The 132,258-nt window shown below is 41.6% G+C and overlaps 7 protein-coding genes across 7 annotated transcripts in view; all 7 read left to right on the top strand.

Moving 5' to 3' along the window:
* Positions 1-2,410: 2,410 nt before the first annotated feature.
* LOC140548038 (uncharacterized) lies at positions 2,411-30,520 on the top strand. Its single transcript, XM_072671388.1, has 28 exons — positions 2,411-2,483; positions 3,465-3,610; positions 3,676-3,831; positions 3,924-4,071; positions 4,157-4,329; positions 4,418-4,546; positions 6,789-6,796; positions 11,690-11,759; positions 12,394-12,549; positions 12,642-12,786; positions 12,913-13,085; positions 13,174-13,302; positions 14,325-14,510; positions 15,182-15,426; positions 17,229-17,316; positions 20,173-20,251; positions 20,423-20,556; positions 20,646-20,801; positions 20,894-21,032; positions 21,192-21,364; positions 21,453-21,565; positions 28,632-28,782; positions 28,990-29,175; positions 29,284-29,528; positions 29,619-29,761; positions 29,872-30,090; positions 30,183-30,313; positions 30,503-30,520. The coding sequence occupies exons 1-28, from the start codon at positions 2,411-2,413 to the stop codon at positions 30,518-30,520; spliced, it is 3,912 nt and encodes a 1,303-aa protein (XP_072527489.1).
* A 5,385-nt stretch (positions 30,521-35,905) lies between these two features.
* On the top strand, positions 35,906-42,881 carry LOC140547804 (B-cadherin-like). The gene is made up of 12 exons (XM_072671000.1): positions 35,906-35,974; positions 36,067-36,145; positions 39,465-39,580; positions 39,669-39,824; positions 39,917-40,061; positions 40,187-40,359; positions 40,448-40,576; positions 40,780-40,965; positions 41,076-41,320; positions 41,411-41,553; positions 41,637-41,861; positions 41,951-42,881. Exons 1-12 carry the CDS (start codon positions 35,942-35,944, stop codon positions 42,142-42,144), a joined length of 1,824 nt encoding a protein of 607 aa, XP_072527101.1. The 5' UTR covers positions 35,906-35,941; the 3' UTR covers positions 42,145-42,881.
* Positions 42,882-45,964: 3,083 nt separating this feature from the next.
* On the top strand, positions 45,965-49,177 carry LOC140548037 (B-cadherin-like). Its single transcript, XM_072671387.1, has 10 exons — positions 45,965-46,037; positions 47,019-47,164; positions 47,245-47,400; positions 47,493-47,640; positions 47,726-47,898; positions 47,987-48,115; positions 48,178-48,347; positions 48,438-48,580; positions 48,667-48,891; positions 48,981-49,177. The coding sequence occupies exons 1-10, from the start codon at positions 45,965-45,967 to the stop codon at positions 49,175-49,177; spliced, it is 1,560 nt and encodes a 519-aa protein (XP_072527488.1).
* A 4,434-nt stretch (positions 49,178-53,611) lies between these two features.
* On the top strand, positions 53,612-96,267 carry LOC140548036 (uncharacterized). Its single transcript, XM_072671386.1, is given in 26 exon segments — positions 53,612-53,644; positions 54,160-54,241; positions 55,198-55,334; positions 55,969-56,124; positions 56,217-56,361; positions 56,488-56,660; positions 56,749-56,877; positions 57,900-58,085; positions 58,757-59,001; positions 61,741-61,880; positions 61,965-62,004; positions 63,574-63,631; positions 63,755-63,833; positions 64,005-64,138; positions 64,218-64,373; positions 64,466-64,610; positions 64,737-64,909; positions 64,998-65,126; positions 73,059-73,124; positions 73,214-73,369; positions 73,462-73,606; positions 73,772-73,875; positions 73,877-73,945; positions 74,034-74,162; positions 75,563-75,748; positions 96,160-96,267. Coding segments are annotated over 26 exon segments (3,303 nt in total).
* Positions 96,268-96,364: 97 nt separating this feature from the next.
* On the top strand, positions 96,365-105,681 carry LOC140547800 (B-cadherin-like). Its single transcript, XM_072670991.1, has 16 exons — positions 96,365-96,507; positions 96,730-96,844; positions 99,899-100,152; positions 100,596-100,736; positions 100,827-100,982; positions 101,075-101,219; positions 101,305-101,477; positions 101,566-101,694; positions 101,855-102,040; positions 102,151-102,395; positions 102,641-102,783; positions 102,899-103,123; positions 103,209-103,427; positions 103,552-103,682; positions 103,773-103,916; positions 105,079-105,681. Exons 1-16 carry the CDS (start codon positions 96,448-96,450, stop codon positions 105,280-105,282), a joined length of 2,670 nt encoding a protein of 889 aa, XP_072527092.1. The 5' UTR covers positions 96,365-96,447; the 3' UTR covers positions 105,283-105,681.
* Positions 105,682-108,056: 2,375 nt separating this feature from the next.
* Positions 108,057-121,025, top strand: LOC140547813 (B-cadherin-like). Its single transcript, XM_072671013.1, has 16 exons — positions 108,057-108,153; positions 109,625-109,739; positions 112,608-112,858; positions 113,851-113,979; positions 114,060-114,215; positions 114,308-114,455; positions 114,538-114,710; positions 114,799-114,927; positions 115,072-115,257; positions 115,368-115,612; positions 115,707-115,849; positions 115,933-116,157; positions 116,252-116,470; positions 118,908-119,041; positions 119,143-119,286; positions 120,572-121,025. The coding sequence occupies exons 1-16, from the start codon at positions 108,103-108,105 to the stop codon at positions 120,773-120,775; spliced, it is 2,652 nt and encodes an 883-aa protein (XP_072527114.1). The 5' UTR covers positions 108,057-108,102; the 3' UTR covers positions 120,776-121,025.
* Positions 121,026-125,634: 4,609 nt separating this feature from the next.
* Positions 125,635-132,258, top strand: part of LOC140547801 (B-cadherin-like) — a 9,012-nt gene continuing 2,388 nt past the window's right edge. The window contains exons 1-11 of the mRNA XM_072670992.1: positions 125,635-125,685; positions 126,969-127,083; positions 129,235-129,485; positions 130,353-130,493; positions 130,574-130,729; positions 130,822-130,969; positions 131,055-131,227; positions 131,316-131,444; positions 131,589-131,774; positions 131,885-132,129; positions 132,220-132,258. The exon at positions 132,220-132,258 is cut by the window's right edge and continues 104 nt beyond it. Coding sequence (XP_072527093.1) covers positions 125,635-125,685; positions 126,969-127,083; positions 129,235-129,485; positions 130,353-130,493; positions 130,574-130,729; positions 130,822-130,969; positions 131,055-131,227; positions 131,316-131,444; positions 131,589-131,774; positions 131,885-132,129; positions 132,220-132,258 — 1,634 coding nt within the window. The remainder of the gene's footprint in view (positions 125,686-126,968; positions 127,084-129,234; positions 129,486-130,352; positions 130,494-130,573; positions 130,730-130,821; positions 130,970-131,054; positions 131,228-131,315; positions 131,445-131,588; positions 131,775-131,884; positions 132,130-132,219) is intronic.

Below are 132,258 nucleotides of genomic sequence, written 5' to 3'. Positions count from 1 at the left end.
ATCAGAACTACTTACCAGCACTGTGGCCTGTTTGGTGACATGGTGTGTACTGCACTCAACATGGGCCAGAGGAAGCGAAGCAAAGAGTTGTCTCAGGACATTAGAAAGAAAATTATAGACAAGCATATTAAAGGTAAAGGTTATAAGACCATATCCTAGCAACATGATGTTCCTGTGACTACAGTTGCACATATTATTCAGAAATTTAAGATCTATGGGACTGTAGCCAACCTCCCTGGACGTGGCCGCAGGAGGAAAATTGATGTCAAATCAAAAAGACGGATAATACGAATGGTAACAAAAAAGCCCAGAAAAACATCTAAAGAGATTAAAGGTGAACTTCAAACTCAAGGAACATCAGTGTCAGATCGCACCATCCATCAATGTTTAAGCCAAAGTGGACTTCATGGGAGACGACCAAGGAGAACACCATTGTTGAAAACTAATCATAAAAAGGCCAGACTGGAATTTGCCAAATACACGTTGACAAGCCTCAAAGCTTCATAGTTGTTAAACTTTTTTTAATGATCTGCTCCACAAATGAGACATTGAAAATGGGGAGAGTGTTTAAGCTGGTTTGACTGTTTCTAAAAAGTAAATGATGCATTTTTAACCAAAAGCAAAGTAGTGCAGCCTACTGCATGGATTACGCTTTGCATTTTCATGCATTTGACCAGCAGAGGTCACCAGTGTGGCTTCAGGTACTGGGAAAAAGAAAAAGGTCTGAAAAGGAGCTGAGGTCTGAAGACGATCAGATAGAGGTCTGGAGAAGATCAGATAGACTAGAGGTCCGAAGATGATTAGTTAGAGGTTTGGAGATGGTCAGATAGAGTAGAGGTCTGAAGATGATCAGATAGAGGTCTAAAGAAGATCAGGTAAAGTAGAGGTCTGAAGAAGATCAGGTAGAGGCCTGGAGAAGATCAGACAGACTGGAGGTCTAAAGAAAATCAGACAGAGTAGATGTCTGAAGAAGATCAGATAGAGCAAAGGTCGGAAGAAGATCAGATAGAGCAGAGGTCTGAAGATGATCAGATAGACTAGAGATCTGAAGAAGATCAGACAGAGCAGAGGTCTGAAGATGATCAGATAGACTAGAGATCTCACAAGGGGGACCAACCCATCCTCCTCTGATCAGAACTATTTATAAATTATTGGCAAAAGTCACTAAACACCACTAAGAAGACTGTTCTACTGATCAGGTGTCCAAAACAATAATAATCATGGTGTAGTAGAACTTAATATAGTCATGGCAGTGATGATAGTGATACTTAATAATATTAATAATAATAGTGGCAGATAGTGCATTTGACCAGCAGAGGTCACCAGTGTGGCTTCAGGTACTCGAAAAAGAAAAAGGTCTGAAAAGGAGCTGAGGTCTGAAGACGATCAGATAGAGGTCTGGAACAGATTAGATAGACTAGAGGTCCGAAGATGATTAGTTAAAGGTCTGGAGATGGTCAGATAGAGTAGAGGTCTGAAGATGATCAGATAGAGGTCTAAAGAAGATCAGGTAAAGTAGAGGTCTGAAGAAGATCAGGTAGAGGCCTGGAGAAAATCAGACAGACTGGAGGTCTAAAGACAATCAGACAGAGTAGATGTCTGAAAAAGATCAGATAGAGCAGAGGTCGGAAGAAGATCAGATAGAGCAGAGGTCTGAAGATGATCAGACAGAGCAGAGGTCTGAAGATGATCAGATAGACTAGAGATCTGAAGAAGATCAGACAGAGCAGAGGTCTGAAGAAGATCAGATAGATCAATGAGTCAACTGATTATGTGAAGGGAAATCAACATGCTGACGGAGTCCAAAGCATTCAGAGACATTAGTTTTCAGAACAAGTCAGGGTGGTGTAAAGGTACAAGCAGAAGCCATTTAAACTCCAGCCCAACATCCACTGAGTCCACTGATCTTACAGTCTTCTCCCAAATCACCATGATCCGAACTAACTACCTAGCGCCCAAACTTTTGCATGCCACTGTATTTTACAACTGCCGTTGTCACAAAGCAGCTTTACAGAATCAGTAATCAGAAAGATGACAAAATATTGACAAGACATGAAACATAAGACCCCCAGTGAGCAAACCAAAGACCACAGTAGAAGGAAAAGGAACTCCCTCAGAGCTGGAGGAAGAAATCTTGGAAGGCACCAAGACTCACAAGGGGGACCAACCCATCCTCCTCTGATCAGAACTATTTATAAATTATTGGCAAAAGTCACTAAACACCACTAAGAAGACTGTTCTACTGATCAGGTGTCCAAAACAATAATAATCATGGTGTAGTAGAACTTAATATAGTCATGGCAGTGATGATAGTGATACTTAATAATATTAATAATAGTAGTGGCAGATAGTTTTAGAGTCCATGTAGATTTTAGCATAGTCATTAGGCAGGTAGCAGTGGCAGGAGGGCATGCAGCTGGTCTTGCACGAGTGGTTGGGGGGCTTGGTGGTCGGACTGGTTGGTGGCAGCTGGTCTGACGCTGGTAAAGGGGACCCCAGCGCTCAGTCTTTCAACAGGTCGGGCTGAATGAGCGGTGAAGGTAAAGAGACCGTTCTGAATGGATTTGTGGAAACAGAGAACGTTGGGCAGTATCAGAGTGTGGATGACGACTTGAATGGGTAGGTCTGACTATAAGGTAACAGAGATAACCTGAGTAATCACATGTAAGTGCACTGTAAAGATGAACTGTAAAAAGACTGTGAGAAATATGAGAGACTATGCTGGTGTGTGAGAACAGCACTTTGTGGTTGCGGAGAGGAAATAGCAGGCCAGACCATACAGCTCGACTGAGTTTAAAGCATTAAGCAGTTCCTTTTCACGTCAGACTTTTCACCGTCTCACAGCAAGATGATTCTTCCTCTCCTACTAGCTTTTCTCCAGGTGAGGAAACGTCTCAACTAGAATTTCATGCTAATGTTTATAGAGATATTTATTTTACAGATCTTTTTTTATATATCTTTTCAGATCTGGATCATTGTTGCTGATCTGTCACCATTCCAGGACCACAAGGGTCCCAGCGCTAAAGATTCGACACAGCCACTTGCTGGTATGCAGTTTTTATTGTAGTATGTTTATTCTTATACCTCCTGACACTGTGAAAAGTATACATTCATGAGGAACATTTCAAAGTTCTTCAGTTTAAAGATGTGGTGGAACCTCTCAAGGTGCTTTGAGGAACCTTCAATAAAAAGTTATTAGCAGAAAAGGGTTCCTCAAAGCACCTTATGAGGTTCCTCCACAGTTTCAAAATGAAGAACCTCCAAACGTTCCTCATGGATCTAATTATTTTAACAGTGGATGTCTATATTTAGTATGTTTGTTTATTTAGAGATCATTTCCCTAAATCATAAAATTGCAAAAATGATAAAAAAGATATATTATATTTATGTTGGAAGCAACAACTGTCAACATCTGTATGTGTTTATCTTTGTTGTGTGTTGTGTTGGATAAAAATGCAATCAAGCTTGTCCAACCTGCAACCCAGCTGGTCCGATTCTTGAGGTTCCAGATTCATCAGCAGGACTGAGAAGGAGAAAGAGAGAGTGGGTGATTCCACCAATCTCTTTATCAGAGAATCTTAGAGGCGTTTTCCCCAAGGAGATATCAAAGGTATGTAGAGATGATTCCTAATTAAACTCTTCTATTTTGTACTGAATTCTCTCCTCTGTAATCAGATCAAGTCCAGTCTTTCTAGGGAAACTAAGATGGTGTACAGCATCACTGGTGAAGGAGCAGACCAGCCTCCAGTGGGACTTTTTACCGTAAACAGAAACAATGGTTCACTCTATGTAACAAAGCCTCTAGACAGAGAAGCCAAAGATAAATATGTGGTAAGAGACTCAGGTTCTCCTCGCTGAAGCTCTACACTAGAAATCCCCCCAAACCTTCATTTAACAGCTCTGTATTCTTCTGCTGCTTCCAGCTTCAAGTTCATGCTGTTTCACCTGATGATTATGGTGTTAAAGAAGTTCCTATGGAGGTTATCGTCACTGTGATTGACCAGAATGATAATAAGCCCATCTTCACCCAAAACCCTTTCCTTGGCAGTGTTCCAGAAGCTTCAGCTAAAGGTAGCTTTATTCATTTAGACAAATATCTGCTGTTTATATCATGATGGTTTTAATGATGGTCTTCATCACATCTCTCTTCCTGAAGATTTTGAGTTCATGACGGTCACAGCCACTGATGCAGATGATCCTAACACTGCTAATGCTGATATCAGATACTCCATCATCAGTCAGAATCCACAACAGCCAAATCCAAGCCTGTTTGACATTAACCCGGTCACTGGAGGGATTCGAGTGAAGTCTGGAGGTCTGGACAGAGAGGTGAGGGCAGAAATCAGGGTTCTGAGTGTTGGGTTGGGCTGGAATGAGGTAATGAAGCAGTTTCAGTCATGAACATCATCTCTTTCAGAATTATCCTGAGTACACCTTGCTGATTCAAGCTGCAGATTTGGAGGGAAACGGCCTCGTAACCACTGGAACAGCTGTGATTACTGTAACGGACAGCAACGACAATGCACCCCAGTTTGAAAAGACCTCGGTAAGATCTCCTGCTTACAGATACGTTAATTGTCAGCAGGGCTTCATTGAACAGTTACTTAGGTACTTACGTCCACTGCCACGGTCATTGTGAATGTTCAGGATGTGAACGAGGCTCCAGTGTTTGACCCAGTGGAGAAGATCATTTCTAAACCTGAAGATCTCGCGGTTGAAACTGAGCTAACCGTTTATACCGCCACTGATCCAGACACAGCGAAGACTCAGACAGTGACGTAAGAATTTACGCGTCAAGATTTCCTCATTGCCGTCCATACTTTACCTTCATGGGAACACTGATAGTACTGTATGATGCTGGGTTGCAGATATCGTGTAGGCGCTGATCCTGCTGGCTGGCTGAGTGTTGACCGAGAGACTGGACTGATCAGAGTGAGGAGCCCCATGGACAGAGAGTCTCCTTTCATGAAAGATGGCAGATACAAAGCTCTGATCTTAGCTGTGGATGATGGTAGGTCTGTTTCCTGGTTCTCTGTCTGAAGGAAGTGTTTTAATGGTGCATCGTCCTCCTAAAGGCCTTCAAAATCTCTGATCCAGATCCAGTTCCAGCTACCGGTACAGGAACCCTTGTGATCGCTCTGGAAGATGTGAACGATAACACTCCTGTTATTGAAGAGAGAGAGATCAGAGTGTGCAATAAGGAGTCTACTCCAGTCCTGCTGTCTGTGACGGATAAGGATGGACCTGGATTTGCTGATCCGTACACTGTGGAACTCCAGGGAGACAGCAGGATAAACTGGACCGCCAGGATGGACGAAACCAGTAGGTTTTTACTGTTTTTAGGGAATACTGTTTTCTCTGATTGGCCTTTAGTGTTTGTGAACTTCTGTAAACTTTTCTCCTTTCTGCAGAAACTGGAATAATCCTCACACTCAAAACAGCACTGAAACCGGGAGAGTACAACATTATTCTGAGGGTGTATGATGCCAGCAAACTCTTCCAGGACAATGTCATCCAAGCTACAGTATGTGACTGCACTGGAGAATACGAAAACTGCCCCTTTATCATTACTCAGCATATGAATAATTACTTTTGCTTAAAGGTTTAAACAAATGCCCTTTTTACTTAATTTAATACACAGAACAATATATACACAGCACTGTGCAAAAGTGTTAGCCCCCCTAAATGAAAATGAAGAGCTGCTCATCTGGTCAGTAAGTGTTTATTTGCTCAGTAAATCACTGATATTAGAATAAATACTAATATTTCTACAGAAAGTGGTGGTGGTTCTCCATCACTGTGTTCATCATTAAAACATCTCCAAAGTTCTCCTCTCTCATGGAGTCTAGTATTATTTAGAGTTCTCCTCAGATCAACACATGGTTTGGTGGTAAATCAGGGCCTAATGATGGTAAATCAGGTGAGCTGCTGCTGCTGCTGCTGGAGTTGAACACATCCTCCACGCTGTGCAGGCTGGACTGGGGGGCGTCCAGGAGAACCCTGGAGGAACCGAGCTCTGTTCTTCAGACTAGCTCACCGACAAGATCTCACTACTTTCTTTCTTCAGAACGAGAAGCTCTTGTTTCTCCTTTTTACTGGATTTATCTTCACCTGCTTTATCTGTTCTGATGGGATCCAAATCTCTCAGACCTTCTATAGTAAAAGCTCTGCTGAGAGACAGGATTTAGAGGAATGGGATTAGGGGCCTAAAACTTTTACACAGTTGCACTGTGTATATATTGTTGGTTTATTTACAGATTTCTTCCCTTTCCTGCAATTTCATTTTGTAGTACCTCTAGATTACCTATAGTGCCGTTTCATCTAGACTGAAGAACTGTTCCAGACGGTATCAATCAAGATCATTTACTCTTACTTATAAAGGTTAGAAAACTAACTTTATTATTTTACCACATTTTATCATTAAATAAACCATTAAATAAAAGAAAACACTGCCTCTTATTGTTCTCTCTGGAAGCACATTTTATTTTTCACATCCATTTCTACAAACTGTAAAGCTTTTCCACCTGGTCTTTAATAAATGCCTGAGGTAACACTGGTACATACTGGCCCTGTCCAAATACTTACACTTGCAACCTGTATCCCAAGGTGTAAGTGTTAAGTTACCCATTACCCATTGTAATGTTCCAAAGAGAATCAGACGCTCACAAATGCTGAAATAGGAAAGAGACTTTACTAATAGAGACGTAATCCAAGTTTGTAGTCAAAACACAGTCCAAGGTCAATTCCAAAGTGAAGATTAAAGCAAACCGCAAAAACACAGATAGAAGATAGAAGTGTGGAGTCATATGACCTTCCCAAGGATTCTAGGAGATAGAGTCCAGAAGCTGTAAATTACTCCGGGAAGGCGTGACACCCATGTTCCACTGTAATTATTAGCAGAAGCACAGCAAAAACAGCAGCAACCATGAAACCCAACCCAACTCTCCAACACCTTGAACACACCCCTTTCACCCACCATACTTTCAGGAAAGTCTTCGAGCTTAGGGTGAATTGGGACAGGGCCGCTGAGTCTTTCCAGAACTCCACTCTCCATATAAAGTGCCCATATGGTGTCTGAATGGGTAGCCCAGCCAGAAGCCAGAAAGTTTTGTCAGTGGGTTCCATGTTGGCCCCACATATGGATGCCCACCAGGATCCACCAGTAATGGAACCATGAGGGGTTAAACATGGGCCCCATCTGGGTTGTACACTGCCCATGGGGTCTGGATGGGGTGTAATTTGGAAAGCCCAACTGGGTCTCAGTAACAAAACATTTACCTAGCCCATGTTACACACAGGGGACTCCCACATGTGCGTGCTGGCTGAGCTGAAGCCCCTCTGTAAAGTGTTCTGAGTGTGGTTCAATCTCAGCACCACTGTCATTGTCAGTGTGTCTGGTTTTCCCAGAAGCAAACATGCAGTCATAAAATTATGTACTGATTAAAATATGTGTAGCATTTCACAGCCAAAGTCTAGATTTTATATAGATGTCATAAAGCACAGCTTATATAGCATTGCTTATATCACACTGCAAACACAACAGCAAAAGAAAAACAGCAGAAGGAGCAAGAAATAAAATAAACACTCCAGAATATACTGTATAAATAATGTGATTAAAGATTAAATGGGAAGTACCATCTTGCAGATATTGGTTTCAACTCCTGCAGCAGCCTTCTGGTTAAGAGGCTGGTACAGTAGTTAACCCTGCTGGAGATACAAGCATGGATGAGTTCCTCTAGGTTTTTTTTTTAGGACACTAAGCTTTTGTTTGTGACTATGTTGTCATACATTGTTTTTCATACTCAGTGTCTTTTGGCCTAATGGCAGCATATGCAGATTAACCCCTCAAACAGCCAATGGCTCACTGGCAGGCCAAAGGTGTTATTACAAACTTCTATTACCAGAGAATAGCCTCACCACTTTGTACAGACTTCCTTGTAGTTACTGAGTAATACAGCATAGTGTGTAATAAGCCTTTCTGCTTTAAGGGGTCAAACTAAAGGGGCCCAAGAACTGATCCTTGAGGGATTACGCTTGTCATCAAGAAAAAAATAAGAGCAAACTACATTTATTCACCAATGAAAAGCAAAATATCGCCATCTGCTGGATAGATCGTCCACATTTACACGCTTTAGACCAGCAGATGTTGCCAGAGTGCACAGATTCAGGTAGTGCTCAGAAAGCCTCATAGGTGGGGAAGAAAAGCCACATTTTATTGGTTCAAGTTGACACAAACAATTTCAAATACATCATACGTCCAAATATATCAAATCCATTTGACCACTTCTTTTAAGCCGTGCGAGTTACAGCTGTGTCACTGACCTTATATGGTAACGAAATTATAATAACTGTGTTCTAAATTTCTTCACCCGCTGGTCAGCCATGGCCAAGGCTTTGTATTTTCTGTTCTGTTGTTTGGTAGGTCGGTCAGATTTGTTTAGCTTTAGGTTATCTGTGTTTTGTTGGTTATTGTCTTGTCTTCAGAAAAGAAGTACAGTCAGTACACCCCTCACATTCCTGCAGATATTTAGGTATATCTTTTCATGGGACAACACAGACAAAATGTCACTTTAACACAATGAAACGTGAGTCTGTGTGCAGCTTATATAACAATGTAAATTTATTCTTCCCTCAAAATAACTATACAGCCATTAATGTCTAAACCACCGGCAACAAAAGTGAGTACACCCCTTAGTGAAAGTTCCTGAGGAGAGTTCCTCTCTAGTGACTTCATCAGATGAGAAGTCAGTGCCACCGGCCTGTAGCTGTTTTGTGTGGCCACTATTATTTTCCAGAACTGCCTTAACTCTCCTGGGCATGGAGTTTACCAGAGCTTTACAGGTTGGCACTGGAATGCTTTTCCACTCCTCCATGACGGCATCACAGAGCTGGCGGATATTCGAAACTTTGCGCTCTTCCACCTTCCGCTTGAGGATGCCTTAAAGATGTTCTATTGGATTTAGGTCTGGAGATATGCTTGACCAGTCCATCACCTTTACCCTCAGCCTCTTCAATAAAGCAGTGGTCGTCTTGGAGGTGTGTTTGGGGTCATTATCATGCTGGAACACTGCCCTGCGACCCAGTTTCCGGAGGGAGGGGATCATGCTCTGCTTTAGTATTTCACAGTACATACTGGAGTCCATGTGTCCCTCAATGAAATGTAACTCCCCAACAGGTTTGTTTAGAAATTAAGTCAATGTGTTTGCAGCATAGAGTCTCTTTTTATTGTTGCAGTCTGACCTAGACCAGGTCATGGCATTGCTTTAAGTGAATCATTTTCTTTAATTACATCTTGTTTTCAGACCTTTGACCTCAGACCTCAAAATTTGCTAAACATTAGCAGTGAATTCCTGCAAATAAACATTAAGGTGTTCGTCTCGATGAAGCGATTCCACAACATCTCTGTCTGTACATCCATTCTCACAGGATCAGTACTGAAGCACTTAAAGCCTTCACATAGTCTTTCAGAGTTCCACACTCCCTCCTGAAGCAGCATCAGCACAAGAACCACTCATCAGGAGCTCCATGGAATCAAGAGGCCATTCAGCCTCACATAATTATTATCTGCAATATTTTCCACTCTAATGTGCAATTAAGGGTCAATGTGCAATTTACTGTAAATAATCTGTTATATTCACAGGTAATAATCTGATAGATTTGTATGATTTATATTGTGTATTTACTGGTAATGTATCGTATCTTAAGCCTAAGACTGATTCTGGAGCAGGAAAAACATCTTCTCTAAAGTGCTAAATCACACTGGACCAGATACGGGTTCAATCAGAGCTGTAAATAAAGCCCACTGCAGTCTCTACAAAGTCCAAAGACCATCTGTACTCACATACTATGCTGATCATTGCAGCTCCACAACACGTAATGTCCCATTTGTAAACAGTGTTGTGTAAGATATCTGAGAAAATAAATAAAGCCAGTATCATGCTAACATTTCACAACCCTGTTTTTGCAGAGAGCAGACCAGTCCTATAAAGCCTGAGCGCTGACATTCAGAACTGCTGCAGAACTACTGGATTCTACAATGATAGTTTGCCTCCTCCTAGCTTTACTCCAGGTGAGAATGTTCACTACATCCTGTCTGCAAATGTTTTTTTGTTTGTTTGTTTTTTTAATGAAAAATCTTCTTATCTGTAAATCACTAATATTAGAATAAACTACAGAAGGTGGTGGAGGTTCTCCATCACTGTGTTCATCATTAGAACATGTTCAAAGTTCTCCTCTCTCATGGAGTCTAGTATTATTTAGAGTTCTCCTCAGATCAACACCTGGTTTGGTGGTAAATCAGGGCTTAATGATGGCAAATCAGGTGAGCTGCTGCTGCTGCTGCTGCTGCTGGAGTTGAACACATCCTCCACGCTGTGCTGGCTGGACTGGGGGGCGTCCAGGAGAAACCTGGAGGAACCGAGCTCTGTTCTTCAGACTAGCTCACCGACAAGATCTCACTACTTTCTTTCTTCAGAATGAGAAGCTCTTGTTTGTCCTTTTTATTGGATTTATCTTCACCTGCTTTATCTGTTCTGATGAGATCTGGAGCTTCTACAGTAAAAACTGTCTTCACACTTGTGTCAGGTCTTGTCCACCGAGAGTGGTCTGCCACCGTTCCAGGACCATGAGAGTCTTGATGCTGAAGAAGCAACACTGCCCCTTGCTGGTATGCAGAGTGTTTGCTATTATTATTATCAGTACCTCTCTTACTGCTGCACTTACAGACTGCTGTTCAGCTCACAGCAATGGACACTCATAAATAAGGGTTCTACTAAGGGTTCTTGGAGTGATCCTATAGAGGTACCTTGAGGATCCCCTAGAGGATACATCTCTATTATAGAAATGGGTCTTTGCATTTACATTTAAGGCATTTAGCAGACACTTTTCTCCAGAGCGACTTACAAAAGTGCTTTACTATTTACCCAAGAAAAACCTCAGCTAGTTTAAATAGACTAAAATTTAAAGCTCCTCTAATCTTAGACTCTAAACAGAAGTCAGTAAGGAGACCACTCTACTATTCGCCCAAGTCCTCTCAGAAGAGGAGGGTCTTCAGTCTGGGTTTGAGGACAGCGAGCGTTGGACTCTGCTGTTCGGACACCCAGAGGAAGTTCGTTCCACCACTTTGGTGCAGGACAGAAAAAAGTCTGGACGCTCGTCTTCCGTGGATCTTAAAGGATGGCGGATCGAGAGGAGCCGGACTTAAAGCTCTAAGGGCTCTCGGTGCAGATCGGCTTTTATCCATCGCCATCAAGCTGGCTGGCTGGCTGGTCCTTTCTTGGCTTTGTAGACCAGAGTCAGGGGTCTGAATCTGATGACCTGGGCAGCAGCTACAGGAAGCCGGTGAAGAGAGAACCCAGCAGTGGAGAGACATGGCTGAATTTAGGAACATTGAAGACGACCCGTGCCGCTGCATTCTGGATAAGTTGCAGGGGTCTGATGGTGCGCATCACTCAAAGAACCCTTAGACACACCTTTTAATTTTTTTAAGATGGTAGAGTCCAGACAGACAGTCTAGAAGCTCCAGCTCTAGTAGCCTCCTGGAGGAACGCTGGGATTAACAGCACTGTGCTTTAATGATGTCAATGTTGTGTTGGATATTATTAAAATCTACAACTTCCATAGAGCCTCACCAAGATGTTGCAGTTCCAGACTTTCCAGACTCTTCAGGGGGACTGAAGAGGAGAAAGAGAGAGTGGGTGATTCCACCAGTGTCTATCTCAGAGAATAACAGAGGCCCTTACCCCAGGGAGATTTCGCAGGTAAGTAGAGCTGTGGGAAAGGTTTGGCCAAAAAAATCACGCTAAACAATTTTCTGCCAACCCCTGATGTAGTCGGTCAGCTTAGACAAGTAGACATAAGATAAGATTTTGCTTCTTTACTTTTAAACTGGATGTATATATATGGACATAAGTATTTGGACACCTGCTCATTCATTTAAAAAAAGAATTAAAGAGTTTCTCCTGCATTTGTTTGTTTGTTGGAGTAACTGTCTCTACTGTCCAGGGAAGAAGATGTTCTTCTAAATTTTGAAGTAGCACTGCTGTGAGGATTTGCTTGCATTCAGCCACAAGAGTGTTACTGAGTTCAGTAACAGTTGAGTTCAGATGTTGAATGATCACCAACCCATCTCATCATCTCCAACTCCCCAACTTATCCATCATTCCAGAGAACACAGTTCTTCCAATGCTCCACAGCCCAATGCTGGGGGGGCTTTATACCACTCTAGACTCATAGCTCCAGTTTTAAATGAAACAAACAAAATCTACACACTAAACATGTCTTGACTGATCGTCTATATCAGGGTACATTCAAATTTCTTTCACTAGTCCATTCATTCAACCTGAGAACAATTATGCCTCTTATTTAGTGTTGAATACTCTCCTCTGTGTTCAGATCAAGTCCAGTCTTTCTAGAGAAATTAAGATGGTGTTCGGCATCACTGGTGAAGGAGCAGACCAGCCTCCAGTGGGACTTTTCACCGTAAATAGAAACCTTGGTTGGCTCTTTGTAACAAAGCCTCTAGACAGAGAGGCCAAAGATAAATATGTGGTAAGAGACTCAGGTTCTCATCGCTGAAGCTCTACAATAGAAATCCCTCCAAACCTTTATTTAACAGCTCTGTATTCTTCTGCTGCTTCCAGCTTCAAGTTCATGCTATTTCAGCTGATGGTGAGGTTAAAGAAGCTCCTATGGAGATTATCGTCAACGTGATCGACCAGAATGATAATAAGCCCGTCTTCACCCACAACCCTTTCCTTGGCAGTGTTCCAGAAGCTGCAGGTCCTGGTAAATATACAGAGTGTGACACAAATCTGTTTTACTACCTACCTTCCTATTGATGATGATGATGATGATGATGATGCTTCACTGTGGGCTCCTTATCTCATGCTGTACATTACTCTAATTTTAAAGGATTTGAGTTCATGACGGTCACAGCCACTGATGCAGATGATCCTAACACTGCTAATGCTGATATCAGATACTCCATCATCAGTCAGAATCCACAACAGCCAAATCCAAGCCTGTTTGACATTAACCCGGTCACTGGAGGGATTCGAGTGAAGTCTGGAGGTCTGGACAGAGAGGTGAGAGCAGAAATCAGGCTTCTGAGTGTTGGGTTGGGCTGGAATGAGGTAATGAAGCAGTTTTAGTCATGAACATCATCTCTTTCAGAATTTTCCTGAGTACACCTTGCTGATTAAAGCTGCAGATTTGGAGGGAAACGGCCTCGTAACCACTGGAACAGCTGTGATTACTGTAACAGACAGCAACGGCAACGCACCCCAGTTTGAAAAAACCTCAGTAAGACAGTTCAAATAAATAAACAACAGTTAACCAGTAAGTCTTTTATTTTAATTAATTGCTTTGGATTTGATTAGATATTGAACCTAGTCCAATCATGCAAACCACAGATACAGACCATTAAAAAGCTCAGATATAAATGGACCAATTTTCCTCCCTTTCTGTGCTGAAAGAGTTTCATGTATTGTGTAAACATTAGGTATCAATACATCAGTTTCACTCCCTGGTCCACACAGTGCATGTATGCGACCTAAACGGCAAAAACATCTTGTTCAGGCTGACCTCGTCCACTCACACTGGAAAACACTGCTAGCCAAAATACATAAGTGCTATAAGACATAACCTTAAGACATAGGGCACTTGGATAAACCCTTAGCATTTTGGGGTAACTCAGAACTATGAAATTCCTCAAAGCACCATTAACAGGTGATATAGCCCAGCCGGCTGCAGCAGCAGCAGTGCGGACGTTCTCAGAAGGTAAATAAAGGAGTTGAGCTTCTGCAGTATGGAGCTATTTTACAGAGGAACCTGAAAACAGACCATAATATCTGACCCTTTATAAAACTCCCACTGAAATTCTCTGTTTTACCAGCGGGAGAACCGGAGAACCGCTCGCTCGCCTTTCTCTGTTTATAAACCAGCACTGAAGAACTCGTTCAGAACTGAGTGGAGACTAATGCTAATGCTAACACACACACACTCACTATAGAAACCCCAATCACACACACAACCCACTATAAACCAGTTGACCAACAACCACAGATACCAGTCCAGAGTGTGTGGAAGTGAGGAAGTGACCTGACTGCAGTGTTGTAAAGGAGCTGGGAGCTGATTGGTCAGGGAGGAGAGTCAGGCTGGATTATAAGATATTAACCATTTAAAACAGTGATTTTAAGAAAAGTCTTGACTGCACGAAATCAATCAGTCCAGAATGTCTGATCATAGAAACTGAGACTGAAAATATGGGATAAAAATGGTATTTTACTGATCAAATTAATCAGCAATATTATTTTATTTTTCAGTACAATGTATCAGTCCCAGAGAATAAAGTAGGAGCTGTGGTGGTGAAGCTGCCAGTGACTGATGGAGATGAACCTCAGTCTCCTGCCTGGTCGGCCAAGTTCAGGATCATTGGTGGAAACAATGGTGGATTTTTCAACATTAGCACAGGACCCAACAAACAGGAGGGCATCATCACTACTGTTAAGGTACAGTGATATTACAGTAGATCTAACTGGACTGCAGGTGTTGTAAAGCATTTACTGTCTCTACTGTCCAGGGATAAAGGCTTTCTACTAGATTTTGGAGAAACATTGCTGTGAGGAATTGTTTTCATTCAGTGACAAAAGTGTTAGTGAGGTCATGATCTTGGATGATCTCCACCAACCTCACTTCATCCCAAACTCCCCTACTCACCCCAAACTTCCCTACTCACCCCAAAAGTACTCCACCATCCATCATTCCAGAGAGCACACTTCTTCCACTGCTCCACAGCTCAATGCTGGGGGGCTTTATACCCCTCTAGCCCACGCCTGGCATTAGTAGGCAGCATGGTGCCAATAGGTTCATATCTGCTCCACTGAGTCCTATTCTATTGGCAGTACTTTTGTATGAACTAGCCATGAGTCAGCAATTTGTGTCAGCAATTGGTGCAATTTAAAGAAGCTGAATGCATTCATAAAAAGGGGTGTCCACAAACATTTGGACATATGGTGTATAATTAAGGGTATTTTTGTTACCATTGAACCCTTTAAGTAGTCTTAGACCACTGAGTCTGATCTTCTGACTAATTGATCAAATCAATCAGCTGCTTATGTTTATTTAAAGGTCATGAATTTCATTTATTTAATTCATTAATTTCTTTGTATTTTCCATTCAGCCACTCAACTTTGAACAAAATAACAACTACACTCTGCTGGTGGTCGTGGAGAACGATGTTGTGTTTGGCAAATCCCACCTCACGTCCACCGCTACGGTCATTGTGAATGTAGAGGATGTGAACGAGGCTCCAGTGTTTGACCCAGTGGAGAAGATCATTTCCAAACCTAAAGATCTGGCGGTTGGCACTGAATTGGCTATTTACACCGCCACTGATCCAGACAGAGCAAAGACTCAGAGAGTGAAGTAAGAGCCTCCAAATATACATATTTTAATGTATTATGCTCCCAGCCTTTCTTTCTTCATATCATGTTCTCATTTTCTGCAGTAAGCCATAGAATGCACCACCATAAAGTTTTCTGAAAGAGTTTTAAAAATGATCTTATTTGCTAACAGTTGATAGATGGTAACTGATAATCTGTGCATGCAAACATTCCAAGTACAGTCTAATGAAAACATTTGGGCACCCTTGGCTAAATGACACTTTTTTGTTTGGGCTTCGATATTTTTGACAAGCTCTCAAATCTCTATTAGCAAACCAGGTCTAAGAGACATCACCAACTGTAATTAGAAACAGATCTGCCAAATAAAAAAATCAAGCTTTATAAATTCTCTGACTTTAAATGCTTGTGCTAACATTCAGCAACAAGAAATAACAGTATTCAGTACTCATAAGGCAGGGGAAAGCTATAATAATATAGCCAAGTTGTTACAGGATGGTCAGGGAGTAGACCAGAGAAGTGCAGAGAGAAAAACCTGTCAGCTACAGGTCTCCTGCAGTCAGCTACAAGGCCACCTCTGTCATGGCCAGAAGAGATGCCCGGGCCTTCTGCCAGGCTCTCCGGCAATGCTGCACAAAGTCCTCAGCAGCTGGGACCCCACCTCATGCTCCTGTTCGGCATACAGGGGTGGTGGGAACCCAAACAGGCATTCAAAGGGTGACATGCCAAGAGATGAATGCCAGAGGGTGTTCATATTGCATATGTGCATATTCTGCCCATAGTAGATGATTTGCCCAAGAGGTTGGTGGAAGTCAGACACCGCAGAACCCAACCATGGTCCTGATTGACCTTCTCAGTCTGGCCGTTGGACTCCAGTGAAAAGCCAGAGGAGAGACTCACAGAGGCTTTCAAAAGCAACTGGTAAACTGGGGTTCCCTGTCAGACACCACATCGCTTGGTCATATGTTGAAGCAAGAGCTTCGCCATCTCCTTGGCAGATGGAAGCTTGGGCAGTGCCACAAACTTGCATGCCTTGAAGAAACATTCAACAAGGACCAGGATCACCGTATTGCCTTTGGAATTTGGTAGCCCCATGATAAAGTCTAGGGAGATTTGGGACCATGGACATGCAGGGATAGGCAATGGATGGAGAAGCCCTTGGGGCCATGACCTAGGTGCCTTGTTGCATGCACAGACCTCACATGCCGCAATGAGGGCACACAGGTCCTTCTCCATACTAGGCCACCAGAAATAACCTGTGCAAAAACTCCAGGGTCTAGGTCACCCAAGATGGCCTGAAAATGGAGAGGCATGTCCCCAGGACATGACTCAACCCCTGATAGCTGTGGGAATATACATCCTACCAGTGGGGCCACCCCCGAATCCAGTTCTTTTTGGAGAGCCCAGCCTCCAACTCCCATTGATGGGGAGCCAGGATTTGAGGAGTGGGAATAATGGGCTTCGGAGTGGGGTCAGGCCCAGGAGATGCCCCTGCCTGGACAGAGATTCCAGTGTTTTTGGAATCTGACCTTTGTCAGCTACACCTTAAGTCCCTAAAATGCCTCTTGGCCTTCAGCTGTGCAACAGAAAGGACCGGGTGGTCTTCTTGGTAAATGTGGTGAGGGGAGCTGCCATGAAACTGAAGTTCCTCACAAAGCGCCAAAAGAAGTTGGCAAAACCCAGGACTCTTTTGACCAGTTGGAGGGAAATAGGATGAGACCAGTCCATCACAGCCTTTATCCTGGCTGGATCAATACAGATCATGCCCTTGGACACTATAAAACCCAAAAATGACACTGCTGATGCATGAAACTCTGACTTTTTCAGTTTGACATACAGGCGGTTCTCTAATAACCCGTCTGACATGCCCGATGTGTTCCTCCAGAGACTGGCTGTAGATGAGGACGTCAGCGAGGTAGACATACACATAATGACCCAGGGCCTCCCTAAGCACTTTGTTTATTAATTGCTGGAAGACTGTCGGGGTGTTTACGAGCCCAAAAGGCATTACCTGGTACTCACAATGCCCAGTGGGGGTAATAAACAATGTCTTCCATTCATACCCCTGCTTAATGCGTATCAGGTTGTAAGGACTGTGCAAGTCCAGTTTAGTAAATATGGTGGCTTGCTGAAGTGCCTCAAATGCTGTAGACGTAAGTGGATCAAGGATGTGGATGTGGATGTGGCGATCCTTGATGGTGATAGAGTTTAGGCCCTGGTAGTCCACACAAGGGCAAAGGCCACCATCCTTCTTGCCCACAAAGAAGAAGCTCGCTCCCACAGGCAAAGTTGACGGGCGAATAAAGCCCGTCCTTGAGATGGTGTAGTGCCTGAAGGATGCTTATAACACAGTCATATTCCCTGTGGGGGTCAAAATTTGAGCCTTCACCTTACTTAAAACCTCTTGGAGGTCCCAGTATTCCCGAGGGACCCCCCCAAACGTTCTGTGTTTCTGGGCCCAGCAAGGTTGACCCTCCAGAAGGGGGCCTTGCGTTGTTCAGACATTGGCCCCTGCACCATGCAAATGGGACCCCATGCAAACACTGACAGTGTTGACCAATCAAGCTGTTCTAACTAGGGATACCCCAGCACTAATTGCAGGTAGGGGGCTTGAGATATATATAGCGAGGCTTTTTATACGGGACAGTAAAATCTGATCTCAAGTGATCACATTGGGGATGCATTTTAATGAAAAGTGTGAACAGAACCTGGTCAAAGTCAAGTAGTTAATGGCAGGTGTAAACAGACCCTGATAGTCCTGTATGATGCTACAGGTATCTTGTAGCAGATCCTGCTGACTGGCTGAAGGTTGACCCTAAGACTGGACTGATCACAGTGATAAGCCCCATTGACAGGGAGTCTACTTTTGTGAAAGATGGCAAATACAAAGCTCTGATCTTAGCTGTGGATGATGGTAAGTCAACCCTTTCTTATTTTCTGCTTGAAGGAAAAGTTTTAATAGTGCTTCGTCCACTAAAAGGTCTTTACATGTGTGCAGATCCAGTTCCAGCTATCGGTACAGGAACCCTAGTGATTGAGCTGGGGGATCATTAAAGAGAGGATAATCAAAGGTCTTCCCTTTGGCAAGATTGATACCCTCAAAGAGCTGCTTGTCATTATCAGCCTGATGTTTGTGATCAAAGAGCTTCTTTAACAAGATCTCACAAATTTATGTTTCTAGTGAGCAATGAACTGTAAACCTGCTGTAAAGTCAAAATAAATACATGTAAAACCAGCCCTCGTTAAAATCTCTCAACGATGCAAAACAGCTTAAACAATTCATGTATGAACTCATATCAGCCTGGTTTTTGCTGTTTTACTACTTTTAATTATCGGTTAACCCCATTTCAAAGGACCCTCAGTGACTGCCATTCCTGCTGTTTAATCTATTCGAGTTCCTCTATTAACACAGAGAAGGGCATAGCTGTTAGAGACTCATCCACCTTCATCAAGCTAGCATGATGACCTCAGCTGTCTCTGACTATAACAGGGAGAGCTGTGGGCAGAACAGAGGTCAGACCCCACCATTGGGTGGGTGGAAGCAGAGATAGTTATTTTGGTCCTGGAGACCTAGAGACACTTTCAGCTAGATTTTACGTGGTGGTGTCCATCCATCCTCCTTGCATCATCCTTTCTGCTTCCTCCCGGTCAGGGTGATCATTGGGTGCAAGGGCAGTAGTACCCCCAGGACAGGGTCAGTCAATCGCACTTCACTCACAGAGGCCTAGAGACCATTTAGGGACAATGTAACATGACCAATTTACCTACCATGCCAGGCTCTATTGTGGCACCGCTGTGCTATCAGATAAAAAAAGGTTGTGTTGATATAGAAGACATAATTTACTAATCCTAATCTTAGTCTTAATCCACACATACAGTTATTTCCACTGCAGAACAAAAGGTTTTCTTCTGAGATCAAAGATCCTTACAAGGCTTTTGATGAAACTGATATTGATCAAACTACTATAATAATTTATCAAATAAATCTAATAAAACTGAACCTTTTAGGGGCTCTGAGTGGTCCAGTAAAATTAGGTACCATCGCTTTGACCAGAGGCTCGCTGGTTTGAACCCTGGTCATGCTTCTAGCCATTAACATCCACAGCCTAAGAAAGCACAATTGGCCTTGCTCCTTGTTAGAGGAGGCGTGTCAGTCTTCACCCTCCCAATATCGACCCTAAGAAGGTAAGGACTTAACACACGTTTTTTAAACTATTTTAAACTGCTGCCAATAGGGCATTGCCAGGTAGACGACAACCTCAGCTAACAGATGCCTGTGCCAGCCAACATAAGAGAGCATGGCATGAGAGAGCATGGCTGAACCACAAGGCATGGCCTCGGCAATTGCCTCGGGCTTTGAACTCAGTGCATTAGGCTGCTAAGCCACACTGAGCCCAAAGAAACTGTAACTTACCGTCTAAAGGTTTTGCAGTTGTATTTGCTAGGCCTCCGTGCTCACAGTAGGTTTTCAAACTCTGCTGATTACCTGTGGTTAAAAGAAAAAGTGTCACCAGAAAAAAAGGTTTCAGAGAGCGTCACACAGACCACACCGTACAGCCTAAAGCTTCCAGAAGCTTCTTGATACTTTTTAATATCACTCTGAACCTACTCATCAGCGTTGGCTGCGTAGAGGTGTGCAACATGATCTTTATATCCCTTTTGATTTTGATCCAGGTGAGTCAATTAAATATTTATTTTTATTTTAGAATTAATTAATTTATGGGTTTAGAACATGGACTCTGGATTTTTGTAAAAATCTTCCTCATGGCAGATGCTGGCCAACGGAACTAACTCACAACCATGGCTGAACCATGAAGAACCTTACCCTGAAGACGTTGCAAAAGCCACTGGTACAGAGCTTTTATTGTGTTGTAGTGTATAGTGTTTCAGTTTACACAGCATATCCTAACATTTATTGCATCACAATTTCAAAACATAATATTGAAGATGTTCAAAAGTCCAAAAAACAAAATATTAATTGGATCATTTACTATATTTTGGTTGTTTTGCATTGATTAAAGACGATACGCAAGGTCCAGTTCTGGAGCTTCCAAATTCTTCAGCAGGATTGAGGAGAAGAAAGAGAGAGTGGGTGATTCCACCAATCTCGTTCTCAGAAAATGACAGAGGCCCTTACCCCAAGGAGATGGTGCAGGTACGTGCAGATGAAGATCGAGATCTCCATTTTAAACTAAAAATCTCATGTCTTTTTGTTTTATAATAATTTCTCTCCTTTGTGTTCAGATCAAGTCCAGTCATGCTAGGGAAACTAAGATGGTGTACAGCATCAGTGATGAAGGAGCAGACCAGCCTCCAGTGAGACTTTTTGCCATAAATAGAAACACTGGTTGGCTCTTCGTAACAAAGCCTCTAGACAGAGAGGCCAAAGATAAATATGTGGTAAGAGACTCAGGTTCTCCTCGCTGAAGCTCTACACTAGAAATCCCTCCAAACCTTCATTTAACAGCTCTGTATTCTTCTGCTGCTTCCAGCTTCAAGTTCATGCTATTTCAGCTGATGGTGAGGTTAAAGAAGCTCCTATGGAGGTTATCGTCAACGTTATCGACCAGAATGATAATAAGCCCGTCTTCACCCAAAACCCTTTCCTTGGCAGTGTTCCAGAAGCTGCAGGTCCGAGTAAGTATAAAGAGTATGACACAAATCTGATGTTTGTGTGTAGATATATTTACTACCTACATTCCTATTGATGATGATGATGATGATGATGATGATGATGATGCTTCACTGTGGGCTCCTTATCTCATGCTGTACATTACTCTAATTTTAAAGGATTTGAGTTCATGACGGTCACAGCCACTGATGCAGATGATCCTAACACTGCTAATGCTGATATCAGATACTCCATCATCAGACAGAATCCACAACAGCCAAATCCAAGCCTGTTTGACATTAACCCGGTCACTGGAGGGATTAGAGTGAAGTCTGTAGGTCTGGACAGAGAGGTGAGAGCAGAAATCAGGGTTCTGAGTGTTGGGTTGGGCTGGAATGAGGTAATGAAGCAGTTTCAGTCATGAACATCATCTCTTTCAGAATTATCCTGAGTACACCTTGCTGATTCAAGCTGCAGATTTGGAGGGAAACGGCCTCGTAACCACTGGAACAGCTGTGATTACTGTAACGGACAGCAACGACAACGCACCCCAGTTTGAAAAGACCTCGGTAAGTGAATTGTGATTTACAATAGAAATACACTTAAACAATTTAATGATATTCTTACAACAATCTCATAATAAGAAAAGAAGAATTCTAAAAATGTATATAATTAAGAAACAGCCTTGTGATTTCAGTGTTTCCAAATGAACTTCCCTCAGACTTCTCAGGTCATGTCATGGATTTTTATGACAAAATTAAGCGATAACTTAAATCTAATTCATGCAACAATGTAATTGTGTAAGGCTGTGCTCTGATTTGCACATTTTATGTGAGAAGTTTTTTTTATATTTATTTCAGTAAGATTTCAAAATACCAAAATAAAAACAAAAGTTTTACATCACAGAGATTTCTCAGTGTTGTTGACATGAGCAGCAGAACCGGGGAACTTGGGGGAAATATAATCTCAGGACTATATTACTTCTCAGTTTAAAGGGAAATAGAAGCTAAAGAAAAAGATTTCCTTGGCTTGTTCCCCTATCATGGCCAGGAAATCTACAGCGAATATAAAACAAATCCCAAAACAACAACAAAAAAACACTGTGTTTGTGTAGACTTAAAATATAGAAGCAATATAAAGGTTATTTTGATTAATGATTAATGATTAATGTAGTATAATTTTATTATTGTATCTATATTGTGCTTCTTAGTCAGATCATTCAGTAAAAGATTATAAAAAAAGGACTTTGGGAAAATAGAATTTAAAATAATGAAAATACAAATTTCAGTAAAATTAGAGAAATAAAATCAATCAATCAATCAACCATTATTTTCACATATAATACATTAAGAGCAACCCTTCATGTGCTTAAATTAACATAAGTGATAATCAATATTCAATTTAATATTTAAATATTAATATGGAAAAAAAACAAATATCAAACAAATAAGGAAATAATAAATAACGAAATGACATAAATACAATCCGATGTATCAATGTATGCTTTGATTTTTTTTAGATGAGGTGGTAGGCTGTTCCAAATTGATTTACAACCTAAAACTTTTATACAAAAAAAATAATTGATACACAGTTTTTGTGAAATCAACACATGGTTTAAATATGCATACACCCATATAGATTATTAACTCAGTGGTGCATAAAGGTTTTATTTAATAATCAAAGTATACAAGGATTATAATGAGAGAAGGTTTGAGCTGTTTGATCACACTGACCAGAGGAATCTTCAGATTAGAGTACTGTGCTGTGAAGGAAATGACCATAAATTATCATCAGCTAATCAGTAATTAGGTTTTCCCACAGGACAATGATCCCAAACACACATGAAGGTGGTTGTGGGATGGATCCAGCAGGCTTATATTAGGCTTTTGAAATGGCCTTTCCCAAAGTCCTGGAGCCCTCGGAAAGCTAATGTGAAATTATCCTAATGCTGATTTTTTATCAATTAGTACAGTGTATCAGTCCCGGAGAATAAAGTAGGAGCTGTGGTGGTGAAGCTGCCAGTGACTGATGGAGATGAACCTCTGTCTCCTGCCTGGTCGGCCAAGTTCAGGATCGTTGGTGGAAACAATGGAGGATTTTTTAACATTAGCACAGGACCCAACAAACAGGAGGGCATCATCACTACTGTTAAGGTACTTCAGTCTCTGATCAGGTCACTGATGCTCAGTTCAGATGTTTATGATGGATGTTTTTAGGGAAGGGTGTGAGTTGTGTTCATGGTCTTTGTACTTTGTCTTTTCAGCCATTAGACTTCGAGCTGAACAACAAGTACACTCTGCTGGTGGCCGCTGAGAACGATGTTCCATTTGCCAGTCCCCTCCCCACGTCCACTGCCACGGTCATTGTGAATGTTCAGGATGTGAACGAGGCTCCAGTGTTTGACCCAGTGGAGAAGGTCATTTATAAACCTGAAGATCTGGCGGTTGAAACTGAGCTAACCGTTTACACCGCCACTGATCCAGACACAGTGAAGACTCAGACAGTGACGTAAGAATTTAGACATCAGGATTTCCTCATTGCCGTCCATACTTTACCTTCATGGGGACACTGATAGTACTGTATGATGCTGGGTTACAGATATCGTGTAGGCGCTGATCCTGCTGGCTGGTTGAGTGTTGACCGAGAGACTGGACTGATCAGAGTGAGGAGCCCCATGGACAGAGAGTCTCCTTTCATGAAAGATGGCAAATACAAAGCTCTGATCTTAGCTGTGGATGATGGTAGGTCCGTTTCCTGGTTCTCTGTCTGAAGGAAGTGTTTTAATGGTGCATCGTCCTCCTAAAGGCCTTCAAAATCTCTGCAGATCCAGTTCCAGCTACCGGTACAGGAACCCTTGTGATCGTGCTGGAAGATGTGAACGATAACGCTCCTGTTATTGAAGAGAGATCAATCAGAGTGTGCAATAAGGAGTCTACTCCAGTCCTGCTGTCTGTGACGGATAAGGATGGACCTGGCTTTGCTGATCCGTACACTGTGGAACTCCAGGGAGACAGCAGGAGAGACTGGACCACCAGGATGGATGAAACCAGTAGGTTTTCACTGTTTTTAGGGAATACTGTTTTCTCTGATTGGCCTTTAGTGTTTGTGAACTTCTGTAAACTTTTCTCCTTTCTGCAGAAACTGGAATAATCCTCACACTCAAGACAGCACTGAAACCGGGAGAGTACAACATTATTCTGAGGGTGTATGATACCAGCAGACACTTCCAGGACAACACCATTAAAGCCTCTGTCCTTAACTGCCACAGAGTCTTCAGTTGTCATCTTCCAGCTCAGAATATGTACAGTTGTTTTTGCCTGAGGATTTGAACAAGTTCCTTGTCTTCTATAGACAACATTGATATTTCCATTCAGAATGAGTCACATCGTTATAAAACCTTATTTTTAAAGTTTCTTACTGCCAAAAAGTACTCTATTGCTTTACTGCATTATGTAAACCTTCCTTCCATTATGTAAATCTGCTGGTTGGTCTCGGACACTGAAATGTAATAAAATAAAAATCCTAATAAAAATAACTGTTAGCTATAATGCAATAATAGGTTCAGACCTTAACAGCCTCATATTAAGGAATAATTTCATTATTAGTGAAGTGGGTAATAACAGAGCCCTTCCCTTGGCAGACCAGGGTTTGATTCCCCGGCTGGGCAAATACACCACCCCACACCAATTAGAATCCTCAACCAAGACTCAAGACTAGTCTGACTTTGTAGTGTAGTGTATATACATTGGCTCTGCAGGTATTTATAGATCTAAAGGAATGGTATGGAGTCAAGAGACAATATGGTGAGGCCCATGGGTTAGCCTTAAATGGGAGAGCATGAACCATTCCCAGGCCTAATTTGGTAAAGCCATACATGAACTGAACAAACATAGTATGTGACAATTGATTTACACCCCTCATGGAGCTAAACAGTGACATCCTATATATGGAAATAGTGCAACAATGCATGACCTGTAGAAGGGTATAAAATGTGAGATGCTCCTCTGTCTAGGGAGAGAGAGCAGAGGGGCACTGAGAATTGGCAGGCTCTCTCCACACTTTACTTTTGAATAAAATGTTTCAACATTGCAATTGAAAGACAGTGGTCAAGAGTCTCCTTTTAAGAAGAAGTCCTTCCAAGAACACCACGACAGTAGCCTGTGATGCAGATCTGCTGATATTTATATTAAAGTAAATCCATTTATTTTTGTTAGTTTTCCTGGTGTGAAGTGAAATAATCATAATTTCTTTATATATAATAATATAATATTATATTTTACATAACATAATATTTCTCATTTTAAGGTTGTTGTGAGAATATTAAATTCATATTATATTTATATTAATTATTTCTTACACAAGCATATTAATACATTATTTTCCAATGAAATTAGTTAATATCACTAGAGGACTAAATCTAATGAACAAATAAAATGTAGAAAAAATATAATTATCTTTAAATACTAGAAATAATAATAGTATTTTTTAATACAATCTGTGCAGTAATATTATTTGTATTTTCATTATTAATAATAATAATATCATGCATTGATGTATTTCTCCATAAGTGCAAACCTTTGCGGTACAAAAATACCCTTCAACCTCATGCAGTTTCTTAGAACCACTCGATATGAGCTTCTATGAAATAGAAGACAGTGTCTGATACACTGATAACTGTGGTGAAGCTGTTCTGAGAGCTGAGAGGCTGAATTCACGCTCTGCTGATAAGACGAGCAGGAAGTGACTAAAGACCACAAACAGCATCACACGTTACAGCTGACTTTTACCAGGGCCTTAACATTCTCCATCCCTGGCCTGCTGCCCTTCCTCTGCTGCATGTTTCGAGGTTGTCCTGCTCTGGATCCTGGAGATGTTGGAGGTTCAGAGCAGGATAATGCTGCGTAGTTGAGTATCTGATCATTATGCTGATTTCATTCTAGGTCTTTTTCTTGTTGTGTAGCCAGTGATGCTCACTCTGAGGGAGTTCTCCCTTTGGTTTGCTCAAAAGAAGCTTCAACACCAGATCTTTGGGTCAATACCTGCTGTGAAAGCACTATATATAAAGCTGCTATGACTGGTAGCACCACAAAGTACCACTGCTACCTGTTTAATGACCATGTTCAAACCTAAATGGACTTTTAACTATCTGCCACTATTAATAATATCACCACTATTAACTATCTGCTGTATCTGGTTTGGTAACTTTTATTAATAATTAATAAATAGTTCTGATCAGAGGAGGACGGGACGGGTCCCCTTTGTGAGTCTTGGTTCCTCCCAAGGTTTCTTCTTCCAGCTCTGAGGGAGGTTCTCCTTAACACTGTTGCCGTTGGGGCTCACTGGGGCTCTCTGTTTTTGTCTGTCTTTTACTAATTACTAATTATGTAAAGCTGCTTTGTGACGAGAACAGTTGTAAAAAGCTACACAAATAAATCTGACTTGACTTGACTGTGCTGTGCCAGAACACACAAGTCCACTTGCCAGAACGTTGTCATGTAGGCCTTTTATTAAACACACTGTAAACATTTAAAGTCAGGCCAACTTGTAATTATGTAGTGTCTAATTACAGGGCATTTTTGAGGTAATTGGACCTACATATTGAGTCAAGCCTCAAAAACTTTAGTCCAGAAGATTTAAGATGTATTACACCACCCACAAGATGTTTACAATGGGATTTACAGATGGCATCCAAAACATGGGCTGGGATATATGGCTGGGGTATTGGGATGGGGAGTAGGGCTGGGATATTGGGCTGGAGAGTAGGGCTGGGATATTGGGATGGGGAGTAGGGCTGGGATATTGGGATGGGGAGTAGGGCTGGGATAATGGGCTGGGATATTGGGATGGGGAGTAGGACTGGGATATTGGGCTGGAGAGTAGGGCTGGGATAATGAGCTGGGATATTGGGATGGGGAGTAAGACTGGAATATTGGGCTGGAGAGTAGGACTGGGACTTTAGGGTGGGGAGTAGGGCTGAGACTTTAGGGTAGGGAGTAGGGCTGGGACTTTAGGGTGGGGAGTAGGGCTGGGACGTTAGGGTGGGAAGAAGGGCTGGGACTTTAGGGTGGGGAGTAGGATTGGGACTTTAGGGTGGGAAGAAGGGCTGGGACTTTAGGGTGGGGAGTAGGGCTGGGACATTGGGGTGGGAAATAGGACTGGGATATTGGGCTGGAGAGTAGGGCTGGGATATTGGGGTGGGGAGTAGGGCTGGGACTTTAGGGTGGGGAGAAGGGCTGGGACTTTAGGGTGGGGAGTAGGGCTGGGACTTTAGGGTGGGGAGTAGGGCTGGGACTTTAGGGTGGGAAGAAGGGCTGGGACTTTAGGGTGGGGAGTAGGGCTGGGACTACTGTCGTATGGCCTAAATTTCAACTGAACAGACATTGTGAGGAATCGTTTATACAGTGTATTATTAAGAGCGATAGTATCATTTCATCTCGATAAACAATAGGCTACTTTTCACGGATACACAAGCCTGATAAACCAGCCTGTGCAGCACTGGGCAAATCAGTATTTTGGGTTGCAGTTTTATCAGGTCATCTTTTGCGTTGTTGTGTAAATTCTTCAGCTATGAAGAGAGTTCTTCAACAGGGAGAACAGCACCACTAGCACTCATTCTCCGTGCTCAGCACGCTGCATGAACTGTGTACCACTGCGTAACCCTGCATAAAAATTATTGTAAGATCCTGTAGTATTACTCTACCGCCTCAGTCCACATGCTTCATAAGTACATATGTACACTATATGGACAAAAGTATTGGGACACCTACACATTACTACACCTACAGGAGCTTTTATGCCCCTCCATTCTAAACTCATAGGCTTTATTAATAAAACATGGAGCTGGTCCTCCTTTGCTCTAAGCTCTACCAGCAGCAGCAGCAGGTCTGGAGCTCTGCTGCAGTTACTGAGTCAGTTGGAGGCTTTTCTGCACTCTGCTCTGAGCTCAGCACTCGGCCCTGACCCCGCTCTGTAACTTTACGTGGTCTGACAGACACTCGGTGGCTGAGCTGCTCTCTGTGAGCTGTTCCTCCTAAACTCTTCCACTGTTCAATAATAACACCACTCACAGCTGATGGAGGAAGATCTAGGAGGGAAGGTCTAAATTTTTCCAGCTGACTTGTTGTTGGTGCAGCGGTGTCTCCTATTACATACAGAACCACGCTGGAGTTCAGGGAGCTCTTCAGAACCTCCCGTTTTTTCACTGATGTATGGAAGAAAGACCGACTGCAGGACTAGAGGTTTGATTTTATACACATGTGGTAATTGGACTGAATTAACACCTGAATTCAGTGATTAAGAGGTGTGTAATAGCTGGGCTAGATGAGCTGCTAATTGCATTCATCCATTTAATTGAAGCTAACTAATGATTTATCTCTGAAGGACTGGAGTTCATGACGGTCACAGCCACTGATGCAGATGATCCTAACTCTGCCAATGCTGATATCAGATACTCCATCATCAGTCAGAATCCACAACAGCCAAATCCAAGCCTGTTTGACATTAACCCGGTCACTGGAGGGATTCGAGTGAAGTCTGGAGGTCTGGACAGAGAGGTGAGGGCAGAAATCAGGGTTCTGAGTGCTGGGTTGGGCTGGAATGAGGTAATGAAGCAGTTTCAGTCATGAACATCATCTCTTTCAGAATTATCCTGAGTACACCTTGCTGATTCAAGCTGCAGATTTGGAGGGAAACGGCCTCGTAACCACTGGAACAGCTGTGATTACTGTAACGGACAGCAACGACAACGCACCCCAGTTTGAAAAGACCTCGGTAGGATCTCCTGCTTACAGATACGTTAATTGTCAGCAGGGCTTCATTGAACAGTTACTTAGTTATGGATTCATTGACTGTCTGTAATAATCCTGAGATCTGCTTCAGGAAATCAGTCCATTCCAGAAGCTGAAATCCAGTCCGGTCGTTTCTGTAAATGAAAGCTGCTACCTGTTGTGTTAGTAATGTAAGTATTGTGTCTTCCAGTACAGTGTATCAGTCCCGGAGAATAAAGCAGGAGCTGTGGTGGTGAAGCTGCCAGTGACTGATGGAGATGAACCTCAGTCTCCTGCCTGGTCGGCCAAGTTCAGGATCGTTAGTGGAAACAATGGTGGATTTTTTAACATTAGCACAGGACCCAACAAACAGGAGGGAATCATCACTACTGTTAAGGTACTTCAGTCTCTGATCAGTTCACTGATGTTAAGTTCAGATGTATCATGGATGTTTGTAGGGAAGGGTGTGAGTTGTGTTCATGGTCTTTGTACTTTGTCTTTTCAGCCATTAGACTTCGAGCTGAACAACAAGTACACTCTGCTGGTGGCCGCTGAGAACGATTTACCGTTTATCAATCCCCTCACCACGTCCACTGCCATGGTCATTGTGAATGTTCAGGATGTGAACGAGGCTCCAGTGTTTGACCCAGTGGAGAAGATCATTTCTAAACCTGAAGATCTGGCGGTTGAAACTGAGCTAACCGTTTACACCGCCACTGATCCAGACACAGCAAAGACTCAGACAGTGATGTAAGAATTTAGGCATCTGGATTTTTTCCTTGCCGTCCATACTTTACCTTCATGGGGACACTGATAGTACTGTATGATTCTGGGTTGCAGATATGGTGTAGGCGCTGATCCTGCTGACTGGCTGAGAGTTGATAAAGAGACTGGACTGATCAGAGTGAGGAGCCCCATGGACAGAGAGTCTCCTTTCGTGAAAGATGGCAAATACAAAGTTCTGATCTTAGCTGTGGATGATGGTAACTCATTTACCCTGTGCTCTATTATGTGTCATTCTGCATTATACATATAAAATGAGCCGATCCTAAATGTCCTGATGTACAAATGACAAACTTTGACCTTTTAACAGATCCAGTTCCAGCTACCGGTACAGGAACCCTGGTGATCAATATGGAAAACGTGACCGATAATGCTCCTGTAATTGAAAAGAGAGAGATCAGAGTGTGCAATAAGGAGTCTACTCCAGTTCTGCTATCTGTGACGGATGGTCCTGGATTTGCTGCACCGTACTCTGTGCAACTCCAGGAAGACAGCAGGAGAGACTGGACCGCCAGGATGGACGAGACCAGTAGGTTTTTTTTACTGTTTTTAGGGAATACTGTTTTCTCTGATTGGACTTTAGTGTTTGTGAACTTCTGTAAACTTTTCTCCTTCCTGCAGAAACTGGAATTATACTCACACTCATTACTGCACTGAAACCGGGAGAGTACAACGTTGTTCTGCGGGTGTATGATACCAGCAAACACTTCCAGGACAACACCGTCCAAGCATCTGTACGTGACTGCACAGGAGTACCAATAATGGTTCATTATTTTTGTCTGAAGATTTAAACTAGTGCACGAGGGTTAGTTTATATCTTAGTTGAGTTTAATGGAATATACTGCAGAATTTACTGTCATATATTTACAGTTTCAGAAATCTTCTCTGTCTTGCAACTTAGTTCTGTAGAACCTGTGTATTACTTATCTTATTACCTGCAGGACTGTCCCAGACTGTGACTGATGATCATTTACTCTGACTGAAAGTTACTCTTTTGCTCCTGATAGTTATAATGTTTATTAAACAAAGCAGTTGTCTTTTTCCAATGTTCTTATTCTCTCTGAAACCACATTTTAATTTTCCATCCTTTTCATTGTCAAGGCCAAGTATTTGATAAGTATTATACACTTATTGTAAATATATTTTAGAAAAATGTTGCAAATCAAAAGTTTTTTATTTTAGTTATAGTTTGAAGTGTGTCTTTTCCAGACAGCATGTTTTAGCTCCTTCCAAAGATGCTCAATAGGATTTAGGTCTGGGCTCATGGAAGGCCAATTAATATTCCAATGTTTTCCTCTTAGCCATTCTTGGGTGTTTTTAGCCGTGTGTTTTGGGTCATCATCCTGTTGCAAGACCCATGACTTGTGACTGAGACGAAGCTTTCTGACACTGGGCAGCACATTTTTCTCTAGAATCCCTTGATAGTCTTGAGATTTCATTGTACCCTGCACAGATTCAAGACACCCTGTGCCAGATGCAGCAAAGCAGCCCCAGAACATAACAGAGCCTCCTCCATGTTTTACAGTAGGGACAGTGTTCTGTTCTTCATTTTTCCATCTGTAAACATAGAACGATGTGCCTTGGCAAAAAGTTCCATGATTGTTTATCTGTCCATAGGACATTCCCCCAGAAGCTTTGGGGCTTGTCAATGTGTAATTTGGAAAGTTCAAGTCAAGTTCAAGTATGATTTGTTTTTTAACAATGGTGTCCTCCTTGGTTGTCTCCCATGCAGTCCACTTTGGCTCAAACAACGACGGATGGTGCGATCTGACACTGATGGTTCTTGAGCTTGAAGTTCACCTTTAATCTCTTTAGAAGTTTTTCTGGGCTCTTTTGTTACCATTCGCATTATCCATCTCTTTAACTTGTCATCAATTTTCCTCCTGTGACCACATCCAGGGAGGTTGGCTACAGTCCCATGGATCTTAAAGTTCTGAATAATATGTGCTACTGTAGTCACAGGAACATCAAGCTGTTCGGAGATGGTCTTATAACCTTTACCTTTAACATGCTTGTCTATAATTTTCTTTCTAATCTCCTGAGACAACTCTTTCCTTCGCTTCCTCTGGTCCATGTTGAGTGTAGTACACACCATGTCACCAAACAGCACAGTGACTACCTATAGCCCTATATATAGACCCACTGACTGATTACAAGATTGTATACACCTGGGATGCTAATTATTGGACGCACCTTGATTTAACATTTCCCACACAGATGTGTCACTGACGTTCTAGGGTCACAACAATGATTTCTGATTTCTTCTGGAAAGCTGATCATCAACTGGTCAGTAATGGCCAGGTTAAATGGTGTTTCTCATGGTCTCTTACTCCCAGGTTAGAAGGCTTTGCAGAAGCGAGTTGTTGCTGGTCCCCATGGCATTAAGTCTCATATACACTCTCCAAATGTTTGTGGACACCCCATGTAATGAAGTAAGGTATTCAGCTACTTTAAGTTACACACACACACACACACACAGCTTGTCTAGTCACTGTAGAGAAATATTGCCAATAAAATAGGACTCTCTGGAGCTGATAAACATAAAGCTACTGGCACCATGCTGCCAAATGCAGGTGTGGACTAGAGGGTTATAAATTCCTGAATGTGATCAAATCCTCACAGCAATGCTACTCCAAAATCTAGTAGAAAGTCTTCCTCCCTGGACAGTAGAGACAGTTACTCCAACTCCAATTTCAAAAGAACCAATGAATGAGCAAGTGTCCCAATACTTTTGTCCATGTAGTGTACGTGACAAACTGAAGCCTCACACTCTCGTAGTTGCACAGAGGAACTAGCAGATCAGACAGTACAGCCTGTGCCTGTGTCACATTCAGGAAGAGGTCTGCTATGGTCTGCCTGGGTGTGGGGGGTGGTCTGGTGTGATCTTGGTCTCCACAGAAATTGGACTGATCACTGTAGGTTGATTAATTAGATTAGGCTATAGCATGTTTAGTTGATCAGTTCTTCTTTAATCTTTTAATCCTTCTGATTAGTTTTAGGATTTTGGAGAATCTGCTGGTATTGTAAGTAGAAACAGCACAACGTGGTCTGTGGAACATTCGTATGGTACTGATGTAAATTAAAGTACACAATATTGACAAAAGTATTGAGATAGCTGCTCATTCATTGTTTTGCCCAAAATCAAAGGGATTAAAAAAAGTTGATCCTGCTTAACTGTCTCTACTGTCCAGTGAAGAAGACTTTCTGCTAGATTTTGGAGGAACATTGCTGTGAGGATTTGATTGATTCAGCGACAAGAGTGCTAGTAAGGTCACAATGTTGGATGATAATCACCACCCCACCTCACTCAGGAATGGGTGCAACTTAAATGCATTCACTAGAAAGGGTGTCCACAAACATTTGGACATATAGCGTATGTGTTAGTGACACAGTGAGATACAGACTGAGGAAATGGTGTAGCTTCCTATCTGCATCTGACCACACATATGGACAAACTAATCCTAGATTACATTTTTTATTTTTAATCATTTAAAGTTACCAATTCTTTGCAGTCAGTGACTGTCTGAAGTGTGGAGCTCATAGACATCCCAGACGCTAGCTTTCTTCATGGAGCCAGAGCCAGAGCTTCACTGCAGATGTCTGTTTTCAGTTCCTGATTTGTTTATGGTGTTTGTGGTGTGGAGTTTTGCCCTTAGAATGCTTTTACAGTCTCATTTCTTTATTGGATGATAAAGCGACAGGCCTGCCCCTGTTCTGTCATGTCTGCCCTTGTTTTGTGTTGCCATGTGCTCCCAAACACATGGCTCTGTTTGTGTCTTGTCTGCCCTAGCCACGCCTGTCCATTAGTGTTTCCACCAGTGTTTCCTTTGTAGCCACGCCCCCTTGTTAGTCCCAAGTGTTCCTTGTGAGTCCCTTGTATATAATTCAGCCTTCCTTTGTCTGGTCTTGTGTGTGTATGTACATGTCGGTTTCACGGTTTGTTGATTTTTTTCTGTTTATGGGATTATTTAGGGGCAGTGGTGGCTCAGCGGTTAGAGCGCCGGGATATCGATAACAGGGTTGTGGGTTCGATTCCCGGGCTCGGCAAGCTGCCACTGTTGGGCCCTTGAGCAAGGCCCTTTACCCTCTCTGCTCCCTGGGCGCTGGAGTTGGCTGCCCACCGCTCTGGGTGTGTGTGTGTACTCACTGCCCCTAACACGTGTGTGTGTGTGAGTGTGTGTTCACTACCAGATGGGTTAAATGCGGAGGACACATTTCGCTGTACAGTCCACACTGTACAGTGACGAATACGTGCACCTTTATCCTTTTATCCTTTATCCTTTATCCTTTATTATGGTGTGTATTTGGTAAGCTTTGTGCTTGTTTGGTTTCTGTTTGTTTTATTTTTCCTGTATTAAATGATCCAGTGAATACGTCCGCCTCTGTCTCATGACAAACCATAACAGACAGTTTAAACATTACATTTGAGACTTTTTACAGTAATAGCCTCACAGCATTTATGCCATTTTATGGGCAGGTAATGATTTAAGCATATTAAGCATGTTTTAAGCATAATTACTAAGGAAGAAAATATAACATTACCACAAAAAACGTAAGGACGTTTGTGATTGGTAGATCAGTTCTTTGTTGTAATTAATAAATCTTATACTGTTGGTTAATGTCCATTTATGGAGCCAAATGGAGCCACATTTGTAAAGAACATGCATTTGTAGGAGGAGCAGCAGAGCTGAGTATGTGTCCTCTCGGCCAATGCCAAACAACAAATTCTACCAACGACTGGTTTGGTGTTTGGTGTTTGGTGGACTGGATGATTGAAGTTTGAAGAAAAAAGCCACAGCAGCCTGGCACCTCCTCCTCATGCTGGTCACCAGCCTGGTCACACACTGCTGTGGGGTGGCATCCCATTCTTCAACCAGCATTTCAGCCGCTAGTCAGCCAACATGGCTGTGTTGGTCACTCTGGCACGAACAGCACGGCCAAGCTGATCCCACAAGTGTTCAATGGGGTTGAGGACAGGACTGCTGGCAGGCTGTTTCATCCTCTCCACTACAAATTCTGGAGGTGGTCTCTAATAAACTCTGCTCTGTGGGGGCGAGCATTGTCATCTTGGAGGATGGAGTTCAAGCCCAGACTGTGGAGATACAGGATTGTCACTGGTTGCAGAATTTTGTCTGGATATGTCTCTGTGTTGAGATTGAGCCTCTAATGATGACGAGCCTCATTTTTCCAGTGAGGGAGATGATGCCACCCCACACCGCCCCATCACACTGCCTCCACCAAAAGATGTTACTCTATCGGTGCAGCAATCATCCTAGTGTTCTCCGCGTCTTCTCCACACTTTGACCCTATGATCTGGACTCATCGCTGAACATAACGTCGCTATATTATCCATATTGTCCACATCGTCCTGCAAACCTTGACTGCAAACCTGTAAAAGACAGACTGCGGTACCTAAGAAAAGAATGGCAAATGTTTCATGGGTGCGGCCCACATACTCGGCTCTGCTGCTCATCCCACAAATGCATGCTCCTTACACATGTGGCACCATTGAAAAGGGAAATTAACAATGGTATAAGATTTATTGCCAGGCATTGTTAGAAAGAAATAATAATTACCTACCAATTAAATTTTCTTAAGTTAATATTATAATTATATAATATAATATTTTGTAAACAGAATACAAATCTTACAATATTATCTCACAAAGAAAGTAGCCTAAAACATGTGTCTACCCACTAACTGACCTGAGAAAGTTTTTAAGAACAATTTAATCATTTTTAGAGCGGCCAGGATGTGGCATTAAATTTTCACTCAATGACTTGTGTCGTCACACTGCCTCGTCTGTAAGGTAAATCATTAGACCATTTATTTTCATTTTCTACTCTCTGACATTAAAGTCTTTAATGTTTTTAGACATTTGAGAAATAGTTTTAATGATATCTACATGAAAAGCACCAAATTACCTCAGTTTAGCAAGTAAATTATGAAAGTTTCACCACAGAGAAACAATCATGAAACAACCTGCAGCTTAAAATCTTCTCTTTTTTTACAGTCTCATTTTCACCACCCTGGCTGCTCCCATGTTCGAGGTTTGGTGCTACAATTGCAGACCTGCTTTAGGTCAAATAACAATATTTTAATGGGAGGTCAGGACTTCCTTTCCCACTCTAAAATATGAGTTTTATGAGAAGTGAGAACTGTTTCTGAGTGAAGATGTAAACATTGTGATCTTGGCACATCTGTAAGCTCCAGCACATCTTCTAAGAACATATTTGTGACGTTTGATATGTAAGAAACTACAATCTTCCACTTTGAGGTTGCAAACAGGAACTAACCAGTCTGACCATTTTGATGCATTAAGCAGTTTCACATCACGTCTGACTTCCCACAACATCTGTTCCTCAGCCCCGGAGTGCAAGATGAATTTCGGTCTCCTTCTGGTCTTTTTTCAGGTGAGAACATGTATAAATTAGTGTTTGAGAACAGAGGAAAGTGTCTATGTCTATTAATTACTAGTACATACCTCTAACATCTACTCCACTAGATGTTAGCCACTGTGAGGGATGTGTCATCATACCAGGTCTACAAGGGAACTGAAGCTGACGAAGAATCACATCACGCTGGTATGAAGCTTTGATTTTACTATTATTCCTCATTATAACTTCCTAAATTATGTTTATGGAAATATAGAGATATAGAGATGCAGGGATGCCTCAGGCTGCACTGTACAAATGTATAAACATATGCCAAACTGTGTACGTCTGAAATACCACCAGCAAAACAAGCAATAATAATGACACAAGCTTAAATGTAAGATTTCTATATATTTCAGTAATGACAGATACAAACTATGGAGGTTTTAATATTAATAATATCAGATATATAGAACTGTATGCTTATGACTAGTCATACTGTCAGAAGGACATATCTTTGTTTTGTTGAGACATTTGTTACCATTGATTTTCCTGTCTTAAAAAAATCTCTGAGCTCTGATTGTCTGGTTTATGTCAACGCCTAGGTCCACAGACACATAGCATAGCCTAGTTAGCCTAGCCTACCCCAGCTATGCACTGTAACAAGAACCTTGTAATCTCTCCTGAGTCTTAGCAGACAGTATTACTGTCCTCTCTGGGCCCTCTCAGCATGGTGTGCCGTTAGCTAGCTGAAGAGAATGTCCACCCTGGTGGTCAGCCCTCTGGTTGGCCAGCTTTTGCCATTGAAGCAGGTCCCCCGACTGCTGACACAATTCCTTGTCGAAGCAAAACTACCTCTGTGACATGGTAGCTTGACCTCAGGTCAAAGACATGAGTACCACAATGCTCTCCCTGGTCTTCCCTTGGTCTTGGCTTTTTTTTCCTTTTCTGGACAGTCTATAGCATAAGCTTTTAGCATTATTAGCCTTGCGTCCATGATCTCCTGAAGCAGCCTCAAAAGGACTTTCTTTAGTGGACAGGGAGCATGGACATTTGGGCAAAGTAGCTATAGGAAGTAAAGACTGTATATTATGTAGTCTGCTAATGTTTAAAAACGTTTCAAGAAGATTAGCCTGGTCATGTTCCACAAATAACATTCCAGGAACATTTTGAAAAGGTGTGACTTAATCATGGTTTGCATCACTACGTTACTAGAAGGTTTCTTTCATAACCAGTTAGACAAAACCGAACATTATGGAAACATCAGAAGTAACTTTCCCAATAATAATAAAATAACATAAATAAAACACCATTAATAAAATTAATAATCAATGAAATTAGGCATTAATATGTAATTAATGTGTCATAATACATTTTCCAGACTGAAGAACTGGAGTATTTATTTAAATATAGAAAAGTTAATATTTTCTAAGTTTACACTGATAAGAAGAAACATTTGTAATGTCTCCATCTGCTGGCCTCAGCGGGAAGCTCATGCACAGGTCATGTGCCAGGGCTAAGCTCCACCCTTCACCTGAGGCTTATCTCCTTCATGTTTGGACTGAGTAGGACTCTTCTAAAGCTCCTCAGTGCTTTTGTGGTGCTTTGGTGGTTCCTCTGGTCTGATCGTCTGCTGTGTGTAACTGGGATTATGGCTTTGCCTGTGTCCTGACCTCTCCCTGGCTTTGTACAGTGTATCACAAAAGTGAGTACACCCCTCACATTCCTGCAGATATTTAGGTATATCTTTTCATGGGACAACACTGACAAAATGACACTTTGACACAATGAAAAGTGAGTCTGTGTGCAGCTTATATAACAGTGTAAATTTATTCTTCCCTCGAAATAACTCAATATACAGCCATTAATGTCTAAACCACCGGCAACAAAAGTGAGTACACCCCTAAGAGACTACACCCCTAAATTGAGCACTGCTTGTAATTTTCCCTTCAAAATGTCATGTGACTCGTTAGTGTTACTAGGTCTCAGGTGTGCATAGGGAGCAGGTGTGTTCAATTTTGTAGTACAGCTCTCACTCTCAAACTGGTCACTGAAAGTTCCAACATGGCACCTCATGGCAAAGAACTCTCTGAGGATCTTAAAAGATGAATTGTTGCGCTACATGAAGATGGCCAAGGCTACAAGAAGATTGCCAACACACCTGAAACTGAGCTGCAACACAGTGGCCAAGCTTTTTCCTAAATTATTTTTCCAGCATTTTAAAAGAGCAGGGTCTACTCAGAAAAGACCATGCGAGAAGTTGAGTGCACGTGCTCAGTGTCACATCCAAATGCTGTCTTTGAAAGATAAGAAAGAGCAGAAGTGCTGTCAGCATTGCTGCAGAGATTGAAGAGGTGGGGGGTCAACCTGTCAGTGCTCAGGCCATACACCGCACACTACATCTAATTGGTCTGCATGACTGTCACCCCAGAAGGAAGCCTCTTCTGAAGTTTGTACACAAGAAAGCCTGCAAACTGTTTGCTGAAGACATGTCAACAAAGGACATGGATTACTGGAACCATGTCCTATGGTCTGATGAGACCAAGATTAATTTGTTTGGTACAGATGGTCTCAAACATGTGTGGCGGCAATTAGGTGTGGAGTACATAGATAAGTGTGTCAAGCATGGTGGTGGGAATGCCATGGTCTGGGGCCGCATGAGTGCAGCAGGTGCTGGGGAGTTACATTTAATTGAGGGACACATGAACTCCAGTATGTACTGTGAAATACTGAAGCAGAGCATGATCCCCTCCCTCCGGATACTGGGTCGCAGGGCAGTGTTCCAGCATGATAATGACCCCAAACACATCTAAGATGACCACTGCTTTATTGAAGAGGCTGAGGGTAAAGGTGATGGACTGGTCAAGCATATCTCCAGACCTAAATCCAATAGAAGATCTTTGGGGTATCCTCAAGCGGAAGGTGGAAGAGCGCAAGGTCTTGAATATCCGCCAGCTCCGTGATGTCATCATGGAGGAGTGGAAAAGCTTTCCAGTGGCAACCTGTGAAGCTCTGGTAAACTCCATGCCCAGGAGAGTTAAGGCAGTTCTGGAAAATAATGGTGGCCACACAAAACAGCTACAGGCCGGTGGCACTGACTTCTCATCTGATGAAGTCACTAGAGAGGAACTCTCTTCAGGAACTTTCACTAAGGGGTGTACTCACTTTTGTTGCCGGTGGTTTAGACATTAATGGCTGTATATTGAGTTCGAGGGAAGAATAAATTTACACTGTTATATAAGCTGCACACAGACTCACGTTTCATTGTGTCAAAGTGTCATTTTGTCAGTGTTGTCCTATGAAAAGATATACTTAAATATCTGCAGAAATGTGAGGAGTGTACTCACTTTTGTGATACACTATATAATGATGGCCTGTTTTCCAGCTCTGTTCTGGTTCTGCTGGATGCTCTTCTGAAGGAGGAATACTCTCAGTATTAGAGAATTCAGTGCATTGCTGATGGATGTATATTGAAGTGTGTGTGTGTGTGTGTGTGTGTGTGTGTGTGTGTGTTAATTCAATGATCCAGATCTGGAGTTTCAAGGATCTTCAGCAGGACTGAAGAGGAGAAAGAGAGAGTGGGTGATTCCACCAATGTCTTTCTTAGAGAATGGCCGAGGTCCTTTCCCCAAGGAGTTGGTGCGGGTAAGTGTAGATGATCCCTAATGCAGACGGTAATTCTTTCCTATGTTCTATAGTTTCTATAGTAAGAAATTCTCTCCTCTGTGTTCAGATCCATTCTAGTCGTGCTAAGGAAACTAGGATGGTGTTCAGCGTCACTGGTGAAGGAGCAGACCAGCCTCCAGTGGGACTTTTCACCATAAATAGAAACAATGGTTGGCTGTTTGTAACAAAGTCTGTAGACAGAGAGGCCAAAGATAAATATGTGGTAAGAGACTCAGGTTCTCCTCGCTGAAGCTCTACACTAGAAATCCCTCCAAACCTTCATTTAACAGCTCTGTATTCTTCTGCTGCTTCCAGCTTCAAGTTCACGCTGTTGCAGCTGATGGTGAGGTTAGAGAAGCTCCTATGGAGGTTATCATCAATGTGATCGACCAGAACGATAATAAACCCATCTTCACCCAAAACCCTTTCCTTGGCAGTGTTCCAGAAGCTGCAGTTCCTAGTAAGTATAAAGAGTATGACACAAATCTGATGTTTTACTACCTACCTTCCTATTGATGATGATGATGATGATCATGCTTCACTGTGGGCTCCTTTCTCATCCATTGCATTTCTCTTTGTGTGAAGATTTAGAGTTCATGACGGTCACAGCCACTGATGCAGATGATCCTAACACTGCCAATGCTGATATCAGATACTCCATCATCAGTCAGAATCCACAACAGCCAAATCCAAGCCTGTTTGACATTAACCCGGTCACTGGAGGGATTAGAGTGAAGTCTGGTGGTCTGGACAGAGAGGTGAGGGCAGAAATCAGGGTTCTGAGTGTTGGGTTGGGCTGGAATGAGGTAATGAAGCAGTTTCAGTCATGAACATCATCTCTTTCAGAATTATCCTGAGTACACCTTGCTGATTCAAGCTGCAGATTTGGAGGGAAACGGCCTCGTAACCACTGGAACAGCTGTGATTACTGTAACGGACAGCAACGACAACGCACCCCAGTTTGAAAAGACCTCGGTAAGATCTCCTGATTACAGATACGTTAATTGTCAGCAGGGCTTCATTCAACAGTTACTTAGTAATGGATTCATTGACTGTCTGTAATAATCCTGAGATCTGCTTCAGGAAATCAGTCCATTCCAGAAGCTCAAATCCAGCCCGGTCGTTTCTGTAAAAGCTGCTACCTGTTGTGTTAGTAATGTAAGTATTGTGTATTCCAGTACAGTGTATCAGTCCCGGAGAATAAAGTAGGAGCTGTGGTGGTGAAGCTGCCAGTGACTGATGGAGATGAACCTCAGTCTCCTGCCTGGTCGGCCAAGTTCAGGATCGTTGGTGGAAACAATGGTGGATTTTTTAACATTAGCACAGGACCCAACAAACAGGAGGGAATCATCACTACTGTTAAGGTACTTCAGTCTCTGATCAGGTCACTGATGCTCAGTTCAGATGTTTATGATGGATGTTTTTAGGGAAGGGTGTGAGTTGTGTTCATGGTCTTTGTACTTTGTCTTTTCAGCCATTAGACTTCGAGCTGAACAACAAGTACACTCTGCTGGTGGCCGCTGAGAACGATGTTCCGTTTGCCAGTCCCCTCCCCACGTCCACTACCACGGTCATTGTGAATGTTCAGGATGTGAACAAGGCTCCAGTGTTTGACCCAGTGGAGAAGATTATTTATAAACCTGAAGATCTGGCAGTTGAAACTGAGCTAACCGTTTACACCGCCACTGATCCAGACACAGCGAAGACTCAGACAGTGACGTAAGAATTTAGGGATCAGGATTTCCTCATTGCCGTCCATACTTTACCTTCATGGGAACACTGATAGTCTTGTATGATGCTGGGTTGCAGATATCGTGTAGGCGCTGATCCTGCTGGCTGGTTGAGTGTTGACCGAGAGACTGGACTGATCAGAGTGAGGAGCCCCATGGACAGAGAGTCTCCTTTCATGAAAGATGGCAAATACAAAGCTCTGATCTTAGCTGTGGATGATGGTAGGTCTGTTTCCTGGTTCTCTGTCTGAAGGAAGTGTTTTAATGGTGCATCGTCCTCCTAAAGGCCTTCAAAATCTCTGCAGATCCAGTTCCAGCTACCGGTACAGGAACCCTTGTGATCGTGCTGGAAGATGTGAATGATAACGCTCCTGTTATTGAAGAGAGAGAGATCAGAGTGTGTAATAAGGAGTCTACTCCAGTCCTGCTGTCTGTGACGGATAAGGATGGACCTGGCTTTGCTGATCCGTACACTGTGGAACTCCAGGGAGACAGCAGGAGAGACTGGACCGCCAGGATGAACGAAACCAGTAGGTTTTTACTGTTTTTAGGGAATGCTGTTTTCTCTGATTGGCCTTTAGTGTTTGTGAACTTCTGTAAACTTTTCTCCTTTCTGCAGAAACTGGAATAATCCTCACACTCAAGACAGCACTAAAACAGGGACAGTACAGCGCTGTTCTGAGGGTGTATGATGCCAGCAAACTCTTCCAGGACAATGTCATCCAAGCTACAGTATGTGACTGCACTGGAGAATACGAAAACTGCCCCTTTATCATTACTCAGCATATGAATAATTTTTGCTTCAAGGTTTAAACAAATGCCCTTTTTACTTAATTTAATACACAGAACAATATATACAGCACTGGGCAAAGGTGTTAGCCCCCCTAAATGAAAGTGAAGAGCTGCTCATCTGGTCAGTAAGTGTTTATCTGCTCAGTAAATCACTGATATTAGAATAAACACTAATACTAATATTCCTACAGAAAGTGGTGGTGGTTCTCCATCACTGTGTTCATCAGAACATCTATAAAGTTCTCCTCATGGAGCACATGAGCGTGCTGGCTGAGCTAAAGCCCCTCTGTAAAGTGTTCTGAGTGTAGTTTAACCTCAGCATCACTTTCATTGTCAGGTTTAGTGCATCTGGTTTTCCTAGAAGCAAACATGCAGTCATAAAATTAGTACTGATTAAAAATATTTGGAGCATTTCACAGCCAAGGCCTAGATTTTATATAGATGTCACAAGACAACACTGTCCAAGCATCTGTACGTGACTGCCCTGGAGTACCAGTAGTGGTTCATTATTTTTGTCTGAAGATTTGAACTAGTGCACGAGGGTTAGTTTATATCTTAGTTGGGTTTAATTGAATATACTGCAGAATTTACTTTCATATATTTACAGTTTCAGAAATCTTCTCTTTCCTGCAACTTCGTTCTGTAGAACCTCTGTATTATGCATCTTATTATCTGCAGGACTGTCCCAGACTGTGACTGATGATCATGTACTCTGTAATTTACTCTTTTCCTTCTGATAGTTATAATGTTTATTAAAGGAAGCAGTTATCTTTGTCCGATGTTCTTATTCTCTCTGAAACCACATTTTAATTTCTCATCCTTTTCATTGTCAAGGTCTGCAGTGGCCTTAAGCTTTTGATAAAACTATGATACACTGTAAATATATTTTAGAAAAAAGTATATAAAATATATATAGAATTATATACAAAGAGGGTTACAAAGAATGTTTATTTATGGTTTCACATTTTATTTTATCAATCAAAAGCAAACACCGCCATCTGCTGGATTGATTTTCTACATTAACATTTACATGCTGTTGACCAGCAGATGTTTCTGGAGTGCACAGTACACAAACACCTCCAACATCAAATCTATCAGTATTTAATATATCCACCTTACTGCCCCTTTAACTCTTCCATCCTTCCACTCTTAATCCCAGCGAGTTGCAGCTGTGTGACTGACATTCTGGGGTCACTACATAAGGGAAACCCTCGAATGGTCAGCCATCGCAACTCAATGCTTTTCATGGTAAGAAAGCATCTGATTTACCTCATTAACTGAAACAGTCTTTGTGATGTCCACATGAAGCAGTGGAGCTCAAGTGCTGTAGGCTGAATTGGTGGACATAGGTAAATACACTGATTTCCAGAACGGCATTCTCAACAGGCCTTAATTACACCTTAATTTATTGTATTTGTGTAAACATGGAAATCAGAACTACTTACCAGCACTGTGGCCTGTTTGGTGACATGGTGTGTACTGCACTCAACATGGGCCAGAGGAAGCGAAGCAAAGAGTTGTCTCAGGACATTAGAAAGAAAATTATAGACAAGCATATTAAAGGTAAAGGTTATAAGACCATGTCCTAGCAACATGATGTTCCTGTGACTACAGTTGCACATATTATTCAGAAATTTAAGATCTATGGGACTGTAGCCAACCTCCCTGGACGTGGCCGCAGGAGGAAAATTGATGTCAAATCAAAAAGACGGATAATACGAATGGTAACAAAAAAGCCCAGAAAAACATCTAAAGAGATTAAAGGTGAACTTCAAACTCAAGGAACATCAGTGTCAGATCGCACCATCCATCAATGTTTAAGCCAAAGTGGACTTCATGGGAGACGACCAAGGAGAACACCATTGTTGAAAACTAATCATAAAAAGGCCAGACTGGAATTTGCCAAATACACGTTGACAAGCCTCAAAGCTTCATAGTTGTTAAACTTTTTTTAATGATCTGCTCCACAAATGAGACATTGAAAATGGGGAGAGTGTTTAAGCTGGTTTGACTGTTTCTAAAAAGTAAATGATGCATTTTTAACCAAAAGCAAAGTAGTGCAGCCTACTGCATGGATTACGCTTTGCATTTTCATGCATTTGACCAGCAGAGGTCACCAGTGTGGCTTCAGGTACTGGGAAAAAGAAAAAGGTCTGAAAAGGAGCTGAGGTCTGAAGACGATCAGATAGAGGTCTGGAGAAGATCAGATAGACTAGAGGTCCGAAGATGATTAGTTAGAGGTTTGGAGATGGTCAGATAGAGTAGAGGTCTGAAGATGATCAGATAGAGGTCTAAAGAAGATCAGGTAAAGTAGAGGTCTGAAGAAGATCAGGTAGAGGCCTGGAGAAGATCAGACAGACTGGAGGTCTAAAGAAAATCAGACAGAGTAGATGTCTGAAGAAGATCAGATAGAGCAAAGGTCGGAAAAAGATCAGATAGAGCAGAGGTCTGAAGATGATCAGATAGACTAGAGATCTGAAGAAGATCAGACAGAGCAGAGGTCTGAAGATGATCAGATAGACTAGAGATCTCACAAGGGGGACCAACCCATCCTCCTCTGATCAGAACTATTTATAAATTATTGGCAAAAGTCACTAAACACCACTAAGAAGACTGTTCTACTGATCAGGTGTCCAAAACAATAATAATCATGGTGTAGTAGAACTTAATATAGTCATGGCAGTGATGATAGTGATACTTAATAATATTAATAATAATAGTGGCAGATAGTGCATTTGACCAGCAGAGGTCACCAGTGTGGCTTCAGGTACTCGGAAAAAGAAAAAGGTCTGAAAAGGAGCTGAGGTCTGAAGACGATCAGATAGAGGTCTGGAACAGATTAGATAGACTAGAGGTCCGAAGATGATTAGTTAAAGGTCTGGAGATGGTCAGATAGAGTAGAGGTCTGAAGATGATCAGATAGAGGTCTAAAGAAGATCAGGTAAAGTAGAGGTCTGAAGAAGATCAGGTAGAGGCCTGGAGAAAATCAGACAGACTGGAGGTCTAAAGACAATCAGACAGAGTAGATGTCTGAAAAAGATCAGATAGAGCAGAGGTCGGAAGAAGATCAGATAGAGCAGAGGTCTGAAGATGATCAGACAGAGCAGAGGTCTGAAGATGATCAGATAGACTAGAGATCTGAAGAAGATCAGACAGAGCAGAGGTCTGAAGAAGATCAGATAGATCAATGAGTCAACTGATTATGTGAAGGGAAATCAACATGCTGACGGAGTCCAAAGCATTCAGAGACATTAGTTTTCAGAACAAGTCAGGGTGGTGTAAAGGTACAAGCAGAAGCCATTTAAACTCCAGCCCAACATCCACTGAGTCCACTGATCTTACAGTCTTCTCCCAAATCACCATGATCCGAACTAACTACCTAGCGCCCAAACTTTTGCATGCCACTGTATTTTACAACTGCCGTTGTCACAAAGCAGCTTTACAGAATCAGTAATCAGAAAGATGACAAAATATTGACAAGACATGAAACATAAGACCCCCAGTGAGCAAACCAAAGACCACAGTAGAAGGAAAAGGAACTCCCTCAGAGCTGGAGGAAGAAATCTTGGAAGGCACCAAGACTCACAAGGGGGACCAACCCATCCTCCTCTGATCAGAACTATTTATAAATTATTGGCAAAAGTCACTAAACACCACTAAGAAGACTGTTCTACTGATCAGGTGTCCAAAACAATAATAATCATGGTGTAGTAGAACTTAATATAGTCATGGCAGTGATGATAGTGATACTTAATAATATTAATAATAGTAGTGGCAGATAGTTTTAGAGTCCATGTAGATTTTAGCATAGTCATTAGGCAGGTAGCAGTGGCAGGAGGGCATGCAGCTGGTCTTGCACGAGTGGTTGGGGGGCTTGGTGGTCGGACTGGTTGGTGGCAGCTGGTCTGACGCTGGTAAAGGGGACCCCAGCGCTCAGTCTTTCAACAGGTCGGGCTGAATGAGCGGTGAAGGTAAAGAGACCGTTCTGAATGGATTTGTGGAAACAGAGAACGTTGGGCAGTATCAGAGTGTGGATGACGACTTGAATGGGTAGGTCTGACTATAAGGTAACAGAGATAACCTGAGTAATCACATGTAAGTGCACTGTAAAGATGAACTGTAAAAAGACTGTGAGAAATATGAGAGACTATGCTGGTGTGTGAGAACAGCACTTTGTGGTTGCGGAGAGGAAATAGCAGGCCAGACCATACAGCTCGACTGAGTTTAAAGCATTAAGCAGTTCCTTTTCACGTCAGACTTTTCACCGTCTCACAGCAAGATGATTCTTCCTCTCCTACTAGCTTTTCTCCAGGTGAGGAAACGTCTCAACTAGAATTTCATGCTAATGTTTATAGAGATATTTATTTTACAGATCTTTTTTTATATATCTTTTCAGATCTGGATCATTGTTGCTGATCTGTCACCATTCCAGGACCACAAGGGTCCCAGCGCTAAAGATTCGACACAGCCACTTGCTCATATGCAGTTTTTATTGTAGTATGTTTATTCTTATACCTCCTGACACTGTGAAAAGTATACATTCATGAGGAACATTTCAAAGTTCTTCAGTTTAAAGATGTGGTGGAACCTCTCAAGGTGCTTTGAGGAACCTTCAATAAAAAGTTATTAGCAGAAAAGGGTTCCTCAAAGCACCTTATGAGGTTCCTCCACAGTTTCAAAATGAAGAACCTCCAAACGTTCCTCATGGATCTAATTATTTTAACAGTGGATGTCTATATTTAGTATGTTTGTTTATTTAGAGATCATTTCCCTAAATCATAAAATTGCAAAAATGATAAAAAAGATATATTATATTTATGTTGGAAGCAACAACTGTCAACATCTGTATGTGTTTATCTTTGTTGTGTGTTGTGTTGGATAAAAATGCAATCAAGCTTGTCCAACCTGCAACCCAGCTGGTCCGATTCTTGAGGTTCCAGATTCATCAGCAGGACTGAGAAGGAGAAAGAGAGACTGGGTGATTCCACCAATCTCTTTATCAGAGAATCTTAGAGGCGTTTTCCCCAAGGAGATATCAAAGGTATGTAGAGATGATTCCTAATTAAACTGAAGATCTTCTCTGTGTTCTATTTTGTACTGAATTCTCTCCTCTGTGTTCAGATCAAGTCCAGTCTTTCTAAGGAAATTAGGATGGTGTACAGCATCACTGGTGAAGGAGCAGACCAGCCTCCAGTGGGACTTTTTACCGTAAACAGAAACAATGGTTCACTCTATGTAACAAAGCCTCTAGACAGAGAGGCCAAAGATAATTATGTGGTAAGAGACTCAGGTTCTCCTCGCTGAAGCTCTACACTAGAAATCCCCCCAAACCTTCATTTAACAGCTCTGTATTCTTCTGCTGCTTCCAGCTTCAAGTTCATGCTGTTTCACCTGATGATTATGGTGTTAAAGAAGCTCCTATGGAGATTATCGTCAACGTGATTGACCAGAATGATAATAAGCCCATCTTCACCCAAAACCCTTTCCTTGGCAGTGTTCCAGAAGCTTCAGCTAAAGGTAGCTTTATTCATTTAGACAAATATCTGCTGTTTATATCATGATGGTTTTAATGATGGTCTTCATCACATCTCTCTTCCTGAAGATTTTGAGTTCATGACGGTCACAGCCACTGATGCAGATGATCCTAACACTGCTAATGCTGATATCAGATACTCCATCATCAGTCAGAGTCCACAACAGCCAAATCCAAGCCTGTTTGACATTAACCCGGTCACTGGAGGGATTCGAGTGAAGTCTGGAGGTCTGGACAGAGAGGTGAGGGCAGAAATCAGGGTTCTGAGTGTTGGGTTGGGCTGGAATGAGGTAATGAAGCAGTTTCAGTCATGAACATCATCTCTTTCAGAATTATCCTGAGTACACCTTGCTGATTCAAGCTGCAGATTTGGAGGGAAACGGCCTCGTAACCACTGGAACAGCTGTGATTACTGTAACGGACAGCAACGACAATGCACCCCAGTTTGAAAAGACCTCGGTAAGATCTCCTGCTTACAGATACGTTAATTGTCAGCAGGGCTTCATTGAACAGTTACTTAGGTACTTACGTCCACTGCCACGGTCATTGTGAATGTTCAGGATGTGAACGAGGCTCCAGTGTTTGACCCAGTGGAGAAGATCATTTCTAAACCTGAAGATCTCGCGGTTGAAACTGAGCTAATCGTTTACACCGCCACTGATCCAGACACAGAGAAGACTCAGACAGTGACGTAAGAATTTACGCGTCAAGATTTCCTCATTGCCGTCCATACTTTACCTTCATGGGAACGCTGATAGTACTGTATGATGCTGGGTTGCAGATATCGTGTAGGCGCTGATCCTGCTGGCTGGCTGAGTGTTGACCGAGAGACTGGACTGATCAGAGTGAGGAGCCCCATGGACAGAGAGTCTCCTTTCATGAAAGATGGCAAATACAAAGCTCTGATCTTAGCTGTGGATGATGGTAGGTCTGTTTCCTGGTTCTCTGTCTGAAGGAAGTGTTTTAATGGTGCATCGTCCTCCTAAAGGCCTTCAAAATCTCTGATCCAGATCCAGTTCCAGCTACCGGTACAGGAACCCTTGTGATCGTGCTGGAAGATGTAAACGATAACGCTCCTGTTATTGAAGAGAGATCGATCAGAGTGTGCAATAAGGAGTCTACTCCAGTCCTGCTGTCTGTGACGGATAAGGATGGACCTGGATTTGCTGATCCGTACACTGTGGAACTCCAGGGAGACAGCAGGAGAGACTGGACAGCCAGGATGGACGAAACCAGTAGGTTTTTACTGTTTTTAGGGAATACTGTTTTCTCTGATTGGCCTTTAGTGTTTGTGAACTTCTGTAAACTTTTCTCCTTTCTGCAGAAACTGGAATAATCCTCACACTCAAAACAGCACTGAAACCGGGAGAGTACAACATTATTCTGAGGGTGTATGATGCCAGCAAACTCTTCCAGGACAATGTCATCCAAGCTACAGTATGTGACTGCACTGGAGAATACGAAAACTGCCCTTTTATCATTACTCAGCATATGAATAATTACTTTTGCTTAAAGGTTTAAACAAATGCCCTTTTTACTTAATTTAATACACAGAACAATATATACACAGCACTGTGCAAAAGTGTTAGCCCCCCTAAATGAAAATGAAGAGCTGCTCATCTGGTCAGTAAGTGTTTATTTGCTCAGTAAATCACTGATATTAGAATAAATACTAATATTTCTACAGAAAGTGGTGGTGGTTCTCCATCACTGTGTTCATCATTAAAACATCTCCAAAGTTCTCCTCTCTCATGGAGTCTAGTATTATTTAGAGTTCTCCTCAGATCAACACATGGTTTGGTGGTAAATCAGGGCCTAATGATGGTAAATCAGGTGAGCTGCTGCTGCTGCTGCTGGAGTTGAACACGTCCTCCACGCTGTGCAGGCTGGACTGGGGGGCGTCCAGGAGAACCCTGGAGGAACCGAGCTCTGTTCTTCAGACTAGCTCACCGACAAGATCTCACTACTTTCTTTCTTCAGAACGAGAAGCTCTTGTTTCTCATTTTTACTGGATTTATCTTCACCTGCTTTATCTGTTCTGATGGGATCCAAATCTCTCAGACCTTCTATAGTAAAAGCTCTGCTGAGAGACAGGATTTAGAGGAATGGGATTAGGGGCCTAAAACTTTTACACAGTTGCACTGTGTATATATTGTTGGTTTATTTACAGATTTCTTCCCTTTCCTGCAATTTCATTTTGTAGTACCTCTAGATTACCTATAGTGCCGTTTCATCTAGACTGAAGAACTGTTCCAGACGGTATCAATCAAGATCATTTACTCTTACTTATAAAGGTTAGAAAACTAACTTTATTATTTTACCACATTTTATCATTAAATAAACCATTAAATAAAAGAAAACACTGCCTCTTATTGTTCTCTCTGGAAGCACATTTTATTTTTCACATCCATTTCTACAAACTGTAAAGCTTTTCCACCTGGTCTTTAATAAATGCCTGAGGTAACACTGGTACATACTGGCCCTGTCCAAATACTTACACTTGCAACCTGTATCCCAAGGTGTAAGTGTTAAGTTACCCATTACCCATTGTAATGTTCCAAAGAGAATCAGACGCTCACAAATGCTGAAATAGGAAAGAGACTTTACTAATAGAGACGTAATCCAAGTTTGTAGTCAAAACACAGTCCAAGGTCAATTCCAAAGTGAAGATTAAAGCAAACCGCAAAAACACAGATAGAAGATAGAAGTGTGGAGTCATATGACCTTCCCAAGGATTCTAGGAGATAGAGTCCAGAAGCTGTAAATTACTCCGGGAAGGCGTGACACCCATGTTCCACTGTAATTATTAGCAGAAGCACAGCAAAAACAGCAGCAACCATGAAACCCAACCCAACTCTCCAACACCTTGAACACACCCCTTTCACCCACCATACTTTCAGGAAAGTCTTCGAGCTTAGGGTGAATTGGGACAGGGCCGCTGAGTCTTTCCAGAACTCCACTCTCCATATAAAGTGCCCATATGGTGTCTGAATGGGTAGCCCAGCCAGAAGCCAGAAAGTTTTGTCAGTGGGTTCCATGTTGGCCCCACATATGGATGCCCACCAGGATCCACCAGTAATGGAACCATGAGGGGTTAAACATGGGCCCCATCTGGGTTGTACACTGCCCATGGGGTCTGGATGGGGTGTAATTTGGAAAGCCCAACTGGGTCTCAGTAACAAAACATTTACCTAGCCCATGTTACACACAGGGGACTCCCACATGTGCGTGCTGGCTGAGCTGAAGCCCCTCTGTAAAGTGTTCTGAGTGTGGTTCAATCTCAGCACCACTGTCATTGTCAGTGTGTCTGGTTTTCCCAGAAGCAAACATGCAGTCATAAAATTATGTACTGATTAAAATATGTGTAGCATTTCACAGCCAAAGCCTAGATTTTATATAGATGTCATAAAGCACAGCTTATATAGCATTGCTTATATCACACTGCAAACACAACAGCAAAAGAAAAACAGCAGAAGGAGCAAGAAATTAAACAAACACTCCAGAATATACTGTATAAATAATGTGATTAAAGATTAAATGGGAAGTACCATCTTGCAGATATTGGTTTCAACTCCTGCAGCAGCCTTCTGGTTAAGAGGCTGGTACAGTAGTGAATCCTGCTGGAGATACAAGCATGGATGAGTTCCACTAGGTTTTTTTTTTTAGGACACTAAGCTTGTTTCTGACTATGTTGTCATACATTGTTTTTCATACTCAGTGTCTTTTGGCCTAATGGCAGCATATGCAGATTAACCCCTCAAACAGCCAATGGCTCACTGGCAGGCCAAAGGTGTTATTACAAACTTCTATTACCAGAGAATAGCCCCACCACTTTGTACAGACTTCCTTGTAGTTACTGAGTAATACAGCATAGTGTGTAATAAGCCTTTCTGCTTTAAGGGGTCAAACTAAAGGGGCCCAAGAACTGATCCTTGAGGGATTACGCTTGTCACCAAGAAAAAAATAAGAGCAAACTACATTTATTCACCAATGAAAAGCAAAATATCGCCATCTGCTGGATAGATCGTCCACATTTGCACGCTTTAGACCAGCAGATGTGGCCAGAGTGCACAGATTCAGGTATTGCTCAGAAAGCCTCATAGGTGGGGAAGAAATGCCACATTTTACAGGTTCAAGTTGACACAAACAATTTCAAATACATCATACGTCCAAATATATCTATATATCCATTTTACCACTTCTTTTAAGCCGTGCGAGTTACAGCTGTGTCACTGACCTTATATGGTAACGAAATTATAATAACTGTGTTCTAAATTTCTTCACCCGCTGGTCAGCCATGGCCAAGGCTTTGTATTTTCTGTTCTGTTGTTTGGTAGGTCGGTCAGATTTGTTTAGCTTTAGGTTATCTGTGTTTTGTTGGTTATTGTCTTGTCTTCAGAAAAGAAGTACAGTCAGTACACCCCTCACATTCCTGCAGATATTTAGGTATATCTTTTCATGGGACAACACTGACAAAATGTCACTTTGACACAATGAAACGTGAGTCTGTGTGCAGCTTATATAACAGTGTAAATTTATTCTTCCCTCAAAATAACTCAATATACAGCCATTAATGTCTAAACCACCGGCAACAAAAGTGAGTACACCCCTTAGTGAAAGTTCCTGAGGAGAGTTCCTCTCTAGTGACTTCATCAGATGAGAAGTCAGTGCCACCGGCCTGTAGCTGTTTTGTGTGGCCACTATTATTTTCCAGAACTGCCTTAACTCTCCTGGGCATGGAGTTTACCAGAGCTTTACAGGTTGGCACTGGAATGCTTTTCCACTCCTCCATGACGGCATCACAGAGCTGGCGGATATTCGAAACTTTGCGCTCTTCCACCTTCCGCTTGAGGATGCCTTAAAGATGTTCTATTGGATTTAGGTCTGGAGATATGCTTGACCAGTCCATCACCTTTACCCTCAGCCTCTTCAATAAAGCAGTGGTCGTCTTGGAGGTGTGTTTGGGGTCATTATCATGCTGGAACACTGCCCTGCGACCCAGTTTCCGGAGGGAGGGGATCATGCTCTGCTTTAGTATTTCACAGTACATACTGGAGTCCATGTGTCCCTCAATGAAATGTAACTCCCCAACAGGTTTGTTTAGAAATTAAGTCAATGTGTTTGCAGCATAGAGTCTCTTTTTATTGTTGCAGTCTGACCTAGACCAGGTCATGGCATTGCTTTAAGTGAATCATTTTCTTTAATTACATCTTGTTTTCAGACCTTTGACCTCAGACCTCAAAATTTGCTAAACATTAGCAGTGAATTCCTGCAAATAAGCTTTAAGGTGTTCGTCTCGATGAAGCTATTCCACAACATCTCTGTCTGTACATCCATTCTCACAGGATCAGTACTGAAGCACTTAAAGCCTTCACATAGTCTTTCAGAGTTCCACACTCCCTCCTGAAGCAGCATCAGCACAAGAACCACTCATCAGGAGCTCCATGGAATCAAGAGGCCATTCAGCCTCACATAATTATTATCTGCAATATTTTCCACTCTAATGTGCAATTAAGGGTCAATGTGCAATTTACTGTAAATAATCTGTTATATTCACAGGTAATAATCTGATAGATTTGTATGATTTATATTGTGTATTTACTGGTAATGTATCGTATCTTAAGCCTAAGACTGATTCTGGAGCAGGAAAAACATCTTCTCTAAAGTGCTAAATCACACTGGACCAGATACGGGTTCAATCAGAGCTGTAAATAAAGCCCACTGCAGTCTCTACAAAGTCCAAAGACCATCTGTACTCACATACTATGCTGATCATTGCAGCTCCACAACACGTAATGTCCCATTTGTAAACAGTGTTGTGTAAGATATCTGAGAAAATAAATAAAGCCAGTATCATGCTAACATTTCACAACCCTGTTTTTGCAGAGAGCAGACCAGTCCTATAAAGCCTGAGCGCTGACATTCAGAACTGCTGCAGAACTACTGGATTCTACAATGATAGTTTGCCTCCTCCTAGCTTTACTCCAGGTGAGAATGTTCACTACATCCTGTCTGCAAATGTTTTTTTGTTTGTTTGTTTTTTTAATGAAAAATCTTCTTATCTGTAAATCACTAATATTAGAATAAACTACAGAAGGTGGTGGAGGTTCTCCATCACTGTGTTCATCATTAGAACATGTTCAAAGTTCTCCTCTCTCATGGAGTCTAGTATTATTTAGAGTTCTCCTCAGATCAACACCTGGTTTGGTGGTAAATCAGGGCTTAATAATGGCAAATCAGGTGAGCTGCTGCTGCTGCTGCTGCTGCTGGAGTTGAACACATCCTCCACGCTGTGCTGGCTGGACTGGGGGGCGTCCAGGAGAAACCTGGAGGAACCGAGCTCTGTTCTTCAGACTAGCTCACCGACAAGATCTCACTACTTTCTTTCTTCAGAATGAGAAGCTCTTGTTTGTCCTTTTTATTGGATTTATCTTCACCTGCTTTATCTGTTCTGATGAGATCTGGAGCTTCTACAGTAAAAACTGTCTTCACACTTGTGTCAGGTCTTGTCCACCGAGAGTGGTCTGCCACCGTTCCAGGACCATGAGAGTCTTGATGCTGAAGAAGCAACACTGCCCCTTGCTGGTATGCAGAGTGTTTGCTATTATTATTATCAGTACCTCTCTTACTGCTGCACTTACAGACTGCTGTTCAGCTCACAGCAATGGACACTCATAAATAAGGGTTCTACTAAGGGTTCTTGGAGTGATCCTATAGAGGTACCTTGAGGATCCCCTAGAGGATACATCTCTATTATAGAAATGGGTCTTTGCATTTACATTTAAGGCATTTAGCAGACACTTTTCTCCAGAGCGACTTACAAAAGTGCTTTACTATTTACCCAAGAAAAACCTCAGCTAGTTTAAATAGACTAAAATTTAAAGCTCCTCTAATCTTAGACTCTAAACAGAAGTCAGTAAGGAGACCACTCTACTATTCGCCCAAGTCCTCTCAGAAGAGGAGGGTCTTCAGTCTGGGTTTGAGGACAGCGAGCGTTGGACTCTGCTGTTCGGACACCCAGAGGAAGTTCGTTCCACCACTTTGGTGCAGGACAGAAAAAAGTCTGGACGCTCGTCTTCTGTGGATCTTAAAGGATGGCGGATCGAGAGGAGCCGGACTTAAAGCTCTAAGGGCTCTCGGTGCAGATCGGCTTTTATCCATCGCCATCAAGCTGGCTGGCTGGCTGGTCCTTTCTTGGCTTTGTAGACCAGAGTCAGGGGTCTGAATCTGATGACCTGGGCAGCAGCTACAGGAAGCCGGTGAAGAGAGAACCCAGCAGTGGAGAGACATGGCTGAATTTAGGAACATTGAAGACGACCCGTGCCGCTGCATTCTGGATAAGTTGCAGGGGTCTGATGGTGCGCATCACTCAAAGAACCCTTAGACACACCTTTTAATTTTTTTAAGATGGTAGAGTCCAGACAGACAGTCTAGAAGCTCCAGCTCTAGTAGCCTCCTGGAGGAACGCTGGGATTAACAGCACTGTGCTTTAATGATGTCAATGTTGTGTTGGATATGATTAAAATCTACAACTTCCATAGAGCCTCACCAAGATGTTGCAGTTCCAGACTTTCCAGACTCTTCAGGGGGACTGAAGAGGAGAAAGAGAGAGTGGGTGATTCCACCAGTGTCTATCTCAGAGAATAACAGAGGCCCTTACCCCAGGGAGATTTCGCAGGTAAGTAGAGCTGTGGGAAAGGTTTGGCCAAAAAAATCACGCTAAACAATTTTCTGCCAACCCCTGATGTAGTCGGTCAGCTTAGACAAGTAGACATAAGATAAGATTTTGCTTCTTTACTTTTAAACTGGATGTATATATATGGACATAAGTATTTGGACACCTGCTCATTCATTTAAAAAAAGAATTAAAGAGTTTCTCCTGCATTTGTTTGTTTGTTGGAGTAACTGTCTCTACTGTCCAGGGAAGAAGATGTTCTTCTAAATTTTGAAGTAGCACTGCTGTGAGGATTTGCTTGCATTCAGCCACAAGAGTGTTACTGAGTTCAGTAACAGTTGAGTTCAGATGTTGAATGATCACCAACCCATCTCATCATCTCCAACTCCCCAACTTATCCATCATTCCAGAGAACACAGTTCTTCCAATGCTCCACAGCCCAATGCTGGGGGGGCTTTATACCACTCTAGACTCATAGCTCCAGTTTTAAATGAAACAAACAAAATCTACACACTAAACATGTCTTGACTGATCGTCTATATCAGGGTACATTCAAATTTCTTTCACTAGTCCATTCATTCAACCTGAGAACAATTATGCCTCTTATTTAGTGTTGAATACTCTCCTCTGTGTTCAGATCAAGTCCAGTCTTTCTAGAGAAATTAAGATGGTGTTCGGCATCACTGGTGAAGGAGCAGACCAGCCTCCAGTGGGACTTTTCACCGTAAATAGAAACCTTGGTTGGCTCTTTGTAACAAAGCCTCTAGACAGAGAGGCCAAAGATAAATATGTGGTAAGAGACTCAGGTTCTCATCGCTGAAGCTCTACAATAGAAATCCCTCCAAACCTTTATTTAACAGCTCTGTATTCTTCTGCTGCTTCCAGCTTCAAGTTCATGCTATTTCAGCTGATGGTGAGGTTAAAGAAGCTCCTATGGAGATTATCGTCAACGTGATCGACCAGAATGATAATAAGCCCGTCTTCACCCACAACCCTTTCCTTGGCAGTGTTCCAGAAGCTGCAGGTCCTGGTAAATATACAGAGTGTGACACAAATCTGTTTTACTACCTACCTTCCTATTGATGATGATGATGATGATGATGATGCTTCACTGTGGGCTCCTTATCTCATGCTGTACATTACTCTAATTTTAAAGGATTTGAGTTCATGACGGTCACAGCCACTGATGCAGATGATCCTAACACTGCTAATGCTGATATCAGATACTCCATCATCAGTCAGAATCCACAACAGCCAAATCCAAGCCTGTTTGACATTAACCCGGTCACTGGAGGGATTCGAGTGAAGTCTGGAGGTCTGGACAGAGAGGTGAGAGCAGAAATCAGGCTTCTGAGTGTTGGGTTGGGCTGGAATGAGGTAATGAAGCAGTTTTAGTCATGAACATCATCTCTTTCAGAATTTTCCTGAGTACACCTTGCTGATTAAAGCTGCAGATTTGGAGGGAAACGGCCTCGTAACCACTGGAACAGCTGTGATTACTGTAACAGACAGCAACGGCAACGCACCCCAGTTTGAAAAAACCTCAGTAAGACAGTTCAAATAAATAAACAACAGTTAACCAGTAAGTCTTTTATTTTAATTAATTGCTTTGGATTTGATTAGATATTGAACCTAGTCCAATCATGCAAACCACAGATACAGACCATTAAAAAGCTCAGATATAAATGGACCAATTTTCCTCCCTTTCTGTGCTGAAAGAGTTTAATGTATTGTGTAAACATTAGGTATCAATACATCAGTTTCACTCCCTGGTCCACACAGTGCATGTATGCGACCTAAACGGCAAAAACATCTTGTTCAGGCTGACCTCGTCCACTCACACTGGAAAACACTGCTAGCCAAAATACATAAGTGCTATAAGACATAACCTTAAGACATAGGGCACTTGGATAAACCCTTAGCATTTTGGGGTAACTCAGAACTATGAAATTCCTCAAAGCACCATTAACAGGTGATATAGCCCAGCCGGCTGCAGCAGCAGCAGTGCGGACGTTCTCAGAAGGTAAATAAAGGAGTTGAGCTTCTGCAGTATGGAGCTATTTTACAGAGGAACCTGAAAACAGACCATAATATCTGACCCTTTATAAAACTCCCACTGAAATTCTCTGTTTTACCAGCGGGAGAACCGGAGAACCGCTCGCTCGCCTTTCTCTGTTTATAAACCAGCACTGAAGAACTCGTTCAGAACTGAGTGGAGACTAATGCTAATGCTAACACACACACACTCACTATAGAAACCCCAATCACACACACAACCCACTATAAACCAGTTGACCAACAACCACAGATACCAGTCCAGAGTGTGTGGAAGTGAGGAAGTGACCTGACTGCAGTGTTGTAAAGGAGCTGGGAGCTGATTGGTCAGGGAGGAGAGTCAGGCTGGATTATAAGATATTAACCATTTAAAACAGTGATTTTAAGAAAAGTCTTGACTACACGAAATCAATCAGTCCAGAATGTCTGATCATAGAAACTGAGACTGAAAATATGGGATAAAAATGGTATTTTACTGATCAAATTAATCAGCAATATTATTTTATTTTTCAGTACAATGTATCAGTCCCAGAGAATAAAGTAGGAGCTGTGGTGGTGAAGCTGCCAGTGACTGATGGAGATGAACCTCAGTCTCCTGCCTGGTCGGCCAAGTTCAGGATCATTGGTGGAAACAATGGTGGATTTTTCAACATTAGCACAGGACCCAACAAACAGGAGGGCATCATCACTACTGTTAAGGTACAGTGATATTACAGTAGATCTAACTGGACTGCAGGTGTTGTAAAGCATTTACTGTCTCTACTGTCCAGGGATAAAGGCTTTCTACTAGATTTTGGAGAAACATTGCTGTGAGGAATTGTTTTCATTCAGTGACAAAAGTGTTAGTGAGGTCATGATCTTGGATGATCTCCACCAACCTCACTTCATCCCAAACTCCCCTACTCACCCCAAACTTCCCTACTCACCCCAAAAGTACTCCACCATCCATCATTCCAGAGAGCACACTTCTTCCACTGCTCCACAGCTCAATGCTGGGGGGCTTTATACCCCTCTAGCCCACGCCTGGCATTAGTAGGCAGCATGGTGCCAATAGGTTCATATCTGCTCCACTGAGTCCTATTCTATTGGCAGTACTTTTGTATGAACTAGCCATGAGTCAGCAATTTGTGTCAGCAATTGGTGCAATTTAAAGAAGCTGAATGCATTCATAAAAAGGGGTGTCCACAAACATTTGGACATATGGTGTATAATTAAGGGTATTTTTGTTACCATTGAACCCTTTAAGTAGTCTTAGACCACTGAGTCTGATCTTCTGACTAATTGATCAAATCAATCAGCTGCTTATGTTTATTTAAAGGTCATGAATTTCATTTATTTAATTCATTAATTTCTTTGTATTTTCCATTCAGCCACTCAACTTTGAACAAAATAACAACTACACTCTGCTGGTGGTCGTGGAGAACGATGTTGTGTTTGGCAAATCCCACCTCACGTCCACCGCTACGGTCATTGTGAATGTAGAGGATGTGAACGAGGCTCCAGTGTTTGACCCAGTGGAGAAGATCATTTCCAAACCTAAAGATCTGGCGGTTGGCACTGAATTGGCTATTTACACCGCCACTGATCCAGACAGAGCAAAGACTCAGAGAGTGAAGTAAGAGCCTCCAAATATACATATTTTAATGTATTATGCTCCCAGCCTTTCTTTCTTCATATCATGTTCTCATTTTCTGCAGTAAGCCATAGAATGCACCACCATAAAGTTTTCTGAAAGAGTTTTAAAAATGATCTTATTTGCTAACAGTTGATAGATGGTAACTGATAATCTGTGCATGCAAACATTCCAAGTACAGTCTAATGAAAACATTTGGGCACCCTTGGCTAAATGACACTTTTTTGTTTGGGCTTCGATATTTTTGACAAGCTCTCAAATCTCTATTAGCAAACCAGGTCTAAGAGACATCACCAACTGTAATTAGAAACAGATCTGCCAAATAAAAAAATCAAGCTTTATAAATTCTCTGACTTTAAATGCTTGTGCTAACATTCAGCAACAAGAAATAACAGTATTCAGTACTCATAAGGCAGGGGAAAGCTATAATAATATAGCCAAGTTGTTACAGGATGGTCAGGGAGTAGACCAGAGAAGTGCAGAGAGAAAAACCTGTCAGCTACAGGTCTCCTGCAGTCAGCTACAAGGCCACCTCTGTCATGGCCAGAAGAGATGCCCGGGCCTTCTGCCAGGCTCTCCGGCAATGCTGCACAAAGTCCTCAGCAGCTGGGACCCCACCTCATGCTCCTGTTCGGCATACAGGGGTGGTGGGAACCCAAACAGGCATTCAAAGGGTGACATGCCAAGAGATGAATGCCAGAGGGTGTTATGTGCATATTCTGCCCATAGTAGATGATTTGCCCAAGAGGTTGGTGGAAGTCAGACACCGCAGAACCCAACCATGGTCCTGATTGACCTTCTCAGTCTGGCCGTTGGACTCCAGTGAAAAGCCAGAGGAGAGACTCACAGAGGCTTTCAAAAGCAACTGGTAAACTGGGGTTCCCTGTCAGACACCACATCGCTTGGTCATATGTTGAAGCAAGAGCTTCGCCATCTCCTTGGCAGATGGAAGCTTGGGCAGTGCCACAAACTTGCATGCCTTGAAGAAACATTCAACAAGGACCAGGATCACCGTATTGCCTTTGGAATTTGGTAGCCCCATGATAAAGTCTAGGGAGATTTGGGACCATGGACATGCAGGGATAGGCAATGGATGGAGAAGCCCTTGGGGCCATGACCTAGGTGCCTTGTTGCATGCACAGACCTCACATGCCGCAATGAGGGCACACAGGTCCTTCTCCATACTAGGCCACCAGAAATAACCTGTGCAAAAACTCCAGGGTCTAGGTCACCCAAGATGGCCTGAAAATGGAGAGGCATGTCCCCAGGACATGACTCAACCCCTGATAGCTGTGGGAATATACATCCTACCAGTGGGGCCACCCCCGAATCCAGTTCTTTTTGGAGAGCCCAGCCTCCAACTCCCATTGATGGGGAGCCAGGATTTGAGGAGTGGGAATAATGGGCTTCGGAGTGGGGTCAGGCCCAGGAGATGCCCCTGCCTGGAAAGAGATTCCAGTGTTTTTGGAATCTGACCTTTGTCAGCTACACCTTAAGTCCCTAAAATGCCTCTTGGCCTTCAGCTGTGCAACAGAAAGGACCGGGTGGTCTTCTTGGTAAATGTGGTGAGGGGAGCTGCCATGAAACTGAAGTTCCTCACAAAGCGCCAAAAGAAGTTGGCAAAACCCAGGACTCTTTTGACCAGTTGGAGGGAAATAGGATGAGACCAGTCCATCACAGCCTTTATCCTGGCTGGATCAATACAGATCATGCCCTTGGACACTATAAAACCCAAAAATGACACTGCTGATGCATGAAACTCTGACTTTTTCAGTTTGACATACAGGCGGTTCTCTAATAACCCGTCTGACATGCCCGATGTGTTCCTCCAGAGACTGGCTGTAGATGAGGACGTCAGCGAGGTAGACATACACATAATGACCCAGGGCCTCCCTAAGCACTTTGTTTATTAATTGCTGGAAGACTGTCGGGGTGTTTACGAGCCCAAAAGGCATTACCTGGTACTCACAATGCCCAGTGGGGGTAATAAACAATGTCTTCCATTCATCCCCCTGCTTAATGCGTATCAGGTTGTAAGGACTGTGCAAGTCCAGTTTAGTAAATATGGTGGCTTGCTGAAGTGCCTCAAATGCTGTAGACGTAAGTGGATCAAGGATGTGGATGTGGATGTGGCGATCCTTGATGGTGATAGAGTTTAGGCCCTGGTAGTCCACACAAGGGCAAAGGCCACCATCCTTCTTGCCCACAAAGAAGAAGCTCGCTCCCACAGGCAAAGTTGACGGGCGAATAAAGCCCGTCCTTGAGATGGTGTAGTGCCTGAAGGATGCTTATAACACAGTCATATTCCCTGTGGGGGTCAAAATTTGAGCCTTCGCCTTACTTAAAACCTCTTGGAGGTCCCAGTATTCCCGAGGGACCCCCCCAAACGTTCTGTGTTTCTGGGCCCAGCAAGGTTGACCCTCCAGAAGGGGGCCTTGCGTTGTTCAGACATTAGCCCCTGCACCATGCAAATGGGACCCCATGCAAACACTGACAGTGTTGACCAATCAAGCTGTTCTAACTAGGGATACCCCAGCACTAATTGCAGGTAGGGGGCTTGAGTTATATATAGCGAGGCTTTTTATACGGGACAGTAAAATCTGATCTCAAGTGATCACATTGGGGATGCATTTTAATGAAAAGTGTGAACAGAACCTGGTCAAAGTCAAGTAGTTAATGGCAGGTGTAAACAGACCCTGATAGTCCTGTATGATGCTACAGGTATCTTGTAGCAGATCCTGCTGACTGGCTGAAGGTTGACCCTAAGACTGGACTGATCACAGTGATAAGCCCCATTGACAGGGAGTCTACTTTTGTGAAAGATGGCAAATACAAAGCTCTGATCTTAGCTGTGGATGATGGTAAGTCAACCCTTTCTTATTTTCTGCTTGAAGGAAAAGTTTTAATAGTGCTTCGTCCACTAAAAGGTCTTTACATGTGTGCAGATCCAGTTCCAGCTATCGGTACAGGAACCCTAGTGATTGAGCTGGGGGATCATTAAAGAGAGGATAATCAAAGGTCTTCCCTTTGGCAAGATTGATACCCTCAAAGAGCTGCTTGTCATTATCAGCCTGATGTTTGTGATCAAAGAGCTTCTTTAACAAGATCTCACAAATTTATGTTTCTAGTGAGCAATGAACTGTAAACCTGCTGTAAAGTCAAAATAAATACATGTAAAACCAGCCCTCGTTAAAATCTCTCAACGATGCAAAACAGCTTAAACAATTCATGTATGAACTCATATCAGCCTGGTTTTTGCTGTTTTACTACTTTTAATTATCGGTTAACCCCATTTCAAAGGACCCTCAGTGACTGCCATTCCTGCTGTTTAATCTATTCGAGTTCCTCTATTAACACAGAGAAGGGCATAGCTGTTAGAGACTCATCCACCTTCATCAAGCTAGCATGATGACCTCAGCTGTCTCTGACTATAACAGGGAGAGCTGTGGGCAGAACAGAGGTCAGACCCCACCATTGGGTGGGTGGAAGCAGAGATAGTTATTTTGGTCCTGGAGACCTGGAGACACTTTCAGCTAGATTTTACGTGGTGTCCATCCATCCTCCTTGCATCATCCTTTCTGCTTCCTCCCGGTCAGGGTGATCATTGGGTGCAAGGGCAGTAGTACCCCCAGGACAGGGTCAGTCAATCGCACTTCACTCACAGAGGCCTAGAGACCATTTAGGGACAATGTAACATGACCAATTTACCTACCATGCCAGGCTCTATTGTGGCACCGCTGTGCTATCAGATAAAAAAAGGTTGTGTTGATATAGAAGACATAATTTACTAATCCTAATCTTAGTCTTAATCCACACATACAGTTATTTCCACTGCAGAACAAAAGGTTTTCTTCTGAGATCAAAGAGCCTTACAAGGCTTTTGATGAAACTGATATTGATCAAACTCTTATAATAATTCATCAAATAAATCTAATAAAACTGAACCTTTTAGGGGCTCTGAGTGGTCCAGTAAAATTAGGTACCATCGCTTTGACCAGAGGCTTGCTGGTTTGAACCCTGGTCATGCTTCTAGCCATTAACATCCACGGCCTAAGAAAGCACAATTGGCCTTGCTCCTTGTTAGAGGAGGCGTGTCAGTCTTCACCCTCCCAGTATCGACCCTAAGAAGGTAAGGACTTAACATACGTTTTTAAACTATTTTAAACTGCTGCCAATAGGGCATTGCCAGGTAGACGACAACCTCAGCTAACAGATGCCTGTGCCAGCCAACATAAGAGAGCATGGCATGAGAGAGCATGGCTGAACCACAAGGCATGGCCAATTGCCTCGGGCTTTGAACTCAGTGCATTAGGCTGCTAAGCCACACTGAGCCCAAAGAAACTGTAACTTACCGTCTAAAGGTTTTGCAGTTGTATTTGCAAGGCCTCCGTGCTCACAGGTGGTTTTCAAACTCTGCTGATTACCTGTGGTTAAAAGAAAAAGTGTCAGCAGAAAAAAAGGTTTCAGAGAGCGTCACACAGACCACACCATACAGCCCAAAGCTTCCAGAAGCTTCTTGATACTTTTTAATATCACTTTGAACCTACTCATCAGCGTTGGCTGCGTAGAGGTGTGCAACATGGCCTTTATATTCCTTTTGATTTTGATCCAGGTGAGTCAATTAAATATTTATTTTTATTTTAGAATTAATTAATTTATGGGTTTAGAACATGGACTGTGGATTTTTTAAAATCTGTGTATTTTTGTATTTTTACACAAATCTTCCTCATGGCAGATGCTGGCCAATGGAACCAACTCGCAACCATGGCTGAACCATGAAGAACCTTACCCTGAAGACGTTGCAAAAGCCACTGGTACAGAGCTTTTACTGTGTTGTAGTGTATAGTGTTTCAGTTTACCCAGCATATCCTAACATTTATTGCATCACAATCTCAAAACATAATATTGAAGATGTTCAAAAGTCCAAAAAACAAAATATTAATTGGATCATTTACTGTATTTTGGTTGTTTTGCATTGATTAAAGACGAAACGCAAGGTCCAGTTCTGGAGCTTCCAAATTCTTTAGCAGGATTGAGGAAAAGAAAGAGAGAGTGGGTGATTCCACCAATCTCATTCTCAGAAAATGACAGAGGCCCTTACCCCAAGGAGATGGTGCAGGTATGTGTAGATGATCTCTAATTTAAACTGAAGAGGCTTCCCATTTTATTTAATACTGAATTCTCTCCTCTGTAATCAGATCAAGTCCAGTCATGCTAGGGAAACTAAGATGGTGTACAGCATCACTGGTGAAGGAGCAGACCAGCCTCCAGTGGGACTTTTCACCGTAAATAGAAACCTTGGTTGGCTCTTTGTAACAAAGCCTCTAGACAGAGAGGCCAAAGATAAATATGTGGTAAGAGACTCAGGTTCTCATCGCTGAAGCTCTACACTAGAAATCCCTCCAAACCTTTATTTAACAGCTCTGTATTCTTCTGCTGCTTCCAGCTTCAAGTTCATGCTATTTCAGCTGATGGTGAGGTTAAAGAAGCTCCTATGGAGATTATCGTCAACGTGATCGACCAGAATGATAATAAGCCCGTCTTCACCCACAACCCTTTCCTTGGCAGTGTTCCAGAAGCTGCAGGTCCTGGTAAATATACAGAGTGTGACACAAATCTGTTTTACTACCTACCTTCCTATTGATGATGATGATGATGATGATGATGCTTCACTGTGGGCTCCTTATCTCATGCTGTACATTACTCTAATTTTAAAGGATTTGAGTTCATGACGGTCACAGCCACTGATGCAGATGATCCTAACACTGCTAATGCTGATATCAGATACTCCATCATCAGTCAGAATCCACAACAGCCAAATCCAAGCCTGTTTGACATTAACCCGGTCACTGGAGGGATTCGAGTGAAGTCTGTAGGTCTGGACAGAGAGGTGAGGGCAGAAATCAGGGTTCTGAGTGTTGGGTTGGGCTGGAATGAGGTAATGAAGCAGTTTCAGTCATGAACATCATCTCTTTCAGAATTATCCTGAGTACACCTTGCTGATTCAAGCTGCAGATTTGGAGGGAAACGGCCTTGTAACCACTGGAACAGCTGTGATTACTGTAACAGACAGCAACGGCAACGCACCCCAGTTTGAAAAGACCTCAGTAAGACAGTTCGAATAAATAAACAACAGTTAACCAGTAAGTCTTTTATTTTAATTAATTGCTTTGGATTTGATTAGATATTGAACCTAGTCCAATCATGCAAACCACAGATACAGACCATTAAAAAGCTCAGATATAAATGGACCAATTTTCCTCCCTTTCTGTGCTGAAAGAGTTTAATGTATTGTGTAAACATTAGGTATCAATACATCAGTTTCACTCCCTGGTCCACACAGTGCATGTATGCGACCTAAACGGCAAAAACATCTTGTTCAGGCTGACCTCGTCCACTCACACTGGAAAACACTGCTAGCCAAAATACATAAGTGCTATAAGACATAACCTTAATACATAGGGCACTTGGATAAACCCTTAGCATTTTGGGGTAACTCAGAACTATGAAATTCCTCAAAGCACCATTAACAGGTGATATAGCCCAGCCGGCTGCAGCAGCAGCAGTGCGGACGTTCTCAGAAGGTAAATAAAGGAGTTGAGCTTCTGCAGTATGGAGCTATTTTACAGAGGAACCTGAAAATAGACCATAATATCTGACCCTTTATAAAACTCCCACTGAAATTCTCTGTTTTACCAGCGGGAGAACCGGAGAACCGCTCGCTCGCCTTTCTCTGTTTATAAACCAGCACTGAAGAACTCGTTCAGAACTGAGTGGAGACTAATGCTAATGCTAACACACACACACTCACTATAGAAACCCCAATCACACACACAACCCACTATAAACCAGTTGACCAACAACCACAGATACCAGTCCAGAGTGTGTGGAAGTGAGGAAGTGACCTGACTGCAGTGTTGTAAAGGAGCTGGGAGCTGATTGGTCAGGGAGGAGAGTCAGGCTGGATTATAAGATATTAACCATTTAAAACAGTGATTTTAAGAAAAGTCTTGACTACACGAAATCAATCAGTCCAGAATGTCTGATCATAGAAACTGAGACTGAAAATATGGGATAAAAACGGTATTTTACTGATCAAATTAATCAGCAATATTATTTTATTTTTCAGTACAATGTATCAGTCCCAGAGAATAAAGTAGGAGCTGTGGTGATGAAGCTGCCAGTGACTGATGGAGATGAACCTCAGTCTCCTGCCTGGTCGGCCAAGTTCAGGATCATTGGTGGAAACAATGGTGGATTTTTCAACATTAGCACAGGACCCAACAAACAGGAGGGCATCATCACTACTGTTAAGGTACAGTGATATTACAGTAGATCTAACTGGACTGCAGGTGTTGTAAAGCATTTACTGTCTCTACTGTCCAGGGATAAAGGCTTTCTACTAGATTTTGGAGAAACATTGCTGTGAGGAATTGTTTTCATTCAGTGACAAAAGTGTTAGTGAGGTCATGATCTTGGATGATCTCCACCAACCTCACTTCATCCCAAACTCCCCTACTCACCCCAAACGTCCCTACTCACCCCAAAAGTACTGGATGAAGCTCCACCATCCATCATTCCAGAGAGCACACTTCTTCCACTGCTCCACAGCTCAATGCTGGGGGGCTTTATACCCCTCTAGCCCACGCCTGGCATTAGTAGGCAGCATGGTGCCCATAGGGTCATATCTGCTCCACAGAGTCCTATTCTATTGGCAGTGCTTTTGTATGAACTAGCCATGAGTCAGCAATTTGTGTCAGCAATTGGTGCAATTTAAAGAAGCTGAATGCATTTATAAAAAGGGGTGTCCACAAACATTTGGACATATGGTGTATAATTAAGGGTATTTTTGTTACCATTGAACCCTTTAAGTAGTCTTAGACCACTGAGTCTGATCTTCTGACTAATTGATCAAATCAATCAGCTGCTTATGTTTATTTAATGGTCATGAATTTCATTTATTTAATTCATTAATTTCTTTGTATTTTCCATTCAGCCACTCAACTTTGAACAAAATAACAACTACACTCTGCTGGTGGTCATGGAGAACGATGTTGTGTTTGGCAAATCCCTCCTCACGTCCACCGCTACGGTCATTGTGAATGTAGAGGATGTGAACGAGGCTCCAGTGTTTGACCCAGTGGAGAAGATCATTTCCAAACCTAAAGATCTGGCGGTTGGCACTGAATTGGCTATTTACACCGCCACTGATCCAGACAGAGCAAAGACTCAGAGAGTGAAGTAAGAGCCTCCAAATATACATATTTTAATGTATTATGCTCCCAGCCTTTTTTTCTTCATATCATGTTCTCATTTTCTGCAGTAAGCCATAGAATGCACCACCATAAAGTTTTCTGAAAGAGTTTTAAAAATGATTTTATTTGCTAACAGTTGATAGATGGTAACTGATAATCTGTGCATGCAAACATTCCAAGTACAGTCTAATGAAAACATTTGGGCACCCTTGGCTAAATGACACTTTTTTGTTTGGGCTTTGATATTTTTGACAAGCTCTCAAATCTCTATTAGCAAACCAGGTCTAAGAGACATCACCAACTGTAATTAGAAACAGATCTGCCAAATAAAAAAATCAAGCTTTATACATTCTCTGACTTTAAATGCTTGTGCTAACATTCAGCAACAAGAAATAACAGTATTCAGTACTCATAAGGCAGGGGAAAGCTATAATAATATAGCCAAGTTGTTACAGGACGGTCAGAGAGTAGACCAGAGAAGTGCAGAGAGAAAAACCTGTCAGCTACAGGTCTCCTGCAGTCAGCTACAAGGCCACCTCTGTCATGGCCAGAAGAGATGCCCGGGCCTTCTGCCAGGCTCTCCGGCAATGCTGCACAAAGTCCTCAGCAGCTGGGACCCCACCTCATGCTCCTGTTCGGCATACAGGGGTGGTGGGAACCCAAACAGGCATTCAAAGGGTGACATCAGAATCAGAATCAGAATCAGAATCTTTTTATTTCACCAAGTATGTTACCCATACAAGGAATTTGTCTTGGTGAGAGCAACACGTATGACAAGTAACAAAGAAACACAGAACACAGTCTTAAACTAAAGGAAAATGACACTAAACAATAAATAGGGTAGGGGATAAATTAAAAAAGTAAAAAGTACTAAAGGTAATAAAGGTAATAAAGAGCTGAAAAATATATTTACAGAAAAGAAAGGAACATCTGTACAGGTGTGCAAATAGTCATAGTGCAAAATAGGCAGAGTGCAAATAGCTGTTCAGTCCGGTTTGGTACAGTTCAGTTGTAAGTTTAGAGGTTTACAGTGGGAGGTGTCCACTGGGATTGAGGAGCGCTACAGCTCTGGGGAAGAAGCTGTTAGCATGACGTGTTGTGCTGGTTTTGATGGACCGCAGTCTTCTACCCGAGGGGAGTGTCTGGAAGAGGAGGTGTCCAGGATGTGAGGGGTCAGATGTAATCTTGCCAGCCCGCTTCCTCATCCTGCTGGAGTAGATCTGCTGAAGTGATGGCAGGTTACATCCTATGATCCTCTCTGCTGTCCTGATGATGCGCTGGAGTTTGGTTCTTTCTTGTGAGGTGGAGGAACCAAACCAGATAGTTATGGAGGCTGTGATAATGGACTCGATGATCGCTGTGTAGAACTGGATCATCAGGGTCTGTGGCAGGTTGAATTTCTTGAGCTGTCTCAAGAAGAACATTCTCTTGCCAAGAGATGAATGCCAGAGGGTGTTATGTGCATATTCTGCCCATAGTAGATGATTCGCCCAAGAGGTTGGTGGAAGTCAGACACCGCAGAACCCAACCATGGTCCTGAGTGACCTTCTCAGTCTGGCCGTTGGACTCCAGTGAAAAGCCAGAGGAGAGACTCACAGAGGCTTTCAAAAGCAACTGGTAAACTGGGTTTCCCTGTCAGACACCACATCGCTTGGTCATATGTTGAAGCAAGAGCTTCGCCATCTCCTTGGCAGATGGAAGCTTGGGCAGTGCCACAAACTTGCATGCCTTGAAGAAACATTCAACAAGGACCAGGATCACCGTATTGCCTTTGGAATTTGGTAGCCCCATGATAAAGTCTAGGGAGATTTGGGACCATGGACATGCAGGGATAGGCAATGGATGGAGAAGCCCTTGGGGCCATGACCTAGGTGCCTTGTTGCATGCACAGACCTCACATGCCGCAATGAGGGCACACAGGTCCTTCTTCATACTAGGCCACCAGAAATAACCTGTGCAAAAACTCCAGGGTCTAGGTCACCCAAGATGGCCTGAAAATGGAGAGGCATGTCCCCAGGACATGACTCAACCCCTGATAGCTGTGGGAATATACATCCTACCAGTGGGGCCACCCCTGAATCCAGTTCTTTTTGGAGAGCCCAGCCTCCAACTCCCATTGATGGGGAGCCAGGATTTGAGGAGTGGGAATAATGGGCTTCGGAGTGGGGTCAGGCCCAGGAGATGCCCCTGCCTGGAAAGAGATTCCAGCTTGGTGTTTTTGGAATCTGACCTTTGTCAGCTACACCTTAAGACCCTAAAATGCCTCTTGGCTTTCAGCTGTGCAACAGAAAGGACCTGTGGTCTTCCGGGTAAATGTGGTGAGGGGAGCTGCCATGAAACTGAAGTTCCTCGCAAAGCGCCAAAAGAAGTTGGCAAAACCCAGGACTCTTTTGACCAGTTGGAGGGAAATAGGATGAGACCAGTCCATCACAGCCTATCCTGGCTGGATCAATACAGATCATGCCCTTGGACACTATAAAACCCAAAAATGACACTGCTGATGCATGAAACTCTGACTTTTTCAGTTTGACATACAGGCGGTTCTCTAATAACCCGTCTGACGTGCCCGATGTGTTCCTCCAGAGACTGGCTGTAGATGAGGACGTCAGCGAGGTAGACATACACATAATGACCCAGGGCCTCCCTAAGCACTTTGTTTATTAATTGCTGGAAGACTGTCGGGGTGTTTATGAGCCCAAAAGGCATTACCTGGTACTCACAATGCCCAGTGGGGGTAATAAACAATGTCTTCCATTCATCCCCCTGCTTAATGCGTATCAGGTTGTAAGGACTGTGCAAGTCCAGTTTAGTAAATATGGTGGCTTGCTGAAGTGCCTCAAATGCTGTAGACGTAAGTGGATCAAGGATGTGGATGTGGATGTGGCGATCCTTGATGGTGATAGAGTTTAGGCCCTGGTAGTCCACACAAGGGCAAAGGCCACCATCCTTCTTGCCCACAAAGAAGAAGCTCGCTCCCACAGGCAAAGTTGACGGACGAATAAAGCCCGTTCTTGAGATGGTGTAGTGCCTGAAGGATGCTTAGAACACAGTCATATTCCCTGTGGGGGTCAAAATTTGAGCCATCGCCTTACTTAACACCTCTTGGAGGTCCCAGTATTCCCGAGGGACCCCCCCAAAGGTTCTGTGTTTCTGGGCCCAGCAAGGTTGACCCTCCAGAAGGGGGCCTTGCATTGTTCAGACATTAGCCCCTGCACCATGCAAATGGGACCCCATGCAAACACTGACAGTGTTGACCAATCAAGCTGTTCTAACTAGGGATACCCCAGCACTAATTGCAGGTAGGGGGCTTGAGTTATATATAGCGAGGCTTTTTATACGGGACAGTAAAATCTGATCTCATGTGATCACATTGGGGATGCATTTTAATGAAAAGTGTGAACAGAACCTGGTCAAAGTCAAGTAGTTAATGGCAGGTGTAAACAGACCCTGATAGTCCTGTATGATGCTACAGGTATCTTGTAGCAGATCCTGCTGACTGGCTGAAGGTTGACCCTAAGACTGGACTGATCACAGTGATAAGCCCCATTGACAGGGAGTCTACTTTTGTGAAAGATGGCAAATACAAAGCTCTGATCTTAGCTGTGGATGATGGTAAGTCAACCCTTTCTTATTTTCTGCTTGAAGGAAAAGTTTTAATAGTGCTTCGTCCACTAAAAGGTCTTTACATGTGTGCAGATCCAGTTCCAGCTATCGGTACAGGAACCCTAGTGATTGAGCTGGGGGATCATTAAAGAGAGGATAATCAAAGGTCTTCCCTTTGGCAAGATTGATACCCTCAAAGAGCTGCTTGTCATTATCAGCCTGATGTTTGTGATCAAAGAGCTTCTTTAACAAGATCTCACAAATTTATGTTTCTAGTGAGCAATGAACTGTAAACCTGCTGTAAAGTCAAAATAAATACATGTAAAACCAGCCCTCGTTAAAATCTCTCAACGATGCAAAACAGCTTAAACAATTCATGTATGAACTCATATCAGCCTGGTTTTTGCTGTTTTACTACTTTTAATTATCGGTTAACCCCGTTTCAAAGGACCCTCAGTGACTGTCATTCCTGCTGTTTAATCTATTCGAGTTCCTCTATTAACACAGAGAAGGGCATAGCTGTTAGAGACTCATCCACCTTCATCAAGCTAGCATGATGACCTCAGCTGTCTCTGACTATAACAGGGAGAGCTGTGGGCAGAACAGAGGTCAGACCCCACCATTGGGTGGGTGGAAGCAGAGATAGTTATTTTGGTCCTGGAGACCTGGAGACACTTTCAGCTAGATTTTACGTGGTGGTGTCCATCCATCCTCCTTGCATCATCCTTTCTGCTTCCTCCCGGTCAGGGTGATCATTGGGTGCAAGGGCAGTAGTACCCCCAGGACAGGGTCAGTCAATCGCACTTCACTCACAGAGGCCTAGAGACCATTTAGGGACAATGTAACATGACCAATTTACCTACCATGCCAGGCTCTATTGTGGCACCGCTGTGCTATCAGATAAAAAAAGGTTGTGTTGATATAGAAGACATAATTTACTAATCCTAATCTTAGTCTTAATCCACACATACAGTTATTTCCACTGCAGAACAAAAGGTTTTCTTCTGAGATCAAAGAGCCTTACAAGGCTTTTGATGAAACTGATATTGATCAAACTCTTATAATAATTCATCAAATAAATCTAATAAAACTGAACCTTTTAGGGGCTCTGAGTGGTCCAGTAAAATTAGGTACCATCGCTTTGACCAGAGGCTTGCTGGTTTGAACCCTGGTCATGCTTCTAGCCATTAACATCCACGGCCTAAGAAAGCACAATTGGCCTTGCTCCTTGTTAGAGGAGGCGTGTCAGTCTTCACCCTCCCAATATCGACCCTAAGAAGGTAAGGACTTAACACACGTTTTTTAAACTATTTTAAACTGCTGCCAATAGGGCATTGCCAGGTAGACGACAACCTCAGCTAACAGATGCCTGTGCCAGCCAACATAAGAGAGCATGGCATGAGAGAGCATGGCTGAACCACAATGCATGGCCTCGGCAATTTGTTTGGGCTTTGAACTCAGTGCATTAGGCTGCTAAGCCACACTGAGCCCAAAGAAACTGTAACTTACCGTCTAAAGGATTTGCAATTGTATTTGCAAGGCCTCCGTGCTCACAGTAGGTTTTCAAACTCTGCTGATTACCTGTGGTTAAAAGAAAAAGTGTCACCAGAAAAAAAGGTTTCAGAGAGCGTCACACAGACCACACTGTACAGCCTAAAGCTTCCAGAAGCTTCTTGATACTTTTTAATATCACTCTGAACCTACTCATCGTTGGCTGCGTAGAGGTGTGCAACATGATCTTTATATCCCTTTTGATTTTGATCCAGGTGAGTCAATTAAATATTTATTTTTATTTTAGAATTAATTAATTTATGGGTTTAGAACATGGACTCTGGATTTTTGTAAAAATCTTCCTCATGGCAGATGCTGGCCAACAGAACTAACTCACAACCATGGCTGAACCATGAAGAACCTTACCCTGAAGACGTTGCAAAAGCCACTGGTACAGAGCTTTTACTGTGTTGTAGTGTATAGTGTTTCAGTTTACACAGCATATCCTAACATTTATTGCATCACAATCTCAAAACATAATATTGAAGATGTTCAAAAGTCCAAAAAACAAAATATTAATTGGATCATTTACTATATTTTGGTTGTTTTGCATTGATTAAAGACGAAACGCAAGGTCCAGTTCTGGAGCTTCCAAATTCTTCAGCAGGATTGAGGAGAAGAAAGAGAGAGTGGGTGATTCCACCAATCTCATTCTCAGAAAATGACAGAGGCCCTTACCCCAAGGAGATGGTGCAGGTACGTGCAGATGAAGATCGAGATCTCCATTTTAAACTAAAAATCTCATGTCTTTTTGTTTTATAATAATTTCTCTCCTTTGTGTTCAGATCAAGTCCAGTCATGCTAGGGAAACTAAGATGGTGTACAGCATCAGTGATGAAGGAGCGGACCAGCCTCCAGTGAGACTTTTTGCCGTAAATAGAAACACTGGTTGGCTCTTCGTAACAAAGCCTCTAGACAGAGAGGCCAAAGATAAATATGTGGTAAGAGACTCAGGTTCTCCTCGCTGAAGCTATACACTAGAAATCCCTCCAAACCTTCATTTAACAGCTCTGTATTCTTCTGCTGCTTCCAGCTTCAAGTTCATGCTATTTCAGCTGATGGTGAGGTTAAAGAAGCTCCTATGGAGGTTATCGTCAACGTTATCGACCAGAATGATAATAAGCCCGTCTTCACCCAAAACCCTTTCCTTGGCAGTGTTCCAGAAGCTGCAGGTCCGAGTAAGTATAAAGAGTATGACACAAATCTGATGTTTGTGTGTAGATATATTTACTACCTACATTCCTATTGATGATGATGATGATGATGATGATGATGATGATGATGATGATGATGCTTCACTGTGGGCTCCTTATCTCATGCTGTACATTACTCTAATTTTAAAGGATTTGAGTTCATGACGGTCACAGCCACTGATGCAGATGATCCTAACACTGCTAATGCTGATATCAGATACTCCATCATCAGTCAGAATCCACAACAGCCAAAATCCAAGCCTGTTTGACATTAACCCGGTCACTGGAGGGATTAGAGTGAAGTCTGTAGGTCTGGACAGAGAGGTGAGAGCAGAAATCAGGCTTCTGAGTGTTGGGTTGGGCTGGAATGAGGTAATGAAGCAGTTTCAGTCATGAACATCATCTCTTTCAGAATTATCCTGAGTACACCTTGCTGATTCAAGCTGCAGATTTGGAGGGAAACGGCCTCGTAACCACTGGAACAGCTGTGATTACTGTAACGGACAGCAACGACAACGCACCCCAGTTTGAAAAGACCTCGGTAAGTGAATTGTGATTTACAATAGAAATACACTTAAACAATTTAATGATATTCTTACAACAATCTCATAATAAGAAAAGAAGAATTCTAAAAATGTATATAATTAAGAAACAGCCTTGTGATTTCAGTGTTTCCAAATGAACTTCCCTCAGACTTCTCAGGTCATGTCATGGATTTTTATGACAAAATTAAGCGATAACTTAAATCTAATTCATGCAACAATGTAATTGTGTAAGGCTGTGCTCTGATTTGCACATTTTATGTGAGAAGTTTTTTTATATTTATTTCAGTAAGATTTCAAAATACCAAAATAAAAACAAAAGTTTTACATCACAGAGATTTCTCAGTGTTGTTGACATGAGCAGCAGAACCGGGGAACTTGGGGGAAATATAATCTCAGGACTATATTACTTCTCAGTTTAAAGGGAAATAGAAGCTAAAGAAAAAGATTTCCTTGGCTTGTTCCCCTATCATGGCCAGGAAATCTACAGCGAATATAAAACAAATCCCAAAACAACAACAAAAAAACACTGTGTTTGTGTAGACTTACTAAAATATAGAAGCAATATAAAGGTTATTTTGATTAATGATTAATGATTAATGTAGTATAATTTTATTATTGTATCTATATTGTGCTTCTTAGTCAGATCATTCAGTAAAAGATTATAAAAAAAGGACTTTGGGAAAATAGAATTTAAAATAATGAAAATACAAATTTCAGTAAAATTAGAGAAATAAAATCAATCAATCAATCAACCATTATTTTCACATATAATACATTAAGAGCAACCCTTCATGTGCTTAAATTAACATAAGTGATAATCAATATTCAATTTAATATTTAAATATTAATATGGAAAAAAAACAAATATCAAACAAATAAGGAAATAATAAATAACGAAATGACATAAATACAATCCGATGTATCAATGTATGCTTTGATTTTTTTTAGATGAGGTGGTAGGCTGTTCCAAATTGATTTACAACCTAAAACTTTTATACAAAAAAAATAATTGATACACAGTTTTTGTGAAATCAACACATGGTTTAAATATGCATACACCCATATAGATTATTAACTCAGTGGTGCATAAAGGTTTTATTTAATAATCAAAGTATACAAGGATTATAATGAGAGAAGGTTTGAGCTGTTTGATCACACTGACCAGAGGAATCTTCAGATTAGAGTACTGTGCTGTGAAGGAAATGACCATAAATTATCATCAGCTAATCAGTAATTAGGTTTTCCCACAGGACAATGATCCCAAACACACATGAAGGTGGTTGTGGGATGGATCCAGCAGGCTTATATTAGGCTTTTGAAATGGCCTTTCCCAAAGTCCTGGAGCCCTCGGAAAGCTAATGTGAAATTATCCTAATGCTGATTTTTTATCAATTAGTACAGTGTATCAGTCCCGGAGAATAAAGTAGGAGCTGTGGTGGTGAAGCTGCCAGTGACTGATGGAGATGAACCTCTGTCTCCTGCCTGGTCGGCCAAGTTCAGGATCGTTGGTGGAAACAATGGAGGATTTTTTTACATTAGCACAGGACCCAACAAACAGGAGGGCATCATCACTACTGTTAAGGTACTTCAGTCTCTGATCAGGTCACCGCCACTGATCCAGACACAGCGAAGACTCAGACAGTGACGTAAGAGCATCAACACTCTCACTTCTATCTTTTAAAGACTTCTACTTTGTCTCTTTATTATTTAAATAAATCAGGGAGAGCGGCGTCTCCGTCATTCCCACTCCGGGCCGGAATGCTGCTGGTACTGCACTATGGAGGTTTGGTGGTGGAGCTGCAGGAGGAGAACCTCTCTCCAGAACTGCTGCTGTGTAACACTGCAGAACCTATAGAGTCATATTAGTGTAAAATCCTGTAGTATTACTCTACCACCTCAGCCCTCATGCTGCTCTACCTTCAGATCAAGCTCCTGCAGCTCTCAGCTTGTCCAGAAATGCACAGCTGTGGGGCTCTCAGCAATGTAAATGTGAAAAACACTCTTTAACAGTAGGGGGAGCCCAGGAGCAAAGAAAATGCTAAAGGCACGTATTTGTCACTGTACAGCGAAATGTGTCCTCTGCATTTAACCTATCTGTGGTAGTGCACACACACTAGTGCACTAGGAGCAGTGAGTACACACACACACCCAGAGCAGTGGGCAGCCAACTCCAGCGCCCGGGGAGCAGAGAGGGTAAAGGGCCTTGCTCAAGGGCCCAACAGTGGCAGCTTGCCGAGCCAGGGAACCGAACCCACAACCCTGTCATCAATAGACCAGAGCTCTAACCGCTGAGCCACCACTGCCACCGAATAAAGAATACCCATTATATTAAATACGTAGTACTGTGTGATGCTGGGTTGCAGATATGGTGTAGGCGCTGATCCTGCTGGCTGGTTGAGTGTTGACCGAGAGACTGGACTGATCAGAGTGAGGAGTCCCATGAACAGAGAGTCTCCTTTTGTGAAAGACGGTAAATACAAAGCTCTGATCTTAGCTGTGGATGATGGTAATTGCTCTTATCAGCAATAGTAAAGTTGCAGTTTGCAGAAACACACTTAAAATGTGAAAGGAAGTTCTAAATGGTTCTTGTGGAACAAAGCGAGAGTATTACGGGTTCTAATTAGAGAGTTATTTGGTGGATTTAGCCTGGGCCTAATCTGTGATCTCCTTTTCTTCCTGCCGTGAGCAGATTCCTAACATAGTGTTTTTGCTCTTCTTCAGGGAAGATCTTTGCCACAGGCACTAGAACTGTGATCATCAATGTAACGCCCAGGATGTGAACAATTACTTTTGTCTGCAGGTTCGAACAAATGCCATGTTTAACCAGAAAAACAGCATCCTGGTCACCAGCCTCACTGTCCTGACCTGCAGCAGAGACTAATAGCAGCAGTAATGTCAGCAGATGTGCAGCAGGCAGAGTGGAATTCAGACTTCACGTTCAGAATTGACTTCAATTTTTCATAAAATGAGGTTTATCTGTGGGCTATGTGCCAAAAAGTGCTGTCAACTATCATTTATATTATAAATTATTCCAATATACTTTACAAATAGGTTTACAGTTACAGTTTCGGCATATTTACAGGCTGCATAATAGCATAGTTTGCTAACCTAGTGCAATACTAGTATGGAAATATTTAATCAAGAATGATCACTCTTTTCCATTCTGTGAGATAAGAGTTTGTGGAAGAGACGACAGAAAAAATGACAATACACATATTTGCATTTTATAAAATTCATATTTTTATCTTGTAAAGGCTTCTAGTTTCTCTCTATTATTATTATTAAAATATCATTCTGTAGCATTTATGTCTTTTTTTATGACTGTAATCCTGCTCATTCATTATTTCTTCAAGTATGTCCAAATATTTGTGGACAACCCTTCTAATTAACGCATTCAGCTATTTTAAGCTGCACCTATTACTGATACAGATGTGCAAATGCATACACACACACGGCTGGTCTTGTCCTTGTAGAGAAGTACTGCCAATAAAATAGGACTCTCTGGAGCAGATAAACATTGATGAACCTATGGGCACCATGCTGCCTAATAATGCCAGGTGTGGGCTAGAGGGGTATAAAGCCCCCCAGTGTTGAGCTGTGGAGCAGTGGAAGAATGATGTGGAAGAATGATGGTGGTGGTGGTGCTCCATTCAAACCTTTTGGGATGAGCTAGGGAGTTGGGGATGATGAGGTGAGGTGATCATCCAGCATCCTGACCTCACTAATACTCTTGTGGCTGGATGCAATCACAATTCTCACAGCAGTGCTCTAGTAAAAAGCAAACTCTAGTAGAAAGCCTTCATCTCGTGGACAGTAGAGACAGTTACTCCAGTAAAAGAAAGCACTTAAATTCAGTGAATAAGCAGATGTCCCAATACTTCCGTCCATATAGTGTATGTGTTATATACATATAAGTATCATAGATTGGACGTATATGCATAATATGTGGTTCACACATATATTAAGAAGTGTGCATATACTATAAGAAGCGTCCAAACGTCTGTTTACATGAGAAACCACTACAGACAGAGCTGAAATGACAGAGCCGGGGTGTGTAAGCATAGATTAGCGAGCTTTTCAGGCTTAACTCAAACACCCTGGAGAGTTCAGATCCAATACACCTGGCTGTAGTGCTCAGATGCTCCTGAAGGCTTTCATTATCTGGATCAGGTGTGAGCAAGACTCTGCAGGGTGGTGAATCAGGGTGGTGCTCTGCTCTGAAACACACTGTTAATAACAAAGGTGCTGGTGGGATAATCAGGTTTTGTAGTATAAACAATTTTTGCTGATGAATTTTTGCTGTGTCAGTATTGAAAACTTTAAAGGTTCATTATGTGGAGGTTCCTTAGGTGTGTTGCTCATGTTCTTAGAGAAACGACTGTATCTACACTGTTAAAAGTATAATTTCTTGAAGGATGATTGGAAATTCTTCAATTGGAAACTGTGGAGGAACCTCTTAAGATACTTTGAGGAACCTTCAAGGAATCTTTCTCTTCTAAGACACTTTTTTGAAGATGAGGAGGTTCCTCCATAGTTTCAAACTGATAAAACCTCCAAAAGTTCCTTAAGGCTTTTAACAGTGTATATATGTATAGTGTAATTATATACTGTGTATATATATTTATATATTAGTAAGGTCAGGATGTTGGATGATGATCACCACCCTGCATCATCCCAGCCCAACCCATCATTCCAGAGAGCAAAGTTCTTCCAATGCTCCACAGCTCAATGCTGGGGGGCTTTATACCCCTCTATAGCCCATGCCTGGCTTTTGGCAGCATGGTGCAAATAGGTACATGTGGGTTATCTGCTCCAGAGAGTCCTATTCTATTGGCAGTACTTCTCTTCATTGGCTAGATTAGCAGTGTGTGTGCATTTGCACAGCTGTGTCAGCAATGGGCGCAACTTAAAGTAGCTGAATGGGGTGTCCACAAACATTTGTCCATTTAGTGTGTAGTAAGAAGTTCTCTTACTGTAAAAAAATGCCTTTTGAAAATCGAACCACTAGATGGCAGCACTTCTCATTCTCATTCTCTGCACTGTAGTGTTTGTTGTTGGAACCTGTGAGCCCTCCAGCTGCTTTTACAGTGACTGCAAGGTGTCATCAGACAATAAACAGGTGGTATCAGGAGCATTGTTCGGATAGAATGATTCTTTCTGATCTGTTTACCGTGTCTGATTTACCTGATCTGATAACCATGGGGAAGCCGTCACTGGCCAGCTGTGCTGGTTTGTTTTGTCAGGCCCTCAGGCTACAGATCAGACAAGATCAGAGCAAGCACACGATTCATCTCATTTCATGTCTGAAATAAAAACTGAGGAGGTGAAGAGATAGCCGTGCAGCGCTGCACTCCTTAGACCTGTCAGACCAGATGGACTTCTTCACTGTGAGTCACTCCCACTGCTGTGGTACCAGCCTCAGCCCATCATTTCACAAAACCCTGTCAGCAAAATCATAAAGCCTTACCACACACTGATGTTGATGTTGGGGACGTCTGCCAATCTGACCCCAGCACCCTGATGCACCCTTGTGTGTCAGCCAATATCAATCCAATGAAGCTGCACCACCAGGTCAAATTCATTGGTGCTGCCTATTAATAATTTCTTTTAAAAGGACCGTTCTATGGTGTGTTTATCTCATAATACAGCCTGACTGACTCACATTCGAACACTGCAGGGAAATCCCAAATTTCCCATGTTTGATATTATCATGTGATCGTGGGCTCCTTTCTCAGACCCTCTGCCAGCCTGAACACTGTACAGACTGTATGAGCCTATGAACCAGTTTATTGTCAGTCAATGGATGAAATATGACTTCAGGGGTAATCATATGCCAAAAATAGCAAGAAAACAACTACGTCAGAACACAACTAACTAAACCTGAACACCAAAATACACAAAACTACCCAAACTCCCTGTTACCAAACCAGGAGAATAGGTAGCTATTCTATAGGAAGCTAGTTCTTGAAGGTAATGTTGGTGATAAAAGCAGGAAAAATGGGCGAATCTGATACTCTTGGACAACTGGTGGACACCTGAACTGGGCCGGAACACCTCCAAAACATCAGGTAGGTCTTGTGGGGTGTTCCTGGTATGCAGTGGTCAGGACCTACCAAAAGTGCTCCAAGGAAGAACAAGCATTGAACCAGCGACAGGGCCATGGACGCCCAAGGCTCATTGAGGCTCATGGAGGCCTCACCTCACAACTTACAGGATATGCTGCCCATGTTTGGCCCAGAGACAAATGAGAGCCAAACGAGAGCCAGTGGCATCAACCAGCGTCAAGACATCCTGAGCTTTTTGGCTTAATTTATAACATGTATTATATATAATATATATATAGCTAAAACAGTTATAGGAGCAGTTGTCTGGCTGACTAGCTCATCAGGCAGGTCTTGTAGGGTGTTCCCAGTATGCTGTGGTCAGTACTAACAAAAGTATTCCCAAAAGGAGGGACAGCCGGCGAACCGACGACGGAGTTATGCACACCCGAGGCTCACTGATGCTCATGGAGGTCTTCAAGGATCTGCTGTTAACGTAAGTATTGGTGCCAGATACCACAGGACGCCCTCAGAGTTCTTGTGGGGCCTCGGCAGGTCAGATCTACAAGGGGTGCCTGCACAATATTTGGCAGGTTTTGCGGCGGTTTTAATGTTATGGCTGATTGCGTATGTGTGTATGAGTAATGTCGGACATGTAAATGTGTAACTGGTCTTTTTCCACAGGCTTGAGCTGTGCGGCTTTAAGCCTGTCAAAGCCTGAAATACCTGTTTATAAATGGAGGCCGTGAACACACCTTCAGCAGGTGATTTGCATTCATCTTGTTCAACAGATCATAAACACGGCACAGCTGGTTTGTAGCATTAGCATATCCCTTCATATTCAACCTAAAAAAATGGATACATTTTGGATTTTTTGTCTTTTTCTAACAATATTTGAATTATATACATATATAATATTTATACTGTATATATATTACTATTTTTATTACTATATTTTAATACTATATATGAATATACTATACTATATACCTACTATACTATATTGACAGCCTTTTAATGTTATTATTATAAATTATAACTACATATAACATGTTACTTTTTTTTAAAGTTTATTTTTAAGATATGTAAATATACATTAGACTGGAGTTTGACTCCCCAGCTGAGTGAAAACGGCACCAGTTCAAGTCTGTTTCATTTTCTGTTTCATTTTTTAAATATACAGCATACACCATTCTGTAACATCCAAAAATTCACACAATACAGCTCCTATCATACTTCCAATGCAGCAATATGAACTGGAAAAAAAAAGGACTCTTATATACATCATGAATTGATTGAAATTAAAAGGGTACTACTCTAAGAGTCCTTTTTTTTTTGTTCTTTCCCCCAATTTAGTTCTGACAATTAACCCACCTGTTTAAAGCTCCCCCTATAACTAGCACTCCTGACACTAAGAGGTTAAGGACTTAACATGTTGTATCTTTATTAATATGTGAATGTTAAAAAAAGCTGTTTGATTCAGATTTAAAAGAATAAACTGGTTCCAGATCAGAATTCATATTCTTCTTATTCTTCTTATAAGCACAGTGATGAATATGAGCTCTGTATTTATATTATATTCATTTCAGGAAATGCTCCTGTGAGTCTTTCTCAGATTCCCAGTTCAGGGTTGGTCTACTGTGGCTTTAAGCTGGAGGAATGCGGTTCACACAGCACACTCACTTAGTGTGTTGATAATAACAGTTAAGGTAAGAGCTGGCTGGGGAGATTTTGGGTGTGGTGAGTTTGCTGAAGGCTAAGCTAAGGCCAGCCCTGAGGTGCTATTATCAGCAACCCCCCCATTTCCCATTTTCACCTGAGTGCCTGACCACCTAACACAAAGCCGGTGTAACCCAGCTTCTCCTGGAGAACAAAGAGCGTGGCCAAGACGGCTGTTTGCTGTGAACAAAGCTCAGGCTAGTAGAATACTTGTTGATGGGGCAGGAAAGAGTGCGATGACAAATTACAAGAGGTGGGTTCCTGCTCAAATAGGCTAAGATAAACATGGACCGGAGGAACGTCCCTCATGCCCCGGACATGCATTCGTATAACTTCACCAAGTAGAGTCACATGACTCAGGTCATCCATCCAGTTCAGTTGTGCAAAATGTTTGCAAAAATTGCAAAATCCCTGCATGATTACGTTTTTATGATGTAAACAAAACTGTTTCAAGCGGGGTTTGGTGTGAACCAAATTTTATCATATGGACAAAAGTATTGGGACACAGGTTCATTCATAGTTTTTTCTGAAATCAAGGGTATTAAAAAGAGTTGATCCTGGAGTCCAACAAACTACTGTCCAGGGGAAAAGATTTTTCTCTAGATTTTAGAGTGACAAGAGCATTAGTAAGTTCAGGATGTTGGACGATTACCACCACACCTCACCCCCAATTAATCCCAAAAGTATTGGATGGAGCACCATCCATCATTCCAGAGAACACAGTTCTTCCACTGCTCCACAGCTCAATGGCATTAGTAAGGGACAAGACAAGCTGTGTCAGCAATAGATGGAACTTAAAGTAGCTGAATGCATTCATTATGCATTCCAATTGTTTGGGTTCTCCACAAACAATTGGACATGCAGTGTAAATAATAAATAGTAAAAAGGCTTCTATACAATTTTAGGCCAAGATCTTCTCAAATATATGATGGAACAGTGTGTTCAGATATCAGGAAGTATATTCATGAGGATCTAATCGTTTTAGGTAAGGAAGCTTTTTGAGCAGAACTGGCCTAAATGTGACCCTCAGCCCAAACGTGGCCAGTGAGGACATTTGTGAGGACCCTACCCTCACCTCCTCACATATGTTTGAACAACAGTGGATAGGTGGAAGTCATTTAACACATGGATTCATTGAAATGATCCAAAATGACTCGGAATGAAATATTAACATTAACTCACAAGTTCTGAGTTTTTTATTGTCTTTTTCTAACAATATTATATATATATATATATATATATACTATTTTATGACTATATTTTAATACTATATATAAATACACTATACTATATAACTACTATGCTACATTGACAGCCTTTTAATATTATTATTATTATATTATTATAACTACATATAACATTATTATTTTTTTTTTTTGGATATGTCAATTTAATGTAAAGTATTTTTAAGATATGTAAATATACATTAGTTTCTTTTCTTATCCCACCTGTTTTGAACACAGGCTCTTAAATATACAGCATACACCATTCAGTAACATCCAAAAAATCACATATCAATCACAATACAGCTCCTATCATACTTCCAATGCAGCAATATTAAAAATATTCATCATAAATTTAATAGTTCTATAGCCTCGGGTATTAAAAGAGTACTACTCCTTTTTTTTTTAGTTCTTTTCCCCAATTTAGTTCTGACAATTAACCCACCTGTTCTGAGTGCTGCCAGTGGAGAAAAGTGCCTGGTCCCCAGCTCCACCACACCAGCTAACAGATGCCTGTGCCGGCCAACCTCTCTTAAGAGCGATAAGGGGAGAGAGCATGGCCAATTATGCTCTCTCTGACTCAGGTTGATGATGGCAAAGTGGCATGGCTTGAGATTCGAATTTGGGACCCCCCAGGCCATAGAGGCAGTGTATTAGTGTATTACTTTTCACCATCAGGAACCTAAATCTACATCCAGAAGGGAGAAGCTGAAACTTGAGTGGATGGTCCAGAAAGCTTGGCGTCAGTCTTGCTTTCTGGGTGGTCTGGCAACTAATATATCATTTGGGTGAGTTTGAACAATGGCAGTTATTCTGTTAGCCTTCTTAACTGTGATACTGGGACGATTCTTGTCTAATTCTGGACATTTCATTTCCCAAACCATCATAGAAAACGTTACGACTCTAAACAGCAAAAAATATGACTTAATATTTTGACGTGAATTTGTGTATTTAGCTTTTGCCCCTCAGTCCACTTAGGTTCAGCTCCTCAGACCAGCCCTGTGAACGAGTCTTACACATCAAACCCCTATCAGTGTTTTATAACAGAAGGTATGGAGAGCCAAGGAGCTCTAGAAGTCTCTAGAATGTCGTGCCAAAGGTCGTAGAAATCCTTAACCCGTCTGATTAATGTGGGTTACAGTACCCAGTGTTTATTTCCTCAATAACCTGCTGGTTAATCTTTAATGGACCACCAACACAACTGGCCAGTAAAAGCAGCAGCCTTCACAGGAGCCTGAGTTCAGTCTTAACGTTCATTTATTTACATCTTTTTCATTAAATCGTGCAGAAATGTGAGGAAATCACTGGAATTCCCCTCTTCACGCCCTACCCCCACCTTCCAGGCAGGTTACACACAGGTGCAGTTCCTCCTGAATTTAACCCGAACCTGAACGCAGGTATCACTGTGAATATGTTCCAACTGACGTGAGCAGCCCTGACATCTCAGTGGGCGACAAAAATTAGAAACCAATGCTGAAACCGAGCTTCAGGATTGACCACAAGATCGCCGGGGGTACCGTCAGTGTCTGAACAGAGGTGTTTCATCTACACAGGCACAGACACAGACAGCCTCATGCCTCCAGCCAGGGAGCTACAGCTGGCTCAGCAGGAGAGGGGAGGATTCACACATTCCAAGGAAACAAAAGCACGGAAAGAAATAGGGCAACACAAGACGGAGCAAGTCCTCTGGCTGTGAAACCCACAACCGAGTCCGAGGGGGCCTAACGCAGTGCATTAGAGTGCTCCTTCCTGCTGGATCCTGGAAGAGGAGCCCTGATGCCGTTTGGGAACACGACACCACAAGCTAATACGATTCTTAAAGTCGCATAAGCATAAACATTTCATCCCATCTAAAAGCAGCTCTCGTCTGTGATGGGCTTTTAAAGCCCAGTGGAGGAGAGGGGAGGTCAGGAGACGGCTGATGGCAGCGTTTTAGCTGGTGTCCATCTCATCAATGTTCATTAGGGTTCGTACGAAGCCATTACTGGGCAATGCAACATGCATTGGTAAAAGCTCACATAACAGCAGACGTTTGCACTCATGCAGGCCTCATGCTGAAAGGAGCAGTGTGTAGCTTTGAAGGGGATGAGTAGCCGGCTTTGATGGTGCAATACAAAACTGGTTTGTCCATGAAGAGATAAGCTCCCTTCCCCCACTGAGTGTTCCAGAGCGTTTCGGAGCCTCGCCCCGTTAACAGCACTCTCTCACCAACCTCTCACGACTTGTTCTCTCCAACCACAAAACAGCCCCGCATTTATCACCCATAGTCAAAACACGTCTAGTCCTGCCGGTCAACTCACTTGCAGCAAAATCTGGAGAAACAAAAGGAGAAGAAGAACGGCACTTGTTTAGGGAGAACTTCCTCAGGCTGGCCTGTCTAGCAGCGCTGTAGCTGTTGGCCTGTCAGTGTTTTATAAAAGAAGGTACGGAGATCCGAAGGGAAATGGGTGCAGAAGTCAATAGGAAGGCCAGATTAATGTGGGTTACAGTACTCAGTGTTTATTCGCTGAATAACCAGCTGGTTAATCTTTAATGGACCACCAACACAACTGGCCGTGAAAAGCTACAACAGAGTTCAGTCTGCTGTCGTCTTTATACTCAAGATGCTGGGAGTTGGGAGTTTTCAATTAATCTGATCAATTATTCTCCCACAGTCGTGACAGAAACTCCAAAATCTCCAAAAATACCATTAAAATGCCAAAATGACCTGAAATAAAATCCTTTTACATTGACTTCCATTGACAGAAGGCTTTTTCCTTCGCCAGGCGAAGGAAAAAGCCTTCTGTCAATGGAAGTCAATGTAAAAGGATTTTATTCCAGGTCATTTTGGAGCATTTCTATTGGCCCATTCATCATGAAATTCTGATATAATGTACAGAAAATAGATAAACAGGCACAACATATAGATTTCAATTATGCCAAAAAAAAATGGTCTCATTAATCAGTAATCTTTTTGAGAAATTTGCACATTATTAACAGATAAAGTATGTTTTTCTAAGCTGAAATGTAAAACATGCTATTTATTTTTGTGATTTCAAGATTTTCTGAAGTTTATTTTAATTATTATTTTTAATTTTTTAATAATTCAATTGTTTGTTTGTTTTTCAGGTTGAACCAGCAAACCATATTTTACAGTAATATCTAACAGTAAGGTTTGCCTTCAGATTCTTGCTTTGAGTGATTGGTTTTTAAAGACGGCGTCACAAACAGTGCTGAAGATCTTTACAGCGCTATACTGAGCAAATTGCACCGGAATAGTTTACTTCCATATTTATGGAATATAATTTAATATTTCTTATTAAAACTCATTTACACAGTTTTCATGAAGATTCATTTACCATGTTTTCTTTTTTGGGAAGGGGGGGGTTTGTTTAGGTGGAAACCCCTCTGATCAATCTGACCTAGACTTTTATCAAGACTTTTCTCAAAAAGATTTATTGTTTTTAGAAAGATACTGATTAATGAGACCATTTTTGATATAATTGAAATCTATATGTTGTGCCTGTTTATCTATTTTCTGTACATTATATCAGAATTTCATGGTGAATGGGCCAATAGAAATGCTCCAAAATTACCTGGAATAAAATCCTTTTACATTGACTTCCATTGACAGAAGGCTTTTTCCTTCGCCTGGCGAAGTAAAAGTCTAGGTCAGATTGGGGATCAGAGGGGTTTCCTCCTAAACAAATCCCCCCCCCCCCCAAAAAAAAAAAAAGAAAACATGGTAAATGTGGGAATCTTCATGAAAACTGTGTAAATGAGTTTTAATAAGAAATATTAAATATTATATAATTAAATTATATTCCATAAATATGGAAGTAAACTATTCCGGTGCAATTTGCTCAGTATAGCGCTGTAAAGATCTTCAGCACTGTTTGTGACGCTGTCTTTAAAAAACAATCACTCAAAGCAAGAATCTGAAGGCAAACCTTACTGTTAGATATTACTGTAAAATATGGTTTGCTGGTTCAACCTGAAAAACAAACAATTGAATTATTAAAAAAATTAAAAATCTATATTTTACATTAAAATAAACTTCAGAAAATCTTAAAATCACATAAATAAATAGCCTGTTTTACATTTCAGCTTAGAAAAACATACTTTATCTGTTAATAATGTGCAAATTAACCGAGATGAAACTATGAAAAACAAATAAACAGATTAGCTGAACCTGCAAAACACTTCGGATCTACTCCTGAAGAACCATATTTGTGAAGGGATGTGTGTGAAGAACCTTCAGGTGATGTAAAAAGCTCTTCTACAGACAAACCAAAAGTGGTTCTTCAATGGCTTCCCTCAATGAAAACCCTTCATAGCACCTCCGACTGCTGATGGCGGGCATCTTGACCCGAACACCTTTCTTCTTATTTGACCTTTTTATCACCTTTATTAGAGTCGGAGCTGAATGTGGGAGTAGCGTGTAAGAGAGTCCAAATTTGCTTGATGGTTTATGATGGTTAATTCGTCATATAGCAAATGTAAGTGTTGAGCGAGGAACGAAATATGTCCTCCAGGCCATAGTGCTACATTTGGCATTAACCAGAAATCATATTGGACAAATTCATTTTATGGGTTTTATGGAGGTTTCAACTCCAACTCAAACCAAACACCCTATTGAGCCATTAGAGGATTTCTGAAGGCAGTAATTGGTTGGACCAGGTGGAGTGGATTAGGGATAGATCCAAAGTCGTAGTTCTCCAGTGGAGTCTCCAACTCCAGTTCTGGGTTGGAGACTCTAAAACACTCTTTTTCAATTGTATTGCATTGAGCAACAAGAGTGTTACTAAGGTCTGGATGTTGGATGAGCACCACTACCACCACCTTATTTTCAACCAGCACCTTCCATCTTTCCAGAGAACAAGGTAAAGGTGCATGTATTTGTCCATGTACACTGTACCACGAAAGGGCCCAACAATGGCAGCTTGCTGAGCCCAGGAATTGAACCCACAACCTTGTTATTGATAGCCCGGAGCGCTAACCGCTGAGCCACCACTGCCCCTAGCACCAGTTCCACTGCTAGCACCAGTTCCACTGCTCCTCAGCTCGGGGTTTATACCCCTCTAGCCATATTAGACGATCAATGAGAGATATATAGACAGGCTTTATATGAATAAATATATCTTCTGTTTGCCCAAACTCATGTGTGTATGTGTATGCTGGATATCAGAGGCCTTCAACCCTCCTTCTGGAGATCAACCTTCCTGCCGGTTTTATCTCCAACCCAAACCTAACACCTAACATTCAGCCAGTGAAGGACTTATGAAGGCAGTGATTATTTGGATTAGGGTTGGATTCAAAGTCAGAGCTCTCCAGTAGCTCTCCGGGAGCAGAGTTGGAGACCACTGACTACATATATGTGTAGAACATATGTGCAGAATGTTTGAAGGACGTCACCAAGTCATGAACAAGCACTGTGATGATTAGCAGTCCTCATAAGATTGTGAGAATGAAGTGTTTTTCTTAAGAGGAATGATTACTCTTAAAGAGGATCTTGGGTCTACAGGACCCCCAACTTCACATGAGGGTTAAACTAATGAGTTCTGTGAACACTCTGCAGGAATGTAGAGAGTTCTCCTCTTCCATGGCAGCTGATCCAGTGTTAGTTCATGGTGCAGAAACATTGTTTACATGTCTGAGGATGATAACGAGGCTCCAAGAAGATTACACCAAGGTTCTTTCTACAACAACAAGGTTTTCCTCAGCAGGCAAATGCTTTCTATGATAAGTGGAGAAAAAGCCATGCAAAAATGAAATGCCTGATGCTTTTAATGTCCAAATGCTTGTGGACACCTGCTTATTGATTGTTTCTTCTGAAATCAAGGGTATTAAAAGAGTTTATCCTGCTTTTGTTGGAGTATCTGTATCTACTGTCTACTGTCTACTTTGCTGTGAGGAATTGATTGCATTCAGTGACGAGAGCTTTAGTGAAGTCAGGATGCTAGATGATCACCACCCCACCTCTTCATTCTCAACTCATCTCCAACGTGCTTCATCCCAAAAGCATTGGATGAAGCACCAAAGAACACAGTTCCACAGCTCCGCCTGGCATCAGGTGCAGCTCTGGTAGGTTTATGAACATCTACTCCAGGGAGTTCTATTCTATTGGCAGCACTTTTCTACAGGGACTAGACTGGACTACAGTTTGACTGGACTACATTTCCATATTTCATGCCATGATGGTCTGGTGTCGACCAGAGGAGGATGGGTTCCTCTCAAATATTTCCTTCAGCTGTTCCTGCCATTGACTTGCTGCCTTGGGGACACAGATCTCTGTAGAGCTGCTCTATGACAACGACATTGTTAAAAAAGTTATATAAGAATAACTTGATTGATTGATTGATTGATTGATTGATTGCTGGATTGCTGCCGACGTAATGAAGACCTGACCCCGGGTGCACTCTCTCCGGCCTCCTCACCCAGTCTGGGAAAGCTGCATGGGTCATAATACTTATATGTTAACTCATAGTCACGTGTCCCTATAAAGTTTACTTTGGGCTATTTGTCCTCTGGGGCTAATCTATAACCACAGACAGAGTCCAAACAAATTATTAACAGAATGCTCTGTGTTTTCTCTCCTTGCTGCTCTGAGGAATTCAGGACTGTCTCATCATTAGCACAGTCAAGTTCAGCAGCGTGGAGAACCGCTCGGGAGCATGTTGAGGAGTTTGTGGACTCAGCCGTGCTGGAATGAAGAGCAGTGTTTTCAGAACGGGGGAGGTTCCAATGAGCTGAATGAGCACAGTAACTCTCTCTCTCCCAGGCTTTTCTTCTTTCCCTTACCTCAACTGTAGGAGCACCTTATGATTAGCAGAGTTGCTCAGCGATTACAGTGAAACTGTGGAGGGCGTGTTGAGCTGGATTAATGATGATGTCATGCTGACTAAATTTAAAGGCATTTGGAAGGTCATAGGTCATTCAGCGTTGCATTGGGCTGCTTTGGGCGCAATAAATAATGAATAATTGGGTTGTGTTGTCTTTCTTTATGCTATATTATATTTATTATTTATTTATTTATTATATATTATATTTATTATTACATATTTTACTTATTTATATATATATATTATTTTTATATATTATTGTTTGTTTTTATTGTATGTTGACAATATTTTATGCTATATATAATTTACTAGATTCGTATTTTTCTTTTAAAATAGTATTTTCGGTATAAAAAATACAATAAATAATAAATATGGCAACACAAGACAGAGTAGGCCCTCTGGTTGGTGTCGTGTGATGGGTAACAACATTGCCCTCAAAAAAGCCCACCATGCCAGTAAGAGTCTTTGGGCAGGTTCTTCAATTTGAAATTGTGGAGAAACCTCTTAAGAAACGCTTAAGGCCATCACCTCTTTCCGAACATCACCAGGCAGCCAATACACTCCGGGCTCCGGGCTCCGGGCTCCGGGCTTCGGGCTTCGGGCTTTGGGCTCTCTTGCTTTAAGGAACCTTTAAGAAAAGCTTCTTAGAAGAACCCATTTTAAAGGAGGACAGATATAATACAGTCGATCCTAAAGATCCTCTAGGAACCTTTATTCAAATGAGTTCTTAAAAAAACAGCAGATTTTATACTGAGGAATCCTCACCTCTTAATTTTGGAGGACCCATATTTTTTATAGTGCTATACGACTACATTCTCAAAACCCTGGGTAAGAGTGTCAGATAAACACCATAAATATAATAAAATGTATCTTTTTTGGACGGGTGTCTATTCCGGGATCAGACACACCGAACAGCCCTGCTGGAAGTACGATATGAGGAAATGTTGTTAGTCACAGGGATGCATAATCAGTTGAGCTTCTTCTTAGTCTTCCCATTGACCGAAAGGCAGCAGCGAGAACGTGGAGTTCACTCAGTGTAATCCAGGCAGCTATCAGAGGTGAGTAGTGATTAGATCCATTTCATCGGATTTATTTAGAAATTTGACTCTTTGGTATTTTTCTGATTATCATTTGGTCTGATGATAATTATTGAATTAAACAGTCTTGCATCTCCAAGATATCAACTCAACTTAAGTTGATGTACATTCCAGGTCATTTTGGGGCATTTCTATTGGTCTATTCATCAATTCTAAAACAATATAAAGAACAACTGTCAGATTCTGGATTATGGAGAAAAGTGAAAAAATGCTAAAAATGAAGGTTTTTGTGGGACAGCTTTGATAAATGTGACAATATGTCATTTCTTTTACTCTTTTTTTCCTCGTTTTTCTTTATTTGTTTTGCCTTCAGTGTATTTTTGGTAGCTACTTTCGCTTCTTCCATTATTCCACTAATATTGTGTGGAGTTTAATCAAACATGGTCAAGTTATCTATATTTACATAGACATATATACAAGCTTAATTATTTTTATTTTTTTCCATTATTTTCATCCTTAGATTTTCTTAACATGAACAACTAGCCCATACCTATGCAGAAGACTTCCACTGATCAGCCACAACATTATTACCTTATAGACAGGTGATTGTCTTCATCTACAGTGGTTCCTGTCAAGGGGTGGATCTACATATTAGGCAGCGAGTGAACAGTCAGTTCAAGTATAAGAATCTGAGACCCTTTGACAAGAACCGAACTGTGATGTTCTAGATAGACCACTGGGTCAGAACATCTCCAGAACATCAGCAAGTGGGGTTTGAGAAGGGGCAACCTGTGAACCAGGGGCAGGGGCAGGGGCACCATAGGCTCAGTGATGCTGATGGAGTTAAAGTATCTGCTGCTAATGTCTTAATGCCAGATACCACAGGACACCTCAAACAGTCTGTACAGATCTGTTGTGGTGGTATAAGGGGGACCTACTCAATATTAAGCTGCAGTTCATGTTAGGTGGTGTTCATGCTATGGCTGATTGGTGTAAATCCCATTGATGGGGAAAAGTACCACCACACATTGTAGTTGCAGGAGACCCAACTAGCCTTCCACCTACAGAGATCAGTATTTACATGCTGTGTTATCTCAATAGCTACCCTTACCAGCTACTGTACATTAGCATAAGTGTTACTATTAGCTGGTTTGTTTATATTAGCAGCATCCACAGAGAGGGAGAGTCAGCAGTAGCTATATGTTCAACCTGAAAACAATACCAGCATTGTTGTCTTTTGTAGTGACACAGAAACGTGTTTGACAAGCAGAGCGACACAAGAATCACATTAGTCACACAGTTACTGATTTTTAACTCAGAACCCAAAAACAACCAGATACTTCACCATCATTGAGAAGAACCATTTAACCAGGCCCGAAACCATCTAAGTATTGAACTGGTTCCAAGATTTTTCACCCATAAAAGATTTCTCTAACTAGATACTCCTCCATGGTAGAGACGAACCATTTAACCAGGCCCTGAGTAGTCTAATGGTTCCCTGATTTGTCACCCTTAAAGAACCCAATCAAAATACTCCTCCATTGTGGAGAAGAACCATTTCCCAGGCCCAAAACCATCAAACTATTTCAATGGTTCCCTGATTTGCCACTCTTAAAGAACCATACATAACTAGATACTCCTCCATGGTAGAGATCATCAATTTAAACAGGCCTGAAACCATTTAAGTAGTCTAATGATCCCCTGATTTGTCACCCTTGAAGAACCCAATACAATGAAATACTCCTCCATCGTGAAGAAGAACCATTTACCCAGGCCTGAAATCATTTGTTTTTAAATGGTTTCCTGATTTTTAACTCTTTAAGAACCCAAAAACAACCAGATACTTCACCATCATTGAGAAGAACCAATTAACCAGGCCCGAAACCATCAAAGTATTGAACTAGTTCCCAGTTTTTTTAATCCTTAAAAGACTTATATAACTAGATACTCCTCCATGGTAGAGAAGAACCATTTAACTAGGCCCGAAACCTTTAAAATATTCAAATGGTTCCCTCATTAGTCACCCTAAAGAACACAGTGTAACTAAATAATCCTCAATCATATAGAAGAACCACTTACCAGGCCCAAAATCATCTAATTATTTCAATGGTTCCCTGATTTGTTACGCTTAAAGAACCATACATAACTAGATGCTCCTCCATGGAAGAGATCATCAATTTAACCCGAATCCACTTAAGCAGTCTAATGGTTCCCTCATTAGTCACCCTTAAGGAACACTATATAACTAGATACTCCTCCATCATATAGGAGAATCATTTAACCAGACCTGTAACCATTAAAGTATTCAAATGGTTCCCTAATTTTTAACCCTTAAAAAGACCTATATAACTAAATACTCCTCCATGGTAGAGATCATCGATTTAACCAGGCCCGAAACCATTAAAGTAGTCTAATGGTCCCTTGATTTGTCACCCTTAAAGAACCCAATACAACCAGATACTCCTCCATCATTGAACTGGTTCCCAGATTTTTCACCCTTAAAAGACTTATATAACTAAATACTACTACATGGTAAAGAAGAGCAATTTAACCAGGCCCGAAACCATTCACATATTCAAATGGCTCCCTATTTTTTAACCCTTAAAAAGACCTATATAACCTGATACTCTATACTAGATACTGGTAGAGATCATTGATTTAAGCAGGCCTAAAACCATTTAATAAGTAGTCTAATGGTCCCCTGATTTGTCCCCCTTAAAGAACCCAATACAACCAGATACTCCTCCATTATATAGAAGAACAATTTAACCAGTTTGTCCCCCTAGAAAAACCCTATAGATGCAGTTTAGCAAACAAAGAAACACAACTCACTGTAAACAGAGAAATAAATCATAAACAGCCCAAAAACAAATAAAATACATTGTGTTTTATTGACACTGTTTAGATTATGATATGAAATTTTACAATGAATTTAAATGCTACCTACAATATGTAGGTGGAGGATTTGTTCGTTTATGCTGTTTTTTGTTACAATTCACAAGAAACTGCATTAAAATCAATTTATTACATTTATTATGCCCTGTTTCAGTTACAGCCCTCATATGATCCATCTGCACCATTTAGAAGTGTTTAACTGCAGTGATCATAATTCCTCATATTAACCCCCATTTATATACTTCTCAGAAAAAAACATTCCCATAAACATTTTTAATGGTTAAACTGGTGATTAATTTCTCAACTTTGTGATGAATGATGTTTTTCCTTGTCACGAGTTGTAGAAGTGGTAGAACTATGCTCCATGCAACTGTAGAGTCAGGCTGCTACACAGTGATAATGAGTGTGCAATCACGTTGGAAACTCATGATCTGGCTACAGTAAAAACAACAGGGCTGAAGACGTGGGTTGGAGTTCATCTCTTGCCCCAGGGGTCAGTTTTTGTGCCGGCCATTCAGCCCGTCTAACTGTAGTAATATTCCCAGCTAATAATAACTATGTCACAGTGATCTTCAGAGTCTTCAGCATGAGAAAGCAACTCATCGGAAGATGATTTGTCAATATTTTAGGTGTAATTCAAGGATTCAAGGATTCAAGGAGACTTTATTGTCATTCAGTCATAATCAGTCATATTACATGTCACTCGTCAGAGATCATCTGTCTGCTCACAGGGAAATAGTCAGTTCCTTTTCCGAGTTGTACAATAAAAGAGTGCGTGGTTGTGAAATGCAGTTATTATTAGTAGTAGTTGTAGTATTCAAGTAAATTCTGTATTCTGCACAACGTAACAGCTCTGTAACACAAAGCCAGCGCTCCCCCGATAATAGTTTTGCCTGCTGGTGGTGTGAGGAAATGGATTCAGTCCATAAAGAACCGCTGAAGCACAATACTGCATTATTAATACTCTAATAACCAACCAGCACACAGGAAGCAGCCCTGATGAGTAAGCGCCTAAAGAGGCTAAAGAACAAGAGCATCTGCCAGGAATTTTTACCACGAGGTTCTCACTCAGAGCTGTTTCCAAACATTTGAGGCCCCCCACCCACTTCAGTGGTATGTGTAATATAACCACAATAATAAAGTCTGTACATATGCTTAATATCAGTATATTAAAAAAATGCAGCTGAGATTCCCATTAATATCGTACTATTTTTTTTTTGAGTTTTGAAAAACAGTCAATTGGTTACTGGAGAAAATAATCAGCAGATCAATGAAAATAATCACAAGCTAGATAGGAAATACGTCAGAGAGCTCCACCTCATTTATTTATTTATTTATTTATTTATTTATTTACCAAAGGGTATCCCTTTTTAGATGTACTTCCATTATAAAATATTGAATCTATTGTAAAGCATTTGTTCAATCAAAAAAACTTCTGTTTTTTTTTAAATCCTTTTAAGGGTCATTGTACCTTATAATAATTTAACCAGGCCTGAAACCATTTAAATATTCAAATGATTCCCTAATCACTAACATTCCTGTTTCTGAATACAATCAATTCCTCACAGCAATGCTAGTAGAAAGTCTTCTTCCCTGGAAAGTAGAGACAGTTACTCCAACAAAAGCAGGATCAACTCAAGCAGGTGTCCCAATACTTTTGTCCATTATATATCTATAAACCGACTTTAACTTTTATTTGCCATATAGTTGCATTGCCCTTCTCTGAAGCTGTTCAAAAGTTTGGGTTCGTAAGCCACACCATATTTGCCAATAGTATACACCCTATACCCCTCATAGCAATAAATGGCCCTGTCCCTGGTCCACAAGATCACATACGTTCACAGAATAGCATCTACATGAGTGTACAGTGAGTTGAGTGTTCTGCAGTAAACACCCTGCCACACTGCTGCGTAGCAATCCATGAATCCATCAATGGGAACTGGGTTAGGCTAAAGCCTCTCACAGCTCCACTCATTGGCCAGCCCATGGGATTAGGCTGTGGGTTCTTCCAGTATGCGAGAGCACAGATATGAATAGAGTCTTTCAGCAAAGCACACATGAACAAACTGAGCCGAGGTCCTGTGAGCGAGACCAGCCTTGTGCACGGCAGACTGCTCCCTCCGGCCTCCTCCGGCCTCCTTCGGTCTGATCAGCTCATACAGGGCAGATATGGCAGCACACCCATAGATCCATGAGGACTGAATTCCTAAGGTAAGGAGAAATAGGGCCAGACTAAACAATACACTTGGCTCTGCAGGTTAAATCAGTAGAGCTGCTGGAGGAGCTGCTGGAGGAGCTGCTGGAGGAGCTGCTGGAGGAGCTGGGATCCTTTAACGCTTCACCTGAGCTTGGAGGCGGAGCCTGAAGAACCTGTGCCCATACTTGGTCCGCGTGAGGCGGATGGGCGAGGTCACCTGGCTGCGTCACGTCCCGAAACTGAGGATAGCGTACCTGCTGCCTCGCGTTCCCTCCATTTAACCCTGGGAAGAGTTCCAGCTCTGAGGAGAAGCGAGTTTGGAGGCTTTACACGGTGCATTTCTGTTACATGGAGGCTTTAAGGAGTCTACGGGTGTGGGTTCTGCTGGTTCTGCTGGTTCTCCTGCAGGTAGGTCGCGTTTTGCTTTTAATTGGGAAGATTTCAAACTAATCAATTTCCCTGAGGTCTGGTCGAGCGCAGTGCTGCTAGTCAGTCCTTTACCTCCGATTAAACCGGTGCAACGACGGGTTTTCACTTGTTTTGGGGGGCTTGTTGGACTTAAGTCCATTTATTTGGGTAGATACGTGTGTTTTGAAGAACCTGAAGGCGTTTTTCTTGTCCTTAAAAAAGGTCCTGTCGTCTGGCTTTGCGGAGTCGTCGCCATGTTCGACTGGGTTTGATTCAGAGGTGTTCATTTTCAGAGTCCACAGACCGCACCTTCACCGAGGCAGCAGGCTGGGCAGAGGTGAGGCAGCACCCTAACGTGGAACATAATATAGCTATAATATAGCTAAAGTGTTTAAACTTTGGTTTTGTATTTTATTTGGTTTTTTTTTTAGCCTTTTTTTAATGTTAAGCCTAAAAAAATGGGAAAAAACTTGATTTAAAAAGTAAAACCAAAGTTGAGGCTCAAAGTTTGAGTCAAATATTCATGGAAAATTGAGAATTTGGTGTTTTTAATGATGTGGAAGTTGATTTTGGTCAAGCTCTTAACACTTCCATGTGAATTATGTCAGTAAACTGGGTTTAACTTCACCTAAGTCCATTAGAAAGTCATTAATTGCACCAATTCTTCAGAAAGTTTAGAACCAAATGTTCTGTCTTTTAGGTTAAAAGTTGCTTTGAACCTGTTCATATTTGTACCTTTTTAACTTTTAATTAATGTAATTTATTTTAATTGAATTGCTCGTTTTTAGACTAAATCTTAAAAAGCTCTGTAAAGGCCATTAGAACCTGATCCTGCAGTTGACGCCCTTTTGAATGAGGTGTTTTTAAAAGAGGCTGAGGAACCCTAGTGTTCATGTTTGGTCTTGTATGTGTTCCTCTGTTGGAGTAAAGTAGCCTACAGCTGTTCTTTAGGGCTGTTCTTCAGTTCAGCCACTTTTTCTTGCACTTGCCTACCAAACAACCCAAACCCCAAACCCCATATCTGGCTTTTAGTAATGGACAAAGTACATAAATACTGTCCTTGAGTACAAGACAATACTCTTTGAGGAATATTACTTGGGTAACACTATCTATTTTAGTATCTATCTATTTATGAAGGTTTTCTGATTTTATAAGTAAAAGTACTTTTTGAGAGTTGTAGTTATAATGTGTGATTGAATAGATTGACTTCTTTATATAAATAGAAATGATCCCTAAAATACTGGACATAAAGAAATTGTGTTCTTGTCCCTTTCCCCCAAACTTTTCCATGAATAAGAATGACTCCAGTCCCAACTAGTATTTTGAGTGTGTCCTTTTGATGCGTCGGGTTGATTTGTGTTTGAATGGGCCGAGTTTCTCTGAATTGCAGTGTGTCATTAGGCCCCTGCAGGTGTTAATGGTAATATGTCTGGTTCACATGGTTGGTTTCACCTTGAAGGCTTTATCAGTGCCTCCGGGTTTCAGTGGGAGTGGATATACCAGCTTAAACATGGTCTGATGAGCAAATCTTGAGTTTACTTCCGCAGTGTTGTTGGGTGAATATTAACGCTGGGTGCTTTCCACGGACAGTGGTGGTTCTGTTTTTGTTTCAGTGTTTCTAAGTTTACTGATTAGTTCAGTTTATTGGAAATGCTTTAGGGATAGGCTAATGTATTTGCTGTGTCATTCTGTATGTCGAACCACGCATGAAATTGAAATTGTCGTTTGCTGGAAAAGCTGCAGTTTTTAATCTGCAGTTTTTGTCATGTCCATTAATGAGACTCTACAGCAATGTTAGTATTTGGGGAAGCCTGTAAGCCCTGATTTGAAGTACCCGTTATATGTATTTGTTTGACTCTGTTAATCTTGGGAGTAGAAACCCGCTCAGTTGCCTGCATAATGGCAGTTTGTTCATGATTTGTGATTGATGGATTGGTTTTACTCAACACTCCCTCATTAAAGCTCTCTAACAGCACTTAAAGCCATCGATGCAGATATAGTACCCCCAGCTTCCCTGTCTGTGTTGACTCAGCTGAGTCACCAGCAGATTCTCCTGTGCATCTATGCAAAACTTTTAAGTTTAAGGTCTTAACAAAGTACATGTTGTGTCTTGTCTGTAAGGTTTAGAATTTGAACAAGACTTATTATTGAATTCATGTAGCTTACGTCTACATTCTTAACTAGGAACGCGTAGTCACGTCAGGATCGTGTCGGTCTCAGCAGATATTCTCTTAAAGCATGTGTTGGCATTGTACAGATGTTTTAATTTGTCTGGTAATTCAGACATTTTAATGTATTTATTGAAGAGCAGAATGTTTAGGTGAGTTATACTGGATAATGTTGTTGATGTACACTGATGAGTTCTGAACAGGGTCTAATATACCACACAGATAACACTGTACAGAGACCAGTGGTTCCTAAAATAGTCCTGGGGTATTTTATGTAGTTCCTGTAGTTCCTGCACCAACTAAACACATTGAGCTTGTTAGAGTTGAATCGGGTGCATAGTGTAAGTAACATGGGTCTAAAATTGGGAACCCACTAGGTTTCTTTTATGTAGTGATGACTGAGTCTGGAACAGGGTTTTTCTAAGTATTCTGGTCAGGTGTTAATAACTGTACTGATGGTGGCTAAAGCTGAATTCGGACAACCCGCCTTAGCACTTTTAAATGTTGGAGAGCATATGCTCATTATATGGTTACATTTAGGACTCTAATCCACGGTCAGGAATGTTTTTGATGGTTTAGAGTCTCTACCAGCTACTACATGAACTACATGCTAGTTCTGGTAATATATTGGTCACCCAATTTAGTCAAGCTGACTGTGCGGTTGTACCAGCTCGGGCGTGGTGGTGTTGGTTATGCTGGTGGGCCAGCGTTGTCCTCAAACTTGAATGTAGACCATAACCAATGCTGGTGAAGAGCTGAGATGTGTGGGATTCTGTTGCAAACCTTAAATGGTAAAAATGACAGCTGGAGCAAAACGGATATTAAATAAAATGGTAGAATAAGAGCCAGGAGGTGTGCTTTCTGGACACCCCGAACATGCTTCGCTACATCCTACTGTTAACAATACTAAATCAATTAATTATCAGCCTTTATTTTCAAATTTAACCACATAAACTACCAGTAAAATCATCCAAGATAACACAAGAATTGAGGGGGAAAAACAAAGGTTCATATAAAACCAAAAGAAATTAATAAAATATAAGGATAAGCAAGGAATTAAGTCAAATAAAATGATTATAAAACATAACAGACGTTACCGACAATAAGTATCTAAACAGAAAGCTAATATTCCATGATGGTAAAACTCTGACTGTGGTTAGAAACTAAACGTTTAAAATTGTACTGTTTTAATACTCATTTATTTTTCGAACTTTTTCTTCCAGTTGTTTTTAATGACTGCAGCGGTAAAACGCGTCATGTCTACGACTCTGCCGACAAGCGGTTTCAAGTGGACGGCGATGGCGTGGTGAAGCTAAAGAGACAGGTCACTCTGCACGAAGGTCATAAGTTGTTCTCCGTCCATGTTTGGGACTCCGACGGCAGTAAACACACTACCCTTGTGAGAGTCGAGCAGGAAGCCAGGACCGGCCATCACCATAGCCATCATGAAAACACTGAGGTTGTCAGCTCTGCACAGGTACATGAGAACTATGCTGCCCCCTACTGGGCAAGTGTCTGCATTCGAGGCTTTTCTGATGTTTTGCTTTATGGACAGTTTAAAGTCTTGAGTTTTACATCTGAACTCACTTGATTGTATCAGATTAGACGTGCCTTGAAACACCTTCCTATTAAGGCAGTTCCTCTTTCTTTGTGAAAGTTTGGGTATTTGGAAAAATAAACAGCTGTCTTCAAACTTTTTTTTTTTTTGTGGAGAGTGGATATACTAGGGATGCATTAAAGTAATCATATTGGTATCTGCAGATATTTTACTCAAATCTATCAGCTGCTTTAATCTCTATTTTATTTCTTCGTAGTGCCCAAAGTTCTACCTTTTTTTGTTTATATTTGCATCTAGATCTCCATACATTTACACTGTATACTGGTCTAAAACTACAAATATTTTGCTTATTTATTTCTCAGAGTGAACCCCCCTCAGATCTTCCAGTTCTGGAGTTCCCAAAGTCTTCCGGGGGATTGAGGAGGAGAAAGAGAGAGTGGGTGATTCCACCAATCTCGTTCTCAGAAAATGACAGAGGCCCTTACCCCAAGGAGATGGTGCAGGTACGTGCAGATGAAGATCGAGATCTCCATTTTAAACTAAAAATCTCATGTCTTTTTGTTTTATAATAATTTCTCTCCTCTGTGACTCAGATCAAGTCCAGTCATGCTAGGGAAACTAAGATGGTGTACAGCATCAGTGGTGAAGGAGCAGACCAGCCTCCAGTGGGACTTTTTGCCGTAAATAGAAACACTGGTTGGCTCTTCGTAACAAAGCCTCTAGACAGAGAGGCCAAAGATAAATATGTGGTAAGAGACTCAGGTTCTCCTCGCTGAAGCTCTACACTAGAAATCCCTCCAAACCTTCATTTAACAGCTCTGTATTCTTCTGCTGATTCCAGCTTCAAGTTCATGCTGTTGCAGCTGATGGTGAGGTTAAAGAAGCTCCTATGGAGGTTATCGTCAACGTGATCGACCAGAATGATAATAAACCCATCTTCACCCAAAACCCTTTCCTTGGCAGTGTTCCAGAAGCTTCAGCTAAAGGTAGCTATATTGATTTTGACAAATATCTGCTGTTTATATCATGATGGTTTTAATGATGGTCTTAATCACATCTCTCTTCCTGAAGATTTTGAGTTCATGACGGTCACAGCCACTGATGCAGATGATCCTAACTCTGCCAATGCTGATATCAGATACTCCATCATCAGTCAGAATCCACAACAACCAAATCCAAGCCTGTTTGACATTAACCCGGTCACTGGAGGGATTCGAGTGAAGTCTGTAGGTCTGGACAGAGAGGTGAGGGCAGAAATCAGGGTTCTGAGTGTTGGGTTGGGCTGGAATGAGGTAATGAAGCAGTTTTAGTCATGAACATCATCTCTTTCAGAATTATCCTGAGTACACCTTGCTGATTCAAGCTGCAGATTTGGAGGGAAACGGCCTCGTAACCACTGGAACAGCTGTGATTACTGTAACGGACAGCAACGACAACGCACCCCAGTTTGAAAAGACCTCGGTAAGAAAATCTAGTTTATGGATAAAGGTTTGATATGTTAAATTTCTTAGTGTTTTGCATTTAAATGTGTAGAATCCTGAAGCTTGGTCAGGAAATGTACATCCAAGTAGTGTCCAAACTAGAGATTGTGGCAACTGACTGTATTTTTAATGTCTTTCAGTACACTGCATCAGTCCCAGAGAATAAAGTAGGAGCTGTGGTGGTGAAGCTGCCAGTGACTGATGGAGATGAACCTCAGTCTCCTGCCTGGTCGGCCAAGTTCAGGATCGTTAGTGGAAACAATGGAGGATTTTTTAACATTAGCACAGGACCCAACAAACAGGAGGGCATCATCACTACTGTTAAGGTACTTCAGTCTCTGATCAGGTCACTGATGCTCAGTTCAGATGTTTATGATGGATGTTTTTAGGGAAGGGTGTGGGTTGTGTTCATGGTCTTTGTACTTTGTCTTTTCAGCCATTAGACTTCGAGCTGAACAACAAGTACACTCTGCTGGTGGCCGCTGAGAACGATGTTCCGTTTGCCAGTCCCCTTCCCACGTCCACTGCCACGGTCATTGTGAATGTTCAGGATGTGAACGAGGCTCCAGTGTTTGACCCAGTGGAGAAGATCATTTCTAAACCTGAAGATCTGGTGGTTGAAACTGAGCTAACCGTTTACACCGCCACTGATCCAGACACAGCGAAGACTCAGACAGTGACGTAAGGGCTCGTTTTTTGTTTGGGAACGACCTGGATTTTCTCAATCCTATCCATACTGTTTAGTGTTGGGTAAAAGTGCATGTGTAAAGGGGGCTCAAGAAAATGCCTGAGTGAACACTGCTAATTAAATGGTTGTGAACACAAACTTGGTAAAGTTCACTTAAAGAAATATTTTGGTACATGAATCAGAAATGTAGTCGATTGGTCACTTTTGCCGAAAATTAATGTATGGTGCTGGGTTGCAGATATCGTGTAGGCGCTGATCCTGCTGGCTGGCTGAGTGTTGACAAAGAGACTGGACTGATCAGAGTGAAGAGCCCCATGGACAGAGAGTCTCCTTTCATGAAAGATGGCAGATACAAAGCTCTGATCTTAGCTGTGGATAATGGTAACTCATTTACCCTGTGCTCTATTTTGTGTCCTTCTGCATTATACATATAAAATGAGCCAATCCTAAATGCCCTGACGTGCAAATGACACCTTTTTGTTTGATGTGTTAACAGATCCAGTTCCAGCTACCGGTACAGGAACCCTTGTGATCGTGCTGGAAGATGTAAACGATAACGCTCCTGTTATTGAAGAGAGATCGATCAGAGTGTGCAACAGGGACTCGGCTCCAGTTCTGCTGTCTGTGACGGATAAGGATGGGCCTGGCTTTGCTGCTCCATACGCTGTGGAACTCCAGGCAGACAGCAAGATCAACTGGACCGCCAGGATGAACGAAACCAGTAGGTTTCTCCTCTCTTTTGAGAAAGCATTGGACTTATAGGTGACCTTCTGAAACTGACACACAATGTTTTCTCCTTCCTGTAGAAACTGGAATTATACTCACACTGAAGAATGTACTGGAAGAGGGAGAGTACAATGTTATCCTGAAGGTGTATGATGCCGGCCTCCACTCCCAGGATAGCACAGTCCAAGCCATTGTATGTAACTGCAAGGGAGAAGATGTCCAATGCACAGGCAAGGCTGTGGCAGGTTTCGGTCTGTCTGGGATCCTTGGAATTCTGGGGGCTATCTTGGCTTTGCTAGGTAAGATGTTCTACGTGTGTGTACGTGTGTGTACGTGTGTGTACGTGTGTGTACGTGTGTGTACGTGTGTGTACGTGTGTGTGTGGTCTTGATTTGAGTGTGCACTGTTCTGTCTTTTATACAGTGCTGGTCCTCCTGCTTCTGCTGTTCCTGAGGAGAAAGAGCAATGTGAAGAAGGAGCCTCTGCTGGCTGATGATGATATCAGGGATAATATCTACTACTATGATGAGGAGGGTGGTGGAGAGGACGACCAGGTTGGCTCATTAGATTAGGCTGTTTGGTTGGTTGGCTCTTTTTGCTTGTGTCCAATAGTCTAATCATATTCTTTTGTGTCATTTGCACAGGACTACGACTTGAGTGTGCTGCACAGGGGCCTCGACAATCGCCCTGATGTGTTCCGTAATGATGTAGCCCCAACCTTTATGCCTGCACCCCAGTACCGCCCCCGCCCTGCCAACCCCGAGGAGATTGGCACCTTCATTGATGATGTAAGTAGTATAGATCATCACCCCCTTCAGTAGCCCTTTTAGTAGCAACAACTCAAACCCACAAGCCTTCTGTAGTCGATGGTGTTTCACTGCCATGGAGAACATACTGGTGCAATCCTCCTTGCAGAACTGAGAACTGCTTAAGCTAGGTGTCCTTTGTAGACCTTTAAGAATGAACTGTGGACACGTCCTCCATGTTGGTTATCAGGATCCCATCACTCAAACCATTTCAGGAGGTGGTCTGAGACTCATTTGAGCCACATGTTGTAGCAGTGTAAACGCATCCTTCGACCAGAAGTAACTGCTGTGAGTTTTTCAGGGCTTGCCAAAGGCTATTAGTAAGGTTTAGGTCAGGATTTTAAAACTGCTTTTTACACCTGAAGGTTGCCTAATTGATTGCAAACTATATACTTATCTATCTATATACTACCACAATCCACTATAAAATCTAAATACTAAAAAAATACCTGCGTAAGTTCAGACAGGGGGAAAACAGAGTGGATTTTAGAACACGTTTAGACCCTTGTACTTGTTGCACACTTTGTCTTGTGTATCATTTTAATTGAGAATTTCCATTATTTCAAATAGGTCTACATTTAGTTACCCATAACAAGACAAAATCATTGGTTTTGAGTTTCAAGGTTAATTAGAAATCAAATACTGAAATCTCTTATTCACAAAAATCGTTCATGCTCTTGTGGCAAGATGCATCTTATTTGCTTAAACACATTTAAGATGGATAAATTTAAGATAAATTTGCCTAAATGCGTTGGGATGTCTCCTAACTCTTGTTAAAGTCCACCTGTTGAAATTTGCAATCTGACTGGACGTGGTTTGGAAAGGCATGCACTTGACTCTGTAAGCATCCACAATTTACGCTGCCAGGACAAAACCAAAGCCATAATATCTAAACATTGTGGAAAAACTAAAACTAAAGGACTGTGTTTGTTTATATTTAGTTTGTTTCTATCTGCTTTTAAACGTGGTGTTATTATAAGAGCAGAACTCTATTCACTGCAGTTTAATCTGTGAGGAGCTATGACTTTTAAATCTGGCTTAGTTGAAAGAATACCTGGATGTGTAGCAGCACCCCTTTGTCTAAAAGGTGCTGATATGCAAATCAAATGCCTTCACCACCTCCCTCTGTTCTTTTGTACTGTAGAATCTGAAAGCGGCTGACAACGACCCCACGGCTCCCCCTTACGACTCTCTGTTGGTGTTCGACTATGAAGGGGGTGGTTCGGAGGCCGGCTCTCTCAGCTCCCTGAACTCCTCCAGCTCTGGGGACCAGGACTACAACTGCCTGAATGAATGGGGCCCACGCTTCAAGAAGCTAGCTGACATGTACGGAGGAGGAGAAGACTAAACACTAAACGTCTGGCTTAGAATAAAGCACGTGGGTGAAAGAATGGAAAGATGTAAATACGGGACAGTTTTTTTTCCACATGGTCTTGTGTTGGCTTGTAAGGTGAATGCTGGAACAGGAATATAGGCATTGTTCACAAATGATTTTTTTTTTTTTATTCCTTTTTAAATTATGGCTGATCTTTATTGTGCAGTTTTGTTTACAAAGCACTGAGGTACAGATTTAACAATCAGAGCTTTATGGAATGTCTAAAGCACCTCTTGTTCTAGCTGTTTTTATACAAGCCACCAGAAATTCCCTTCATTTTCTGTACTATGTACTTTAAAATTTCTATGTAGGCATTTGTAAGTTGTATATGCAGATGTTTCTTTTTTATATTAAATAAATGCTTGTCATTTACTGCTTTAGTCATTTTCTTGAAGGCACATTTCCACCATTAACAAAAAATTTAACAATCTGTGAATGGTGGCTTATATAGCTTAACATCTGTGTGCATATTTTGATTTTATTTATTACAGATTTATTTAACTCCCTTTCCTTTTTTACCCATGTTAGCATCAGTGTTGCCTAGAATACTGATTTTAAGTAGAGAAATGTGAACTGATATAATTTTTGCCCCTTCATAAAATTCTGCACTACTTGACAGAAGACCTTAATTGACTTAAATGTCCTAAATAGAAAAGCTGAGGTCGTTGGTCATGTTTAAGTTAACCCAATGTTTACACTGCACTTCTAAGATGCAAACAGCCAGTGAAATGCCCTGTTGATGAGCGGCCAACTGAGTATGACCAGACTGGTTGGACCTGACAGAGGCTACAGTCACTCAGAAAGGCGTCTCAGAAAGCACAACACGTCCACCTTTGGGGCAGATGGGTTATAACAGCATAAGACCACTTTGGGTTCAGTTGAAAAGTGGACGTGGAGTCAAATTTAGAACCAAAAGCATTAATCCACAGACCCAACCTTGCTTGTGTCGACAGTCCAGGCAGGTGGAGGTTCAATGGTGTGGGGAATGTGTTTTTTGGGCACATTTTGGGCTGGTTCATACCAATGAATCATCTCTTTAATGCCACAGCCTACTTGAGTATTGTTGCTGATGTGCATCCCTAATAGCTTCCTCCAGCTTGATATTGCAGGTCACTTGGCAGATGTCGGCTCAGGCTGGGTAAATGAACATGACTATGAGTTCCGTGTTCTTCAGTCATCAGATCTGAATCAAATGGAGAACGTTTGGGATGTGGACCAGGAACGTGCTCCAGAAAAATCTGTGGGAATTGTGGGACATGATCATGCCAACATGGAGAAGAAAGGTTTTCTATATCTTGTAAGAAGAAATTAAATTTGTGAGAGCTGAATGAACAGACTTTAGTCAGTAAAAAACAACACACGAATTCATCTCCGCTACTTATTCAGAGCATTTAATATTGTGATATGTTCCACAACCCATGAGCTAACTGCTAGCATAGCATAAACATAATTAATTATGCTAAAATGCATTATTGCTTTTCCTATTATTTTAATTAATCTGTTTTTATCTATCTATCTATTTTGTCTTCTCAAAATCCTGTGACTAATAAACGCATAATTAAAAACGACTAATCTATTAATTATAAAAAATATGGCTGCCACTATTGAGCCAAATCCACAGCCATACCCACATATAATCACAGAGAATTTATTTATTTATTTATTTTTAAGGACTACAAGCATCAGGACTACAGATACTACATTTCCCAAGGTGCCCCTGCCCCAGCCTTCTTTTACAGGCTTTCAGTTTCCAAATTCCAGTTCCAGTTTCCTAGTATTTACAACAGCTGCTTACAGAGTACAGTACAAGTAAAGACCCAACACTAAAGACATTTTATAGATAAAATATGTTTAATATAAAGTTATAAAAAGTTACAGGATCAAGAAAGGTAAGTGTTTGCCTCGAGAGAAAGCCTGAAGCCGACTGGTCGTGCTCAACCTCAGAATACCACAGGAGGTGCTGTATCTTCATCTCTGATAGGCCTGTTCTAACTTTTGCTCTTCCTTCCTCTTCATTCATTGGCTAACTTTATTAAAGCTCATAATTTGTAATTCTGTTTTATGCCACCAGGTCTCATCCTTTCCTTTCTGACTGACTTTCTCTGAAGCCATTCCTTTGTTCTTGTGGCTGTGTGCTTCAGGTCGCTGTTGTGTTGGAAGTCCCAATATTAGGTTTTAATGTTATGGCTGATCGTGTATATGTATATGTAATGACAACTGAAGTGTACTTTTGCATGGTGGAGAAGTTGGTGGAAAAGTTGGTGGAGAAGCTGGTGGAGAAGTTGGTGGAAAAGTTGGTGGAGAAGTTGGTGGAGAAGTTGGTGGAGAAGTTGTGGTGTAGTTATTTTCTGTTATTCTGTTCTGTTCTGTTCCCAAGAACCTATTTTTAATACTGAAAACTTTGCATGACTGAGGACAGATAGACACAGAGACAGACTGACTGTTAGACAGGCAGGCAGAGAGATGGACAGGTAGAGAGAGACACATGGATAGACAGACGGGTAGAGATAAATAAATAAATAAATAGTTCCGTGAAAGTGAGTTTAGTGTGTGAGCTCATTGGCAAGTTGCCACCTGATAAACCAGTAATATGGAAATTTTATAGCTCACTTTTCAAAACTATTTTTACCTTACTCTGTGTGCGATTGCGCGGATAGGTGAGGTCTCCAGACTGCCTGACGTCACTCAACGAAAGTATTTTACCTGCTGCCACACCTTTTAGCTTTCGGTCTTGAAGAGTTTCAGCTCTGAGGAGGAACAAGGTTGGAGGATTATAAAACTGACCTCTGTCACATGGAGGCTTTAAGGAGTTTACGGTTGGGGGTTCTTATCATTCTACTGCAGGTAGGTCTGAATATTTCTCTTACAGACCAAATATATTTAAAATACATTTACTTTGTAATGTATGGGGAAATATTAAACACAGAAATGCAGCACACCTTAAGTATTAGCAAATATACATTTAATACGTTTCATACACACAAATACACAGTAGAGATGCAGCTGGATAAGATAAGACTTTATTAGTCCCACAGTGGGGACAGAAAAGGGATAGTAAGACACTCAGATGCAAAACGTAAAAAAAAAAAAAAAAACACAAAAAAAACACCAATACACACACAATATAAACAATAGAAGTAAAAAAAAAAAGCAATAATATTAGTTACAGATCATTTGATATATATCTAAATTGTAAACAAGAACTAAAACATGTATTTTTGGAACTCTTTAATAAGAACTAGCTACATTTATTAGCCAATTTCATAAACAACAAATATACATTTATGCCATGATCAAGAGTCCTCTGTACGAGGATGGACTCTACAGACCAGACCAGTGAATCCTGAGTCTCTACCGTGAAACTTCCTAACCTGGGTGCATGTGGTGCACCAAGAGTAATTCTCAGCAACCAGCAGCTGAGACTAGCCCTCCTTAAATACAGCAGCCCACAGGTGTAACACATTAACCAGACAAGAAACCAAACCAAAATGGCCACGAGGGGTGTCAACCCAAAAGTCAACATAAAAGTCCTTCCTTTGACCAAACATGACATGATTCATTAACATAGAGTTCATTTTCGCCTGTGAGTGGGCGTGACAATTTAAAACACAAAATATTGCAGATGTAAATTATATGGATATGGACTGTATGGCTAATGGAGTTTTAACCTTTGTTTTTAATGTCAATATTATTATTCTTACTAGTCAAAATTGAGTTGTAGAAATCTAAAACTATGACAGAGATCTGAAAGTGCAGATTCCTGATCAGTCGAAACTAAAGTAGAGATATCTTAATTAAGATCTGTAGCATTTAAACGTTTTTTTTATGGATATGTGAGTCTAGGTGTTTTTGTCTATTCAGAATTAAAGTGTTTATTTTAAGTTATAATTTTGAAAATGTAATTATAGATAAGAGAGAATGAGATTTTATGTAAATGAATGGTAACATATCATAACTAATCAAAATTACATTAAGGAAATGTTGTCTTGCCAATATGACCAATATAGTTGAAATGTAATAGCTGAATTGAACATTTTTACTAGTAAAACATAAATGACAGATCTAGTATTATTACTAGTATTACTAGTAATATCTAATTATATTGACATGACAATTTACAAAATCAAAAAGATGAATTACTTTATTACTAATTATTAGCTAATTATTACTTGAATGTAATAATGAGATTATATTGAAATAATAGGGATATATAGGTCTGCTTTGTTGTCATGCATTCATGGGGCTTAAATTCATTAATTTCAGTAAATGTGTGTGTTTGAGAAAGCTGAAGGTCATTTTTCTCTCCTTCACACAGGTAATTTCGTCTAGCTTTGCGGAATCACCGCCATGTTCAAATGGATTTGATTCAGAGGTGTTCATTTTCAGAGTGCACGGACAGCACCTTTACAGAGGCAGAAGGCTGGGCAGAGGTAATTAGCCACACATTCAGAGTTAAACCTGAAATGCAGGTGGGGTGTTTAACTGTATACCTGTGCGGCGTACTATTTCTACGGTGTGCTTTTCACTGGAATTTCATTTCATTCCCATTTGTTAAATTTGGAGCTCCTCAGAAACTTGGTCTGTAACTTATTCACTCATGTTCAGCAAGCTACCACCCAAATGTCTGGTGCTTTGCATCAGTGACACTGTGTATCCAGTACACTTGTTAAATCCAATTTCCCAAAAATCCCACAGGTGTTTTCTTTTTCTTTTTTTTTTGGCGTGTACACCTCACTGCTTTGTCTCGGGGAGATCTTTTTGAAACTGTGAGTCATACAGGCTGTGCAAAGATTATCAAGAACTGCAGGGGGTTTTTGTTCACTCCCTGCTTCTTGGTCCAAGTCCAGGCAAAAGTGAAAGGACATGTCTGGTCTATTACATGGTCTACTGAAAACCACTCATATTCAGATGAATGTCTTCCATTGTTGGTTAAAAGTGCAGCTCTGCTTATACCTGATGTCATCATTCCATTTTCTTTAGAAAAAGTGTTTTCTCCTATTTCAGAGTATTAAAACGTGGAGTGATAAGTAGTGTATCAGTAACAAGAGTGTTAGTCAGGTCAGGTTGTTGATGTTGATGATCACCAGCCAACTTCATCCCCAACTCATCCCAAAAGCAATGGTGGGTAATAAGGCAATATTCTACTGTACTGCTTGGCATTAGGCATGTTGCCTACAGCTTCATGTTTGTCTGCTCCAGAGGGTCCTATTCTATTGGCAGTACCTAAAGTCAACTTGTAGAAGTAGAGAAAGGCCTTTATTAGAATGGGTGTCCGCAAACTTGTGGACACAGTGTATTTTAACACAGTTAATAGTTAAAACAGTTCCGTCTACTGCTGCCAACTTTTGACATGAATAAGAACGGATCCTGTCTCGACCAGCTGAAAAGGTTGCGTTTTGAATCTGCGTTTTGAGTCATTCGGCTTCTGATAATATGGTTATGGTGGGTTCACACAGGGTTTCAGTGAGTGTGCAGGAACCTGCTTGAACCTGACCAGGTGAGCAAATTGAAGTTCCATATCAGCAGTGTTGTTTCTCAGAGAGCATCAGGTGCTTTCCCACTTATTAGTGAGTTATTCTGTTTCAGTTTCTGCATTTCTCGGAAGAACGTCACCCAGCTTGTCTGTACAGGTTGCTGCAGATACCAGGGCTAGTGTTCATAATCATAACTGTGTTGAAAAAGTGATCTAGACAGTGTTATCCACAAAAGATCAGAGCAGCAGCAGAACACTGAAACCAACGCTTGATTGGAATGTAAAAAGCTAGTCACACAGCTCTTGTTCACTCTGAGTGTATGTAAGTGGTGGTTGGTGTGGTGCAACAGATAACACCACTACATGCCACTGAGCTACCACACCACATGGGAGACTGGGGTTCAATTCCCGGTCTGAGTGACTATGCTGCGCTACACTAATAAGAGTCCTTGGGCAAGACTCCTAACACTACACTGACCCACCTCTGTAATACAGGTAACCTTGTAAGTCACTCTGGATAAGAGTGTCAGCTAAATGCCGTAAATGTAAATGTAAGTCCGAAAACGATGTAAAAGCACACTGGCCTCTTTATTCAGGAGAGTTGGTGCTTTGCTGCACTTTGTGGTTAGTAATCAGTACCCCTTTTTTCTACTGATGACAATCTACGCTGATGCCAGTATTTCAGAAGCTATTCAATCCTATCAAGCCACCCATGCAACTGTTCCTCTTTTCTCTTCTTTACTCTTCCTCATTTAACCCTTGAAAACCTGCACACATAGTATATATTCACTGTATATACACAGAATATCATGACCACTCCTGGTTTGGAATAAACTCTGCCAATTCTATCAGCTACACTGACCACATAGGAGCACTGTGTAGTTCTGTAACTTCAGACTGTAGTCCGTCTGTTTCTCTGCAAACATATGGATGCCCACCAGGGTCAGGAGGGGTAAACATGAGTCCCATTTGGGTTGAACACTGCACATAGATGGGATAGATGGGACTCGTGACATTAAGGTGGGATGTGATAAAGATTTGGGCCGATTTGGGAAGGCCAACTTGGTCCCAGTAACAACACAGGTACCAACCCACTCAGAGCCCATGCCCACCTGGAACCCACCTAGACTACGTACCACCCATGTGAGCGTGCTGGCTGGGTCTTAGCTGCCTTTAAAACTGTACTTAAGCCATTTCAGCGTTGCCAGAAATGTCCATGAAAAACAAGGTTTTTGCCCATAGTTCATATATCAGAGCAGCCCTAGACTTTAGAACTGGTCTCTGGTATACAATTGGTTCTTGCTCTCTGCACAAAATGTGCAAAGCGTATGGCCTCCAGGACAGAAATTGGGAACATGCACTTGGATAAGGGCAGCCACCAACTGGGCTGCCTAATCAGATACGGTACACTCTTAAACAGTGGTTCTCTGAGCTAGTACACAAAATAACTTTTTTGATTAGTTTAATAAACAAAGTATGTTTGTAATAGAGATGTGTGAAGAGTGTGAAGAACTTTTTGACAGTCTGAGGAACTTGAAGTTAAGGTTCTTCACCAATTTAAAGTGTCTTCACACTCAAAGACCCTCTCAAAGAACCATTTATATTTTTTTTCTTTGTGACTTACTTGAGCTTGAGATCATTCTTTGTGCACCTACTAGTCTCTACCTATTTCCCTTACCCACATTCAAATCACACCTTACTGCCTCTTGTCTCTCACCAGACATTCCTCAGGGATTTTAGAGTACATAGCACCAAACTATGTTCCAATCAGATTCTAGTGCTCGCCTTTAGTCTTGTAATATTTATACATCTACATTTCTTCCAGTTCTCTTCAACGACTGTGATGGTAGAGCATTTCACATCTACAACTCAGCTGACAAGCATTTTCAAGTGGACGGTGATGGCACAGTGATACTGAAGACACGGGTCACTCTACATGAAGGTCAAGTGTTCTCTGTCCATGCCTGGGATGCAGAGGGCAAGAAATACACTGCTTCTGTGAGAGTGGAAAATGAGGCCAGGACCAGCCATCATCATGTCCAGCAGGAAGACACTGAGGCTTTCAGCCCTTCACAGGTATGCCTAAAATTACCTCTACTTGGGGGGGGGATCATGAATTGGAGATCTTTTTAACATTTTGAACTGTAGGTCATTGGGGTTCCTTGGCTCTGCACAGACCAGGCCCCAGCCTAGATCATCTTAAGTGGTAGGAAGACAAGTCAAGCATGATGATCAGTCCAGCATTTAAGAATCATTATTGTGTTAAGATACTTTTGGCGAACCCAGTCCTGTTTACCTCAGAAAGGTTTCTTTAGAAGGTATTACTTGTCCTATCTAGAAGATACTGCTAAAGATTGCCCTTAATTGAGTTTACACTGAACAGTGTATTGAGTATAAACACACAGAGCAATGGCATGACATGTCAACACTAAAGGAGCAACTGTGGTTAGGTACCCTGCTCAAGGACATGCTATGAAGGTTGATAGAGGAGAAAACACTGTTCTTTCCCTTCCCTGTCACCGTCCAGTCCCAAGCCTGATTCCCTAACCTTTAGGTCACAGCTCACTAGTGTGTGTTCACCACACGGATTTCATCTGTGTCTAACACTAATGGTGATTGTCTCTGTCTAATCGAGGGACCAAGGCATCCCCTGAATTTAACAACTTTGGATGTCAATCAAGGCACTTATTTACTCTGAAGACGTTGAATGCTATTCATCTTGACGACAGAACTGTTGAAGCTTGTGCTTCAAGCATCTAGCAAGATGTTTCAGTAAAAGTTCATCAGGAATGGGAGAAAAGGATAGCCTTAACACTCGAACATGGTGAACAGCACATCAGCATAACACATTTTGATGACCCTACATGTTTTTGTCACATTAACCTAAAGTGCACCATTGTTATACATTTCTTTACCAGCTGGATGTATCACACATCACGCATCTGCTTTCTCTCTTGAAAAACTAAAGTTGAATCCAAGAAATTATGTTTTTTTGTTTTTTTTTTGCAATCATGTTTGTTTCAATATAATTTGTAGACCTCTGATGTCCTGTTATGTTTATTCCTCAGAGTGAAACACCTTTGCATCTTCCAGTTCTGGAGTTTTCAAAGTTGAGGAGGAGAAAGAGAGAGTGGGTGATTCCACCAATCTCTGTCTCAGAGAATCTTAGAGGCGTTTTCCCCAAGGAGATATCAAAGGTATGTAGAGATGATTCCTATTTAAACTGAAGATCTTCTCTGTGTTCTATTTTGTACTGAATTCTCTCCTCTGTGTTTAGATCAAGTCCAGTCTTTCTAAGGAAACTAGGATGGTGTACAGCATCACTGGTGAAGGAGCAGACCAGCCTCCAGTAGGACTTTTTACCGTAAACAGAAACAATGGTTCACTCTATGTAACAAAGCCTCTAGACAGAGAGGAAAAAGATAAATATGTGGTAAGAGACTCAGGTTCTCCTTGCTGAAGCTCTACACTAGAAATCCCTCCAAACCTTCATTTAACAGCTCTGTATTCTTCTGCTGCTTCCAGCTTCAAGTTCATGCTGTTTCACCTGATGATGATGGTGTTAAAGAAGCTCCTATGGAGGTTATCGTCACTGTGATTGACCAGAATGATAATAAGCCCATCTTTACCCAAAACCCTTTCCTTGGCAGTGTTCCAGAAGCTTCAGCTAAAGGTAGCTTTATTGATTTTGACAAATATCTGCTGTTTATATCATGATGGTTTTAATGATGGTCTTCATCCCTCTCTTTCTGAAGATTTTGAGTTCATGACGGTCACAGCCACTGATGCAGATGATCCTAACTCTGCCAATGCTGATATCAGATACTCCATCATCAGTCAGAATCCACAACAGCCAAATCCAAGCCTGTTTGACATTAACCCAGTCACTGGAGGGATTCGAGTGAAGTCTGGTGGTCTGGACAGAGAGGTGAGAGCAGAAATCAGGGTTCTGAGTGTTGGGTTGGGCTGGAATGAGGTAATGAAGCAGTTTCAGTCATGAACATCATCTCTTTCAGAATTATCCTGAGTACACCTTGTTGATTCAAGCTGCAGATTTGGAGGGAAACGGCCTCGTAACCACTGGAACAGCTGTGATTACTGTAACAGACAGCAACGACAACGCACCCCAGTTTGAAAAGACCTCGGTAAGACAGGATAATAAATTCCTTATAAACATTAATCATAATCGGTATTTGGTCAAGAATGGTACTTCCAATCAGTTCAGTGTATTCCAGCTGAGGAATGTAAAAACTGACTGTTTTACTAATGTAGGCTTGTTTGTTTGTCAGTACAATGTATCAGTCCCAGAGAATAAAGTAGGAGCTGTGGTGGTGAAGCTGCCAGTGACTGATGGAGATGAACCTCAGTCTCCTGCCTGGTCGGCCAAGTTCAGGATCGTTAGTGGAAACAATGGAGGATTTTTTAACATTAGCACAGGACCCAACAAACAGGAGGGAATCATCACTACTGTTAAGGTACTTCAGTCTCTGATCAGTTCACTGATGCTCAGTTCAGATGTTTATGATGGATGTTTTTAGGGAAGGGTGTGAGTTGTGTTCATGGTCTTTGTACTTTGTCTTTTCAGCCATTAGACTTCGAGCTGAACAACAAGTACACTCTGCTGGTGGCCGCTGAGAACGATGTTCCATTTGCCAGTCCCCTCCCCACGTCCACTGCCACGGTCATTGTGAATGTTCAGGATGTGAACGAGGCTCCAGTGTTTGATCCAGTGGAGAAGATCATTTATAAACCTGAAGATCTGGAGGTTGAAACTGAGCTAAACGTTTACACCGCCACTGATCCAGACACAGCGAAGACTCAGACAGTGACGTAAGAATTTAGGGATCTAATTTAGGGTTCTCCTTGCCGTCCATACTTTACCTTCATGGGAACACTGATAGTACTGTATGATGCTGGGTTGCAGATATCGTGTAGGCACTGATCCTGCTGGCTGGCTGAGTGTTGACAGAGAGACTGGACTGATCAGAGTGAAGAGCCCCATGGACAGAGAGTCTCCTTTCGTGAAAGACGGCAAATACAAAGCTCTGATCTTAGCTGTGGATGATGGTAGGTCTGTTTCCTGGTTCTCTGTCTGAAGGAAGTGTTTTAATGGTGCATCGTCCTCCTAAAGGCCTTCAAAATCTCTGCAGATCCAGTTCCAGCTACCGGTACAGGAACCCTTGTGATCGTTCTGGAAGATGTGAACGATAACGCTCCTGTTATTGAAGAGAGAGAGATCAGAGTGTGCAATAAGGAGTCTACTCCAGTCCTTCTGTCTGTGACGGATAAGGATGGGCCCGGTTTTGCTGATCCGTACACTGTTGAACTCCAGGGAGACAGCAGGATAAACTGGACTGCCAGGATGAACGAAACCAGTACATTTTTTCCTCTTATTTGGAGATACCATAGGACTCCTATATATGTGACCTCCTGAAACTGACAAATATCAATGTTTTCTCCTTCCTGTAGAAACTGGAATTGAACTCACACTGAAGAACGTACTGGATCAGGGAGAATACAGCGTTATTCTGAGGGTGTATGATGCCAGCAAACACTTCCAGGACAACATCATCCAAGCCACTGTATGTGACTGCAAAGGAGAAGATGTCCAATGCTCCTTCAGGGGCGTGGCGGGCTTCGGCCTGCCTGAGATCCTTGGGATTCTGGGGGCTATCCTGGCTTTGCTAGGTAAGGTGTTCTCCAATAGCTCCAATAGGTTGTGTTTGAGGAGGTATGTGTTGGAGATTTGAGTTAGGGCTGGGCGATATGACCAAAAAACTCATCTCAATATGCCTAAAAGAAATGGCAATATACGAGACCATATTATAAAAACTATAACAAAATAAATTGTCAAAGTATTTGTGTTTATTTGTAACACCAAAAAGAACATGCTGCATTATCTAACTGTAATTATCAAACTGTATGCCTAAGAAATATTAGCTACAGCACAGTCGTGGGTCTTTAATACTTATTTCTGTTGGAGTAGAGAAAAATAGGTAGAAAAGAAAGGCGTCCATCAATTTGGCTTTAGACATACATAAAAAGTCATTTTTATCAAGTGAAAATAATACATTTACTTTAATGAATTTAAGTTTGTTAAACACAAGTTCTGGTGCATCTTTCCAAACATTCCAAATCATTTCAAATAAATAAATAAAATAAAATTATCTTAATAATCTTAATTTTTCACAATGTACTTCCATATTTGTCCCATAACATTTACATTTACACTTATGGCACTTAGCTGATGCTCTTATTCAGAGCGACTTACATGGTTACTCGTATTACAGAGGTGGGCCAATGTAGTGTTAGGAGTCTTACCCAAGGACTCTTATTGGTGTAGCGCAGCATAGTCACCCAGACCGGGAATCGAACCCTGGTCTCCCACATGGTGTTGTTGTAACTCAGTGGCAGGGGATGGTGTTATCTGGTGGTGGTGTTATCTGTTGCGCCACACCAACAACTGGCTTCCTGTACAACTGGCTTCCTGTAGCTGCCCGCATCAGATTTAAAACCCTGACACTGGCCTACAACGCCAAGAACGGACCAGCCCCTCCGTATCTGATGGCAATGGTCAAAAGCCCATCCGCACCAAGAGCCCTTCCAGCTTCAAGTACGGCTCGGCTCGACCCGCCACCCCTTAAAATCCGCGGAAGACAAGCGTCCAGGCTTTTTTCTGTCCTGGCACCAAAGTGGTGGAACGGCCGAGTCGCTCGCTGTCTTCAAACGCAGACTGAAGACCCACCTCTTCCGAGAGTACTTGGACGAATAGTTCTATGGTCGCCTTTTTGTCTTGTGTTTAGTAATGTCTAAAGCTTAGAGGTATCTTTTAAATTATTATCTTATTCTAACTAGCTGAGGCTTTTCTTGGGTAAATAGCAAAGCACTTTGTAAGTCGCTCTGGGTAAGAGCATCTGCTAAATGCCGTAAATGTAAATGTAAATGTAAATGTAAACAACCATAATGTGCTTTCATTATTGTTGATGCACTTAAAATTAATCAAATGCCTAAAAAATATCTCACCAGTTGAATCATAAGTATTTTTTTCAGAGCAGGTTGCCAAGGCAACTTTTACTTTTACTCATGGAGATGTTCTCCAGTATTACAGAATTTTGCGGCTAGCTCTCTCATTAAAACTTAAGATTAACGTTATGTACCAACTGCTAAATGCAAGCGATGACCAAAACACTACACCCTCATCCACTGATTTAAGCTGCTGGCTTTAACAATGTTGCTCACGTTGTGATACAGACTTGCTGTTGCTCTTGTAATCTCCAGGATTTTAGAGCATCTTGTAGTCCTGTGCGATGATTTCAGCTGTGTGGTCATTTGGAAAGTAGCAGGTTTGCAGGCAGTAACTCTTTAGCTTCCAATCTTCAATGAAATGTCCTGTAAGGCTTATGTGATGGTGGAGACGTACGTAGCTCGTTATGAGCTCGTAGCTTCATACAGTATTGACGTCCAGGAAGTTCGTGCTTGGGGTCAATCATTTTAAGTAACCCCCTGAATCCTTCTTTATCCGTTTGCTTAAAGGCACCATGTCTCTAGTAGGCCACAGCAGACGTTATTTCTTGCCACCTTTTGCTTGTTTTCTCATATGGTATAACTCTCAAAAAAGAAGCTGCCAGTGTTACTTGCTTTTCTCAGACAGAGGAGGAGGTTTTATCCGACTTAGTCCGCTCCTCTTCGCGGTATTACACCGCCTCGGCAAACTGCTGTGGATGGTGTAGTTTGAGATGATGAAATAAATTTACTGCAAAACTTTACTCTGTTCAGCATCATTCCTGCGAAAGCCAAACCACTTCCACAAAACTGACCCATGCGCTTTTACTGAACCAGAGCTTCGCCACTGGTTTCAATTTTGTCCATTATTAACTTACTCAGTTATCAGAGACTTCTACAATGGCAGAGCAGCACAGTTTGTGTGTGTGTGCAGAGACGTTTTGAACGTACTCAGATGGGAACCTGCGTATCCTTGGCATACTCGATATAATGAATATGGTCATCTTCAAAATCGTGTAAAAAGTACTATAGAATATATTGATATTGATATTATATAGATATATATATATACGATATATCCCCCAGCTCTAATTTGAGTGTGTACTGTGCTCTTTTTATGCAGTGCTGGTCCTTCTAATTCTTCTGTTCACGAGGAGAAAAGGAACAATGAAGAAAGAGCCCCTGATTCCTCCTGATGATGATCTCAGGGATAACCTCTACTACTATGATGAGGAGGGTGGTGGAGAGGATGATCAGGTTGGCTCATTAGATTTGGCTGTTTGTTCGGTTTGTTGGCTTTTCTTCACCCAGTCCAGTGGATGTTCTCATAATGTTCTGGTCGTTTCGTATTTCCACAGGACTACGACCTGGGTATGTTGCACAAGGGCCTTGAGAACCGCTCTGGTGTTTTCCGTAACGACGAAGCTCCAACCTTTTTGCCTGCACCCCAATACCGACCCCGCCCAACCAACCCTGAGGAGATTGGCAACTTTATTGATGACGTAAGCAGCAAAATAAGACCGATACAAGCTAAATACAGCCTGGAGCTCAATCCATCAACAATGGGCCCTATTTCAGTTTACATAAAGTAGTAACAATAAGACTGGTGTAGTGTAGGGCAACAACATTCCCTTCCCCATGGCACACTAGCGTCTGAATCCCCCAGCTCCAGAAAGAGCCTTTTTCACCTCTGCACTTTGAATTATGGTTAAAGCAGACTCTGGTTCGTTTTCACTCTTGGGGCAATTTGTTTGGGCAGGTGTGAATACAGTTATCGCACTCAAATGCGGACCAAAACAACCGCCCGGTGTACCACCCAACTATCAGGTGTACTGCCAGTTTCAGTTAAACTGCATTCTGCAGGTGTAGCTTAACCTGGTGTACTGCCCTGATATTTACTAGAGCTATGAACAGATACCATCTGTGCTGCTGCTTCATGTTAAACTACACAGAAACATACTAGAGTTTGGGTTTCACATTGCAGTTCAGCAAGAGCACTAAAGAACTTACCTACATGGGCTGCGTCTCCCTATTCTTGACACTGATTAGTTTGTTTCCTTTCCTGAAAAACATGAGTAAACAGGTTGGTTTGGTGCCTCTAAACTGCTGATATTACAGCATTATTACCAGCAGAACCAACTTCAAGTGCAGAACTTAAAAATGACACTCCAGTCTAAACCCATAGGCATTCATATGGAGTCGTTCCCTCTTAGCAGATCTAACAGCAGGTTGGCAGCTCAGCAGTTATTGAGTCTGGTGGAGACTTTGTGGTTCCTAAACTCTTCCACTGTTCAATAATAACACCACTCACAGCTGATGGAGGAAGATCTAGGAGGGAAGGTCTAAATTTCACCAGCTGTGAACAACTTGTTGTTGTTGGTGCAGCGGTGTCTCCTATTACATACAGAACCATGCTGGAGTTCAGTGAGCTCCTCAGAACCTCCCGTTCTTTCACTGATGTGTGGAAGAAAGACAGACTGCAGGGCTAGGGGCTTAATTTTATACACATGTGGTGATGGGACTGAATTAACACCTGAAATCATTGATTAAGACGTGTGTCCTAATATTTCTGTCCATATAGCGTACTGTTAGGCTAGATATTCATTCTTTAATTCCCTCCAGCATCCAGTCCAGCATTTCTGCTAGGAATCCCCAGACTGGAAGGAGCAGAATCTGTTCAGTGCAGCCCAATGTTGTTTAATCTGTGAGGTCTGAACACCTGGATATGTAGAACTTGCTTTACTATCAATAGTCTAAGTTTGCTCCCTCTGTTCTTCTGTACTGTAGAATCTGAAAGCAGCGGACAACGACCCCACGGCTCCCCCTTACGACACTATGTTGGTGTTCGACTCTGAAGGAGAAGGATCTAAGGCCGGCTCTCTCAGCTCCCTGAACTCCTCCAGCTCTGGGGACCAGGACTACAACTGCCTGAATGAATGGGGCCCACGCTTCAAGAAGCTAGCTGACATGTACGGAGGAGGAGAAGACTGAGCTGTGAGGAGATCACTTCCGCTAAACACCTGGCTTAGGATGAAGCAGATGGATGGACGGACTGATGGACAATTATGAAAAATATTTGTTTGTTTTGAAAGCACTGAGGGACAGATTAATGGGACAATGTCTGAAAGCTCCTTTTGTTCGAGCTGTTTTATACAACCACCAGAAAGTCACCCTCATTTTCTGTCCTATGAACTTTAACATTTCTATTAGTTTTTTATATTAAATAAATGCTTGTCATTTACCTCTCTTTAGTCTTTTTAAACTACCATTTCCTCATCATGTGTACTGTGTTTTTAAAAAAGTCAACTAAGTGGTGGTGGATATTTTATCTATTACAGGCAACAAAAAAGGTCACCAACTGGTTGCTGTGCCATTTTTGATGCTAACATCCAAAGGCATGGCAAAGAAATGCTAAAAAAAGTTGACTTAATTGCAAATAATTAACTTTTAATCCTTTATAAAATTCTGCAATGCATTATGGTAGACATTACCTGACCTAAATGTCTTAACTAGAAAAGGTGAGGCAGACGTCAGCTCCTCCACTGCTGCATTATCTCTTCACTGTAGCTTCCTGTAGCTGCTGCCCAGGTCATCAGATTCAGACCCCTGACTCTGGCCTACGAAGCCAAGACTGGACCAGCCAGCCCCTCCGTACTTGATGGTGATGGTCAAAAGCTGATCTTCACCAAGATCCCTTAGAGCTTTAAGTTCAGCTCGGTTCGATCCTCCATCCCTTAAAATCCACGGAAGACGAGCGTCCAGACTTTTTACTGTCCTGCACCGAAGTGGTGGAACGAACTTCCCCTGGGTGTCCGAACAGCAGAGTCCAACACTCACTGTCCTCAAACCCAGACTGAAGACCCTCCTCTTCTGAGAGTACTTGGGCGAATAGTAGAGTGGTCTGAGAATAGCTGAGGTTCTTCTTGGGTAAACAGTGAAGCTCTTTTGTAAGTCGCTCTGAAGAAGAGCATCTGCTAAATGCCTTAAATGTAAATGTAAATGTAAATGCCTTGTTGACTGGTTAAACCTGACCAAAGCAACAGTCACTCAGATAACCACTCTGTACAACTGCGGTGAGCAGAAAAGCATCTCTGAATGTACAACACATCCACCCTTAAGGCAGGTGGGCTACAACAGCATAAGACCCATTTGGGTTCAGCTGAAGAGTGGAAGAACTGAGGAACACAGATGGTTGAGTCAAAATTTGGAACCAACAACATGAATCCATGGACCCAACCTTCCTTGTGTCAACCGTCCCGACTGGTGGAGGTTTAATGGTGTGTTCAATTTTGGCCCAGTTAATACCAATCAATCACCTCTTGAATACCCCAGCCTATTTGAGTACCCCTTATGAACACAATTTACCATCTTCCAACAGCTACTTCCAGCATGATAACACACCATGTCACGGAGCAGACGTCGGCTCAAGCTGTTTTAATGAACATGATGATGAGTTCGGTGTTCTTCAGCGGTGGTTCTTCACAGTCTTTGGCTCTGAATCTGATACAACATGTTCGGGATGGGGATCCAGAAATGTGGGGTTTCGCCAAATGAATGTGCTCCTGAAAAACCTGACATAATCATGACAACATGGACAAGAATGTCAAAGGAGCATTTTTTACATTTATGCTATGCCAAATAAAGGCTGCTAAAGAGATCCTACTAGGAACAAATTATATCACAATACTTAAAAACATTTTTTATGATTTTTCATTTATGATATTTTATCACGATATTTCCTCATGTAGACAAAACACACCAACAGTGTAAACTTGTAAAAAACTGCAAACCAAATACTCTCCCATACCGAGTACTGTGATTTTTACCGTGAGACTGATTGTCAGCCCCTCTGTATCCCGGGGCAATTCCGAGCCGCCGCCCACAGGCCCAAATAAGGACTTCCGCCTCGTTTTCATTCATTTGGTTCTTTTCATGTGTATCAGTTCATGATTCATGTTCATGTGTTTGATTCAGTGTCTCGTTTCATGTTCATGAGTTTCACCTGGGATTGGGGGGTATTTAAGAAGCCTCGACACCTCCATTCGGTGCAGAGAATTGTATCGGTTGGGACATCGAGATTCCCTGTTCTGTAGAAGTGGGTTCAGGCCAGCATCTACTGAGAGTTCACGTTCAGGAGCAGGTCCTCCACTGTCATCATGTTCATGTTTTGCTGCTTTTTTGCCTCACTTTCCCCCTTTTGTTTGTCTCATTGTGTTAATAAACCTGCTTGCTTTGACTCCATCTCTGCAAGTGCTCGTCCCTGTGTGTCTGGCCTAGCACGCCAGGTAAGGTAAAGATGCAAGTATTTGTCACCGTACAGCAAAATGTGTCCTCCGCATTTAACCCATCTGTGGTAGTGAACACACACACACACAAAGCGGTGGGCAGCCAACTCCAGTGAGCAGAGAGGGTAAAGGGCCTTGCTCAAGGGCCCAACAGTGGCAGCTTGCCGAGCCCGGGAATCGAACCCACAACCCTGTTATCGATATCCCGGCGCTCTCACCGCTGAGCCACCGCTGCCCCTGTAAAACAGACAAGAAAATCAGGGGAGAGTCCCCCACTACCAGAAATTATGCAGTCGAGATTCCTACATTTGGGGAATTCATAGAGGTCAGCACAACCGGAGTGCAATGTCTGAGCCTCTTTTCCCTTCTTGTCCCTCCAGTCCAACATTAGCTGGTCAGTTCTGGTTCCTCCAGAACTCTGAAGGTCTGACTGGACTTTAGGGGTTTAGGAAGTGGGGCAAAGCTCCACCACAGCCTGTCCGTTATAGGAAGGCCTCAGGCTTCACCTGCCAGCACTGATCCTCCACACAGCGCCGAGTAGGACCATTAAAGCCACTGACCGCTAAACGGCACTGACCGCTGTTCATTTTGGCGGTTGACTTTTTGAATGAAAACAAACAAATTTGATTGAACACAGATTAAATGGGTGGAGACACTGAACATCTTTAGATCATTATTTATTAATATTCATAACATTAATTTACGTGTCATAAAGCCTCTATTAATTTTCATTGATGAACATGTTGTAAATTAGCGTTACATCAATGTTTTATGAATAAGTAAATAAATTAATTATTATAAACATTATCAAGTATAAAATTCTGTGTTTAAAATTTTTATCATTATTATTATTTATAATATTTAGTTATTATGATGATTATTTTAATTATTAATATTATTATTGCTATATTATTCTTTTTTCATTTTTGTCTATCCTGTTTTTATGTCATCAAAGCCTGTGACTGTGTGACCAAATAACTGATAATGTTACAAATAAACTTTTATCAAATTGATTTAATCGACATGAATGTAAATAGATTTTTTTGTTTAAATAACAATATTCAAGTCATTTATGATGTGTCTATCCAGCTGAAAAATCCAAATAAATACCAGCTTCTGCTGGTAGCTGGTTTCAGATGGTCTAAGCTGGTCAAGGTGGTTGAAAAGATGATCATCCAGACAAAAACATACCCTGTACTGGTAAGCTAGCTGATTAACCAACTCTTGACCAGCACAGTGTAGGGTTACATTTTGGTAACCCTACAGGTCATCCAGGTCGTCCAGCTAGGTGATGCTGGTGGTCTAGCATGGTCAGGCTCATCATGATTGTAGACCAGCTAAACCTTCAAACATGCAAAGCATACCCTGTGCTGGTCAAGAGCTAAACTGGTCAGGCTGTTTTTCTTTTTTATCAAGGTGGACATCTATCATGTTTATCTTATCTTGTTTTTTCCACCATAATTCCATATTTCCTACTGAATGGAGAATAGTAAATAAACAAATTAAATAAATGGAAATAAATATGTGTGTTTTTACCTATATGTCAGAAAAACATATACATTATACACAAACATGCCCCACTATAATCACATGGGAAATCCAACACATAAGCCAAACATTTTATTTTACTTTATTTATAAACATTATGACTACACACACTGCATTTCCCATAGTGCCCCTGCACCAGCAGTATCCCTTTAAAGGCTTTTAGAAGTTACAGAAGCCAGAAAGGTGACCATTCTTCTCAAAAGAAAGCCTGAAGCCATGGTCAACCTTAAAATACCAAAAGAGGGCGCTGTATCTTCATCTCTGATAGGCCTGTTCTAACTTTTGCTCTCCCTTGGATCTGGCCATGATGATCTTCTTCACCCCTCACTTCAACCATCAATCAAGATCAGACCAGATTAAACGTCTGAGGTTTCAATAAGACTCCAGACTCCTCCAGAATGATCCTCTCTAACCATGTTCTGATCATCTGCAGCTGATGTTCTGCAGCTCAGTCTAATTCTACACATTTGAAGGAGTGATAAATGTGGGGGTAGAACTTTTTCCTCAAAATGTTTAAAGGAAAATTACATTTCTATTAATTATATTTTATAAAAGATGTTTAAATGCATTTCTTCAGTTGTGTGAGTTTAGTTAGAGTTTAGTTAGATTCCCCACATGAAGATCCAGATTTTTTTTGGTTGTTGAAATTGAAACTCTCCATTCTCCATGTAAAGATGAAAATAGTACTCATATTAAAGTAGTAATATTAATACTTCATATTTCTGAATATGTGAAGATTCAGTAAATAATAATAAATAGTAAATTGTGTCTAAAATGTGCAGAAAATGAGGATGAAGTTTAGGGTTCTGATTTGATAAACTAGTGAATCCAAACCATCCAAAGCCATCCGTACTCAGCATGTGGTAGGCGGCTTGGCGAGGTCACCTGTCTGTGTCAGCAAAGGTGGAAGTAAGGTAGCTTATACCTGCCGCCTCTCATTCCCACATGCAGCCCTGGCGACAGTTTCAGCTCTGAGGAGTAGCAGGTTTGGAGGATTACAACATTAACTTCAGTTCCATGGAGGCTTTAAGGAGCATAGGGCTGGGGGTTCTGATCGTTCTACTGCAGGTTGGTCAAGTTCTTGCTTGGATAATTTGGGGAGAATTTCAAACTGCTGTATTTATTTTTGTTCAAATGAAAGTGAAATGTGATCCAGCTAAACATGCTTTCTCTTTCCCCATTGACTTCCCCTGTCCTCAACTGACGTTATTTCAGCTCTCATCATTTCAATTTATTAACTCACTGTTTGCACAGTCTCACAGTCTATAATTCAATATTAGTCCATCCTATAATTCAAAGGTATTATGGTATATGATGGACTAATAATGAATTAATTGGTGTGTTACTGTGGTGTGTTATAAACATCATGTGTATGTAATAAATATCAATCAATCAATTAAAATATATAAAATATTATTATATATACATTATATTATTATGTTATATGTATATATTATATACACTATATTTACATTATATTAAACACAGATGTTTATTTAAATATACTTTTAGGAATATGATATTTATTGACGGATTTATTAAAAATGCCAAATATGTAAAAAATGTATTTACTAAACTTTATTTATGACAATTTCTTTGACCACTTTGATTCATTGCAACAATATATTTTATAAATATATATAATGTTTTTTTTTCATACGAGTATGGACTTTATGAAGGTACGGAAGGTTAACGTGTAAAAAAATGTAAAAAAAACTATTTTCAATATTACATTTAATAAATAGCTTCAAAGATCCATAGATTTCTGAAGAATAACTGCATTGAAATGTAAAATTTGTAAAACGTGAAATAGTAAAATTGAGTTACGGCTTGTATCTGTAGTGGCCCTGAAAATAAACCCAACAATATTATACATGATAATACTTAAATAATACATTATCAATTATGATAATACATCCAACTGATATCATAATTTTGTTGACATTTATACAGATATTACATTTATACTGTAATACATATATTACAGATAATAACAAGATAATAACTCAAAATAATGAGATATTAAATTCAAATGATTAAAAATAATGAACTAACATGTATGCCTGTTTTACTTCCTGTATTCATGGGGCTTAATTCCATTAATTAAAACAAATGTATTATTAAGTATATTTAAATATACTTTTAGGAATATTATATTTATTGACTGATTTAATATATATGCCAAATATATGTTAAAAAATTATTTAATAAATACATTTATTTATTTGTGACAATTTCTTTGACCACTTTGATTCATTGCAACAATATATTTTATAAATATATATTTCAGTAATTTCAGTAAATGTTTGTGTTTGAAAAACCTGAAAGTCATTTTTCTCTCCTCCACAAAGGTCCTGTCGTCTGGCTTTGCGAAATCGCCATCATGTTCAAATGGATTTGATTCAGAGGTGTTCATTTTCAGAGTCCAGGTTCAGCACCTTTACCGAGGCAGACGGCTGGGCAGAGGTAATTTCGCCACAGTTTTTGGACATGTAGGAAAGAAGAAGAGGTGTTTAACATTCAGGTGGATTTAATATGTTTGTTGTAAGTGTATACATGTGCTGTTTACTCCAGTCGTAGTTGCAAAAAGTGAAAGAACCTGTTTGGTCTTGTTCGTTCATGGTCTGTTGAAGACCACTCCTGTTCAGATGAATGTCCTCCATTGTTGCATGGTTGTCCTTTTTCAGAGAAATGAAGGTTCAGTGGGGAAGTGGGTGAAAGTAATAAATGTCTAGCAGTAGAGATCTGTTCATGAAGTACAGACTTAAAGGCCCAAATTACTGTCCTATTACTGTAAATACTGTCTCTCAACAGTAAGAGAGGGTTTTAGGCCATCCCTTAGGCCACATAGGCTTTTTTCTGTCCTGCACTAAAGTGGTGGAACAAACTTTCCCTGGGTGTCCGACCGGCACTCTTCGTCCAAATCTTCAAACTTCCAAACTGCAGGCTGGTTATTATTGTGATAATGGTTGGTTTACAGGAAAGCATTTACGTTAAATGTCCCTCAGTGCTTCTGGGTTTCAGTGGGTGTGGAGGTGCATGCTTGAACCTGATCAATTGGCTGCACATCAGCAATGTTGTGTTTTTCAGATAACATTGGGCACATTCCAACTGTCTAGTGAGCTATGTTGTTTCATTTCAGAATTTTCTTTTAGAGGAACATCGCCCCAGTTGGCCCCTGTTCTAGGACTGGACTAATATTATAATTGCTGGTTCACTCTGTAGGTACACTGTATGTTGATGATGTGCAAATGCACACACACGGCTAGTCAAGTCCCTTTAGAAACACCAATAGATTAGGACTCTTTGGGGCAGAGAAACATGACTGTTGGCACCATGCTGCCTAATGCCAGGTGTGGGCTAGTAGAGGGATATAAAGCCCCCCAGCATTGAGCTGTGGAGCAGTGGAAGAACTGTGTTCTCTGGAATGATGGATGGTGGAGCTCCATCCAATGCTTTTGGGATGAGTTGGGGATGATAAGGTGGGGAAGTGATCATCATCCAACATCCTGACCCTTACTAACGCTCTTGTCACTCCAAAATCTAGTAGAAAGTCTTCTTCTCCTGACAGTAGAGATAGTTACTCCAACAGAAGCAGGATCAGCTCATTTTAATAGCCTTGATTTCAGAAGAAACAATAAATGAGCAGGTGTCCCAATACTTTTATCCTAACAGTGTACACACATGGACAAAATTGTTGGTACCCCTCAGTTAATGAAAGAAAAACCCACAGTGGTCACAGAAATAACTTGAATCTGACAAAAGTAATAATAAATAAAAATTAATAAAAAAGTTATTTCTGTGACCATTGTGGGTTTTTCTTTTATTAACTGAGGGGTACCAACAATTTTGTCCATGTGTGTATGTGAAAATAATGAAAAACCACACTGATCCATGACGACTGTTCCTTTCTTTGTTACTTGGAAGCTCAGTTCTGCATAGTGGTGATTAATGAGGTTGTATGGTTTATATATTAGCTTTGCCATAAATGTCAACAAAAACATCAGTTTCAGCCCACAACTCATAAAGCAGTCTAGCATACCTGACCAAGCATATCATATAATAAAAAGCATAGAAATGTGCATAGCGAATGGCCTCCAGGACTAGGATTGGGAACCAGCACTAGGATAAGGGCAGCCACCAACTGGACAGCCTATTCAGTTATGGTACACTCTTAAAAAGTGGTTCTCTGAGCTAGTCTTCAGAAGAAGTCCTCATAAAGAACCAGGTTTGTAAAAGAGATGTAAGTGTAAAGATTCATTTGACAGTCTGAAAAATCAGATGTTACATTTCTTTACCAATTCAAATTCTAAATACCAATTCTTTGCTCAAGGACGTTGTACGTTTGTGGCCGATCATAACACGTTAACAGTGGTGAAAAGCTTGAGCTTAATCTTTGTGCACCTACTAGTCTCGACTTCATTCCCTTACCCACATTCAAATCTCGCCTTACTGATTCTTGTCTCTCTGTGTTTTTTTTACAGTTGATAGCATCAAACTATTCTCCAAACAAAAGCATGTCCTGAGAGTGTTCCTTCAGAACATCTAAACAAAAATCAGGTTCTGTTAAAGCTAGCCTTTAGTCTTGTTCAATTTATATACCTATATTTCTTCCAGTTCTCTTCAACGACTGTGATGGTAGAGCATTTCACATCTACAACTCAGCTGACAAGCGTTTTCAAGTGGACGGTGATGGCACAGTGATACTGAAGACACGGGTCACTCTACATGAAGGTCAAGTGTTCTCTGTCCATGCCTGGGATGCAGAGGGCAAGAAATACACTGCTTCTGTGAGAGTGGAAAATGAGGCCAGGACCAGCCATCATCATGTCCAGCAGGAAGACACTGAGGCTTTCAGCCCTTCACAGGTATGCCAAAAGATCTAGAATGACCTCTATTGAGGAAATCATGAAATGGACAGCTTTTGAATTATGGTATTTGGGGTTATTTGGCCCTGGTCTGTGCAGAGTCAAGGAACCCTAAATACCTACAGTTCAAAATAGGTCTTTGGGGTTCCTTGGCTCTGCACAGACCAGGGCCCAGCTAATATCATCTTAAGTGGTAGGAAGACTGTCGAGCATGATGATTAGTCCAGCATTTAAGAATTATCATTGTGGTAAGATACTTTTGGCGAACCCAGTCCTGTTTACCTCAGAGAGGTACTACTTGTCCTGTCTAAAGAGCAACTGGAGTTAAATACCTTGCTCAATGGCAGATCAGCCATGAACATTGATGAGGAGAAAGCACTGTTCCTTTCGTCTCCTGTTTTCTGCCAGCTGAGAGGTCAGGTCGCTGACCTTCTAGTCCCAAGCCTGCTTCTCTGACCTTTAGGCCACGGCTCAGTAGTGTGTTCACTGTACAGATGGGTTAAAGGCGCAAGTCCAATTCCATTCCACTTATGCACCAACGCTAATGGTGATGGGGGTTGTCTTTGTCTAATCGAGGGGCCAAGGCATCCCCTTGATTTAACCACTTAGGATGTCAATCAAGGTACTTGTTTACTCCGAAGACGACTCCGAATGCCGTTCATCTTGACGACCGTACTGTTGAAGTTTGTGCTACGGCATTCAGCCAGATGTTTCGGTAAAGAAATGGGTTGTTTACAAACTTTGGTGTTCAAACAAGGCAATGGCATTAGATTTCATAATTATCAGAAATTATAATGTTTTTTTGTAATCATGTTTGTTTCAATATCATTTTTAGACCTCTGATGTCCTGTTATATTAATTCCTCAGAGTGAAACACCTTTGGATCTTCCAGTTCTGGAGTTCTCAAAGTCTTCAAAGGGGTTGAGAAGGAGAAAGAGAGGGTGGGTGATTCCACCAGTTTCTTTCACGGAGGGCTCCAAAGGCCCTTATCCTGCGGAGATATCAAAGGTATGTAGAGATGATTCCTATTTAAACTGAAGATCTTCTCTGTGTTCTATTTTGTACTGAATTCTCTCCTCTGTAATCAGATCCAGTCCAGTCGTGCTAAGGAAATTAGGATGGTGTACAGCATCACTGGTGAAGGAGCAGACCAGCCTCCAGTGGGACTTTTTACCGTAAACAGAAACAATGGTTCACTCTATGTAACAAAGCCTCTAGACAGAGAGGCCAAAGATAAATATGTGGTAAGAGACTCAGGTTCTCCTCGCTGAAGCTCTACACTAGAAATCCCCCCAAACCTTCATTTAACAGCTCTGTATTCTTCTGCTGCTTCCAGCTTCAAGTTCATGCTTTTTCACCTGATGATAAGAATGTTAAAGAAGATCCTATGGAGTTTATCGTCAACGTGATTGACCAAAATGATAATAAGCCCATCTTCACCCAAAACCCTTTCCTTGGCAGTGTTCCAGAAGCTTCAGCTAAAGGTAGCTTTATTGATTTAGACAAATATCTGCTGTTTATATCATGATGGTTTTAATGATGGTCTTCATCACATCTCTCTTCCTGAAGATTTTGAGTTCATGACGGTCACAGCCACTGATGCAGATGATCCTAACACTGCTAATGCTGATATCAGATACTCCATCATCAGTCAGAATCCACAACAGCCAAATCCAAGCCTGTTTGACATTAACCCGGTCACTGGAGGGATTCGAGTGAAGTCTGGAGGTCTGGACAGAGAGGTGAGAGCAGAAATCAGGGTTCTGAGTGTTGGGTTGGGCTGGAATGAGGTAATGAAGCAGTTTCAGTCATGAACATCATCTCTTTCAGAATTATCCTGAGTACACCTTGCTGATTCAAGCTGCAGATTTGGAGGGAAACGGCCTCGTAACCACTGGAACAGCTGTGATTACTGTAACGGACAGCAACGACAACGCACCCCAGTTTGAAAAGACCTCAGTAAGACAGGATAATAAATTCCTTATAAACATTAATCATAATTGGTATTTGGTCAAGAATGGTACTTCCAATCAGTTTAGTGTATTCCAGCTGAGGAATGTGAAAACTGACTGTATTACTAATGTAGGTTTGTTTGTTTGTCAGTACAATGTATCAGTCCCAGAGAATAAAGTAGGAGCTGTGGTGGTGAAGCTGCCAGTGACTGATGGAGATGAACCTCTGTCTCCTGCCTGGTCGGCCAAGTTCAGGATCGTTGGTGGAAACAATGGAGGATTTTTTAACATTAGCACAGGACCCAACAAACAGGAGGGCATCATCACTACTGTTAAGGTACTTCAGTCTCTGATCAGGTCACTGATGCTCAGTTCAGATGTTTATGATGGATGTTTTTAGGGAAGGGTGTGAGTTGTGTTCATGGTCTTTGTACTTTGTCTTTTCAGCCATTAGACTTCGAGCTGAACAACAAGTACACTCTGCTGGTGGCCGCTGAGAACGATGTTCCATTTGCCAGTCCCCTCCCCACGTCCACTGCCACGGTCATTGTGAATGTTCAGGATGTGAACGAGGCTCCAGTGTTTGACCCAGTGGAGAATCAAATTTCTAAACCTGAAGATCTGGCGGTTGAGACTGAGCTAACCGTTTACACCGCCACTGATCCAGACACAGCGAAGACTCAGACAGTGACGTAAGAATTTAGGGATCAGGATTTCCTCATTGCCGTCCATACTTTACCTTCATGGGAACACTGATAGTACTGTATGATGCTGGGTTACAGATATCGTGTAGGCACTGATCCTGCTGGCTGGCTGAGTGT

Source organism: Salminus brasiliensis, chromosome 25 (genome assembly GCF_030463535.1).
Source record: "Salminus brasiliensis chromosome 25, fSalBra1.hap2, whole genome shotgun sequence".
In the NCBI taxonomy this organism is placed as follows: domain Eukaryota; kingdom Metazoa; phylum Chordata; class Actinopteri; order Characiformes; family Bryconidae; genus Salminus; species Salminus brasiliensis.
Note: the sequence above shows the minus strand (reverse complement) of the source record. Positions and strands in the feature narration are given on the sequence as shown.

Coding starts and splice junctions, on each gene's coding strand:
- LOC140548038 (XM_072671388.1), top strand. CDS start 2,411: ATGCAGCTGGTCTTGCACGAGTGGTTGGGGGGCTTGGTGGTCGGACTG. Junction 4,072..4,156: donor TCCAGAAGCTTCAGCTAAAG/GTAGCTTTATTC, acceptor CTCTTCCTGAAG/ATTTTGAGTTCATGACGGTC. Junction 30,091..30,182: donor CGCCAGGATGGACGAGACCA/GTAGGTTTTTTT, acceptor TCCTTCCTGCAG/AAACTGGAATTATACTCACA.
- LOC140547804 (XM_072671000.1), top strand. CDS start 35,942: ATGAATTTCGGTCTCCTTCTGGTCTTTTTTCAG. Junction 40,062..40,186: donor TCCAGAAGCTGCAGTTCCTA/GTAAGTATAAAG, acceptor CTTTGTGTGAAG/ATTTAGAGTTCATGACGGTC. Junction 41,321..41,410: donor GCGAAGACTCAGACAGTGAC/GTAAGAATTTAG, acceptor GCTGGGTTGCAG/ATATCGTGTAGGCGCTGATC.
- LOC140548037 (XM_072671387.1), top strand. CDS start 45,965: ATGCAGCTGGTCTTGCACGAGTGGTTGGGGGGCTTGGTGGTCGGACTG. Junction 47,401..47,492: donor AGGCCAAAGATAATTATGTG/GTAAGAGACTCA, acceptor TGCTGCTTCCAG/CTTCAAGTTCATGCTGTTTC. Junction 47,641..47,725: donor TCCAGAAGCTTCAGCTAAAG/GTAGCTTTATTC, acceptor CTCTTCCTGAAG/ATTTTGAGTTCATGACGGTC.
- LOC140547800 (XM_072670991.1), top strand. CDS start 96,448: ATGGAGGCTTTAAGGAGTCTACGGGTGTGGGTTCTGCTGGTTCTGCTG. Junction 101,695..101,854: donor CCCAGTTTGAAAAGACCTCG/GTAAGAAAATCT, acceptor AATGTCTTTCAG/TACACTGCATCAGTCCCAGA. Junction 102,396..102,640: donor GCGAAGACTCAGACAGTGAC/GTAAGGGCTCGT, acceptor GCTGGGTTGCAG/ATATCGTGTAGGCGCTGATC.
- LOC140547813 (XM_072671013.1), top strand. CDS start 108,103: ATGGAGGCTTTAAGGAGTTTACGGTTGGGGGTTCTTATCATTCTACTG. Junction 108,154..109,624: donor TTCTTATCATTCTACTGCAG/GTAGGTCTGAAT, acceptor TCCTTCACACAG/GTAATTTCGTCTAGCTTTGC. Junction 115,613..115,706: donor GCGAAGACTCAGACAGTGAC/GTAAGAATTTAG, acceptor GCTGGGTTGCAG/ATATCGTGTAGGCACTGATC.